The sequence below is a fragment of the Pteropus medius genome, unplaced genomic scaffold (genome assembly GCF_902729225.1).
Source record: "Pteropus medius unplaced genomic scaffold, Ma_sr-lr_union100, whole genome shotgun sequence".
Lineage (NCBI taxonomy): Eukaryota > Metazoa > Chordata > Mammalia > Chiroptera > Pteropodidae > Pteropus > Pteropus medius.
Genome location: NW_024349799.1, coordinates 12,788,079 through 12,925,010, shown reverse-complemented (window position 1 = coordinate 12,925,010; position 136,932 = coordinate 12,788,079). Strand labels below are relative to the sequence as shown.

Below are 136,932 nucleotides of genomic sequence, written 5' to 3'. Positions count from 1 at the left end.
GACAAAAGGAAAATTCTTTTCAACAAATCAAACATTTTATGAACTTGAGCCCACCTGTGTGAGTACTGGTTGGGAGAATTTTACTGGAGAAGGGGCCTCTTTAGAAATATTAGAATCATAACTCTATTTTTACCATTTACTTGGATAGTAAAACAAAATAAATAAAGCAAACCACCACCTTGAAAGAGGCTTGTATGACCTACAAAATAAAAGCAACATAAATACAAAGATTGCTGAAATTAAGGTTCAAGATCAAATCCTGGTCCCATCATCTATCAGATCTGTAAACTTAACCAAATGACTGAATGTGTGTGAATATCAATTTCTTTATCTGGAAAACGGCAATAGCACTATCTACCTTGCAGGGTAGTTGAGAATATTATATGACACAAGGGAAAGAACATAGTTTACTGTTTCTGTAAATGTTAACTAAGTTTGAATTCGAATCCTGGGCCTAATTTTCCTTAGTATTCTGTAATTCTGTACCAACCAATCTCAATGTTGTCTTCAATTTCTCTGTTTTCAGATTTATCCAAAGCCTGGAAATGCAATGGAGAATGCCGGAACCAGAACATGGAGCTTCCTGGGCCTTGGGTAGGACTTCAAATACAAATCATAACATCGAGTATCCATTCTAGAATCCTGAAGCTAGCTGCTGAGTAACTCAGTATGACTCGTCATTCTGTCCTATAATGGTTCACTGTGCATGACTATTTTCCCCACTTAGATTATAAGTTTATGGAAATTAGAGGCCATATCCAATTGAAGGGCTAATAAAAACCCTGAAAACTTAAGTGGCAATATGAGAAGCATTACAAGATACTTAGTGATTCTTTACCAGATAAGCTGTATCTTTCTAGGTGCTCTGCACAAAATATGAACTGCTCCTTACTTGTTAAATATTTACTTTTTCATATTGTTGTCATCTTCCCAGTGGAAGCTGGCAATGGGAAGGGGGGGAAGAGGAATACCTGAAATGGTCTGAGCTCTAGCAGGAGTCTTAAAAAGCTGTATGTAGTTCTGTGGTGCTAATTCTTCAGAAAATTACCCTTACTGATCAACTGATACTGTAACTAATTAATTTAAGATTAACTGAGCTCAAGGAAATAAAACTGAAGGCACTGAGTTCTGGTGGAAAAGGAGGGACAATGATATGCTCTTATGTTCAGTTTTAGGCTGAGGTTTCAGATGCCATTCTTTTCAAACCTTAATGAATGCCTACCATGTAAAAACACTCTGCTAGGAGCTAGGGATTTGAAGGGAAACAAGATTATTCTCAAGGAGTGGACGTCTAGTAGGAGAGAGATGTGAAAATAAGGGCCATAACATAACTTTATGTATTATGACATATATATAGAACAGGCCCAGGATTAAAATAAATCTACAATACTCACATAAAACCAAGTAAAACTAATATAGGCCTTTCCTGAGTACTTTAAGACAGGGTCCCCAACCCCTGGTCCATGGACTGGTACTGATCTGTGACCTGTTAGGAACCAGGCCACACAGTAGGAGGTGACTGGCAGATGAGTGAGTGAAGCTTTATCTGTATTTGCAGTCGCTCCCCAGCGCTAGCATCACAGCCTCAGCTCCACCTCAGGTCAGACATTAGATTCTCATAGGAGCACCAGTCTCTGGTGCCAAAAAGGGTGAGGACCACTGCTTTAAGCAACTAAAAAAGAGTGCCCTGAGAAATAATATTTATCGCACACCTACCAAGTTCCAGACTTAATATCTATTTAATCCCTATACCGTCCTATGAGTTACAGCACACACACTTCTCTCTCCATTCAACAGAGGACAGACTGAGATGAAGTCACTTGTTTAACGTGACACAACTGCAAGTGCTGAGATCTGAGTTAAGGTCTATCTGACTCTAAAGTCACAGTTGTTTCTACTAGATCAGTAGTTCTCAATGTGATCTAGGGACCACACCCTCCTCAGGAGTGTACAGTGGAGTCTTCTGGAGCTTAATTAACATGTAGTACCACAACAGACTTGCAGAAGCAGTTATGAGAATTCAGCTGTATTCTACTAAGGCAGACAAAAAGATTTACAAACAAGCAAAGAAGTAAAACAACGCTCTTCTGACTACATTTTTTGTTTTGATGATTATAGTTGTTTTTCATTTATAGTTGTTTATTCACAAAAAGTATTATTTATGTTAAAATATAGTGGGCTTATTTTCTTACCAGCTTTAATGAGATATAATTGATATATAACACTGCATAAATTTAAGGTGAATGTGTTGATTTGATGATATACTTGTATACTCCTAAACGATTATGTTTTTGTAGTGGGATTATTATTCAAAATGAATATGAATCAGTTTTAATTTCTAATCCAATAATCAATATATATACACATATAAATCTCATAAATATCAATAGATTTAGCTCACATAAACAAAATGTCTTTAGAGTCTTAAATTATTTTTAAGAGTATAAAGGAGTCTTAAGCTCAAAAAGTTTGAGAGTCACTATATTATACCAATTGTATAGGCCCCTCAGGGTGGCAATATAGAAAGCCTTGGGGTTAGATTGATGCCCCTTTTCCCCCATTATCTGTATCCTCAAGGTCATACAGCTTGAATACTGCCAAAAGTGAGTATCTAAAATTTTGCCATTTAAATCTAGTGCTCTAATTTTAATTTTGACATTGCTCCCCCTCAGCCCTGAACTGAGTCATTAAAAATAGATTTGGTTACAGCAGCCCTCACATAGCTTGCTTGCTTTAATTAGGCTATCAGACCCACAAATTCAGCCATGTAAGGCTTCAGCATTTTCACATTAAATGCCAGCTCCTGCAGACCAGATGCCCTACAGCCTACTTAACAGAGAGAAACAGACAGCTTACCTGATGAAAATAACAGCTTTCTTCTGTCCCGGGGGCAGCTGGTACTCTGTGCTGCATGTAGTTTTCCTCCCATTCCCTAGGTTAGCAATAAAGTACATGCTGTGCTATAGCTGGGGAATGCCTCCAATCTAGCTCACAGCCAAGACTTCCAGCTAAAAGAGGTGTGCCAGAAGCAATCTTGACTTGCTTCAACTTGCAGGAGCTAGATGTACAGGGGGTGCTGCAGCAGCACTGCAGGCTGAGGTAGGCGAGCAGCAACTATTCCAGAACAAAAACACTACTTATTACTATATATATATATCTGAGATGAGCCTGATGTAGTTTGGATTTTGTATTTCGTACTTATGCTCTTGAATTTTCCCCATATTCAGACTGTAAGTTAAATTTGCTGCTGAAATAGGTCAACAAGCCGAGTGGGGTGGTGAAGGAAGGTTTCTCCAGGCAGAAGCACAGCTGCAGTACAAGATGTGGCTCAAAGGGAGAGGCTGGCAGTTACCATGACATTCTCTGGAAGAGGAATGGAGCTGGGATCACACTGTCACAGGGGAGGCCCTCAGCAGTCCCTCCCGTGGAACAAGATAACGTAGGAGGCAATTAAAAGGAGACCAGAGCAAAAGGAGATGTCTGTTAATTCCCTCCACTGGCAGCTTCAATTAACATTTAGTGTTGCTTTTTTAAAGGGTCAAGCTCTGTGCTAGGATTCAGTATCTAAAAATTAGTTAATTTATGCTTTTTACCCTGAAGTTCACAATCTATGTCAAAAAACTTATAAACTTGTAAATAAAGTATAATAAATGTTATATGATAGTTATATACCAGGATTATGAGAGCAATATGAAAAGGGAGGTCAGAGAATATCTCAGAAAAGGTGATGCCTGAGTCAAGAGGAGTTAAGGTAGTTTGATAAAAGGAAACATGAGCAAAGGCTGAGTTTGAAAGGGCCTAGTGGTCTTGGTCTGGGGAATAGCCCCAGAAGACTGGCGTGAAGTTTAAACTACAAGACATTCTGTATTTAATGAGCAAGGGCCTAGGACATTTCCAAAGATGTTCATGAGTGACTACACAACTTGGAATCCCAAAATGTAAAAGTTTAATAAATAAAAGTATGCAGAGTCCACTTAGGACAAGTTCTTTTAATTCTGGGATTCAGAATTCTTTGTTATGAAAAATCCTAATCATAGCAGGTCAAGATGTTAAAATACAGAAGAGGTTAATTTTACCTATAATCATTTTAACATGCATACACACCATATTTGTGAGAAACAACAATTTTAGAATCTTTTCACTATCAGGGTATAAAAAGCATTATTGTTAATAACAGCTAACGTAAGTAACTTAAAAATATTAGTTACCCCTACTTCTTTCTTTGGGGAATAAGGAAAGGGCAAAAGAGCAGAAACAACTGAAATATGTAACCAGATTCAGAATCCCTGCAACAAAAGGAGGAACAGTTACTGAGCCTTATACCACACATGCTAGGGAACATATAGAGTCGTTCCTGCTCTAGCACAGCGGTTGGCAAACTACAGAGGGTCAGAACTGCCACTGTAGCACATAAGCAGACACTGATAACATGTAATGAACGGGAATCACCTAAGTTGGCCTAGGAGCCTTAGTTTCATGACCCCTGATCTAGAAGTACACTGGACTTTGAAGAATTGATGACAAAGGTACCATGAGAGCCTGTAATAGAGGACTCTATCCTGGCTTTGAGGAAGTGACTTTAAATAAAGACTTTAAGAGTGAGGAGGAATTAGCTAAGTGGAGGAGCTGGCTCTTTTGGAGGTGGTTAGAGGAGTGGTGGTGTTGGAGAAGAGTGCTCCCAGCACCAGGTCCAGGATGCCTTGTGACAGGAACGGTGAAGGCTAGTTTGACTGGGGAGAGAAAGAAGAGTTCATGAGTTGAAAGTGAAGTCACAAAGATCTTGGTATGATAAGTTAAGATTTTGGACTCTATTTGAAAGGTGTTGGAAAGCCCCTGCAGGATTTTAAACAGAGAACTGACTTAATTTACTTACTAATTCAACAAATACTTATTTATTAAGTGCCTACTACATGCCAGGCATGTACAAGATACCTGTATACCTCTAGGATACCTGTATTCCACAAACAAGTAATACAGACCTTGTTACAAGTGCTAGGAAGCAAACACCCTCACCTCTGAGAGGGTGAGTTTAGGTTGAGCTATCAAGAATGGGTAGGATGTGGTATGCAAAGCCAGGTGAAGAGGTTCCTTGTAGAAAAGGTGAGGAAGAACTTGGCATATAGTAGATGTCCTAAAGCCAGTGTGACTAGAGAATGGTGAATGTGAGAGGGAGGGGCTTGCTTAAGTGGGGCTATGAAGTCTGAGGAAAGCCACTGGAAAGTTTTAAACAGGGAAATGACATGACCTGACCTGACCTGATCCTGCTATGTAGAAAACAGACCAGATGGGCATTTGGGTGGGAGCAGGGAAAACTAAGGATACCACTGTGGTAGCCCAGGCAAAAGATGATGGTGGCTTGGAACAGGGTGGTAGCAATGAAGGTGGAAAAGAATAGAAGACAGATTTGAAATATATTTTGGAAGTAGAAGTGACAGTACTAAAAGACTTGGGGATGGGGACACTGAGGGAGAAGGATCCAAGACGATTCTCCGAGGTCTGGCTTTTGTAATCATGTGGATGAGTACTACTCAGTGAGATAAGGAAGACCAGGTTTGGAAAAACAGGAAAACCAAAAATTTTTTTGTTAGGTTTTGGATATCTAAGAGGCATCTAAATAAATGCAGCTATTACACAGGCATTCTGTGCACGATTCTTGAACACAGGAGAGGGCTAGGCTAGAGATTTAAATTTGGGAGTTGCCAGCTTTCAGATGGTAATTAAAGTCACCAGATTGAACCACCTAAAGGAAGTATGCAGAGAACCCAGGATTAAACTATAAAGAAAATCTAACACTTATAGACTAAGCAGAGAGCAAAAGCAGCTAGCAAAGAGACTGAGGAGCAGCCAGAGAAATGGAGAAAATCCATAGTGAAGTGTCAAACGAAGCCAAGAAAAGAAGGTTTCAAGAAAGAAGTAGACTGTGTTGAATATTCCAGACACTGAGGAAGATGAAAACAAAGGATCCATGGGATTTGGAAATACAGAAGTGACTGGTGACCTTGATAAGAGCACTTTCTATGGAGTAGTCAGAAGAGAAACCAGACTGGTGTAGGCTGAAGAATGAATAAAAGCCGAGAAAGTTGACACATGTAGAAATTGGCCTATGAAGGGAAGTTAAAAAGTAAGATGGCAGTTGGGAGGCGGATGAGAAGGATACCCGAATATAATTTGTATGTTGACAAGAAGAGATTTTTATACAGAGGTAGGATTTGGTGACTGATTTTATTGGGGAACAATCGAGAGGAAAAATCCAAGGATTATACACTGAATTCTGACTGTGGTGCCATTACTGAGACCAAGAAGCAAGGGCAAATTTATTTGCCTCCAAAGACCATACGTTTCCACCATACAGGGTAGGTAGGCTTCCTTACTTGTGAAAGTCTACTGAGGGAGAACTGTAAAATGTGGCTGAGCCTCTCTCTCTAGACAGCAGCACTTCCTGATGTGATTAATCTCTTGATGAGGTTTAAACCTCTTAGGGAATAACAATACTATGCTAATGTAATCTAGAAGCCAGATAAACCAACTGAATAAGAATGGACTTGTATTGGCTAAAAGGACACAGTTATGGAAAAAGATCTCTAAATCAGAGCTGATGGGGAAGCAACCATACTTTTGTAATTAATACAACGAAGATTTAAAAACCGAAGATTTAAAAACCGGTAACTTTCAGATAAACAGTGGAACTAATCCTTCCTCACCCGGAGGAAGTTAACTGATTTCAAAGTGTTTATGCCTTCCAAATTCATTGTTACCAGCGGTGTTAATATTCCCTTACTATTTAATATGACAGTGAATTTCCATGGCCACATTTTGGAGAGCTTAGGCCTCCTCTTAAAGAAAAATTAGGATCAGTTCTTGCAACAAACAAGAGAAATGAACTGGTTCAACGGAGTGCCTAGAGAGAAAGACAGAAACTGAAAGGAAATAAAGTTTTGACTTAATAGCCCATTCTGATGTTTGTGGTAGGCGTTTGTGGATGCGGCCATCTACAAAAAGTTCTAATTTTATTATACAACAATGGGAAAAAAATAATGGAATTTGGCATAGCCCTCTAGCCTCATGGCCGAGCTGCTGAAAGGTCCATAGGTAGCACATCTCCAGAACAAACAACTCAATCACCTGATCCTGACTCAGAAGCCCCAGGTCCCTTCCATTTCCAATCCATTCGCGTGGCCCAGTTTTCAGAAGCTGCGACAGAAGGACAGGACCACAGGATGCCTGTTGATACAACAGGCCGCCCAATTCACGGATTCCGGGTGGCACAGGGTTCGGAAAAGCCTTGAGACTCTGAGCAACTACCCTACTTTCCTCCTCCTTCTCCTTCATAGAGCGGGTAAGGCCAGGAGCTCCCCTTCTTCCCGCATACGACTCTCCACAGCCTCTTCCCTTACGGGAACAGGCCCTAGGAGCCTGATTCCCCACTTGACCCATTCGCGGAGCGCACTTTCCAGTCCGAACTTTACCTACCTGAAGCCCGCCGCTTCTCCGGTGCGCTAAGCCCCCACCGAGGAAAATGGAGTCGTCGAACCGAGACTGGGAAAGGATAGTACGGACCCACCGCACGGCCCCTCCGCCGCCACCGCCGCCGCTGCTGCTGCGTCAACGTGCTACGTCACTTCCGGCTCTCTGTCACTGGGAGTGGGAGGGCCATTTCTTGCTACCTTCTTCCACTCGGCTGTTGGGACTTCGCCCAGGGGCCGCGAAAACTGGCAGAAGTGGTTCAGGAAGGTAGCTGTCAGAACAGAGCCCGGAACAGAGCGAGCAGATCGGCAGCAACTAGGCCTACTGGGTTCCTAAGGTCGCTCTACCCAAAGAAACCATAAAGACCAGACTAGGGCTTTTTCATTTCCTCCTCTGTGTGGTTCCGCCTGCAGCTTCCGGTTCCGGGAAGGGGCAGAGTTTTCTTCGAAGATTAGGGGCTTCGCTGCACAGCCAGGATGGCTGTGGTATCGCTACTGTTATTCGGGGGTTTGTGGAGTGCTGTGGGAGCGTCCAATCTGGCTGTCGTTACATGTGGTTCTGTGGTGAAGCTACTCAATACGCGCCATAACGTGCGACTGCACTCTCACGACGTGCGCTATGGGTCAGGTACTGCTAACCGGGATCGGGTGGGCTGAGTAGACCGGATAGACTCCGGAGGGGGCGGGGCCTAGAGAAAATCAGAGGGGCGTGGTCTGGGAAGGTTAGGGAAGCCCCTGGGAGGTTCTTGAGATCTGGAGGTGGGGAGTCGGAGAATTGAGTTGTTCTAAGGCATCTTAATACCAGCTTCTAACTGGTCAGCTACGTGCCAGGTACATGCATTACATACATACTTTTTTAGATTTATAACATTCTTACTAGGTAGAGACTATTGCTATCCTCATTTTACAGATGAAGGAATAAGTCGCATGCCAAAGCCTTGCAGCTGGTGAATAATAGACGGGATTCCACCCAAATCTGTGCAAATTCAAAGCCTGCTTTCAGCTACTACCGGCTGGCACTGCTTAGAGTGTGTGAGAGACAGACATGTAGAAAATTAAAGTGCTGTTATCTCTGAAGGCTTGAACTCCAAAAGCTCACTCTTTTTAATACGACCCTCTGTTTTAGCTCTTTTGCTTCTTACACTTGCTCTTCAACTCTTTTCCTGTAGCTTCTTTTTACTCAAAACTTACCCTTCTTGTAAAGAATTTAAACTAAAACACTCTGGAATTGGAGAGGAAACTTTTGAGAATTATTTTATCGTATGAAATTAAAATGTTTAGTATGTGGGTTCATTTATAATTCAGCAATTATTTATGGGTCCATTCAGTATAGATTAATGAGCTCCTATGTGCCTGATATTGTTCTGGATACAGATGATGTGGTGGTCAGTCAGCAAGTTACAAGAAGACAAAAAGAGAGAAAATTAAGATGTAAGAGGCATCTAAGATGACCACTGGATTTCTATCTTGGATGACTGATAATGCTAATAGCTGAGAGGAAGGAGTTCTCTCTACTAGTCTGTGGTTCAGGATTCTCAAAACCTGTCTGACCAGTTAGACTGAGAAAGGAACTGAGTTATCATTGTTGGGATGTCTTAATAACCCTAGCAACCATTCAGCGAATACCTACTATGTGTCTAGCTTATTACTTTTTAATTCGATCTAGTTTCCTACTTTGGATCTACCAAATCAGAATGTGGGTGGAAAGAGTCCCGCCAGTAGGAATCTGTAGGTTTAAAAGGTTCTTCAGGTGCACTTGATGGGTAGCCAGATTTGAGAACCAGGTTCAGTCTGGAGCTCAGAAGAGAGATCTGTGCTGAGCCTGAGATAACAGAGGTAAGTACAGACGGTCCCTGACTTAAAGTTTTTAGACTTTATGATGCTGAAAAAACAATACGCATTCAGTAGAAACCAGCTAGGTTAAGCTATGGTTTTTGGTAGGTTAGGTGTATTAACTGTAAGTCGAGGAGCATCTGTTCAACATCATTGAACAGGTGGTAGTTGAAGATGTGGTAGAGTAAATGAGATTGCCCAGGATGAACTGTGGTTCTCAACCTTGTGTCAGTTTGAATCACTTGAAAAACTTGTTAAAGCATTTATAAATGCTTTTGTCTTGACTCCCAAGAAGTATTTAAAAATGGGTAAGGGCCAGGGATAGAACTCTGGGTAATCTCAAGGTTTAAGGGTGAGAGGGGAAATGGAGGGTTTAATAGAGAATGAAAAAGTAGGAGACAGAAAGTATTAGACCATGATTTAGTGAAGCATGGCAGTGAGGGCCAAGAGAACTGTAAGGCAGTAACCAAAAGTAAGGAGGAAGGTTTGGTTTGGGTTTTTTTTTTTTTGAGATGTAAAAAACTGTTATGAGCTGAGAGAAAGAAGCCATAGAACTGGTAGTTTATCTACATTCACTCACATAACTGTGGTACATGACATAATGTGTTAAGTGGTAAAAAGGAAGTATCATTAAAAGGCTGTGGTCAGGTGGGGCCAATGGACTGAAGGCAAAAGTAGGAGGAATAGGTAAGATGACCTGAGGATAGTGTCTGGGAGATATGGAGTGCCTTCAAAGAATTGTGTAGTGAATGAGGCCTATGGAAAATAATATCCCTGGCATTTATATGAGAGAGTGGTCTATTTGGGGGAACTTGACAGAAAAGAGAGCTTTGAGGGGGTCAGGTGGGGGGATCGTGTTTCTGTCCATGAGGAGGGGAAGGGGGTGGCACCCACACCATTTTCTAGTCATTTTCAAAACGCCTCTCACCGATTCTCAAGGTCAGGCTGTCGGCTCCTGCTTTGCCCCATATTGGTAGCTTATGTCGATCCTGATGAAAGAGCAATTAATGCTCTCAGAGAATTTAATGAAGAAGGAGCTCTGTCTATACTACAACAGTTCAAGGAAAGTGACTGTTCAGAACAAAGGGACCTGATGAAGCAAAGATCAAGGCCTTGCTCTAGAGGACTGGTTATACTCTGGATGTAACCACAAGATAGTGGAAGTGTGGTGGTTCTCCCCACCAGACAGTTTGTATTCTGGCATGCAACCTGGAATTAGAACAGAATCATCTTATGGGAGGGCAGCAGAAATTACATTCTTCCAAGAGAAATGACAAAAAAACAGAGGAGCTGGTTGACAACAGTCTTTGTGGGTAAAATACTAAGAGATATATATGAGGGTGAGTTGGTGCCCCTTTTTGAAAAGACTGGTCCCATTTGGGATCTACATTTTATGATGTATTCATTGCCTGGTCAGAACAGAGAGAATGCATCTATCACCTGTGGAAAGGAAGCTGCACAGGAAGCTGTTAAACTGTGTGACAGCTATGAAATTCACCCTGGTAAACATCTTGGAGTGTGCATTTCTGTGGCAAACAACAGGCTTTTTGTTGGATCATTTCCGAAGACTAAAGAAAACATTCTGGAAGAATTCAGTAAAGTCACAGAGGGTTTGGTGGATATTATTCTCTATAATCAGCCCAATGACAAAAAGAAGAAAAGGAAGTTCTGCTTCCTTGAATATGAGGATCACAAGTCAGCAGCACAAGCCAGGTACTGCCTGATGAGTAGAAAAGTAAAAATATGGGGAAATGTAGTTACAGTTGAATGGGCTGACCCTGTGGAAGAGCTGTATCTAAAAGTTATGGCTAAGGTGAAAGCTTTATTTGTGCTGTGAGAAACTTGCCTACAATGACAGAAGAAATACTGGAAAAGTCGCTTTCTGAATTTGGAAAACTTGAAAGAATAAAGAAGTTGGAAGATTATACATTTGTTCATTTTGAAGACAGAGGAGCAGCTGTTAAGGCCATGGATGAAAGGAATGGCAAAGAAATAGAAGAGGAAGAAATTGAAATAGTCTTAGCCAAGCCACCAGACAAAAGGAAAGAGCACCAACCTGCTAGACAGGACCTCCAGAAGCACTATGTATAAAGATTATTACTATCACCCTCCTCCTCGCATGCCACCTCCAATTTGAAGTCGGGGTCATGGTTGAGGGAGAGGTGCATATAGCTATGCTCCCGAATACTATGGCAATGAAGATTGCTATGACGATTACTATGATTATGATTATCACAACTATCATGAAGGGTATGACGATCTCTACTACGGCTATGATGATGGCTATGCAGTAAGAGGAAGGGGAGGACGAAAGGAAGATGAGGTGCTCTACCATCACCAAGGGGGTAGGGAGCACCACCTCCAAGAGGTAGAGGTGGCTATTCACAGAGAGGGGCACGTTTGGGACCACCAAGAGGCTCTAGGAGTAGCAGAGGGGTCCTGCACAATGAGAGGCTGTCGTTCCAGCGGAGCTCAGGGCAATCATGGGGGCAATGTAGGAGGCAAGAGAAAGGCAGATGGGTACAACCAGACCATCTGCCTTTCTCTTGATTCCAAGTGCTGTCAGACCAACAACCAACAGAACTGGAGTTCCCAACCCATTGCACAGCAGTCACTTCAGCAAGGTGGTGACTGTTCTGGTAACTATAGTTACAATAATGACAACCAGGAATTTTTTTCAGGATACTTACGGGCAACAGTGAAAATAGACAAGCGAGGGCTTGAAATGATATTGGCAAGATACAAATGGCTCTAGATCTACATTCTTCAAAAAAAAAATTGGCTTAACTGTTTCATCTTTAAGTAGCAATTTGCTGCCATTTGTATTGGGCTGAAGAAATCACTATTGTATATATCTTCAAGTCTTTTTGTTTTTTTTCTTCTTTTCATAAATGCTCTTGGACATTACTGGGCTTGCAGAGTTCCCTTATTCTGGGGGTTACAATACTTTCATTGTTTCAGGCTTCATTTTAACTTCAAAACAAGCTGAGCACACTGTTAAATCATGATTTTGCAGAACCTTTGGTTTTGGACAGTTTCATTTTTTGGATTTGAGATAGATTACATAAGAGTGTGGAGGATGCTGTAAATAAAAATACAAGCTAGTGCTTTGTCTTAGTAGTTTTAAGAAAGCAAACAAATTTAAGTTTTCTTATATTAAAAATAACCTACGATTATATGTCTTACATTTCTAGAACTAGGTTAACTGTGTTTTAAAATTGTTATAACTTCACACTTTTTGAAATCTGCCCTACAAAATTTATTTGGCTTAAATGTCAAAGCCATGACAATTTGTTCCAATTTCTTGTTCATGTAAGATTTCAGTAAAACTCAAAAATCTATTTAAAAAAAGAAAGCTTTGTGAGAGGCCGTGTGGTAGAGTGGTTAAAAATGTGAATAATAGAGTCAGGCCACCCCGATTCAAATCCCAGCACAGTCTTTTGGAATTGAGTGACCTTGAGCATACTATTCAGCCATTCTAACACTGCTTTCTAATATGCACCTCAGAGAAAAGATGCATGTATTAAATGAGATTATTCAGGCAAAAGGCTTGGGTTAGTGTCTGATGCCTCATAAGTGCTTAGTACACATTAGGTAGCTAGCAATTATTTTTTTTAAGTCTGTAGCTACAGACTTAACCCAGTACTTTTTACCTTGCAGAATTATACCACTTTAGGCAGTATTAACCAAATTTAAATGACTTAAGAATACTTCTATAATATATTGGTACATCACTAACAGAAATTCAGGAGCTGTAATGGCTGCTTGTATTAAAGATGACAGCAAAAACTGGTCTCATTTTAATTGCGAAATGTGATTTTTTAAATTATAATACATAGTAAACATTGAATAAATATTACTGAACATGTTAAAATTATGTGATTAGACATCTGACATATACTCGATGTTGTCCAGGCTAACAGATACAAGTACATGCTGCCTGTGCTTCAAAAAAACACGTGTGGTCATTTATTTAGTGCCCTTTCGATGCAAATTCATGGAATTTTCTGATATGATACACTCTTAAATATAACTTCATACAATAACTAATACTATGTAAATATATTTAGTATTTCTCATATATATTTTAATGTTGTAGAAGAAAAGAAAATACCAAGTATAGGGTTTCATCCTCACTCCTCCAAGCCTCTTTTATGTCATGGGGCACAATATTGGCCAGAGGAAAGAGGGAGGTCTGGTTGAACTCACACTTTTTTTTTTTCTATTGCAGGCAGTGGGCAGCAGTCAGTGACAGGTGTAACCTCTGTGGATGACAGCAATAGTTACTGGAGGATACGGGGGAAGACAGCCACAGTGTGTGAGAGGGGAACCCCTGTCAGATGTGGCCAGCCCATCCGGTTGACACATGTCAACACTGGCCGAAACCTCCATAGTCACCATTTCACCTCACCTCTTTCTGGAAACCAGGTGAGTTGGCATCCCGTGGATCACTACTGCTCTGTGCTTTTATTCAGTTGAGTTGTTTGAAATCATGGTTCTTAGCTCTTTCTTTTCCAGGTGTAGATGTTCTCTTTTGTGCAGACCTGGAGAATTGGCTCTGACTCATAAGTGAAAAAAATTGTTTCTGGTCAAAATGGAGGCTTTACATCTACATCAAATGAAGAAATAAGGAGGAAAGACAGAATAGGTGTAAGTTAGCATAGCATAAGTTACCCTGATATTGTAACTTATTATAGCATAAGTTACAATAAAGAAACCCAATGTTTTCCGAACTTGGAATAAAAATTATTCTGTTTTTCAATGATGCCAATTGACCCCATTAGGAAAATGAATTAGGTAATGAGCCACTTTTTGAACTTTTGGAGGGTGTGGGATCCCTTAATGACTTCTTCCCTCCCACTTTGCACATAGTTTTCCCTATTAACATCTTATATTAGTATGGTAAATTTGCTATAGTTCATAAAGCAATATTGATACATTATTACCAACTAAAGTCTTTAAATTATCCCAATTTCTTTAGTTTTTACCTACTGTCCTTTTTCTGTTCCGGGATTCTCTCCAGAATACCACATTATATTTAGTTGTCATGTCTCCTTAAGCTCCTTTTGGCTGTGACAGTTCTCAGATTCTTCTTGTTTTTGATGACCTTGACATTTTTGAGGATTGCTGGTCAGATATATTATAGGGTGCTCCTCTGTTGGAATTTGATTTTTTTTTTTCATGATTAGACCAGATTTATAAAGATTTTTGGGAGGAAGATCACAGAGATAAAGGGCCATTTTCATCAATTGTACCAAGGATACATACTATCTACATAATTTATGACTATTGATACTGATTAGTTGGCTGAAGTAGTGTTTGTCAGGTTTCTCAGGTAAAGTTATTCCCTACATTTTTGTCCTTTCCATACTGTGCTTTGGAAAGAAGTCACTTTGCACAGCCCATACTGAAAAAATGGAGAATTATGCTCCCCCTCCTTGAAGATGGAGTACTACATGATTTATTTGGAATTTTTCTGCATGGGAGATTTATCTCTTCTCTATTTATTTATTCAATCATTTATATCAGTATGGACTCATGGATGTTTATTTTATACTTTGAGTTATAATTTAGTACCACTGTCTTTATTTAGTTACTCAAATTGTTCCAACTTTTGCTCTTGGGAGCTCTTTCAGTTGTCTCCCCTTCTCCATTGGACATAGTGCTATCAGTGTATTTGTGTGTTGGTATGTTTTAACACTTCCTTACTTTCTGGCACTAAAAGATATTCCAGGTTCATCTTGTGTATTTCTTGCCCCAGTCCTAGAAGCAACTATTTCTCCAAGGAGCCCTGCTTTCTTTTATTGGAAAGTGGTATTGGAAACCAAGATCTGGGCCCTACATGAGCTTGTTGCTCCTGGGGTGTTGTTTCTTTTAGGCCCTCTCACCTGACAGAAGAAAGAAATATGTATGTAAACAAATATATACGTATCTATAAATGTTTATATGTGTAACTGTATGTATCTATATTAAGTTAAACATGAGTTTTAGTAATATCTCCAACTCTAGTCCATTACCACAGAGATTGTCTAGCCTCCTCCCTTTGCTTATTTGTAAATCCCACTCTAGCAGTGAGATACCTGGCTCCACTGTCATCTGTTTATTTCCTTGTTCAATTCTAGTATACAAATATAGTAGTAGAATTGTTAATTTTGTGCCATTTCTTTTGCCTTTAGTCTTGCATACTGTTTTCAAATGACTGTTTTTATCATTTAAAATTATATAGCTATTGTGTAATTACATTATGTATTTCTGAAATAATCAGTAACTTTTTATTATGATAGGAACTCTGAATATTTGGCCTTAAGGGGAATGGGAGAAGAAGAGGAGTGGAAGATATAATCTGCTAGAACTTGCTCAATTAATATGTTTTATTTTATTTAATTCTCATAGTTTTTCAGTAAGGTGATATGTCATCATTTTATAGAGGAAAAAATGAAGGCTCAAAGGAGTTACATAGGAAGGGATAGAGTTGAGAGTCAAGGTCTGCTTGTGTCCAGAGCCCATCCCCTTTCCAACTTGTGTTTCTCACCAGGTCACTTAAAATCTAGTTAAGGGAATGAGGCTGGAGTGTTTAAAGTCAAATAAGAGTTATAAAGTATTTTAAGACTATAATAGAAAATATTAGGCAAATAAAGGGTTACTTGCAAAACAAGTGTTTGGACCATAATCTGAAGGCAACTGATTTTATATCTTTTTATCTTTTTTCCAGTTTAAATTATTTAATTATTTTTAAACAATACTCGGCCTCTCATTTTTCTTTTGGGTGGTTTTATTTTGCTTCCCATCACCTCCCTCCCCTTTCCAAGCCTATGTGTCAGCCATGCTAATATTGCTACCATCTTTGTCTTCCAGGAAGTGAGTGCTTTTGGTGAAGAAGGTGAAGGCGACTATCTTGATGACTGGACAGTGCTCTGTAATGGGCCCTACTGGGTGAGGGATGGTGAGGTGCGTTTCAAGCATTCTTCCACCGAGGTTCTGCTGTCTGTTACAGGAGAACAATATGGTCGACCTATCAGTGGGCAAAAAGAGGTACATGGCATGGCCCAGCCAAGCCAGAACAACTATTGGAAAGCCATGGAAGGCATCTTCATGAAGCCCAGTGAGTTGTTGAAGGCAGAAGCTCACCATGCTGAGCTATGAGTCTAGAGGCTGTAAGCTACTGTCACCACACAGTGTTCATAGACATCTGCTGCTGCTTCGGCCTGGGATCCCTGCCACAGGTTCCCTGGGCATTGGCCGTGTCACCACTGAGATGAAGATGCATGACAGAAGACAGTGGCTGTGTTTGGAAGCTTCAGCCTGTCACACTTGAATTGGTTGTTTTCCCAGACTTGGGTCAGTTCTTTCTGATACAAGACTTGTTGGTGAAGGAGTAGAAGCTTTTTATTCATATTGATGAGACAGAAACTGAGGAAGACATCCCTCCTAGCTAGAAAATTTTTGCTCTTCAGAAGCTTGGCATTATGGATTATTAATATGTATGACGTTTTCCCTGCTTTCTTTCTCCAAAATGATAAAAAACAAAAAAAAATTTGTTAGTCACTATGTTGTCATTTATTTGATGTGCTAGTTCAAGGTCTGATTAATCCTTGAGTCCTGAGAGTCATTGCTATCATTCTTTTGAGATGCTGGGAACCTTTAGTGTGGGTCATTTCGACAGCCTTACTTGCATCCAATTTTTTTCTCTCTTTGCTTTCACTTCTCTCCCATCTTTACTAATTACAGCTAAAGACTCTCAAAAAATACAGCTTAATAAATAGCCAATGAAATGTTTTACTTAATCTGTTTCTGCAGTTGAGAGAAAGGGATAGGAATAGAAAGAGGAACCTACATTTATTCACTGTCTGCTAATTACTAGGCACCATAGTGCAGATCTTAAATCATTTAATCTTCACAGATATGGGATAGATAACTAGTTTTACCAATACTGCCCAAATTCTTAAAGCTAGTACGTAATTTGAGAATGGGAATCCAGCGGTGTCTGGCACATTTTTTTTTTTTACTACACTACAATTGTGTTTAGCTCTTGGAAGATAACTACTCTTTTTGGACAAATGTGATATCTTTCTCTGAAAAGGTGGGTAGAAAACTTTTGTCCTATGCTCACTTCATTCTTTCCTTTCCTTTGCTGGTCAATTCCAGAAAGTTTGTCCTTCGAGCATGACAGTGGTGAACAGCCATTTCTGCTATCTGCTTGTACTAGCAATCCTTTTTATTTAATTTATTTAATTGAAAAATATGGAGGTCACATTGGTTAATGAAATCAAATAAGTTTCAAGTGTACAATTCAACAGTATGTTGTATATATATTACATTGTGTGTTCACCACCCAAATTTAGATTTCCTTTCTTCACCAACTATTTGACCCCTTTACCCTATCTACCTCCCCCCATATCCTCTTCCCTCTGGCAACCACTAATCCACCATCTGTGTCCATGAGTCTCTGTTTGTCATGTTTGATTGTTGCTTTCCATTTTATATCCCAAATGGGTGAAATCATATGGTTTTCAACTTTTTCTGTCTTACTTTGCTTAGTATGATTATTTCAAGCTCCATCCATGTTGTCGCAAATGGCAGGATTTTCTTATGGCTGAGTATAATAATCCATTTTATATATGTACCACATCTTCTTTATCTAGTCATCGATTGTAGGACGCTTTGGTTGCTTTTATGTCCTGGCCTCCATAAATAATGCTGTTATTCACATTGGGGTGCATGTGTCTTTGTTGATAAATGTTTTCAGATTTTTTTGGGTAAATACCCAAGAGAGGGATTGCTGGATCATATGGTGATTCAATTCTTAATTTTTTGGTTATACCAATTTGCATTCCCACCAGCAGTGTATGAGGGTTCCTTTTTGCCCACAACCTCTCCAACACTTATTACTTGTCCTGTTGATGATAGCCATTCTAACAGGTGTGAAATGGTACCATCATAGTTTTGATTTGCATTTCCCTAATAGCTAGTGAAGTTGAGTATCTTTTCACATGTCTTTTGGCATTTCATAGGCCTTTTTATTTTAGAAGCTTATATTTTTTTCTTCTTTTTGCTTTAGGGAGTTAAGGTAGAACATTTGGGGATACAGGTATCCCCTGTTTTCTGAAAGTTTGTGTTATGCAGCACTTTACTTTTGTGAAAGACCTACATTAGTATGGCAATTTTTTTTGTAAGAGCAAAAATCCTCTTTTGATTTCTTTCTGTTAGCGAAAACAAGTACTAAGGTGAACTTTGGGACAGTTGGGCCTTCCCTGAAGGCTCACAGACAGAACATACCCTGATGAGAGGTTTCAGATTACAAGTATGGTGGAAATATAGTGTTTGAGAGTAAATATGAACTAGAAAGAAACAGTGGTGGAGCCTCAGAGATGTGAAATGACTCATGAAAGGACTAGAGAAAGATGGAAACCAGTGGCGGGATACAAACAACTTTGGGCAACCCAGGTGAAAGGTGAAATTGTGCATTATCTGAAGGCGTGGAAAACACAGTCTTTTGTAAAATCTTGAAGGCTGTTTATAAAGATTAGGATGTGAGAACAAAGGTATGTAAGCTACTTATTTTGAAATCCTCAGAATTTCTTCAGCTTGTACTGGATTAGCATCACTGTGCTAGAGTTAGAAGGGACCTTTGTCCAATACCCTTATTTCACAAAGAAGGAAACATGCAAAATAAAGTTGACCCAAATTCTCTATTTTGTGTAATAATTTTGCTTCCCAGGTAAGCTGTTGCTGACGGGCCAGAACAACGTCTACTTGTGGCATCCCAGATTGCACTACGCACAGTAGACACTGACAATTTCTCCAATTAAGAATTTAGAATGGTGCTGCCCGCATGAGTCCAATACAAATTGACTAGAACAGTATTCAAACAGTGAATGAATAAAACACTCATTCCTTACTGGACGGAAGGAGGTGGTATTTTTGAGGCCGTATAATTAACCTCTTGGTTTCCTCAGTGATTTTCAGACAAGGCCTCTAAGTAAGATAGGAAAACTACTTCGTAGGGCCTAGGGGTGCGTAATATCCTCGGTTCAAGCCCTAAGTGGCCAAGTAGACTAACCATCCCGGGAATGAATGTTCCGCGGCCAAAAAGAGCCAACGAGGTCCACCGGCAGCCAGGGATAGGAGTAGATTCCCACAGTTCCGGGAACGGAAGGGTGCGTCCAGGGGCGGGGCGTGTGTGGCAGTTCGCGCGAGGTCCGCTCCCCAGCATTCTTCGTCCGAAGCCACGCCCAGACTTCGCGCTTGCAGCGGGTCGGCCTTGTCGGATCGCCGGCGCCGGGCGGGGCGGGACAAGGAGACAGCTGTTGGCTGGAGGGCTGCGGGGGGCGGGGCGCACGCGCGCCAACGCTTCCTGGTCCCGTGCTGTCTCTGCGCGCGCGGCTGGTCGGCCGGCGGCGGCGCAGCACGTAGCCGTAGTGGCAGGCGGGGGGGTATGAAGGGGGGGGCTGGAGCTAGGCCGGGCTGGGCCGGGGCTGTAATGACCCTGTTCTTCGCCGCGCTGTTGGCCTTGCTGTTGGTTGCGCTGTGCGCCCTCTTCCTAAGCCGGTGAGGGGAGCCCGGCTATGGCAGGGTTGCGGCAGGGAGTGAAAGAGAGACTGAGGAGGGGGGTGCGCTATAAAGAGCGGCAGGGGAGAGCAGGAGGGAAAGGGCTGATGCGACGGCGCGGGGGTGGAGGGGGGAGGGGAGAGGGGGGGCGCAGAGCTGGAGCAGGAGCGGAGGATGGGAGTCGGGGAGACAGGAGCGAGAAGGCGAGGCCTGAGGAGATGCTGAGCCTGGGAGCTGAATAGGGGGATGGGGGGTGGGTGGGTGTTTGTAAGGAGCCTAACTCAGTGGTCTACCTTTCCTGCTCTACATGCCCCTGGGTGTCCCCTTCACCGAGCGCAGAGGGCATCTGCAGCCTTGCCCTAGGAAGCCGGAACAGGTCTGGCCGTCTAGGGGAGAGCGGCATTTGAGCTGGCCGGGTGTGACCCCCACAGTGCCTTCTTACGGACACCTGTCTGGAGGGCGAAGACAGAGATCCTTTGGGGAGCGTGTAATGGCACATCTGACACGGCTGCCTGTACTTCGACTCCTGTTGAGACCTACTTGTGGGGTTCCTAAAGATTTGAAGGGTTTCTTCCTTTGTCCCTAACTTAGCAGGTGGAGTTTAGTTTGTCTGATTTCATATGGGTGGAGAGGACACTCCGAGTTAGAGTTCTGAATGTATGTGACAGAGTGGTGTTTTGGGATACAGGAGAGTTGCCCAGAAGACCCATCTTCAGGACTTGACCCTTTGCAAGGGCTTCTAGGACCAGCAAGGGGTGAGGGAAGCCATAATTGGGAGAGGATCCTATGAACTCACAGGGATTTTTCTGCAGGTGGCTTGTGGTCCGGTTGGCCACCAACTGGTGTCAGCAGAAGCTGCAGGCGGAGCTAAAGATTGGCTCCTTTTTTTGGATACAGAATGTCAGTCTTAAGTTTCAGCAACACCAGCAAACAGTGGTGAGTCTTGGGGAACTCCTGGGTATGTGTGTGGGGTTGATCCAGCTGAATTTCAACTTTTAATTTCCTTTTAAAAAAATTTCTGGTTGGCTTTCCTAGTTAACCCAGTCTTGCCACCTCTTTGCCAAGATGATCTTATAGTTTGGGAACACTGGGATTGATGTAAGTTGTTCAGTTAAGAATGCTTATCAGTCACAGTGTCCAAGGCACATAAAAAAGATACAGAAGTAAAGCACAAAACAAAGATAACAGGAAATAGAAGAGCTTACTGCTCTAATTTAAGAGCAGAAACAGGGCAACCTATCCATAAAAGAGAATTACTAACATCATTGTGAGGAGCAGGATATAGTGCTGAAGAGAGAAGCTAGTTGAAATGGAATGGAGGGTATTTAGTCGAAGGGCTGTAGCACTTCTTTATTTTCCTAGAACCTTTCCTGGCTTGTCAAGCTGCCTGTGCATTACGTAGCAGCTAATGTACAAAGCTTTCTCCCGTACTGTTTTAGGAAATTGATAGCTTGTGGATTTCCTGCAAACTCCTTAGCCACGATCTGCCGTGAGTACCCTATATCCTCACCCTTCCTTTGGAGAATATTTTGGGTTTTGGTTTGTAGAATGAGACCTCACAATCCAAGAAGGAATGTGGGTTCTTGGCTTGGTGTCTCCTGGTTAGCCTGGAAGCTACTCTCTTTGTGAGACATATTGATAAGTACTATGAGACTATCCTCCACGATTTGAGCTACATTTTTAGGGAGAATAGAGAGAGTGGATGTGAGGGAGGGGAAGAGAGTGCTATGGAAAGGATGAGCCTGATGGCAGTGAGGTTCTCTTCTGGGCAGACGCTATGTGGCATTGTGCTTTGGAGAAGTGCGTATCAGAACGGACCTGCAGAGGGTTTCTGGCCTGTTTGCTCCATTCTCCCAGAGCAGTGGGGTGCACCAAAAGGAGCTGTCCTTTAGCCCATCCTTACTGAGGATCTTCTGCCAGGTGAGACTACTCCCACTTTCTGGGACTGCTAGGAATGGCTGGCTTTGGAGTCATGGGTGGGTTTTTGTTCTATTTGTGGGGCATAAGACTAAAAGCTGCCTCTTATTCTTTCTCTGCTGGAAAGGAAGAGCAGTGCCTTGACAGTGATTATTGTTCCTCTTTGGTTCTTCCAGCTATTCTCCATTCACGTAGATTCTATAAACATCATGGTTCTCAAGGTGGCTACTTCTGAGTCCTTGTGGCATATTCAGATCAGAGAAAGCAGCTTTCTTTTGGATAGTGATGGAAAAAGGTAAACACTGGGTAGAAGAGGGTCTAGTGGTCCCATTCTTGCTTTATAGCTATTTCAGAGTGGGTGGATGTCAGGGTCTTCTTATCAAGGTGTAAAGTTCTCATTTTGTGCAATTTGAGGAGGGGCTATAAGATTAGGCACTGCTGTTTGCCTTGTCTCTTTCAGCCAACAAAGCTTGATTGAAGGTAAATGGTGAGGACAGTGGCCATATGCTCTTAATATTTTTCCTTTCCCAGACTAAAATGTGAAGTGAGCCTAAGTCAGATCAACAGCAAAGTTCTAAAGAGTGGCCAGTTGGTGAGTATGCCGTGATCATTCAGATGCCTTGTTTCCCTCTGTGCATAAGATATGAAGGACCTTAGGGCTTATGTTCTAGATTCGGTGTCCTTATGGAGTTCCCTCAAAGTGTCGTTCCAGACCACTGCATTTTGAACCAAAACCCCCATACTCCATATACATACACATCTTAAAAGCTTATTCTTTCTGCAGGAGGACACCTGCCTAGCAGAGCTCTCACTGACCCTAAAGCTGTGTCTAGAGGTGGGCATCAGGAGTTGGCAACTGAAGGCCATCACTGTGGATGTGTGGACACTACATGCTGAACTGCATGAGGGCTTCTTCTATAGTCAGTTGTTGCACCAGGGCCCAGGCCTGGCACCCAAACCTGTTCCCTTTTCAGGTAAATCCCCAATCAGTGAGCTTCTTAGCTGTTATAATCTCAGGTTATTTTGGAAGTAGGGAAAAATAATAGTGGTCTCACTACTCATTTAGGTATGACTTGTTAGTCACTATGGCCTGGGACCCTGAGGATAGTTAGAGGAAATAGGGCATTTGCTTGTGGTAAATGGAAAAACCAACATTTAGTGGATAATTATCATGAGTTAGGCCTGTACTACTTGTTTTATATATGTTCTCTCACTAAATCCTCAGCGATTCACAACTGAGGACACTGAAGCATAGGAAGAGTAGACATATATCTTGACTGAAGTCACATAGCTAGTTGCTAGGAAAAATGGGGTTTAAATTATTTGGCCCTAAAGTCCATTTTCTATTATACCAGTCTCCTCTCCATACTAGTTTTTAGACTCTGGAGAAGGAAGTACAAGCAGCTACCTGAATCTCTGGGATATTTGCCTCGTGGCCTATGATTGGCATTTGCTTAGCTTATTTTATGTGGGAGATTTTGGCCAAAGAGAGCAGGGCATTTGGGGAGACTTGAGTGTTAAGGATTGATGGTCCTTGTATTATTCATTCATGTTTTCAGAGGTGACAGAGAACTTGGCTGAGCCAACTCTGCCTGGCATATACCTCCTTCACCAGCTGCCAGACCAGGTCAAGGTGAAGATGGAGAACACAAGTGTGGTGCTGTCCATGAATAGTCAAAAGAGGTGAGATCTTTTCTGACACAGAAGTGTAGAGGGTGATAGTTGGGAGCTATACACTAGGGTCTCAATAACCAGACTAGCAGCTGCACTGAGCTTGTCTGTGGGGTGAAAGGGCATTCCACATATTTCTGAGTTACAGTCTGTCTCTGGTCCAGGCATCTGAATTGGACACTGAAGTTGTTGCATTTTCTATACCACCGTGATGAGGATCAGTTGCCCCTTCGAAGCTTCACAGCAAACTCTGATATGGCACAGATGAGCACTGAACTCCTACTGAAAGGTTTATGGGTGGGGGTGCTGGTACTTAAGAGAGAATGGGAGGGACCACACAATCTCTTTCTCTGTGTGCTACATAGTCTTCTTAATTTATTACCAGTGGGGAGGGGAAGAAGGGAATATACTGAGAGAAAATGGCCTCCAACTCTTTTAAGTGTTAGTAACAGTCTGTTCATCTCTTTGCCTACTTTTGATCCTTTCCTAGTTTTACCTTTTGCCCTTCTAGTGTTCTTTGATCTACCCTCTGCCCTTACAGATGGGTTGTTGCTGTCCCAGAGCCGCCAGCGCATCGTCTGCCTCAACTCCCTCAAAGCTAGTGTGCAGGTGAGATGATTGTGGTACTAAGAATCATTCCTTTGTCTCTTCTCTTTCTACATCGTTGCATTATGAGGTAAAACCCAAGCCCTTAGTTCTGGTGGTCTCATTTCCAGGTGACCACCATTGACCTCTCAGCCTCCCTTGTTCTGAACACTTGTATTATTCATTACCGGCACCAGGAATTTTCTCTCTGGCTGCACATGCTAGCACTAGAGACTCAAGGGTCTAATTCATCTGTTCTTAAGCAAAGGAAAAAAAGGTCAGTGTAATCTTTTTCAGCCACTATTTCATCAGGTGGATTCTCCATAATTCTTTCGGTCTAAAGTGGCATTTTGTGTGAAGTATGTATTTGACTGTTTTTGATCTTTCTAAATCAGTTTCAATGTCCCAGTCTCAATAGCAATCCTATTTTATATATCTTCCCCATTAGATTAGACTCTGTGGTAGTAGGATGATGTTCTCTTTATTTTTATGTTCTCATTGCCTATCACAGTGCCTTATTATACAAAGTAAACGTTTGTTGAACTGAACTTAAATGATAAACAGTATCTTGTCTGCCTCAGATTATATAAGGTCACAGGTCATATCAGCAGTGCCATATTTCTCTTTGTGTAGTGCTTGCATTGTGTCCCATTCAGAACTTAAGGTTAATGACTTGGAAGTGATGCTCTTTGGTTGTATTAGTTTGAATTATACAATATTTGACCTATGAGATGGCAATTTCACATGGTTCAACCTGATATCTTTCTGGCATTCCTGCAGATTCACCATTGGGAGTAGCAATGAACTGATAAGTTCAGTCTTTTATTTTCTAGTTGCATTTATTTCTGAGAATAACAATAAAACTCACCCTGACTTTTGAGAGCTTCAGGAATCTGTTCCATGATAAGAAGCTATAGTTCTTTATCAAACAATGATGTCTTGTCCTATGCAGAACTTTCCCCCAAATCCTGGCTCCCATCATCTTTAGCACTTCCATCTCCAATGTCAACATTTCCATTCAGCTTGGAGATACACCGCCCTTTGCCTTGGGATTCAATTCCATCTGTCTGGGTAAGGCTTTGCGATGGAAGAGGAACAAGAATCTATCCATTAGTGGAGCTGGGCCCAATCGATGGCCATAGTGGCTCCATATAACACCTCTCTCTCACCTTCTTTGTTTAGATTACCAGCACCTGAGGCCACAAAGTATCCATCAGCGGGGCGTCCTAACTGTGGACCACCTCTGCTGGCGTGTGGGCAGTGACTCCCACATTCAGCGGGCACCCCATCCACCCAATATGCATGTTTGGGGCGAGGCGCTTGTCCTGGACTCCTTCACACTACAGGTAGGGAGGGACTTTGGTGAATAGGGGCCCATGTGGTTTCCTTATTCTGCCATGCTTTAGAGCATGGTGTGCCTTTCTGGCAGCAGGCAGTGTATCAGGGCATTGCAGAATTGTGTGTCTGCATGTTCTTAATGGGGTCCCTCTGCTACTTTTCTAGGGTAGCTATAACCAGCCTCTGGGCCTGTCCAGCACCCAGTCAGATACCCTCTTTCTTGATTGTACCATCCGAGGGCTACAGGTAGAAACATCAGACATCTGTGCCCAATGTCTCTCTCGGATCTTATCCTTGATGGGCCCACAATCTGGAAAGTCAGCAGTCTCTAGGGAATCTTCATTTGGGGAATCTGTGTCATTACTGTGGAAGGTGGACTTGAAGGTGGAGGACATGAACTTGTTCACCCTTTCTGCCCTGGTTGGTAAGTAGGACAGGCAGTCTATATGCTGGTTTGGTTCAGTCTGTTCCTTCTCATTTAATGAAGCTGATTATCTGGAATTTTTCTAAGTTAGAGGCTCAAGATGTTGGAATGTCTTGCATAACTGTTTGGCTTCTTGATATTTCTTAAGAGCTTACAAAAGGTAAGCATTAAGCAAGATTTGTAAGAAAAAGACAGCCTTGATGTCTGATCAAGAGAATGAGATGCATTTTTTCTTAAATGTTCTTGTGTATTTAGTTCCAAAGAGTAACTGGTGTATCTCTGGGCAATTTGTAAGAGTTAGGGAACTTCTTTGGCCCTGCCAAATCTAGTTAGGTTAAGATGGGAAAGGAAAAATTTCCCTAAAACATGAGGGATGAACATAGGCAGTTGCGGGGAATTAAGATAACTAGAGTGAAGAGAAGAAGGAGAGTGAGGACTGAAGTTGCTATGAGAGCTGAGAATCAAGGCTGACATGGTTTCTGGATGTTAGGTGCTTCAGAGGTCCGACTGGACACACTAACTGTCCTGGGAAGTGCCGAAACCTCCACTGTGGGTATTCAAGGTCTTGTGCTTGCACTGGTGAAGTCAGTCACAGAGAAGATGCAGCCCTGTTGCAAGGCTCCTGACATCCCTGCTCCAGTGCTCAGCCTCTCCATGCTCTCCATCACCTATCACAGCAGCATCCGCTCTCTAGAGGTAATGATTGTATGCGGTGATGGAGTCAGGTTGAATTTTCCCTAGGTTTAAAGCATTTCCCAGTCTTTCGAGTCATGTGAAACTTATTTATGAGAAATACAATATCTGATGTTCTTTTTTCTGTCTTGTTTTGAACATTTTTAACTCATTATTAGGCAACTTAAAGTATGTACAAAACTAGAGAGAATATATGAATTTTCACGTATTCATATTCAGCCTCAATAATTACCAGTTTATGATCAGCTTGTTTTATCTATACTTCTGCCAGTTGCTCCCACCTCTGGCTCTGGGATTATTTTGAAGCAGATACTAGACACGTAATAACTGTATATATTTCAGTGCATAGCTCTGAAAAATAAGGGGCTTTTTAAACATCAAGATCTTGTGTCATCAAGAGGCTGGAAGAGATCTGAAGATGGAGATGCTGGCAAGTTTTGAGAGGCTTTCCAATATCTTTCTCAAGGTATTAGATGGACATGGGGCTCTGTTAGGAGAGTGGGCTATCTTCCTGTTTGTTATACTTCAACTTCTTTTGGAAACTGAGGAGTTTCCTTTTCAGAGGCTGGACTGAAAGGAATTTTTCTGTACTGAAATTAAAATTTTCCGTCTGTGTAGCTGTTCAGAACTGACTTTGTTTTTCGAGCTGGCAAGGACTCTGCTCCCTTCTTTGAGGCATACTTTCACATAAGTCCATTGCTGTTTTGACTTGAGTGGTCAGTGGTTTTTATTTTTAAAAATTTAGTTAAGATGCAATGAAACATTTTCAGATCGATTGTTGCAGTGGTTATTATACAGAGTGTGGCTATTATAGAAAGATAACTCATGAGTAGAAACATAAAGCCAAAAGATTTATTGAGTACATGCTGTATATACCAGATGTACTTTGGTAGATAGCAAAGAATTAAAACACATAGCCTCTCTTCTCAGACAATTTAGAATCCAGTTAAGGAGAAAAAAAGTGTGAGTGCTCTTACATGTAAACTGAGTAAGAACTGTTTGCTCAGCTTATTAGTGCTAAGGGGGACAAGGCAACGGGGTAGGGTAATTTATATTTTTACTCAGGAACGACTTCTGCTTCACTTCTACTTCACTCTTGAAGGTTCAGCATTTCTCATGGGTTTTCCCGGATGATATTTTTGAAGTGGAGATGGTTCTTGAGTCACGTATGCATGTACAATAATCTCTGCCATCTCTCCTGTTCTGAGACATGGTAATTGACAGATTCTTTTCTCTTGCTCCCTAAAGGTTCAGTGTGGTGCAGGGCTGACCTTACTCTGGAGCCCACCAGATCACATGTACCTGTACCAGCACATCCTCGCTACCCTGCAGTGCCGAGACTTACTAAGAGCTACTCTGTTTCCTGAGACTGTTTTACTCCTTGAACTAGAGACTCCAGGGACCATTTCTGAGCCTGAAGGCCATCCCCCTGAGCCATCTCCACCAAAACGGCTGCTAAACCTGACACTAGAGGTGAGCACAGCCAAGCTGACAGCTTTTGTAGCTGAGGACAAATTCATTACCCTGGCTGCGGAGAGTGTATCGCTGACCCGGCATGGGGGTTCACTGCAGGCTTACTGTCCAGAGTTGGCTGCTGGATTTGATGGCAATAGCATTTTCAACTTCAAGGAGGTGGAAGTGCAGCTGCTGCCTGAGCTGGAGGAGATGATCCTCCACCGGAACCCCTTCCCTATGCTGCAGACCCTCCGGAACCGTGTTTGGCTGCTCTCCCTGGGCTCAGTCTCAGTGGAGTTTCCTTATCAGTATGATTTTTCTCAAACTTTGGATGAGGCTGTGGGAGTTCAGAAATGGCTGAAGGGGCTGCATCGAGGAGGAACTCGTGCTGTGGCCTCTTCAAGCTGTGCCCCACTCCCACCTGATCTACTCTTGAAGGTTCAGCACTTCTCATGGGTTTTCCTGGATGATGTTTTTGAAGTGAAACTTCGTGATAACTATGAACTAATGAAGGATGAAAGTAAGGAGAGCGCCAAAAGGCTGCAGCTATTGGATGCCAAAGTGGCTGCCCTTCGGAAGCAGCATGGGGAGTTATTGCCAGCCCGCAAAATTGAGGAGCTCTATGCCTCTTTAGAACACAAAAACATCGAAATCTACATCCAGCGCTCCCGTCGTCTCTATGGCAACACACCCATGCGCCGGGCACTACTCACTTGGAGTCTGGCAGGGCTAGAGCTAGTGGCTCTGGCAGATGCATCCTTCCATGGGCCTGAACGTGTGGTAGAGCAGGTTCGAGAGCTTGATCCAGGCAGCCCTTTTCCTGCTGAGGGAGTAGATCTTGTTATTCATTGGTGTCGTATGCTCAAGTGCAGTGTCAAGACGTTTCTGGGTAAGTTGTAAGGAACCTCCTTATTTGCAGAGCCTGGTGTTTGCCCTTGGAGCTCCAGGCAGCTCTTTGTTTTTACAGAGGAGCTTGGTTATACTGGAGACTGTGGCTATTTTTGGATGGGCGTGAGATGGGTGGGCTCCTCTTCCCTTTCTTTGTTCCTGAATTTCACCCTGAAACTGGTTGGCTAACATAAAAGAACAACTAACACAGTCATTTTCAGAGTTACTGCGTCTCCTCACCATCTGCTCAGGGTGTCTATGCCCTTTTTCAACTTTGCTACCAACTAACTACCAGCTTTGGTCTCCTAGATGACTTTGTAAAATGGATGGATAAAAATAGTAGCAGGGAAAAAAATGCTTGAGAATGCCGAGATGGTCCCCTAAATAGCCAGTGTGTACCTTTCCTACAATAACAGTTCGGATAAGAGACTATCCTCGGTACCTGTTTGAGATCCGTGACTGGCGGCTGATGGGTCGACTCGTGGGCACTGAGCAGAGTGGTCAGCCTTGCTCCCGTCGGCGCCAAATCCTACACTTGGGGCTTCCGTGGGGTAATGTGGCAGTAGAGAGGAACATGCCCCCATTCAAGTTCTACCATGACTTCCACTGTGAGTAGAGAAGGGCATTTGGTTTGGCTGAGGGATGTTGTGATGGCTGAGATGGAAGATGTTTCTTCCTTCTGTAGAGAAGGAAGAAAAGAGGGATATAGTTGTGTAACAAGCTGTACCTTTGCCTCTATATCCCAGCGGAAATCTTCCAGTACACAGTGGTATGGGGCCCATGCTGGGATCCAGCCTGGACACTGATTGGCCAATCTGTGGACCTCTTGACTAAGCCCTCAGCTGACCCCAGCCCACCCTTGCCTTGGTGGGACAAGAGCCGTCTTCTGTTCCATGGGGACTGGCACATGGACGTTGAACAGGCGAACCTGCACCAGCTGGCTACTGAGGTGAGGGTCCAGAGAAGTTGTTTTCTCATTTGGATGGTATGGTTGGGGCTTATACAGCACTTGGGGGAAGGGAGAAAGGTACTGATTTGGGAGATGAGGGTGATACTTTTATCCCTATCTCACCAAGTTCTTGTGGGGGATGGCTATAGGATCCTTACAACACAACAGAGAATATGCACTGGGAATGGAGCCACCTATCTTTTCACTGGAAACCTGGTCAGTTTGTGTTCAAAGGTGATTTGGATGTCAACGTGAGAACAGCCTCTAAGTGAGTGGAGTGATGGGTGGGACCTTAATAGGGTGAGGGACTCAGGGTGGATGGAGAGGGGAAGAGCCAAGGGGCTGCAAGTGACCAGGACACTGAGGACTGGGACTCTTCTTGTGAGGCAGGTATGATGACTGCTGTTTCCTTCACCTGCCTGACCTCTGCATGACACTGGACCTGCAGTGGCTATGCCATGGGAACCCCCATGATCACCATAGTGTCACTCTTCGGGCCCCAGAGTTCCTGCCTGAGGTGCCCGTGGGCCAGCTTCATGACTCCTACCGGGCCTTCCGCTCTGAGAACCTCAATCTCTCCATCAAGATGGATCTGACTCGGCACAGCGGGAGTGAGGCTTGGGTCTGGGACAGTGGGGAGGAAAGGCTGGGAGGATGGGCTTAGACACTGAGGAGTTCAGCTTAGTCCTCTGGGGAGGAGATAGGGAAAGGGCAAGGGAGGATTTGAGTTAGCACCTTTTTTTTGAAGAGGGTTGTTGGAAGCCAAGAACTTGGATCTTTGAAAGGAGAGGGTGTTGGGTATATTGAATATGGAGTCGAATGCTGTTTAGGTTTTTAAACCTCTAACCTTAGAGGTTTAAACCTCTAATTTTAAACCTAAAGTTAGGGAATGGTTTAGCTTCATCTCTATATTTTAACCATAGCTAGGAATTTATGCTTTCCTTTGCAGCAATATCCCAGCCCCGAATTCTGCTATATAGTAGTACCTTGCGCTGGATGCAAAACTTCTGGGCAACTTGGACTAGTGTCACAAGGCCTATCTGTAGGGGCAAGCTCTTCAATAACATGAAACCCAGCAAGAAGAAACTTGGTCAGCACTACAAGCAGCTTTCCTTTACTGCACTCTTCCCCCAGCTGCAGGTCAGGCTCTGACATCCCTGCTGACATCTTCAGTTTCCTTAATTTACTTATTTTCTCATATCCGGTCTCTTAATCATCTCTCTCATGCCATCTTCATTCAATGTTATGCTCTCTTGTTGCCAGGTGCATTATTGGGCCTCATTTGCCCAGCAGCGAGGCATCCAGATTGAATGCAGTCAGGGCCATGTTTTCACTCGGGGAACTCAGCGGCTTATACCTCAAGGTACGGTCAAAAATTCCCTTTATTTCTCCTAGCCTATTCCTTGTTCTCTTTCTTTTTCTCAGTTCCCTTCCCTTTCTCTCTGTCCCATACATTTCTTCTGTACTGGTCTGCATGGGTTCTGTATGCCTCCTTTTCTCAGCGGGCACAGTGATGCGGCGCCTCATCTCTGACTGGAGTGTGACCCAGATGGTCAGTGACCTAAGTCAGGTGACTGTTCATCTGATGGCCTCGCCCACTGAAGAGAATGCTGATCACTGCCTTGATCCTTTGGTAACAAAGACCCACCTACTGAGCCTGTCCTCCCTCACCTACCAACGGCACAGCAGTCGCATGGCTGAGGAGGTACCGCCTGACACAGTCTCTTTATTACCTTATTTGTATTGGTAGGTGTTTTAGTCTACTCAGTTTGCCATAACAAAATACTATGGACTGGATGGCTTAAACAACAGAAATTTATTTCTCACAGTTCTGGAGGCTGGAAAGTCCAAGATCAGGGTGCCAGCATGGTCAGGTTCTGGTGAGGGCTCTCTTCCTGGCTTGTAGATATCTGCCTTTTTGCTGTGTCCTCACATGGTTCCAAAAGAGGGCACAAACTCTCATGACCTAATCTAAACCTAATTACTTTTTGAAGGCCCCATCTCCAATATCACATTGGAGAATATGGCCTCAACATATGAATTTGGGGTGGACACAGTTCAGTCCATAGCACATGGTAATGTTCCTAACTATATCCCAATCATATGTGTCATTACTTAAAGATGCACTTGCTTGTATCAGCTGTATGAGCATCTTTTTTTTTTGAAAATTCTTTTTTTCTCCTTCTGAAGATAGTCTCTTGCTCTTCAGGATATAGAGTACAACTTTTTTTCTAGTACCATATTTGCTGTCTTTTTCCCCCAATTAAGGAAGAATTTTAAGTTGAAATTCTTTGAGTCATTTAAAATACAGTGGGTATAGTCAGAGTGTAATCTAATATACATGCTCAGACCACTTAGTTTTTCTTTTTCCAGGGCCGTCTTGTCTCCCCCAGAACAGGTTTTTTATTCAACAAGCTTGTTTTTTATCTTTGCATTTGTAGTCTGGAGGAATGGTGGGAATTTTCATGCTACCTTGAGATTCTTTTCCTGTTTCTTAGGAGCTCTCTACTCGAGTTGGGGATCCTGCCTTTCACACACACCAGCTGCACTTGGTAGATTTACGGGCTTCCTGGACAACTACCAATCGGGACATTGCCTTTGGTTTATATGATGGCTACAAAAAGGCAGCTGTACTCAAACGTAATCTCTCTACTGAGGCCCTGAAAGGGTTAAAGATTGATCCCCAGATGCCAGCCAAAAAGCCAAAGCAGAGTGTCCCCACCAGTGCCCCAGCCCCACCACCTCCTGTCAGTACTCCCAGCTTTAGTGGACAGCCTGATAAGGGGTCATCAGGAGGTAAGCTGGGAGAGGTGAGACTCCAATGGGTTAGGTTTAAAATATGTGCTTGGACAGGAGTTTGAGGAGCACTAAATCATGTCTAGTTCTGTCTAGGCATAGAGATGAAACTATTATTTTTCCATTTAAGCCATGTAAGTCTTAGATAGCAATGATAAAGGGCATTAAAGGGTCTGGTCCCGTGGCTAGGAGAAGGATCAGGAAAAAATGATGGATGAGTAGAGGAAAGAAGCAAAGGATTAGAGAATTGTTTTGTGTTTCAATGAATTATTTTGTTTAGTCAAATATTGAGTACTTAACAGGCACAAAGCGCTGTGCTGGGTTCAGTGAGGGATATAGAATGTAGACATTCTGCTGGCCTCAAGTTTATCATTTGGATGAGCTATGATTAGTTTATTCATTCAATCACTTATTCTTAGATTCATTTTAGCTTTATTGAGGGTTTATAATGTACCAGACTTGACCCTAGACATTAGAGATACAAAGATGGGAGGAATCTCAGAAACTAATAGACATGCAAATTATTTTATTATGAAAATGCTCAAGAAAAACATGTTCAAGAAGAAAGTATTTAAATCAACATAGAGAAATCTAGAAAGCCTTCACAGTGAAGATGATAGTTGAGAAGGGTCATAAAAGATGAGTAAGAGTTCAATAGGCAAGGAAAGAGGAGAGGGCATTTTAAAGGGAGGGAATAACAAGTACAGAGGAATGCAAGTTCATGATGAGTTTAAGAACAGGGTAAAAAGTGATAAATGCCACAAGAGAGAAATTAAAGACAATGGAAGTTGTTCTTGACTAGAGTGAGGGAAGGAGTGCAGTCAGGGAAGGTTTTATTGAGGAAATAGCATTTGATCTGGACCCTGAAGGCTTAGTATGGATTGAACATGTGGAAATGGGAAAGAAGGGCATCTAAGGCAGAATATCTTGAATAGGAGTGGAATTGGTAAAGCTCAATACATTCAAAGGAGATTGAACAATTTGGTTGGCATAGAGAGTAGCTAAAGGAGAGAAGTGAGAGAAGATGCTGGAAAGGAAAGTTGGAGGTAGATCATCAAAGGCCTTTCATACAAGAATGAGTGTTTGGTCATCATTCAGCAGACAATGAACTACTGAAGGTTTTTGAATGGGGTGTCATGTTTAATTTTACTTTTAAAAAGATAAATCTGGCAGCAGTGCAGAGTAGTACTAGAGAAGAAGGAACTGGAGGTGGGGGACAAATTAGGAAACTATTTTGTCTCAACAAGAGGCAACAAAGGCCTGAACTAGGTACAGAGTGGACTAGGGAGAAAGCGAAGATGAGGCTAAACAGGTTTGGGTTGTTGGTTTGGACATACTGAGTTTGTGATACAAGTAGTACATCAGGGTAATGTTTAACAAACAACTGGAAATGAGGGTCTAAAAGCTTAGAGCTAGAGATAGACCGGAGAGTTTCAGCATAGAGGTAAGAGTTAATGCAAAGGGGATGATAATAGGTGCTTACTGTGTGGCAGGTACCCTGCAAAATACTTTTATATATTATTCCATTAAATTCTCTCAACAATCTTATGAGATAGTTACTGTTATTTTATGGACAAGGAATCTGAGAACATGGAGAGGTTAAAGCAAGCTGCTGAAAATCACAACTGGCAGAGATAGGATTTCGAACTAAGGCAGACTAGCCTAATTCTGGAGACTGTGCTCTTAACCATAACACTGTTAGATGAACTCATGAGAATAATGAATAAGAGAAGGGAACATGCCAAGAATAGACCTTAGGAGATACTTATTTCTGAGGCCTGGGAGAAGGAAGAAGGTGTAGAGGCATAATCAGAGGAAGTAGTAGAGCTAGAACACAGTGGCACTGATTGGTTTCACATGGAAAGGAGCGGTCAACAAACAAATAGCATTTAAAATAATATGAAATGAAAAATATAAGGAACAGAAAAGGGGAGTGGGAATCCTAGAGTAATATAAGGAACAAGAAAGGGGGTGAGAATCCTAGAGTAATCCAGAGGTGGATATGCCTAAGAGAAAAAATGCTACCACTTACATAGCATTTCTGTTTTCCTTGGGAACCTGTTACTTTTATTAGTATTGAGGAGAAAATGAAATGACAACCTTTTTTTGCCCTCAGGGGTTGTAGGGTGGGGTAGATTGGAGTTGTAGGTTGGAAAGAATACATTCTAGCCTTTACCTAGCCAGAGAAATGAAAGGAAGGTCAATTTGGATGTGTTCCCTATTTCTTTGAGACTGACGTCCTGCTTCCTACTTCTCTGCCAGGTGCCTACATGTTGCAGAAGCTGATTGAAGAGACAGATAGATTTGTAGTGTTCACAGAAGAGGAGTCAGGTGTGAGTGATCAGTTGTGTGGCATTGCTGCCTGCCAGACGGATGATATATATAACCGAAACTGCCTTATCGAGCTGGTCAACTGTCAGGTACCATCTCTTTACCAGAGCACCCCAACATTGAGCTAGATCAGAATCTTATGTGTTCACCTTCCCCCACCTCTAAATACGAATGGGTGGATAGAGCAAAAAATTATTCCTTCCAGCAAGTATCATGGATAATATCTAAAAGCCATCAGTGTTCGTTCACTCAGTAAGCCAGAGTTAAAATCCAGCTGTAGTTGTTGGTACAATCCTCTCACGAACCTTCTCATTTTCCTTGGTAACTTGGTCCTGTGACTGCTTCTGTCTCTGGCATAGATGGTTCTTCGTGGAGCAGAAACAGAAGGCTGTGTTATTGTGTCAGCTGCCAAAGCCCAGCTGCTGCAGTGTCAACACCATCCAGCCTGGTATGGTGACACATTGAAGCAAAAGACATCTTGGACTTGCCTATTAGATGGCATGCAGTACTTTGCCACCACTGAAAGCAGCCCTACCGAGCAGGATGGCCGACAGCTCTGGTTAGAGGTTAGTCAGCAGGGCTGGGAAGGCCCATTATATCCCATTTCCCATAATTGGCCTCTTCCACCAGAATAGCTGCAAGTTTCTTGACAATACCTGTTGGCTACCAGTTTAACAGAATAGTGAGACTGACAACACCTCAAATGTAAGAACTGTAGGCAGTTTTTTTTTTTTTTAAATCTCATGCTATTATATTTCATTGCAAGGGAGATTTTCATTTCCCAGTGCTAGGATAAAATAGGTTGGAACTTGTTTTTGAAAAGAATGCTGACCCCTGTTAATAAGATCACACTAATCAGTAGACAGTCGGAAAACAGGCAGTAAGTCAGAATTTTAGATACGCTCTCTATCTGTTCTTTCTCTGATCTCTTCTTATGAAGATGATTGAGTGGTTGTTTCAGCAAGGCAGTAAGGATGAATAGAAAGATTGCTTGTCTAGGAGTCAGGTTATATGAAGTCTAATGCCAACTTTGCCACTATAGCAGCATTAGCCTTTGGGCAAATGATCTTTGTTTGTAAAATAGAGTTCTAATACTTCACCCTCACAAGATTGTTGAAAAGATCAAGTGAGAAAGTACTTTGAAAAATATAAAGCTTCATTCAGATGGAATGTAGTCTCATCGTTTTTTAAAAGTAGTATATCTGGGGAGGTTTGTGTGTCAAGATAATATTTTTAGATGGTGAGATTGTGAGCAGTGGTTATAAATTTTGAGCTTCTTGGTAAAACCAAATTTGCACTATAATGTCTAGAATATAATATCGGAATTATTAGGAGATCTAACGATTATGACACCTACCTAGCCAATATTTTGCATTGTTATTACTTACTTTTAACAGGTGTTATGTGTTCACATTGTGCTGGTCATGGTACACCCAAAAGAGTTACTAGATCTAGCTATGTTCAATAAAGACTGATGTGTGAATATCATTTGCCATTATACTTAATGGGGATAAAGCTAACCCCTCTTCCCTGGCTCATGCCTCTTACTCCAGTGATATTAGGGCTCAATCCAGGCAACCTCAAATGTAATTATTTAAGAGGTAATAAACACATAATCAGATGTCAAGCCAAGTAAGGGTCAAGTTACTGGTAATATGAGAGGTCATGCTGATATATTACAGCTGTGGTTCAGGCAAGCAGTGCTCTTTACCAGTAGTGCCAGGAGGTAGGCACAGAAGATATGAATTACTCACACAGAGGAAGGCAGAATGAGCTATGCAAGGTCTACCTATCAGGCATTTTCTGAGCCTCTGCTTTTAGGCATGCCTTCTTTTGCAAGTAACCCCTTTTTTCCCCCCTTAGGCTATGATAGTAATATTAGGGTGGAATGTCCTTGGTTTAGGTGGGAGGGACTTTGATCTTGCCTTTCCTACATAAATTTTTTTGAGCTTGGCAGATCTGTTTATTGTCTTCCATATCACTCATTCTGCAATTCACTTTTCAACTAGGCAGAGAGAGTCAAAAGAATTCAGTCTTCTTTCATGGCAACAGTGCAGAGTGGTTATCTGAAGACAGAAAACAGCAAGAGCACAAATACATGAATACCAAACTGGGTGGGAAATTTTGATTTTGATGAAAATTTTGCCCATGATACGATTTGATTTTTGATAAAATTTAACATAAAATTTACCCTCTCAACCCTTTTTAAGTGTATAGTTCAGTGGTATTAAATACATTCATAATGGTATGCAATCGTGACCACAATCCATCTTCATAACTCTGATCATCTTGTAAAACTGAAACTATACCTGTTAAACTGTAACTCCCCACTTCTCAGTCTTTGGCATCTACCTTTCTACTTTATGCGTGTATGGTTTTACTGCTCTTAAGTACCTCGTATCAGTGGAATTATGCATTATTTTTGTGTGTATGTTACTGCCTTATTTCACTTAGTGTAATATCCTCAACGTTCATCCATGCTGTAGCGTGTGTCAGAATTTCTTTTTTAAGGATGAATATTATTACATTGTAGGTATGTACCACATATTGCTTATTCATCCATTGATGGACATGTGTGTTGCTTCCATATTTTAGCTATTGTGAATAATGCAGCTATGGACATGGGTGTACAACTATCTCTTCGAGACCCTGCTTTCACTTCTTTTGGGTATATACCCTTAAGTGGAATTACTGGATCATATAGTAGTTCTATTTAATTTTTTGAGGGACTGCCATACTGTTTTCCTTAGCGGTTGCACCATTACATTTCCACCAATGTTGCACAAAGTTTCCAATTTCTGCATATCCTTGCCAACACTTGTTGTTTTCCATGTTTTTGATAATAGCCATCCTAATGGGTGTGAGATGAGACTTGATTTGATTTTAACCTAGCTTGTTTTTCTAGCCTGAGGCCTGCGGGCCTGGCAAAATGTGCATGTAACTCAGTTGGGTTTGGGGAATTTGGGTGGTTTGGGTGGTTTGAGCAGTTTGGACCAGGAGAAAGACAGTATGTCTTCCATCTCAGGAGATCTTTCAAACAGTTACAGGAAGGGGAAGTCTAAATAATATAACTACTTGCACCCAGTCGGCCAGGACAAGCTACTAATTCCCCAGGAGTTAAAGGTGCCTGTATCTCATTCTTTAGGTGAAGAATATCGAGGAGCACCGACAGCGTAGTCTGGACTCTGTGCAGGAGCTGATGGAGAGTGGGCAGGCAGTGGGAGGCATGGTTACCACCACCACAGGTCAGCTCTTCCTTCTTCCCCATCATGTGGTTAGGAGCAGATGTATATCCCAAAGGAGCCTTATTTTCTTAACTACTCTTAAGACCAGTATATGCTGGAGTAGGATCATTTTGTGTTAGGCTAGGTTGAAAGCAAGTGTCTAGAGTTCTCTAGACATCACACACAGCTAGCTGGGAGGCTCTCACAATACCTCTATTGAGAATATCTTTTTCTTTTCTCTGCCATCTCTTCCCAGATTGGAACCAGCCAGCTGAGGCACAACAAGCCCAGCAAGTCCAGCGGATCATTTCACGCTGCAACTGCCGAATGTACTATATTAGTTACAGCCATGACATTGATCCTGAGCTGGCAACTCAGATTAAGCCACCTGAGGTTCATGAGAATCAGGAAAAGGAAGATCTCCTAAAGAAGCAGGAAGGTAATTAGAGCTTGAAAGTCTTTTAGGAGCAGACTAGGAAGCTTGTGAAAGCTTCCTAGTCTGCTCCTGAAACACTTTCCTAAGTGGTTTTATTTCCTAAGTGGTTTTCAGACAGTAGTGTTATTAAAGGTTCCACTCTGCACTGGGCATTAACATTTCACTTTGCTCTGCATTTTGTAAGTTCTATGATAGAATAACCTGTACTTTTGGAGGAAACTGGAAAGAATGGGTATTGTTTGATTCTGAAATAAGCAAACATGTTTCTACCCGTGAGCATTTCTCACCAAGCCCGTTCTATGGGGTTAACTAACAGGAGTGGTTCCAAATATGGGTTAGGAAATGGGGTAGATATTTAAGTGGAAACTTGAGCCTCTTATTTAGCTGCTTATAATTACCTAGGGGCTGTGGATACCTTCACCCTCATCCATCATGAGCTGGAAATCTCCACCAACCCTGCTCAGTATGCCATGATCCTGGACATTGTCAACAACCTGCTACTCCATGTAGAACCCAAGCGGAAGGTGAGCATGGGCCCCTATAGAATGCCATTTAGCCTAACAGGAACCCCTTATCTAGGAAAGGTCCGAGTACCCCTGAGACTATAGAGCTTACTTGTTTTTCTTGGTCAGTTCTCTACTCAGTCATTTAAATACCTCTAGAAATAGTAAGTACTCCCCACTTCCATCATTCCTACCCTGTGGGACTGGCTTATTGTGAAATCCACATTGCCAAATCTGCATTGGCCTACCCCTTACTCTTGCTGCTAATAGTGACAGATAAAGGTGAGCTTTCCAAAAGAGATCCCCACTTATTGTTCCTTTCTCTATTGCACTTTACTGTAAGACTCGTCTATTAGAAAATCTTGTTTATTTCCTTTTCCATTCCTTTAGGAGCACAGTGAGAAAAAGCAGCGTGTCAGATTCCAGCTTGAGATTTCTAGCAATCCAGAGGAGCAGCGCAGCAGCATATTACATCTGCAGGAGGCTGTGCGGCAGCATGTGGCCCAGATACGGCAGTTAGAAAAGCAGATGTATTCCATCATGAAGGTAGTGACCCGGGCAGTCTTGAGGACCAGGAGGTTTCCTAGGACAAGGGAGATCTCCTCTCAGTTTCTCCTGTCCTTGCTCCCTAGTCTTTGCAGGATGACAGCAAGAATGAGAACCTGTTTGACCTGAACCAAAAGCTTCAGTTGCAACTAAACCAGGAGAAGGCCAGTCTACAACTGGAAAGTGAAGAGCTTAATATTCTCATCAGGTGCCACAGAGCATTCTTTCCCTGTCTTTTTCTAGTTGCCAGCTGCAGTCAATTTCTCTTCTTTGCCCATGTTCTGATAGTCTTTAGATTTAGTGTACATTATCAAAGGATGATGTAGTAGATTTCAGACACCTCTTCCTGAACAAGCCTTACTGGACTTAGCCAAGAGGTTGAGAACAGGAGAGCTCTTCCATTGGATCATAAATAGAGTACCTCCTGGGAAACGAGAAAAATAGATAGTTGGAAAAGATCACTTTTGTGGTCTTGATACTGTGCAGCTAATATCTTGAAAATAATTTGAAGTTGATGAGTAAGGAACACAACTACAGATATAATTGTAGTAGGAAGAGAGAAGCTGTAGAACTGAAAGATGGGATTGTGTTCCCGTGGCCCAGGGTATGAGGAGTAATGAATCCTGTGAAAAAAATTTAGAGAATAGCTGTTCCAGAATGGGTCTATCTCTGGATTTACCCCCTGCATCATTCTAGAGCATTCCACCTCACCCTCAACCTGAGTGCTATTGCCCTTATTGGCTTTGACCCTAATGTTCATTTATAGATGTTTTAAGGATTTCCAGTTGCAGCAGGCCAACAAGATGGAGTTGCGAAAGCAGCAGGAAGATGTGAGTGTGGTCCGTCGCACTGAGTTCTACTTTGCTCAGGCACGATGGCGCCTAACAGAGGAAGATGGACAGCTAGGAATTGCTGAGCTGGAGCTTCAGAGGTTCCTCTATAGCAAGGTATTGGGTATATACAGTCACACACGTGCAGCTGTATTGAGAAGCACTGACCTATCTCAAGAGTCTAACTCACAAAAAGATTTTAAAAAAGGGACTAATTATTATATGACTATTAATAATAGTATTAAAGATTATTGAAACGAGCAGAGTTTCTCTTAGATACATCTGTTTGTATTATTAAATAATACAGATATATAGATGAGGTTGATCAAATACTTCCCTCCTTGAATAAGAATATCCCTAGAAATGTGACCCATAGAGTCACTTGTATTCTTCAGAGTCCTACTTGGAATAGAACCATTAATTCTATACTGGCATTCAGCTTTACTGCAATTACCCATGGCATAGAGGAGAGGACATTGTTCATTACCTGGCACACCCCCACCCCTGATGTTTGGAAATGAATGAGACTACTTTTGAATGTCACAGTGACTGGGAAGCACTACTGGCATTTAGTGCCCTGGCCAGTAGCACCCATGAGAAACACTGGATTAGAGAATACATGAAGTTGAAAGAGATATCAAAGGTTGGGATTAGGCATATGGAGAACCTGAAAACAAATAGGATATGTAGCAATTCTCTAGCAAGCTCTTGAGAAAAGCTTATAGTGGATTGGGGTTGGGGTGGGGAATCTGTCTTTATAGGTGAATAAGTCTGATGACACAGCAGAACATCTTCTGGAATTGGGCTGGTTCACTATGAACAACCTCCTTCCCAATGCTGTCTACAAGGCAAGTTTTATTTTCCCATTCCTATCCCATTCATAACTTCCTAGCACAGAGCATTTGTAATGGCCCTTCCACATAAACGCACTACTAGAAACAGTGTGGTGGTATGAGATGGTGAAAGCTTGCCCATCTCGGCAAGACCATTGCTTCTCCCATCAAGTCTGCAGAGGAGTTTTAGGTTGATTTATCACTCTATCCCGCAGGTAGTCCTGCGGCCCCAGAGCTCCTGCCAGTCTGGGCGACAGCTAGCCCTCCGCCTCTTCAGCAAAGTCCGGCCCCCTGTTGGGGGTATCTCTGTTAAGGAGCACTTTGAGGTTAGTAAACAGTCCTTTGGGGACCCAGGAACAAAGGGCAGTCAGAAGCTATCTGTGCATTATATTATGCTATTAGGGGTAGGTAAACTGAGGGATGATGTCTGAGCTTAATTGCTTCTTCAGCCTTTTTCCTCTTTAGGTGAATGTGGTGCCTCTCACCATCCAGCTGACACACCAGTTCTTCCATAGAATAATGGGCTTTTTCTTTCCTGGACGAAGTGTGGAAGATGATGAGGTTGGTGATGAAGAAGATAAGTCCAAACTGGTGACTACTGGTGAGAACTTTCATGGTGGAACTCCAGAGGACTAGAGTAGCAGCCTCAGACAACTGAAGCTTGAGAGAGAGGACAACAGCTGGTGTGCTTGCTTTTTCATAGGAATACCAGTGGTGAAGCCTCGGCAGCTGATTGTAACAGATGATGCAGCAGCACTGGGCCCTGGGAAGGGTGTGGCGCAGGGCTTGAATCGGAGTTCTGGGGTCAGAAGATCATTTCGCAAAGCCCCTGAGGTACTGGGCATTCCCTTGATGTTAGAAAAAATCAAGAATCCTGGGGTACTTTGGCTTGGCTGGGGATTTCTTCTGTCGCCTTTGAGTCTACTCCAGGGGTGAAAGGAGATGAATATCTTTGGGGTCCTAAGTTTCTTCTGATGGTTTTAGGAGCTCACACTCCTTTCTGCCTTTTCTAGCACCCTGTGGATGATATTGACAAGATGAAAGAGCGAGCAGCCATGAACAACTCCTTCATCTACATAAAGATTCCACAGGTTCCACTGTGTGTTAGCTACAAGGTTTGCTCCTCCCCAGCACTTTCTAAAATGTGGGAAGGGAACCAAATAAGATCATCCGAGATTAAAGACAGGGAGATAGTCCAGCTTGTGAAGGTGGAATATGGGTGATAAATCTTTTTCCTCTGCTCCCCTCAGGAGTTAGTATCATTACTAGACTGAGGTAAGGAGAAATTATCTATAGGTTGCTGCTACAGAAAGGTACTAGACTTGGACTCAAGTACTGGTTTGGACTTAAAATGGCAGCTGATGTATTTTTTTCCATCTTCTTTTCTCTCCCCTCCCCAACCTTCCATTGCAGGGTGAGAAGAACAGTGTGGACTGGGGTGACCTTAACCTGGTGCTGCCCTGTCTGGAGTACCACAATAATACATGGACATGGCTAGACTTTGCCATGGCTGTCAAGAGGGATAGCCGCAAAGCCCTGGTTGCCCAGGTATTCCAGCAGAGTTCATGGCTGTTTGGTTAGCAGGGGAAGGCAGGCAGATCCTCTGCTCAGGATCATCTCATTGTAGGATGTATTAACAAGCAGCCAGCCTTGGGATGGGGCAGGTGAATGAAGTGAGCTACTTCTATCTCTGACCCTCTGTGTCCTTGCTTAGGTGATTAAATTGAGTGTTTACTGTTTCACATGTTAACTACTGTTGATTTTTAGGGAACTGAAGGTTTAACATAACTAGGTTTAGCATGGGTTCTAATTGGACTGTAAGCCTCTTGAAAGCAGAGATCATTTTAGGATTTGAATTGCCTCATTGTGCCTTTATGTAAGTTTAATAAATCTTTATTGACTTGGTTCATTGCGATTTGTTCCGCTTGTCCCACTAATATTTACCTTCCATTTTATTCCTGTCAGGTAATCAAAGAGAAGCTAAGGCTGAAACCTGCAACAGGATCTGAGGTCCGGGGAAAGCTAGAAACTAAATCAGACCTCAACATGCAACAGCAGGAAGAGGAGGAAAAAGCCCGGCTCCTCATCGGTTTAAGTGTGGGCAACAAGAACCCTGGCAAGAAGTCCATCTTTGGCAGGCGCAAGTGATCCAGCAATCCGAGAGTGGCTGCAATACAGGATCTGACTGGCTTAGGCCCCAGGGACTTGTGGGATGGGAGGCGCTTCATTTCATCCATCAGGATTTGTGGGGGTTAGGAGCCCACAGGGTACTGCAGATAGAGGCACTGCTCTTTAGCACTTGGCCTGAGCATGGTGGATAATAATGCTGAGTTCTACCTTGCACTCATCAGTGGCAGGCCCAGTGCCAGAGAGGCATCAAGAGAGCAAGACCCAGGGAACTGCCCCAGGACTAGGAATTGGTTCCCTTGGGGTTAACTGAAAGGGTGGGGGACAATTCTGATCAAGTGTGATAAATTTTTATAGACATATATATATAAATATATATATTTCCTAAATGTAACTGCTTTCCCTCTGTGCCAGAAACTTGGGGGTCAAGGGAGGGCTGGTCTTCTGTCTCTCATTCCACTGCCTTGTATGAAAGAGGTATTAGTGTTCTGGGGGGAATTAGCCTCTCCCCAATATGTGCCAAGCTTACTTGGGGAGATGGTAATAGGAGCCAGGGCTGGCCATGGGTCCTTTTGGGGTATGCCCTGGAGAATGGTAAGAAAATGATTTAAAGAGAAAAAATATATTTTAAATTTGATGCTGGTTTTTTTTTTTGTGTATGTGTGTATTGAATGTATGGGTTCAATTTGTGTGTATCTTTCCCTCTCCATCAACTTAAGACTCATCCTCTAGCTGCCACTGTAATGAGAGTGGCCTCTTCTCTTCTGTCTGAAACCGTATCACAGATATTTCCCAGTTCTGGTGTGACACTGGCCCCATGCTAATAGTTCTCTGCACATTTTAGTTTTGGCTGTAAACCTTAACCCGGGGTGATAGGATTTGGGGATAAAGGTGAGGTTTGGCTGTGTCACTTGCATCTCTAGTTATGAACAGCAAGGAAGAGGTGGGGCTCATGTAATGCAGCATCAGGGGGAGGAACTGCTTATGTAACTGGGACAGCAGATTTAGCCAAAGGAGAGAAGAGGCAAAGGCTGGGGATGGGAACGGCGAGCTGTCGGCAGGGGCAACACACCCAGGTGGCTGCTCCTAATAAGGTACGATGTTGGGCTCTGGCACCCTGTTTAGGGGAGGTGAAGGAGGCCTGGGGCTTGAAGCCTGGGAAATGACTGGTGAGGAGCATATTAGTGATACTCACTGTGGGGTGGGGCAGGGAGGCTATACTGTGAAAGTATCCCAGCCCCATACTGGGAGGCTCAGGCTGAATTTTTGATCCCTCATGGGTAAAATGTCCAATATTGTTTTCCTAGAGGATCTGAATTGTGTCCAGTTAATCTAGGCCTTGGCCAAAGCAAGTTTAGTGGCAATTTTGCCTGGCCTCAAAAATGTACCCCTAGGGTTGAGATTTGAGGGAGTGCCTGCTGAGATGGCTGAAGGAACCTGTAATGCTTCTAGGGCGGAAGTTTTAGAGTGGCTCCCTTGGCTCTCAGCAGGGTGGCAACATCCAGGGCCCCTGGGTGCGAGGCTGGAAGAGCCTTTGGTCAGGTGTGGGGACTACCAGGTCAGTTCTGGAAGAGCTGTGGAGACTGCGGGGCCCTCAGTGCCTGCAACAGGAGCCTCTGGAGCCAGCCCCACTTCTAGTGGAGAAACCTCTGTCTGAGTGGCCAGTGCCGCAATTCATCAATCTCTTTCTGCCGGAGTTTCCCATTAGGCCCCTTAGGAGGCATCAGCAACTGAAGGTAGGTCAATTGAATCTCTTGAAGGGGTCTCAATTTTGGGAAATCTAGACCAGTCTCAATTGCCCTGTTCTCCATTTTTCTGTACAGATTATAGGCTTTGTGGCTAAAGGCTCCTTTGGAACTGTCTTCAAGGTGCTAGATTGTGGCCAGAAAGCAGTATTTACAGTGAAGGTAGGGACCTAGGTACTGTTCCACATTCTTCTCTAGTTCCTGTCTCCAGTCTTGGTTCTAGAAAGTTAAGAGGAATAAGCGATTCAACACTATTCCCTTCTGGGAGTCATCACTCCTTTCCTTTTATAGGTGGTGCCCAAGGTCAAGGTCCTCCAGAGGGACATCCTGAAGCAGTGCAAAGATGAGGTTAGCATCCAGGTAGGCACAGAGTCCCTGGAAAGGATCCTAGGAAGAACTAAACTACAGGTGGAGAAAGCACTTTTCTTGTCCAGTTGTCCTGCTCTTCCTAGTTTTGCCCCACTCTCTGCCGTAACAAAAGTATATCCTGGGAAAAGTAGCTATCAGCAGAGTTCTTCTAGGTCCTGCCAGGGAAATCTCTCCAGCATGTCTCAGTGTGTTCCTTATTATTATGCTGGTTTCCAGATTACCAGGCAGGCAGTTTAGTTGACCTGAACTGAGAGGTAGGGCAGCAGCCCCTTTTATGCCCAAGTAGGTATATTCTGACTTCTTCTCTGCCTTGATCCTCTCACTGATACTGTTTTTTCCTAACTTTCTGTTTTCTTTGTCCCTAGCGACAGATCAACCATCCTTTTGTACATGGTTTGGGGGACAGTTGGCAGGGAAAACGGCACCTGTTCATTAGTGAGTGACTCGCCTCTCTCCTCATTCCCAAGGGTCCTTCTACCATACTCCCCACCTGAGATTACCCACCCTTTGGCTTGTTCTGCCTTTGCTCTGTTCCCCTTCTTATAGCATTTCTCTCTCCCAAAGGGAGAGGGAACAGCAGGTGGCATCAGTTTGGGCAGGAGGCCTACAGTGCCTCAAACCCAGGCACAGTAACCTCCAAATATTGCCTAGACTTCTGGTGCTTTGCAGTGTGCAGCTACTGTAGCACAGATCTGTACTCCCTGTGGTCCACTGTTCGCTGCTTTGCTGAGGCTTCCATCCGCCTCTTTGCTGCTGAGCTGGTCCTGGTGCTGTGTAAGTGAAACAAGAGTGGTAATGGAAATGAAGGAAAAATTAAGGGTGGCGGGGAAGAGAACTGATGTTAACTCGGGGGTGGGGGAGGGGGTTGTCAAAGAACTGAGATAGGGATGGGGTGGGGCTACCAGAGAAATTGGAAAGGACTAGAGCGCTTCAGCACACCCTACACTTGCTGTCATCCACAGGCTATCTCCATGACTTGGGCATCATCCATCGAGATGTGAAGGTAGAATTAAGTGCTTTTTTTCTTTGTCTGAGGAGGGGCCTCAGTAAGTTCCACAGGTACAAGGTAGGGGGAAGCTGAGAACAGTTGACCTTGGGACCCTCATGGGTGTAAGGATTTCAGCAAAGATCCTCCAAGTATAGACTTAAATGCTGAGTAGGGCATCCTTTTCAGCTGGGGGGTATATATGATGAAAGTGTCAAAAGGAAAGAGATGAATAATAATTTCTCACCTGTGATTTTTCAGATGGAAAATATCCTCATGGATGAACGAGGTAAATCCTTTTCCTAGCCCCAGATGAGAGGTACTCCAGTTTGGGAATGAATCATAGCAGATGGAGGGTTAGAAAAGAGTGGTGGTGTTATGTTACCTTTTATAGGTCATCTGAAACTGACAGACTTTGGTTTGTCCCGCCACCTGCCCCAGGGAGCTAGAGCCTATACTATTTGTGGCACTCTTCAATACATGGGTAAGAGAGAGGCTAAAATTGGTGGGTAATTATTGGGCATTATAGCCCACAGATGTCAGTGACAAGTATCTTTTAAATCTGTAGCCCCAGAGGTCCTGAGTGGAGGGCCTTACAACCATGCTGCTGATTGGTGGTCCCTGGGTGTCTTGCTTTTCTCTCTGGCAACTGGAAAGGTGAGAGAATGGTAGTGACACTGGGCAGAGAAGAGAGGAGCTTTGCTCTGTGGTGGGAAGAAGGAGGACCTTAAGAGACCTTGCCTTATTCCTACTAAGGAATGATATCACTCCCCTGCCCCCAACTCAGTTCCCAGTGGCTGCAGAGAGAGATCATGTGGCCATGTTGGCAAGTGTGACCCACTATGACTCTGAGATCCCAGCTTCTCTTAACCAGGGGCTCTCACTTCTGCTCCATGAGGTAAGGGTGAGCACTGCTTTCCTTCTTGACTACCAAACTATTTACTCTCTCCTTTCCCTATCATTGAAGTGTATGTCCCCATTCCTCTGATTACTTTTTTGGGGGGGGTGGGGAGCTCCACCTTGATCAAGTACTGTGTCACTACTTGCTCCTTAACCAGCACTTCAAATTTCGTTCCTGTTTTCTGGTCCTCTAAATCTCCCCATCCATAACAGGTCACTTCTGAGAGAGTGGGCCAGTGCCGCTTTCTTACCAATACTGCTGCTTTATTCCTACCTTTGCCCCCAAATTAGTCTGTCTCCCTCTTTTACAAATCCTCTTCTCTTTAGTGTTGTTCTTCCTGCCCTTCACAGCTCGATGAACTTTTTTCCTTTTTCACCTTCTCTGTTCAGCCCCTTTCCTATCCCAGCCCTCAGCCTTCATGCTCTATTTCCCTTCAGCTCTTATGCCAGAATCCCCTCCAGCGTCTACATCATTTGCATCACTTCCAGGTCCACCCTTTCTTTCGGGGTGTGGCCTTTGACTCAGAGCTACTACAGAAGGAGCCAGTGAACTTTGACATAGAGACACAAGCTACCCAGCCTAGTCCATCGGAGTCTATGTTCTTCAAGGACTTTGACTGTAACCTGGAGTCCTGCCTGGGTCACCCCAGCTTTGCTTGAACCCCTCTACTGTAGATTGGGGCCCATCTGGAACCTGAGGATCTCCTCCACTGCCAACTCAGTATGACTACCTTGATGACCCAGTTTGTTTTACCATTCTATTATTGTTATCATTCTCTTATTCTTCTAGGCATTTTGTACCAGCATTCAAATTTTGGGCATTTTACTACTAGCAGCCACAACTGACCTCAGCCCTTCCCCCATCACACAACCCACTTCTCAATTAAACATTTCAGATCAGAGTGTTGACCTCTTTCTCTGCTTCATATTTCCAGTGCTCATGCCCTGAAGCTTTGAGCCTGAGGCTTATTCTACTTTTCTCTCTCCTTGTTTCTTTACCATGTTTCCTTTCTTGAGCAATAACACTTCATGGGTTCCTAAGGTGCTATTTATATGTTTAACAGGCTTGTCAGAAGCAGTATGAATATTTTTCAGAGGTCTCAAAAGCTGGCATTTCAATCCCTAAATATGCAGCTAAAACATCTGATTCTGGGGCTGAAAGCCAGTCTGTAATAAATTTAATTTTAAAAAATTTAAAAAGTTAATCTAATAGCCTAATGTGAGGAACAGGAACTAAAACATGGGTGGGTTAAATGCCTTCTCTAGGGATAATTGGAATAGTTATCCAAATGTTTTCTAAAACAGAACTTTTTTGAAAGACATAAGGATTCTTAAACTGAACATTGCCCTAGACATCCCAGGATTCAGTTTCTGATGGGCAAAACAAGGGATTAAGAGGCATGACATCCACTTAAGATTTAAAGACCTTTTCCTTTAGTAAAGAAACTCATCTGGACCTTAAATTTGTATCCATGTCTGGCCTTTCTGACTTTTCATTATTCTTCAGTTATATCTTCTGTTTCCAGACTAAGAGAGTCTAGAAAGTATTCTGGGTATGTCTATTAATTCTGTCCCTGGTTAAGCCAGATTTCCCTTGTACATTGCTGGCATTATATTGGCCTCTGTAGAATTGCTTTTTCTGGGTTGCATTTTGGGAATCTGTATCAATCCCCTATGAAACTTAATTTCTGTTGGTACTGTAAAGGGTATTTATGATTACAGTTCTTAATATTCTATTTGAACATGCATAGGAGAAATTTTCTTTGAATCCAGTTGTGCTTTTCCTGAATTACTGTTTGGTTTTTATCTTAAGACACTAAATATTCAACTGACTGTATTTTTAGAGCAAATTTGTGGCCCACCTCTCCAAGTGTTTAGACTTCATGTTATGTATTTTGTATGCTAGCCACGTTCTTGGTTTCATCTTCCTTTTCTACCTTTATTTTCCTAATTATCATTTTCCTATGTTTTAATCTTTTTTAATCTTACTATATTATCTACATTTTTGTAAGCCTTTTTGGAATGAGGTTGGCATATAAATAAAGAATGTATCCTTTATCCTTTTAATTATTTCATTTGTTTCCCTTTAGACACTTTTTAGCTTTATTACATTTATTTTAAGTTGTAGTGACCAGAACTGCACATTGGATAAAAACCTTGAATACTAGAAATAGGAATTAATAGCTTCTAAAATTGTAGTTATGAGTATTAGATTGGAATTTAGGAGACCTGGTGCCTGGATCCACCAATAACTATCTCAGTGTCTTTACACAAGTCATTTTAACCTCTCTGGATCTTAGTTTCCTATGTATAAAATGAGGGGATTATAGCCACTGGTTCTTAATTGTGGGGAATGAGTTTCAGATTTCTATGATGCTTTTTCAAAGGCCAGATGCAGAGGATTTTATGATACTGTGTCTGGCTCAGTGTCAATGTTCAGGTAGCCCAACATTATATAGTCTCTCTAGTCACAGCAGCATTTTCGGTTAAGGTCTTTAGGACATGGTTAATATAATGTTACAAGGGTCCCTTTCCTGGGTCATGTTAGATTGCTTACAGATGATGATTATGTAAGTGTAGTTTGCATAATTTCTTACCAAATGAGGACATTATTCACATACTCTCTTCACTCAGTGGTGCACTACAGCAGTGATTTTCAGGGTAGAGTAGAGGGAGTGATAGAAAATCAAAGTTTCAGAAAGTATAATTTGAAAAAAAACATTGTCCTCATCCCCTAGTTGTGATATATTATTCCTGGAAGGCATTCTGTCCTGCTACCCTCCACTCCCATTCATAATTACTGACTTATAAATATACTTTTTAGTTATTTACATTAAATTCACTTAAAATTTATATATATAACCTAAAATAATCTTTTAAGTTCAGCCTTATGATTTGACTTTTCATTACCTAGAACTCAGATATACCTGTATATATGGATATTTTACTCTATTCCCTTCTCTCTTTTATAATAATTTATTAGTAATCTCAATTCCTTGGTTACTCTTTAAATAGTCCTCAATGTAAATATCTTGTCAAAGCTTTTTTAAAAAATTAAAATCATATTCATTACATTATTAACCTCTGTTACGTGCTGAATTGTGTCACTCCCTTCAATTCATATGTTGAAGTCCTCACCCCCAGTACTTCAGAATGTGACTGTATTTGGAGGTAGGGTCTTTAAAGATGTAATTAAGTTAAAATGAGGTCATATGGGTGGGCCCTAATCCAATATGACTGGTGTCTTCATAAAGAAGAAATTAGAACACACACACACAGAAGGAAGACTATGTGAAGGTTGACGGCCATCTACAAACTGATGAGCGAGGTCTCAGAAGAAACTAACCCTGCTGACCCCTTGATCCCAGACTTCTAGCCTCCAGAATTGTGAGAAAATAAATTTCTGTTGTTTAAGTCAGCCATTCTGTGGTACTTTGTTATGGCAGTCCTAGCAAACTAATACAACCCCTATGAAGAGTTCTAATAGATTAATCAAGAATGGTTATTTACAAAAACAGAATGCTACCTTCTTCCCAATAAGTTGGTTTTGCTTATATTCTGAGAACATATCATTATTTCAGATTTCTTTGGCCTCTGAGTTTCACTAGTTTACAGTGTCACACTGCCTCTTTGGTTCAGTAAAACGACAATTGTTTTTAAACAGTTGGACCCCAACTTTATATCAAACAAAACTTAATTCCAGAGACATCAGGCTTTAAATGTGATTATCAAAACATTAAGAATCTTAGAAGAACATTTGAGAGAGTAGACCTAAAATCAATCATTGGAGGAGATAACTTAAACCAAGACAGAAAATGAAAGCACTATAAAAGAAAAAGGAAAACATTTACATAAAATTTTGATGAGTGAATGACTCAAGATAAATCCAGATGCTCTGAAAGGAAAGATAAACATCTTGACCACATAAGTTTTATCTTTGTATGGCTATAAATAAAGTCAATGAACAAAAAAATAGAAAATTAAAAAAAAATTGCAGTGTGATGACAGTTGATGTCTATAGAACTCTTACAAATTTAGAAAAAGGTATTTTAAGGGCCAAGAATATGAAGTGATAATTAGATTTACATCAGTTGACTTAACAAGGCTCTACACAAGACACTGAGGAAAAAGATGTAGAAGAAAATATACCATTCTTGTAAAAGAGTGCCTTCTTTCCCTGTTGTGTGTGTATGAAAGTGGGAGGGGGGAGAGAGGGTGGGCGAGCGAGACAGAGATGGAAGAGAGAGAGGAGTAATGCAAGTGGAAAAAGAAGAAGAAAAGGCACTAGCCCTCTATTCCAGAGACCCCAGTCTGCACACCAATTATTTTTTTGAGAAAAAAATGTGCATGTGTCTATGTACATGTATTTTTATAAAAGTGTACACACTATTGGTTATTTCAGGCAGGGAAGCTCTGCCTTTAATGCATCTTTGTATTGTTTCACTTGCTATAATAAGCATCTATTATTTTTATAATTTCAAAGACACCAAATTATACAAAACAACACCAACAAACTTTTATTTACAACAGCATTTTCCCTCTCATCTACCCCCTCCATAACCCTCCTCCATATCCATCCTAATTTGCTGCTGGAAGCACATCCCTTTGGCTACTCATCTGGCATCTGACATACCAGCTACAAAGAGGACCAATCAAGCATTCCAATTCACACATTTCTATAGTACAAGTTTTTACTACTAGCACTTAAGAGTTTTCCATCTTGGTTTTTCTTGGTCATTTCCCACCCTTGTTTTATTCACTGAATCTTTTTGACCATAAGTACATATACCTTGGGATTCCTTCTGAGTCTTGGGCAATCCCAGGATCAAGTTTGTACTCTTAACATTGTCTTTCTCCCAGTTTTCCATTCAAGTAGCTGTTATTTCTAGAGCCTACAGGCTGGGACCATTACGATGCTGGAGCAGTGCTGTCCAATAAAAATGTAAGCCTCATACATAATTTTAAGTTTGCTAGTAGCTATACTAAAAAGGTAAGAAACAGGTGAAATTAATTTTAATGTATTTTATTTAACCCACTATATCTACAATATCAATTCAATGTAATCAATATTTTAAAAATAAGATATTTTACGTTTTTTTCATACAAAGTCTTCGAAATCCAGTTTGTATTTTATACCTATAAAAATCTCAATTTGGACTAGCCACATTGGAAGTGCTCAAGAGCTAGTGGCTATGATATTGGGCAACAAAGTTGTCCCCTGTGGGCCCTGAAGTTCATAACATTATAGTTTCTCTTTGAAGTATTGCCTTTTCCGAATTCATTAAAACTTCAGAGTGTAAAGCTACTGTAAGTGTCAATGGAACACACTTTATCATAAACTATTAACTCTGAATACTTACCTTCCAAAATTCAATTTCACCTTCCCTAGCTAGATTTGTCATACAGAGGGGATTCAAGCAACAGGAAAATGTAGTAGTAGTTGGTAGTGTGGGTTGTAATTTTGACTGCCATTTGCTGCCTGCAGGGCAATGGGCAAATGACATGATCTATGACTCAGTTCCTTCATCTGTAAAATGGGGATAATTACAGTGATCCTTATGAAGACTAAAGGAGTTAATACATATAAAGCATCTGTAAAGGTGCCAGGTACATAGTAAATGCTCGATATATGTTAGTTATCGTTCTAGTAAACTCGTTGCAGGCCCTGAGATAAGACCCAAAAAAACATGAGAAATTCTGAGGTGGTTAAATTACAGCGTGGGTTGAGAACCACGTCTCAGGCCATCACCGAAGCAGGACCTATGCGCAGACAGACAAAGCCTAAGTAAAAAAACGCTCCACTCACCTTTCCCTTCCAGACTCCCTGACCGGCTCTTTCTGGTCAAGACTGACGCAAGAGATAACTGACGGAAACCTAAGGAGAGACTTCCTAAGGCCAGGCTACGGAGTCAACTTTTCTGATAGGGTGTGAGGGTGGCCCACTGGAAGCAGAGGAGATGGACTCTCCGAGGTGAGGCTACATACGAGTCTAAGTCCTGGCACGCATCCAACCCTCCTGCACGCGTCAGTGATGACCGGAAGGCAGAGGGAACTCGCGCAAATCTGTCGGGCGGGGGCGGGGCCTGCGATGGCCCCCGCCCACCGTCCTCTGGTCTCGACCCTGGAGTGGATGCGCCAGCCTGACGCACTGAGGCTCCGCAGCCAATCGGGAAACGCGAAGCAGTTTTAAATGAAGACGGCGGGTGAACAAGTAGTCAGCTTTTGGGTCTGCCAGGTGGTCGTCGTACGTTCTATGTTGAAGATGTGGCGGGTGAAAAAAGTGAACCTTAGCCTGTCGCTTTCGCCCCAGCCGGTGAGTGGGAGAGCTTCAGGGAAAGAGACGGCTGGATCGAGCCTGGGGGCGGTGGGCGTGTGGGGTGTTTTGCTGGCCCTGACGCATCGGCGCTACTGGGGTAGGTGCCTCTTATTGCCCTTTGAGCTTCTTAAGGCGGGAGGAAAAGGGTGGGGGCTGGTAGAGCCCAGGCTTCCTCACACTGTTTTCTTTCATTCTCAGGGAAAACCAGCTATAAGAACTCCTCTCCGAGAACTTAACTTGCACCCCGGAGCCCTCACCAGCTCTGGAAAAGGGCCCCCGATGGGCCACTCGCTGACCCCATCACTGTGCAAACTGGAGCTGCAGGTGAGATTTGCCTGACCAGCTTCTCGACTGGGCTCTTTGCCAAAGCCGAGAGCTCAGAGGAACAGAGGGCCAGAGCTGGAACGTAATTAATAATGTTAATGAAGTCTTCTACCTCAGTGACATCCGTTTACAGCTATTCAGGCCATCAGAGAGGTGCCCTAGCGTGGTTAAAGGAAATCCACTGAGAACCTAGGTCTCTATTTTACTGTTAGATTTTTATCACCTCTTTCCCCATTCAATCTTTACCAAACTACAGAGAAATACTATCACTTTGGTTAGTAGTCTCTCTCTACCATGGGCTCACTTACGCAAAGGTCAGACAGCTGCTAGAATTGAGGCAATATCTATCCATTCTATTATTTTCTCTTTCTAATAATGAGAACCATGTAGTTTACCATATTTTCCCTCTTGCTCTGGTTTCTAGAAAGCTCAGGGTCAAATCTCATCATCAGGTATAGCTACTGTTACTCCTTGAAATAGGAAGATTTGCTTCTTTTTTCTTTTTTGATCATGATTTTGTATTTCATTAACCTGAACAATTGACCTATGGATCTGTCTACCTGTTCATTTTCATGCAGTCTGAATTATTTTTGGAAGGAGATAGGATATAAATAAAGTAGGTTAGAGGAGGAAAGGAGAATATGTAAAAACAGATGATAGTCTGAGTAACAATGTATGAAGGTAGCAGATTTTCTTTAAAAGAAATCTAACACCTACTGTCCAATAGAATTTTCTGGGATGATGGAAATGTCTGATTATCTCTGCAGTGCGATTTGGTAGCTATTAGTTAGGTGGCTGTTGAGCACTTGAAAGGTGGCTAACATGACTGAGGAACTAAGTTTTTAGTTGTATTTAATTTTAATTTAAATGATGACGTGTGGATAGTGGTTACCATATTAGACAGTACAGCTTAGGTAGGAAAGAAATAAGTACTAAGTGGGAACTGATTTTCATAGAGCTTATAGAATTTAACCATAGCCATTTAAAAATCATAGTGGGAATTTAAGACTCTCTACCCCCTTAACTAGAGGGCTTGCTACCTCCTGATATAGTTAGAAAAGAGTTTTTTTGCTTTTTACAATTTTGGTTATTTATATAAAAGATGTTTATTGTTTGAAATATTTGAAAAATATATAAATAATAAGAAAGAAAATATGATTGTTATCTTCAATAACTATCATATTTAAAAATTCTTCCTTGCATCTCTTTATGTGTGACTATCTATTTGTATGTGTTTATATATGCACACATCCATATTTTATCAAGGCAATTTTTCCCCTTTCCTTTCCCTCTCTCTCTTTCCTTAGCTTCACTTTTTTTAGCTTCACTCTCTAATTTGCCCTTCCTCTGGAATTAATCTCACTCACACAAGCCCTGCTCTTCCCAATTCATTTTAATATCCTGATGTGTACCTTTCCATTTTTTTCTCTGTGTTCTTAATAATATGCAAACATACAAAATTATTTCATTGCTCGATCCCAATATACAGTCAATTCTCATTATTTGTAGTAGTTATGTCCTATAAAGTCTCTGTGAATACTTAATTAGCAAATACTGGACTACTGCTCCTTGGGGAAATACAGGATTATGGTCCTGCAAGCTTCTGATCAAACATTTTTCATTAGCCAATCAATACATAACCTTATTTTATACATATTTCTGTTTTAAAACACTTTATTTAATATATATTGTTGATTCACTAACATGGAACTCATAGTCAACAGCACTTATGCCTTAATGAAGCTTATCTAATAACATAAGGCACATCCCAGCTTTCTTGCACTTTGGAACACTAGCCAGCACTTCAGCACTATGTTTGGGGGCCATTTAAAATAGGGAGATCACCAACAAAAAGCAAAAAAATGCAACAACAATGGCACTAAACAGATCACAAAAAGGATGATTGTTTACAGTATGACAACTAAAAAAGAAAGCAAAAAAATGTCACCTTGTTCAGCTTCAGCTGGCGGTGCGTGTTTCAGGTGATTCATATTTTTGCTACTCTGCATATCCACAGATGACCAAAAGTGCTGCAAGTATTGATTTTGGGGTTACAAATAAATTTTAGTGAGTAGGCAAATTCACAAATACTGAATCCACAAATAATGAGGATCGACTGTATACATTTCTCTGCATGTTGCTTTTCTCATTTAACAATGTGGTACAAATCCCTCCATGTCAACAAAAAGCACAAAAATGGGAAAATCATGACCCTTACTAGGTGGTGTAGAACTAATCCATAAGATGCTATGGTACACATGAATCATAATTTATTCATAAATGGTCATTTGTGTTTTTATTTTTTTGCTTCTACAAACAATGCTAACTTATAAATATCTTTGTATTAGGTACTGATACTTTTATTTCGACAAGATACAGTTTCAGGAGTAGGATTGTTGGGTTGAAGGGAAGATGTTTTTAATTGTAATAAATTTTGCCAGATTGCTATCTAAAATAGCTATTTCTCCAGCATTATATAAGGATATCCATTTCTGCACATCACCTCCTCCGGTAGTTGTTAGAGATCTTTAAAATTTCAGCCAGTATGATGTGGAATCTTATTGTTACTTTAATTTGCATTTTCCTGACTCCCAGTGAGTGTATCTTTTATATGTGTGTTGGTTATTTGGATTTGCTCTTTTGTGAAGTGTTTATTTATATTATTGGCTCATTTTTCTATTGAATTGTTACTCTTTTTATAAATGTCATTTTATAAGTGTTCTTTGTCTATTATAGTCATCCTTTGTCATGCTTTCTAGCTAGTTTATAATTTTTTTTTGATTTTTATCTTTAATTCAGGGATTATTTAAGAGTGGTTCTTAATTTCCAAGTGCTTAAAAACTTTTTTCTGTCACCTTTTAAATTTATTTTCTTGTATTATGATCAGACTGTAATTTATTTTCTTTATAGCCAAGTATAGGATCAATTTTTCTAAGTGTTCCATGAACATATGATAAAAGCGTATTTACTGTTCAAAGGATATCACATTCTCTTTATTTCCATCAACAGATAGTTAATTACTCTGTCCTTGCATGTTTTTTAGTCTGCCAGATCTGTTGAGTTTTGACAGAGGTGTTTTAAAGTGGTTTTTAAAAAAATTGTGGTAAGATAGACATAACATAAAATCTACTATCTTAACCATTTTTAAATGCACTGTTCAATAGCGTTAACTTTATTCACATTGTTGTGCAGCCATTCTCCAGAACTCTTTCTATCTTATAAATCTGAAACTATACTCATTAAACGACTTTCTATTTCTTCCCTCCCCAATCTCCTGGCAACTACCTTTCTACTTTTTGTCTCTATGAATTTGACTACTCTAGGAAACTCATATGAAAGGAATCATATGATATTTATTATTTTGTGACTGGCTTACTTCACTTAGCATAATGTCTTCAAAATTCATTCATGTTGTAGCATGTGTCAGAATTTCCTTCCTTTTTAAGGCTGAATAATATTCTATTGTATGTATATATACCACATTGTGTTTATCCATTCATCTGTCAATGGACACTTACTTAGGTTGCTTCCACCTTATGGCTATTGTGACTAATGCCACAATGCACATAGGCGTACGAATATCTATTCTGGAGCCTACTTTCAGTTCTTTTGGGTATATACTCAAAAGTGGAATTGCTTGATCATACAGTAATTCTATTTTTTATATTTCGAAGAACTGCCATACTGTTTTTCATAGCAGTTGCACCATATTACATGCCTAGCAGCAGTGTACAAGGGTTCCAATTTCTCCATATTCCCACCAACACTTGTTATTTCAACACGGTAGAAAAGTTTTATTAGAAGGGAAAGTACACTTCCAGATGTGGAAGCGGGCCTGAGCAAGAGAAGCATGGCTCAAAAAGGCGACTATTTTTTTTTAATAGTGGCCATCCTAATGGGTGTGAGAAGTTGTCTCATTATATTTTCTATTTGCATTTCCTTAAAGATTATGATGTTGAGCATCTTTTCATGTGCTTATTGGTCATTTGTATATTTTCTTTGGAGAAATATCTATTCAAGTAGTTTGCCTATTTTTAAGTTGGGTTATTTTGTTGTTGTTGAGTTGTAGGAGTTCTTTATATATTCATAAAACTTTATCAGTTTTATGATTTGCAAATATTTTGTCCTAAAGAGATTTTTTTAAAGGAATAAATAGGAGTTGATAAACACTGCAAAGACTTTAAGGTACACTTTTCATCTAAAAGTTTTTGGATTATATATTTAGCTTTTGAATTATTTAGTGTAGACTGATAATTGTTTTTTTATAGTATATATCTTCAATTATGTCTTTTATTATAATAATGCTATAAAGTTACATTCTACCTTGTCTGATATTAATATTGCTGCCTCTGCTCTCTGTTTTCTTTTGTCTGTTGTCTCTTTGCTATCCCCTTTATTTTCTACTTTTCCTTTAGCATTTTGAAAGAAAAACTTCTAAAAATTGATATAAAATACTTGAAAGTACATAACATGCAGCTTAATGAATTTGTATAAAGTACACATCATTGTAACCAATATTCAGGTCAGTAAATAGGACATTGCCAGAATATCAGAAGCTCTTTTTTAGTGCTTGATCGTGTGTTATAAAGTTCCATCCACTACTGTAAATGAGAAATATCATGTAAGTCTGATTCTTTTTTTTTAATAATTGGTCTTTCTACCTAAAGCTTTTAAAATAGTTTAGTCTTCCTTGTAGTTCAGAAATTTTATCTTTTCTTGTATTTTTTCTTGTTAATCCTGCTTGGGACTTGGTGAGCCATTTCAATATGCAAACTCAGGTCTTTCTTTACCTTAGAGAAATTTTCTTTTAATATTTGTTAATCAGTATCTCACCTGTATGTGTTCTCTTTTCTCCTGGAACTTGTTTTAGTTACATGTTAGGTTTATTGCATTTATCTTCCAATTCTTTTAGCTTTTTCTTCAGATTTGCATTTCTTTGTATTTTTATCTCTGCTTTATGATATTTCTTTCATTTGATTGTCCGAGCCAGTAATTCTAGTCTCATCTCTGACCATCTTCTTTCAATTCATTTTACTCTAATTTTTTGTTTAAAAATAATATTTATTATTTCCAGAAAGTCTCTGTGTGTGCGTATGTGTATGTGTGTGTGTTGTATTTGAATCCTTTTATGTAATCATATTTTTTGGTTCAAATTATCGTGTTTTTTCCATCATCTGTATTTTGTTAGGGTTTACCTTTTCTGACTATCTTAGGGTTTGTTCTTTCTCTGGCTACTAGATCCACTTAAGTACATTCATATTTTCCTTTTCTTGTTTATTGAGTTTCAGAACCATCAACCCTATATGCGGTAGAAAGTGCAGTGGTCTTTGTCTCTGTGAAACAGCAGTAGGGACGTTGTGAGTCTCTTATTAGGGCAACAGGAAGAAGTCTTGCCATTCTTCATTCTCTTCTGCTGCAAAGACTAGAGCTCTTTAAGTCTAAGGGGTTGAATGGATTCAACCCATGTATTTAGGATACCCTCAGCTCTTGGAGTCAGGGAGACCAGGGCACTGGCACAGGTTGATGTTGCCTTTTCTCTCTAGGGTCCATGGATCTCTGTAGGCCAAGTGCTCTCTAACTCTGGTTCCCAATAAATCTTGTACCAACTCTAGATTTTGACAGAGCTTGACCTTAGGGACCCCTCCTACCTAAAAGTGGGTTGGAGTTAGCATTGGAAAGAAGTGGGGTTACTTTCAAGCTACTATCCTCTGATTTAGATAAATTATCTCAACCTTGTTTATATTGTAGGCTGGTTCACTTGGAAGAACCCAAAATGGCTTCCCAGCATTTCTTTCCCTGCTGTTGGGTCTTTGTAGCGAGCAACAAGGCTTCGCCAAGTTCTTGCCTATGCAGAAGTAATGAGAACTCTTTCTTTTTCTGAGTTTGGACAGTATCCTACACCCATAATTGTATGTTAGGAACCAGAACTGACTACCTTAGTCAACTACTTTTGTTTCCTTTGGCAGGAATGTACCAACAACTCATCTCTACTGGGTTTTGAAAATCCTAAGATGACAGACTCTCCATCAGAACAGTGCAGCCATCCGTCAAAGCGGTTAGAAGCTTGTCAACATGAATCAGATGAGCAGCCCCTAAATCTGATTCCTCAAACCAACTCTACTCCCAAAACGTCTGAGGAAGCAGTAGACCCACTGGACAACAATGTGATTAAAACTATGATCCTTGTACCCTCCTCCCCAGGAGGACAGCAGCAAGACATTACACTTAAAGCCCATTTAGATACTATGGCAGAAATAAACAGTTTCTCTCTAGATAAGCCTTTGAGGCCAGGAGATCTGCTGAGAAAGGGGGAGACACCCTGCATGGAAGACAGCTTTTCAAGAGTTGTTCCCGCTATGCCTGAGAAACCTACATTTCAGAACCCTCCATCCCATCTCTTAGAGTATCCATCAAATTCCTGTTCTGAGCAACAACTACACTGTTCCAGGGAAAACTTGAGGGACAGTAGTTCTGAGGCTGTGCCTGAGGACTTAGTTGCTTCTGAAACTAATGCCATTTTGCCTTCCTCCATGCTCTGTCTTTGCCCTCCAACTGCCTTAGCAGCAGATTTCCTTGTCAGTCATGTGGACCCAGGGGAGGAAACTGTGGAGCACAGAGCTATAGAGGAAGGAGAAATGAACTTTCCCACACTCACTGAGGAGGCTGAATTGGGAGATCAAGCACGTGTCTTAAATATGGAAGATATTCCATCCTCATGCCTGATCCCAAATCCAGGAGAAATGGAATCCCAGGCAGCTCCATGCCCAGCAGTAGAAGATGCTGGTAGGATTCTGAACTCTGATACAGGGCCTTGGATGTCCCCACTGGCCTGGCTGGAAAAAGGTGTAAATACCTCAGTCATGCTAGAAAATCTCCGCCAGAGCTTATCCTTTCCCTCTGTGCTTCGGGATGCTGCAACTGGCACTACCCCTTTCTCTACTTGCTCAGTAGGGACTTGGTTTACCCCTCCAGTGCCACAGGAAAAGAGTACAAACACATCACAGACAGGCCTAGTAGGCACCAAGGACAATACTTCTGAGAGGGAGCATCTCCTACGGGGGTAAGTGTTCCTATATCCTTGTGTCTCCTGGGCTCCATTAAACTGGACCTGTCACTTCCATCCCTTTCCTTGTCTTTTATTTCCTCATGTTCTCTTCCTGATGTAGCCGTCCTCCAGATCTGACTGCCTTATCTCGACACGACCTGGAAGATAACCTGATGAACTCTCTTGTCATTCTGGAGGTTCTCTCCCACCAGCTGCAGAACTGGAAGAGCCAGCTGACTATTCCTCACCCAGAAGTTCAGGATAGTAGCACACAGACTGACACAACTGACACCTCTCCCAGTGGGGTAAGAAGATGACTCCCGAAGTATAGAGGATCCCAGTGGGCCCTCTTCCTCAGAATTTAAATTGATAAACTGCCAGAGGGCAAAGGAGACTCCTTAACCACAGATTCATCCTTAGAATATGTTGTAAAAGCTGTGGATCTGGAAAATCCCTTAACGCTGTGAGTACTCACTATACCCCTGGGGTACGTCCACACTTTCCAAGGGAATGCAATCAAGGAAACTTCAAAGGAATCAGTTTCTAGATCTTCATTTTCCAAATGTACTCTACTAATTTTTATTCTTTCCTACTTCCCCATTCTCAATCGCCCTTACTCACTTTACTAAAGAAGAACATATTTACTACATATCCTGAATCTTACATTGTCAAGGGATGGCAATCAAATAACAATAGAAAATATTTGTGTGCATGCTGAGAAAGTGAATGACTGCATTGATCATATAACACATAATTTTTGCATGCTTTCAACAAAATTGAAGGAAGACTTTAATTATGTTAGTGGATCATTAAACATTTTTGATGAAAGTTCACTACGAGACTTTTGGCATATATCTCAAAGGAGATCCTGGAATTGGGTGGTAACATGCCCTTCTCTTCTTCCATTCCCACTTATTCCCATTTATGTAAAGATTTCTCGGTGCTTAAATCTAGAAAGATGGAAAATAGGCATAGAATTTTTGCTGAACCATGTCTTTTTGTAAGAATTATAGTAATCCACAGATACATGAACTAATAAGGGAAGGGGAGCTCCTCCATCAATTTCATTAATAAATGATTATCAATGAAATTTTACTAGGTATTTTTGTGGTTTTATTAAAATTATAATATTATTACAATGATTAGTATACAACTGATGAAAATATTTCTCCATCCAAAAGAAAGTTCGTTTCACTTAAAAGCTTATGGTCAGAGAAATTTAAAAGAAATTTAAATTTAGATGAACTTTTGTTGTGGCAGATATATTGATTAATAACACACTTTAAAGTAGAAAAATATATTACATTATGATAAAATTCTGAGACGAGTAAAAATATAAGTTCAAGGGGAAAGAGAGATGATATAAAATTTCTGACCGTTAAAGAAGAGCTCGTTCATGTATTTTTTAAAGATATAAAATAGATATTAAATCATTATGGTGTATGTAGTATTTATACCATTGGATATAGTTGAGTGGTTTAACAGTTTTATTTTAAACTGTCAATATTTATAAAATGGTGGGAATTACAGTCATTGTAACAATTTAAACTTAAGGATACTCAGTCTTTCAAAATTATTGTAGCAGATATGAGAGGAAAACAGTTTAAAGACCAATGTCCTAGAGGACTCCAGCTGTGATAACAAAGGCTGAGAAAGGAAGGGAATGGTGTTTGGGGAAGGAATTGAGAGCCTCAGTATTGCGGCTGTTGAGGTTAATAGGTGGCTGCTGCTGAGAAAAGATGTTCTCTAAATGCCCAAAGACCTCCTTTGGGTTGACAATATCCTCAAATAATGATTTTACCTTTTGCCCAAATCCTGGAAACCATAGTCTCATCATTCCTCTAGCTTCTCAATTTCTCTCCTGTGTTTTCTTATTTTTGTATCCTTTCCTCTTGTCCTTGACCTCATTCTCCAGCCCTGAGTCGGTCTTGTACCTCTTTCCTTGAAGCTTGCCAAATCCCTTGGAGGCCACTGAAGCAGAACCAAAGAGGGGAAATGACAGCACCTTCAGCCATTCCCCATCACAGTGCCATGCCCTTGCCGCTTGGATGCCTCCTTCACACTAATCTCATCACCTGCCTGACTGCCCAGCTCTGAACAATGTGTGTGCCTTGTCCAGGGCTCATGGGGTGCTCCGTGCTTTACTGCACGATGCAGTAGGGAATGATGACTGTTTTGCTGGGGAAGGGAGTGATGAACTCCAAGAGATCTGCCTCCTCAAATCCAGGCTGCTGTATCATCGTGACTCAGCAGTGCTGCTCCCGCGGTTGTTTTTTTCCCAGATGAGGGCTGCCTTTCAGCAGTCAAGAAGGCTCCCCACTTTTCTCCCAGAACTTTAAAATCTTTCCATAGCTCTGCTGCCTTTGAGATCATATGTATCTATATAGCACACTAAGATTTTTGTCTGCCCCAAGATAATGAATGGTAGGAGAATAAGAAAATAAAAATGACTAATAAATATTTGAGAATGTTACTGGTAATCAGAGAAATGCCAATTGAAACAATGAGATGTTATGTTCTTCTGACAAAATAGCAAAGAATAAAATAGATCATGCTGGTAAGCATTTTCTTATTGTCAATAAGATATAAGTTAGTTCAACCTTTTTTAAGGCAGTTTAAGTAAGACCCTTAAAGCAGTTCAAACTTTTGACCCAGTAACTCCACTTCTAGGGATATATTCTAAGGGGGGCGGGGGAGTTATGCATAAACATGGTAACTTTAAAAAAAAAATGAAAAAATAAAATAATAGTATGTCCATAAGATGGGATATTCTGCAGTCATTTAAAAGTATGTTTATAAAGATTTTAATAACATGGGAAAATAAGTTTAACGTAAGTTCAAGGTTTTTAAAGAAAGGAAATCAGAATTCAGATAACCTCTGAGAGGCTTAGAGGTGAGGTAAAATATCAGCAGTTAAATATGTGTGTTATTTCACTTTAATAGGTCCCTCTATTAACAGATGTCCCAGTTTCAAGCTCTTCCAATGAGGAGAGTAAATATGAATTCAGGGCTAAATAACATTAGTATAATAAAATTAAGTAACAAAAACAGGACCTCACATTTATGTATATATTATAACCTAAATTGTGATTTTTCTTAGGCATTACTGTCTTTCATCAAATCTAAGATACTGTCAATATTAAGATGCGTCCCAATTCAGTGGTGTTAAAATGTAAAAAGATAATCATCTTAGAATTTACTGAATATGGCAAATCCCTCTAGTAAGGAAATCTGTGGTGTGGAAGTATATTGAAATGTCTTGGGGCAGGTGCTATACTGTTGGTTAAGAATCACTGTTCTAGGTAGTGAAATCAGTAATTTCTTTTTCTATTTCATTCATTTCTGTATTTCTAAAATTTTACAATAAGCACATATCCTTATAATTTAAAAAAAGTATTTTTAAAAGGAAATTTTTATCTACCTCTGGATTTTTTTTTCTGACTTGGCTTCATTGAGCTGTGAGCCTTGCTCCTGTTTTTTTTTTTTTTTTTTTTTGACTTTTTTTTAATCCCCTGCCCCCCTTCCTCTCCTGACCTACGGATGTTGGCCTTGCTCCTGTTTTTAATAGGAAAGGCTCCTGTATCTCAGTGGGTGGGAGGGGGAATGAGGTGCCGGTAGTGTGTGCCGCCTATGCAAAAGGAACAACTCTGTTTCTCTGGCTAGATAAGTAAGAAATCTCAGCATCTTCTGGAGAGCCAAGAGGTTGGACAGGCCCTGCTGCAGGCCAGAAATGTCCTGGTAAGTGTTGATTGACCTTATACCATGTCTGGGTCTCTTGTGAAGATCAAGAATAGAGAATCCAAGATGGTTAGCAGATGGTGGTACTCAGCTGTGATAGGGAAGGGAGGTCTCCAAACCTTTGTTAAGAACATCTCTTTTTTATTGGAGCTTGAAATTGGGGTCAGTGGCTTTTTTCCCTAGTATCCCTGCTTATTTCCTGCTTCGTGACTTTATTTACCTAGCCTAACCATCTTTCCTTCTATAGCAATCATGGGCGCTGGTCTCTAAAGAGCTGATATCCTTGCTTCACTTATCTCTGTTGCACCTAGAGGAAGATAAAACTACTGTGAGTCAGGAGGTAAGCAGCATGAAGATGACGGTGGAGGCCTCTGGTGGGACTGAAAGCTGAAAAAATAAAGAAACTGTATCTGATTCTTACTTTGTAGTCTCGGCGTGCAGAAACCTTGATCTCCTGCTGTTTTGATGTGTTGAAGAAATTGAAGGCAAGGCTCCAGAGCCTTAAAGCAGAAAGGGAAGAGGCAAAACACAGAGAGGAAATGGCCCTCAGAGGCAAGGATGCGGTAAGGTGTCAGGCTTTTATTCCTGGATTTGGGAGGTCTCTTCCTCAGGGTTCCTACAGGAAAACAAATTCACTTGAGACACAGATTGGTGGCCTTAGAACTGCCTGCCCTGGTGAATAACAAACTAAACTATGTGTGTGGTAGACAGTTTTGGCTTTTTGTGCTTTTTCCCTCCTCTGCCTACCGTGTCCTCACAATTCCTTCCCTAAACAGGCAGAGACAGTGCTAGAGGCTTTCTGTGCACATGCCAGCCAGCGCATCAGCCAGCTGAAACAGGACCTGGCATGCATGGGGGAATTCAGAGGCCTCTTGAAGGAGACCCAGATGCAACTGGTAATGTTAGGGCATTTCCTTTCCTGAGATCCATGCTGATACACTGGGAAGATGGTCATATACCCCCACTTTGCTTCATCCAGAGGGAAGGGGGGGCCCTCCACAGTTGCTCCTTCTCGTACAGGTAGGCCTTCATACTGAGAAAGAAGAATTGGCTCAGCAGACAGTGAGTCTTATTTCAGTCTTGCAACAGGATTGGATTTCCATGCAACTGGATGTGAGTATTTGGGGCCATCATGCTACTTCACTCACAGCCAGCCCTATTAGGAGCCTTGCCCCAAGAGTGCTCAACTGACCTGCTTGCTTCCCCTGGTAGTATATAACGTGGACGGCTTTGCTGAGCCGGTCTCGACAACTCACAGAGAAACTCACAGCCAAGAGACAGCAGACCCTGCAGGAACGTGATACTGCAATTGAGGAAAAACAGCAGGTACAAATTAGGAGTGGAGACTGCTGAGGCCTGGTTTCCTCCTTCCTCTCTGTAGAAGGTCTTTCTAATGAGTGGTATCACTAGCCTCTTACTCTGGGACCTGTCGTCTTTCTACCCTGTGGGTTTAGAGACCAGTCAGGTCTCTTAACTGTAAGGTGGCCTTAGGTCCAGTTGTCTCCTTTGCCCTTCAGCACCTTCACCTTTTCCTGTTTCTACTTTTTCCTGAGGATCAGCCTTATTGGCTGCAGTGTTGCTGCCCAGGAGCAAAGAGGTTCACTATCTGTCCAGATAGAGGAGCTGGACTAAGTCCTGGGATTCTTGATTCAGGAAAAACTGTGGGAGAAAAACTATTATTTCTTTCTAGGTTTCCAGGGAGCTGGAACGAGTCTCTACCCAGTTAGAGGACTGCAAAGGCCAAATAGGACAATTGGAGTTGGAAAACAGTCGCCTAGCAGCAGGTGTGTGTGCATGCATGCACTCAAGCAGTTGTGCCCTGCTAAGACTTGGGGTGTGGCAGTAGAGCAAGCAAGTGCTCTAGAGCACTTTTAGAGCAGAAGTGTGGGGAGGTTCTGGCTTGGTGATCACATGGTATCATTAGGATACTTTTGGTCTAGATCTCCAGGCTCAACTGCAGATTCTTGCCAGCATGCAGAGTCAGCTAGAAGAGCTACAGAGTCAGCATGCTCACTGTACCCAGGACCTGGCCACGAAGGATGAGTTGCTCTGCCAGCTTACCCAGAGCAATGAAGAGCAGGCTACTCAGTGAGTTCCTATCAAGTTATTGTGGCAGTAGGTGCCCAGGATATAGGACCAGTGGGATCTAATATAAGGTGTCTGGCAGATGGCAAAAGGAAGAGATGGCACTAAAACACATGCAGGCAAAGCTGCAGCAACAACATGCTGTCCTGGCCAAGGAGGTGCAGGACCTGAAGGAGACACTGGAGGTAAGAAATGTGGCTTGAATCTGGGAAGCTGGCAGGAGTGAGACTTCTACCTGATGGTATTCAGGAGAGGTTTCAGACTATGGACTAGTAAAAGCCTCTGTTCCCAGGGCTTTACTATTTCCCACTTAGGTTCATCTTTTCCCCCTCCCTTTCTTGCTCCTTCCCTTTCTTCCTTCTCCTGTCTCTCCAGTTTGCAGACCAAGAGAATCAGGTTGCTCACCTGGAGCTGGGCCAGGTTGAGTGTCAGTTGAAAACCACACTGGAAGTGCTCCGGGAGCGCAGCTTGCAGTGTGAGGACCTCAGGGACACCGTAGAGAATCTGAAGTAAGATCTCTACCTTTCCGTGCATCCCCTCTAAGTGCTAAGCTTTCCCAGGAACACTTCTAGAAGCTAAAGTCTCCAAGGAGGGTATTGTGACAGAGTCCAAGAGCCTTTTGTTTCCCTCTTTAAATGCAGTTCTGTGTAGAGATTCGGGAGAGGTGACTGGGGAGAGGTGTTCAGAGAAGGTCACCTGGTCTTTGCTGTCTTATCTGTTCCTTCCTTATTTCAGGGCTAAACTGGCTAGCACCATAGCAGAGAACCAGAAGAAAGACCTGGAGAAGACACGCCAGTATTCCCAAGAGCTCAGAGGGCTGACTAAGCAACTACAGAGCCTGACCCTCTTTCTACAGACAAAACTAAAGGAGAAGGTGGGATCTCGGGGTTCCTTCTCCTCCCTTTCAATCGTATCTTTGAACTAAGATGGTTTTATTTTTTTTCCTTCTCAATCTGTATACCTCTTATTTCCTTTTGTTGCCTTACTGCACTAGTTAGAACTTTCGCTACAATGTTGAAAAAGAGTGGTGAGAAGGGACAGCCTTGCCTTGTACCTGATCTTGGAGAGAGAGCTTTGAGTTTCTCTCCGTTAAGTATGATGTTAGCTGTAGGGTGGTTTTTGTAGATATTCTTTATCAAGTTGAAGAAGTTTTCCTCTATTTTCCAATTGTATCTTTATTGTATAGAATGGTTTTCCTAAGACACTACTTTTGTTCTATCTCTGTGACCTTCAGTGACTTTCAGTTGCCTACGGAATAACCTCTTTGGCCTATCACTGAAACTTTTCTTCATCTATTTCCTACCTCCCTATTATGAACACTTTACTCCAGCTAGACTGTCTATACACTACACTTGCGTCCCATCTACATTTAAACCCAGACTCGGGCTGTTACCATATCCACCTCTTCTGTCTTCAAACTCGAAATACCTTTTCTTTTCCTATTAAAATACTCCCTAGTTCACCTTCTCTCTGAAATGTTCCCAGATCACATGGACTCATTAATCTCCTACTGTATTCCTCATGAACTTACTCTCCTTTTGTGCTTGTATTGCTTTTCTTTGGATGTCTGGTCTCTTCAACTAGACTGTGTTTAAAGAAATTTAGTCTTACTTCTTCGACTTCTCTACAGTGCACACTAAATGGTCGATATTTTTCAGAATACAGAGTCAATTAGCTTATTCAATAGTTAAAGGTACAACCAAGATGCTGAAGTCTGGAAGTGCTTATGATCTGACCCTCTTCCCCAGTGTGTACTGAGCACAGGAAATGTGAAAGAATCCACAGTCTTACAGGGAAGATACACAGATGTAAACTTGTCATCCTGACATGTGATCATGATAGAGATCTGAATGTATGATCACTGTGGGAGCACAGAGAAAGGAGCATCAGTTCTATCTCTGAGCATTAGGCTCTCTTCTCAAAGCAGGTAATCCTTGGGCAGTCTTAGGCTTAGAAGTTTGTCGGGGGTGGGTATATAGGAAGGCCCACCAAGCAGAGGGAACAGTATATGAAAGCCATAAAGGCACTATGTGTACTTTCTTGTAACGTCAGCCTTGTAACAAGACCTGGGGTAGGTGATGGGACTACAGGTGAACAAGGCAAGGCCCTGCTTATATGGAATGTGGCAAGCTTGGGGACTGAGAAGTAGCACTTTATGATTGGAGTGGAGGGGCTATATGGGGCAAGGATGACAAGGAGACAAAGCTGGAGAAGTAGGCAGGAGGCCAGATTTTGAAGCCTTGAACTAATGACAATTGTAGATAGGGTAGAGAGGAGGGGATGAATTGGATAAATCCAATACATATTTAGGAAGTAGAAGAGAACCTGGTGACCAATTTGGTGTAGGAGTAAGGTGGGAGAGTGAATAATGATTTCTAGATTGCTTCAAAGATGGTGACACTTTCTAGAACTGGAGTTGGCAAACTTTTGCTATAATGTGAAATAAAATCAATATTTTCAGCTTTGTGAGCTATGTGGTCTCTGTTTCAACTATTCGCCTTTGCCTTTGTAGCTCAAGAGCAGCCATAGACAGTATGTAAATGAATGGGTGTGGCTGTATTCTAATAAAACTTTATTTACAAAAATAGGTGGCAGGCCAGATTTGAACCACAGGCTGTAACTTGCTGCCCCCTTCTCTGGGATGATAAATATAAGAGAAACAGATTTTTGGTGGGGTGGGACAGGGAAAATGGTGAGTTCAGCTTTATACCTCCTAAATTTCAGGTGAACTATGGTGCATTCTGGTAGATATTTCACAGGCAGTTGAGCCTCTGGGTCTGGAGATAGGGAAAAATCCAGATGAGAGAGACAGATTGAAGGGTCATCCATGTGGAAGTAGAATTTTTGTGGAGCTTCCCGGGCAAGGCCACCTGGGGAGTGTAAAAAGAGCCAAGGATTAACCAGAAGTAGCCCCACAGTTAAGGAAGGACCTCTGCTTAGAGAGTAGAAATAGCCAGAAAGGTATGAGGCCTGCTTATGAAGGAGAGAGAATCATGTCCCAGAAGCTAAGAAAAGGAAGTTTCTAAAGAACATGGACGTTGATTATCAAATAGGTTAGATAAAGTTAAGAGGTGAAAAGTGTTCATTGCATTTGAAAGTAAGGATGGTATTGGTGAACCAAATAACAAGAATTTTGGTGAACTGATGGGACAGAAGTCTGAGGATAGTGGGCTATGGAGTCAATGGATGGTGAGAATTTTAGGCAAGAAGTGTAGGTTTTCTTTCTTTCTTTCTTTTTTCTCCTTTTTTAATGGAAGGGAAAGAAAAGGTAACTAAAGGGAATTTAAGGTAAGAAGTTTTTTTTGTTTATTTTTTTGTTTTTAATTGTTGAGAGAGCATTAAGTTCAGGGAAGGGAGCTAATGGAGAAGTTGAAGATAGAGAAGAAAGGTAAGAGATAGAACAGCATTCCAGAGGACATGGCTGGTAAGTACCTGGGTGTTCAGGGAAATCACTAATTCTGAAAAGCAGCTGATGTTTTTTATTCATTTGCCCTTAGGCTGAACCAGAGACCCTCCTGAAAAGCACAGCCTGTGCTCCTGCCCAGGAACACCCTCTATCCACAGATAGCACCTTCTTGGGAAGCATCTCGACAGCAGTGGCAGACAAAGGTTAAAGGCCCTGGAATATAGGGGTGGGAAAATTGTGACCCTGTTGATATCTTCAGCTGTTAAAGATACTCACCCACACACCTCTCTCTCCGTGGTTTCCATTATGGCAGACCCGTGACTGGGTCACCGAAGGGGTCCTCTACCATAATTGGTTTTTGTTTCAGAGCCAGAATCACCTCCCATGTCCTTGCTTGGAAGTGACAAGAGTGCTTTCACCCGAGTAGCATCAATGGCTTCCCTTCAGCCTACAGGTTAGGATGGGCTCCAGGGATCCCGCCTCATTTCTAGATCAGGTAGTGAGGATAAAGACTAAAACAGTGAGAAGTGCTTTGCTCTAAAAACCTAAATTCTACTTGGGCTCATTATATTTCTGCCTTTCGGGACCTGTAATGTTCCAGACATTCAAATCCTGTGGGCGGGGAACATGGATAAGAGTTGTGGAAATGATGGCTACACAACTCCTTCCTTCCAGATCTGAAGGGCTCTATCTCTATCTAGGACTTTCTCTTTCAGAGATCCCAGATATGGAGAAGAGCCTGGCAGAAATGAGTACTATCACTCTGGAGCTTCAGAGCCTGTGTTCCTTGTTGCAAGGGTCTAAAGAAGAAGCCGTCAGGAGTATGCAACAAAAGATGTGAGTGGAGTACAGTTCTGGTGAGAGAGGTCAGCCCCTTATATCAAGGGCCCAGCCAGTCCCTGAGAGGACAGGAATAATGCTGAATTCTTCTTTCTCCTAGTTGTGATCTGCAGGCTAGGCTGCAGGCCCAGGAAGAACAGCATCAGGAAGCCCTGAAGGCAAAGGAAGCAGACATAGAGAAGCTGAACCAGGCCTTGTGCTTGCGCTACAAGGTGAAGGAGGGGCCTAGAAGTGGGACAGTGAAAAACTGGGGCAGCTATACTGGCCCACTGGGAGCCACTGTCTCTCCAGGAATCTGGGTGGTGGGGATTTTCCAACTACTGCCCTAGTTTCACCCTTCCTAGGGTCAGACATTTCACATGTTTAGGAATCAGCTATGGGCTGACCCATCTCCCAGGCCAATTGAGAAGTCGGGAACTCTAGCAGAACTCTTAACACTGAAATGTGCCTTGCCTGATGTAGCCCTAGAGGAAATGGAGTGTTATCAATAGGTAGCACCTGGGCTGAGCATGGGTCAGGCACTAAATCCCATTTCCTGGCAAGGGCTGCAAAGAAGCCAGCTCTCTGTGCCTTCTTACCTCCTTTTCCCTCACAGAATGAAAAGGAGCTCCAGGAAGTGATACAGCAACAGAATGAGAAGATTCTAGAACAGATAGACAAGAGTGGCGAGCTCATAGTATGTTCATCATGATGCCTGGCCTTCTACCTTTTGTGTCCTGGTAGCTAGAATCCCAAATATGAGAATTGGATTTCCCGGCCTTGTTTACCACATGAGATAGAAGGATGGAGAGGACCTTTGAGGGCTACTGAATACTTCTCCATTCTCATCCCCAGAGTCTTAGAGAGGAGGTGACCCAGCTTACCCGCTCACTTCGGCGTGCGGAGACAGAGACTAAGGTGCTCCAAGAGACCCTGGCAGGTCAGCTGGACCCCAACTCTCAGCCCATGGTTACTAACTGGATCCAGGAAAAAGTGTGGCTCTCCCAGGAGGTGACTCAGAATTAATAGAGGAGGTAAGCAGCTGGCGGGAATCCTAGACTGCGCTCCTACTGATCTAGATATATTTATAGGTGGACAAACTGAGGGTGATGTTCCTGGAAATGAAAAATGAGAAGGCAAAACTCACAGTCAAGTTCCAGAGCCATGTAAGAATGCCCATTCCATTCTGGGGCCATTTCTCCGTGCCACTAGCAAGTGCTCTGCCATATTTTCCTTGTTCCAGATGCTATGCCATTCTTTTAAGCATAAGACTTATGCAACCTATTTGCTTTCTAGAGAAATATCCTGGAGGAGAATCTTCGGCGTTCTGACAAGGAGTTAAAGAAACTAGACGACATCGTTCAGCACATTTATGAGGTAAAGGAGGGAGTGGATACAACTAAGGCACCTGATATAAGGCCTGGCCCCAGGAGGTACTGATGAGCATAGCTCTGGTTCTCGGCCTGTGCGTGTGTGGTCTGTTCTAACTCACTATTACAGGTTTCTCTGTGGCTTCCATTTTCTGCCCTATAACTCAGTGGTGCTTCCTGGGGTTGTGACCCTGAGCTGCCTTTTCTGCCTCTCTTCCAGACTCTGTTGTCCATCCCAGAGGTCGTGAGGGGTTGCAAGGAGCTTCAAGGATTGCTGGAATTTCTGAGCTAAGAAACTAAAAGCTGGAATCTGTTTCATCTCTTTTTATCTGCAATACTCCCTTACCCCAATACCAGGCCCAATTGGCATAGAGCCGGCTAGGTTTAATGCTATTTAAATAAAGTATATTTAATGTATTTCTTCAGACTCACTGAATCTTGTTTCTTGGGTGAGAGAGGGATGGATAAGATCAGGGGAGAGCTTGGTCCTTCTGCCTGGGCACCCTCTACTACCCCTTCCATTGCATCCAGGGCCAAAGTTGGCTGCCCCTCCTCCCTTTTCTTGCTTCCTCATATATGCTGGGCACTGGACTGCTTGTTCCCTGGCTCATGGCCTGGGGAACAGACAAGGCTTCATTCTCTTAACTTTCTCCATCCCCCTCCTGGGTAGGCACTGGTGAATAAGGGGGTGAGGACAGAGAAACTCAGTTCCTTCCTGACCCTGGACTCCTACACTTTGTTGATACCTCTGTCCTGCCTACCCCACCTGTTGTGACTGTTAAGGTGACTCTCCTTCACCAGACCAGGCTTAATCTCCAACATCAAGCACAGTAACCAGCACATGGTAAAAGCAATTGTACCAGAAATGAGGGCAAGGCCATTTCCTGCCTCTGGGGCCCTGGTGGCATTGCTCCACGAGGTGGGAGGGAGCAGTCCACAGCAGACTCCGAGGTCCTGACAGGGTAGTCACTCCACCATGTTGTCCCGCCTCTTTTGGCGTGGCCTTGTTAGAACACCAGTCCTGCAGAGGGGCGTGGCCAGTGGGCGGGGACTTCTGGCCCCGCCCACTGGGGGGAGTCACGTAGCTCTGCGGCATCCTCAGCCTCATTTACAGGAGCCAGGACTGAAGCCGCAGCTGTTACAGACCTGAACCCAAGCTGTTCCTGTGCTGCCGCTGCTAACTCACTGCGCACAGGTGAGGACCGTGGGCGAGGCGGGAGCTGCTCAGCATCTCCATTTTCTCTCCTTGACTCCCCCTGCCATTCTTGCCCTACTCCCAGGAGCCCTTGGATGTGCCATCTCAGCCGTCTCCTTACATCCTCTCTCTTTTCTGTCCACTCAAAACCCCATGGTTCATCCTCTCCCATAACACCCCTTTTTCTCAGCTCATACCTGGACCTCAGCTTCTCCAATCCCAAATCTTCCTCTGCTGACTGGGTTTTTTTCTTGGAGTCAATCTCTTCCACCAAGACCACCTTAATCTCTGCCTGCTCTCTCTCCTAGGCTAAGTTCCCTCTCCATTTCCCCTCTCTGTCCCCCTGGTTTAGGTCCTTCCCCCTGACTAGTTGCCTGTCTCACTATCACCTCCCTACAAGTCACCTCCTTTCTCCTCCTGCATCTCCTCAGCCTCTCTGTTCATTCCTTTCAAACCTGATCCTCTGCTCCCATATCCTGACTGCAGAGTTATAGACGCCTGTGACAGTTATTTGTGCCACTTCTACTCCCAAGCTGCCCCCTCCTCCCAATATTTTCCTGCAGAAGCTGAAGGAAGAAGGGTGATGCTTCATTTTGCTTCATTCTGAAGCCTTGGAAGTAAATACACTTTACCTAGGGGCCCTGCTGAGGATGAGAAAAGGGAAGTTGGAAAGGTCAGGGGTTATGTCTACCTGAATTCAGTGGAAGATGGATTGGCATCTTCGTTCGGGCAGTAGTTTTAGAAGACCTGTAGCTTCGGGGCTGTTCACCTCCCCACCCCCACCCTGCATCTTTCTATGGGACTGGGAAGGATGCCCAGCAGGGACAAAAGGAGATGTGGGAACTGGGGCCCTAAGCCTAATGGCCAGGACCCATGCCAAGGACTGCTGCCCTGTTCCCAGCCCCATGCTTGTTGGGGGTGGGGAGGTTATTTGGCCCATATGGCCAGGAGAGGAAGCAGAGGATGTAGTGAGTAGGGTCCAGCTTTTATATCTTGTCTCTTCCACAGAGCTGTCACTATGCCCCATTCATACTCAGCCCTTTCTGCTGAGCAGAAAAAGGAGTTGTCTGACATTGCCCTCCGGATTGTGGCCCCAGGCAAAGGCATTCTGGCTGCAGATGAGTCTGTAGGTATGTAGAGGCCTGTGGCTGGGTAGGGTAGAGGTGGCTAGGAAGCCCTGGGGATGACCTTGTCAACCCTCTTTGTTTCCTTTCAGGCAGCATGGCCAAACGGCTGAGCCAAATTGGGGTGGAGAACACAGAGGAGAACCGCCGTTTGTACCGTCAGGTCCTGTTCACTGCTGATGACCGTGTGAAGAAGTGTATTGGAGGTGTCATCTTCTTCCATGAGACACTCTATCAGAAAGATGATAATGGTGTTCCCTTTGTCCGTACCATCCAGGATAAAGGCATTGTCGTTGGCATCAAGGTGCAGCCACTGGCCCCGGGTTGCTGAGCATGGAAATAGCTGTGTGTGTGTGAGGGGTGGAAGGGAGAATCCTGCCTGGGTTCAGCCCTCTGCCTGTGTTTCCCCTACAGGTTGACAAGGGTGTAGTGCCTCTAGCCGGGACTGATGGAGAAACCACCACTCAAGGTACAGGATGGATAGGCTTTAGGATCACAGGGTTGGAGGGTGGTTGATGTTGGCAAAGAGGGGCAGAGTGATGCGACTGGCACTATGCCTGCAGGGCTGGATGGGCTCTCAGAACGCTGTGCCCAGTATAAGAAGGATGGCGCTGACTTCGCCAAGTGGCGCTGTGTGTTGAAAATCAGCGAGCGCACGCCCTCAGCACTTGCCATTCTGGAGAATGCCAATGTGCTGGCCCGCTATGCCAGCATCTGCCAGCAGGTATGTGGCTATGTGTGTGAGGGGGGCAGATGGGTGCCCTGTGCCTGGTGGGGAGAAGAATTTCTCTCATCCTGCCTACTGCCCCTCCCAAGCTACTTTGCTCTTACTTGCAGAATGGCATTGTACCTATTGTGGAACCTGAAATCCTGCCTGATGGAGACCATGACCTCAAACGTTGCCAGTATGTTACGGAGAAGGTGAGTCCACACTCGGGCAGACACATACCACAAGGATAGCCTGACGGGAACTTGTTCGCCATGGACAGATGCGGGCATTTTCCGCAAGCACTCTTTTACTTGATCCTAGAACAGACCTGTGAGTCTGAGCCTATACTGACCTTCACAGTCATGCCCACCCACCTTAGACAGGGAGCATAAGTGGCAAGGACCCCAAACCTTAGTAAACCTTCTCTGATCCCCAGGTCCTGGCTGCTGTGTACAAGGCCCTGAGTGACCATCATGTGTACCTGGAGGGGACTCTGCTCAAGCCCAACATGGTGACTCCTGGCCATGCCTGTCCCATTAAGTATAGTCCAGAAGAGGTTGCCATGGCAACTGTCACTGCCCTGCGTCGCACTGTGCCCCCAGCTGTCCCAGGTACCACCCTGCTTTCTAACCTCCTATCCTCAAGACTCATCCTCATGTTCTTGTGGTCTTCAGGGATCCCTTACCCTGGAAAAATAGAAAGTGACTAATCAGTTTGTCTTTTTTTGTCTTCCCTAGGAGTGACCTTCTTGTCTGGGGGTCAGAGTGAAGAAGAGGCATCACTCAACCTTAATGCTATCAACCGTTGCCCACTTCCCCGACCCTGGGCCCTCACCTTCTCCTATGGGCGTGCCCTGCAGGCCTCTGCACTCAATGCCTGGCGAGGGCAGCGGGACAATGCTGAGGCTGCCACTGAGGAGTTCATCAAGCGGGCTGAGGTTGGGAGCTAGGGATGGTGGTTGGAGGTGGTGGTGTGCAGCTAGGCAGGGGTCAGAGGCTACAGCCTTTGGCGCCTGTGGGCTGGCTCAGCCTGCTTACACCCTCCCCTCCTCTACTTTTGCAGGTGAATGGGCTTGCAGCCCAGGGCAAGTATGAAGGCAGTGGAGAAGATGGTGGGGCGGCAGCACAGTCCCTCTACGTTGCCAACCATGCCTACTGAGTACCCACTCCGTACCAGAGCCCTTGGCCCCGCCACCTGCACCCAATTTTGCTTGTAGTTATGGCCAGGGCCGAATAGCCATGCAGAGCAAAGAAGCGTCCATCCAGCACTGAGTCACCTTCCTTTTTTGTCCTCCTCTCCCCTCTCCCATTGTTGCACCTGGGACCTTTGGATAGGAGGATAGAAAGCCCCTCATGGCTGAGGGCTGGAGAACTTGCTAGAAGTCAGAGCAGGATGCCTAGGTCTCCACTGCCTCTGCCAGCTCCCACAATTTCTCCATGATGGGGTAGCTGCTTCTTGGGCTTTCCTTGTCTGCTCTCTCTCTTAGGATTAGAGGGTAGAACACAAGACACCTGACTTATGCCTTAGGTACATAGCAAATAGCAAATAAATGGTAGCAAAACACGCTACTGTGTCTGTCTATTTTATACATCAATTTTCCATCTCCTAATTTCTGATCTCTGATGACTCTGTCTCTGGGCCCCCTGACTTGGAGGTGAAGAGAGGATGGGTTTTGAGTTTCATTGGGCTTCAAGTCTATGGGGGAGGAGCATGCCCAGTAACCATTTCTAGATCAGGCCCTGCCTGTTATGTCCAAGGCTGGAGCATGGCAGTATGGAGGGCTGCAAGTCTCTTAGGAACTGCTACTTAAGAGGCACTAGGCTGCAGCTGTAGCAGGATGAAGTGATGCAAGACCTGAGCAATCCTGAAGGCAGCTTCTGTGCAAGGCCCAAAACTGGGGTAGAAGGGGATGGGAGTCTCTCACTTCTCAGCTGTGTTGAGCCTTGCCAGGGCTTGACACATTCTGCTAGGGGGAGCCACTGCAAGAGGAGCACCTGAGCTCCTGCCCAACCAGGAAGAACTCCAAGGCTTGGGACTGCCAGACTGAGCAGAGTATCTAAGAGGTTGCCAAGGGCTATTGCCCACTCCCATGTGGGGCAGATGGGGGCACAGAGGGGGCCGATATGAGAGTCTGGGGAAGGGCAGACCTGGTGAGGTCTCGTGATGAACTTTGACCACTTGGCTAGAGGGGCGTATGGGTAGGGTGAGCATCTGGTCTGTCTGATCAGATAAAAAGATGAGAGAACCTGCTGAATGTGTTGTGTGTGAACTGGGGAGGCCAAGCTCTGTGTAAAGGGCACAACCAATCCTCCAGCCAGCTAATGACTGCAATATGGGAATGTAGGCCCAGTGCGACCTGACCTGATAGTAACAACATTAGCTAACATTTATAAGCACTTTCTATGTGCTCTTGCCAGGCCCTAGTCTAATTATTTTATGTTTATTAATTCATTTACTACAACATACAACAACTTTATGTAAAGTAGATACTATTACTATCCCTATTTTAATATGAGGAAACAGGCCCAGAGGGGTTAATTAACTTCTCGAGATCACTCAGGAGAAGTGGTAAAGTCAGGATTTGAACTCAAGTGATCAGGATCCAGGGTCTGTGCTCGTGAATTTCCAAGAATTTTGAGTGAAGTATTCAGATTTTTACAAGTTGGAAATGAATTAAAAAATATCGAATGAGCCACATATTCTCAAAAGGTACTACTAGCTTGCCGCCTCCATGTTTGAGGCTTGAGGAGGGGGTGTCTGGAAGAGGAGCTCTATGATTGGGATAATAAACAATGATCGTGATAGGTGACATTTGAGCGCTTTCCGTGTGTCAGTTTCTTTACATGAATGATCTCATTTTAGTAAATATCTCCAGTGTTTAGATGAGAAAACGGGAGACTTAGAGCTGCCCGTGGCCGCCCAAATTTGTATTTAACGACTGTAGAATTTGCGCTCTTAACTTCTGGGGCTAGGAGTGTGTTCTACCAGGAAGAGGCGGACAACAAAATGCGAGCTGAAACCCGTACAGCACCTCCACCGCCCCTCTGGGAGGGGGTATACTCCTTTGGTACTGAGGGTTAGGCTCCTTGTGGATTCTGCCCATCACTCGCCGGCTTCCTCCTGCCTTGGCGACTGCAGTGTCGCTCGCAATTGGCCGTAATCGCTGCTGTGGTCCCGCCCCCCAACTTGCAAGTTTCTGATTGGGGGAGGCTTGTGCAGCTCCGCCCCAGGGCCAGGACAGTCGGAAGCAAGCATGGCGGCCGCCGGGGCCGCCTTTACAGACCTAGGTGCGGGGCATGCGGGGTGGGGCCTGCGACTCGCGGATTGCGAGGGAGGAATGAAGGGCTGGAGATTATGGTGTGCCAGAAGTCCCGCGGACTGGGGGTCGGGGGTCGCTTCAGACAGGATCCCTTCAGACTTGGACTCGGGTCGGTCTCACAGGGATCCCTACGAACGTGGGCTGAGAGTGTGCTTACGGGTTGCCGGGGCTCCGCGTCGGGGGTGGGGTCAGCACCGCGCCCACTTCTGGCGCCTCAGTCGGTATCTCCGTACCTGCAGAGGTGGTCCGAGGCAAGCGCGCTGCCCTCTTCTTCGCTGCGGTGGCCATCGTGCTAGGGCTGCCTCTCTGGTGGAAGACCACAGAGACCTACCGGGCCTCGTTGCCCTACTCCCAGATCAGTGGGCTGAATGCCCTGCAGGTGAGACCTCGATGTGGGAGGGCTAGGGGACAGCCCATCCGCAAGGTACAGACTCAGCTGATGGTCCTGATGCTCCTTCTCATAGCTCCGGCTCATGGTGCCCGTCACTGTTGTGTTTACCCGAGAGTCAGTGCCACTGGACGACCAGGAGAAGCTGCCTTTCACTGTGGTGCATGAGAGAGAGATCCCTCTGAAATGTGAGTTCCTGGCGGGTCAGGCTGCCTTTCGCGTCTGAACTCAGTCCAGAGATGCGTTGGGTAGGAGGAGCGTGGGTGTCCCATAAAGGTAGTTAAAAACCTTAAAGGTCTTTCTGTATGAACAGAAACAACGTGTTTGGTTAGAAGAAAAGCAACTTTAAATTCAGTGTTCACCATTAAGGTGGCAATTTTATTCATAAAACAGTTATGCTGCCTGATCCGAAGCAGTTGAATCTCATTAGAGGATAGCACAGGAAGTGGGATGTAGTGGAAAGAACACAGGATTTGGGATTATGTTGGCCTTGTATACAGGTTTTATTTAATTTAACATTAAACACTTAACTGAGGGTTAGGCACTTTTCTTAGGTACCAGGAATTTGAGGACGACTAAGAAATTGATAATGGTTTTAAGGAATTCACAGTCAGGGAAGAAAGACACTTAAAGAATTCATAGTAGGAGTATATAAGAAACAGAGATTGCACTTAAGAAAGCCTTTAACTGTCTGAGAGGAAAGAAGGGCAGAGAAGGTTTTGAGGGATGTAATTTTTCTAAGCTAGATTTTTAAAGGATCTATAGGAATTCAGGTTAAATGAGGAGAAGAGGGAGGGAGTAGCCTGCTAGCTATTATTGTCCACTATATGCTAGAAACTAGGTGAAGCACTTTATAACATTTTGATCCCCACTTTATAAATGAAAAAACAGACTTTAGAGATTTTAATTTATTCAAGATCACACAGCCAGCTAGTAAGAGGTGGGACAGGGATTTAAATCCAGGCCAGACTGATTCCAGTGTTCAGGCTTTTAGTCAACAAACTATGCTGCCTCCTGTGTAAAAGCCTGCTCCAGGTAAATCAGCATGTTGAGGGAGGGGGTGATCCATGAGCAGTTTTATCTTTCTGCAGTGTGAAGCGAAAGATTGGGAGTGTTGGGAGATGTAGGCTGAGTCCAGACCATGAAGTGCCTGTGTGCCATTTACTTTCTAGCTCTTTAACCTTGGTAACACACACAAAAAATACGTTCAACCTAATGTGCATGCTCATACTTTTTCTTTCTCAAAACAAAAATTGGATTGTACCTCACATGTTAGTTTGCACCTTGATTGTTGTCAAGTTGTCATGGATTTCTCCATATTTAGGGACACAGTATTCAATAACATGGACATACTGTGGAGGTGGTATAGTGGAGTGGCTAAGAGTATGAATTTGGTATAAGAGAGCTGGATTAAAGCCTTGATTCTGCCACTTATTTGTGTGAATTTGAGTGAGGTTGTTTACCTCTCTAAATCTTTGTTTTTCTTATCTGTTAAATAGGGATAGTAGTAGGGTTGTTCAGTTATTTAACAAATATTTGAGTACCTATGTCATATGCTGATGTAGTTGCTAGGCATACAGCAATGAACAAAACAGACAAAAAAGAGGAGAACAGACAATTAGAAAGATAAACAAGTAAAATGTATGTTGAATGATGACAGAAGAAAAATAGAGCAGGGCAAGAGGATAGAGAGGTTTCTTGGGGGGCTGGGGAGGTCATTGCCATTTTAGATAGGGTTGCCAGGGAAGGCATCATTTGAAAACAGGACATTTGAGTAGGGACCTAAAAGATAAAAGAGATGAAAGAGTAAATTGTATAGATATTTGGGACAAGAGCATTTTGGCAGAGGGCAAAAGAAAAGCAAATATAAGGTCCTGAGGTAGGAGCAGGGGTGGTGCCTTTGCAGAGCAGGAAGAACCATACTGTGACTAATGAGATGAATGAGGGAGAGTGTAAGAAGAAATGAAATGAAACCAGAGTGGTAAAAGGGGACCAAACTCACATACAGCTTTTATACTGGATGAGAAAGGAAGTCATTGAAGGTTTTTTTTTTGTTTGTTTGTTTGTTTTTAATTTTAAAACATTACTACCATAATTGTACCTGACTAAGTTAGCAATAATTCCTTACTACCACCTAAATTTTAGTCTACATTAAGATTTCTCCAATTATCTCAAAGGTATCTTTTTATAGCTGATGAGGATCAACACATTAAATTTTATTAAATCTCTTTTGTCTCTTTTATTATACATCAGCTCCCCCTACCCCATCCTGATACACTTCTTTTTTTTTGATTTGTTGGAGAAACCAGGTCATTTGTTTTATAGAACATCTCACATTCTGGATTTGGCAGATTGTTTCCTCCTAGTTTCATTTAACTTATTCCTCTATTACCCATGTTTCATATAAACTGGTAGTTAGATCTAGAGTATGATTAAAATCAGATTCAATTTTTTCGGCAAGAATACTTTATGGTGGGTGTGGTATACTCACTATCATGAAGCTTGTAATGGCTAGTTGTTTTACTTTGAGTGATACAAAGATGATTCAGTGAGTTTAGGTTTTGTCAGCTTGATTTCTGTATTTTAGTTCACTATCAACCTTTCACCTGATCGTTTTAGCATCTGTTGGTATTGGAATCCATTTCAGTAGCTGTTGAAAAATGATAATTTTTAAATTGTATCATTTCTTCTGCATATATGACCTGGAATTCTTCAATAAAGAACTTTCCCAATAAATTTTAGGTTCAATTTGTAAAGTTACAGGGGGTGAAAAAAATCCCTTTGAGATTGCCTTATATATATAGATTAACTTAAGGAGAATTGACATCTTTAGAATATTTAGTCTTTCCATTTAGGAGCCTTGTATGCTTTTTCCATTTTATTTAAATCTTTTATGTCCTTCAGTAAAGTCCTGTTTTTTTTTTTCCTTTTGGTTTTGTACATTCGTTCCTGGGTATTTTTATGTTCTTTATTGTTATTGCAATTGGGATTTTAAAAAACACTTGCTTTTCTTATTATCAGAAAGCTATTGATTTTTTGCATATTCTCCTGTCTAGTCATCTGATTGAATTGTTACTAGTTCTAATAGTTTTTCAGCTGATTTTCTTGGAAAATAGTTAGACTACTTCAAAAAGACCATTTTGCCTTTTTCTTTGAAATAGTCATTTTTTATTTCTCTTTCTTATTACATTAGTCAGGAACTTCAAAAGGAACAGTACTGAATAATAGGGGAACTAGCAAGCATCCTTGTTTTATTACTAATTTTAATGGAATTTATTTAGTGTTTTGTTTTGAAGTATGCATCTTGTTTTTACCAAGAACGTTCATTGAATTGGATTATTTTTGAGTACTTATGTGGTTTTTCTCCTTTCACCTACTCATGTAATGAATATTATAATAAATTTTCCTGTGGGAGAGTCCTTCAGGTTGAATGTAGTGTGTATATAGGCAGAGGCATGAGCTGGGCAGGTGGAAGAGGTAGAACATTGTTTGGTATCATCCATGCAGAAAGCATTAGAATTGGCTGTAGCTTTATGGTATTTCTCTGCAAATAATCATCTTGGTATCTTCAGACGTTGGACAGTGTTAGGGCTAGGAAAGTGGACAGAGGTCTGACACTTGTTTTTCCCATCCTGCTGCTTTCTTTTCTTCTCAGACAAAATGAAAATTAAATGCCGATTCCAGAAGGCCTATCGAAGGGCTTTGGACCATGAGGAAGAGGCCCTCTCATTGGATAGTATGCAAGGTACCAGAAAGGGTGATCACACCATCTAACATGAAGCCCTGTTTTCCCTTCAGATCCCTAAATGTGTAGTTTCCATACCTTGTTTTAACTCCAGAGTCTCTTTGGGAAAGCTGTCAATGAGATACCTTGTGTTTCAGCGTGGGCCACTGAGGGCCAAGCCTGACCAGAGTATCAGCAGGGCATCAGAGGGAGGTGGAGGGGTGGCTTATGCACTCTCTGGGGTCCAGAGGGAGAGGGAATGGTGTTTTTGCTCCTGGCGCACTACCTGCTCTTATCCTCAGAGGCAGAAACCATGTTAGCTGAGCCTCAGGAGCAAGCAGAGGGCTCCCTGACTGTGTACGTGATCTCTGAACACTCCTCACTTCTCCCCCAGGTAGGGTGAGCAGAAGCCGTGGCCTCACCTTATCCCTTCAGCTCTGTCACCTCCTTCTTGTAGTATTGTCACCCATTTCTTCCATTTGCTACAGAAAATGCTCCAAATAAGTTTTTTAAAGAATGCAAATAGGAATTTTTTTCATTGACTCTGAGTCTTTCTAAATCCAAGACTGGTATGTGGTTAAAGCTCCAGTGACCGTTTAAAGTGGAAAAAAAACCAGTAGGGCTGAAAGAAAGAAGCTGGTTTGAGTGGGTTGTGATGGTAATATGGGCAGTACATTGACCTTTTTCCTTTATTAGCACAAGGCTTAGTGGAAGTAATACCATGCACCATTTTCTTTATGGATTTATAATGAAATATTTTTATAAAAAGAGGAAAGAAAATTTTAATGAACGGCTATGTACACAGCCCCAAGTTATAATAGTATAGCAATCTAGCTGGAGCCTTGTACATCTCCATGGTTACACTCCACTCCCTTTCAGCCCAAGGCGACCATATTTTACTTGCATTATTTTCTTACTTTTCTTTCAGGTTTTATCACATACGTTGTATCTCGATAATCAATGTATTTAAATCTATGTATTTTTGAACTTTATATAAACGGTGTAATACATGTTCTGCAACTTTCATTTTGCTTGAAATTTATGTTCGAGAGAATCATCCATGATAATATGTGTAGTTGGATCTAATTCCTTCATTTTTAATCCTGTCTGATGTTTTATTGTATAAACATATTGCAGTTTATCTATTCTATTGCTGATGGGCATTTGGATTGCCCCCAGTTTTTTATTATTACAGATAATGCTGCTGTGAAAATTCTGTACTTGCCTCTTTGCCATGTGCCATTTACTTATATCAAACTGTCCAGTTGTTTATTCTGCCTTTCTTGCTCAGCATGCCATCTCTTAGTTTCCAGCCTGTGGAGATTTAGATATTGTTTGGACCTATGTCTACTAGGAAGGAGAAGGGAACTGATATGAATGAAAACACTCATATATACCCATAGCTCAGAAGTGCTGAGATAATAGTTCACTATGAATCTAAAGAGAAGTGCAGGCCTTTTGGTCAGTGGCAAAAAGGCTGGACTCTCAAAAACAGGAGCCAGAGTGCTCTTCTGCTTTTTCCCTCTAGCCATGGGCTTTCTATCCCTTGCTTGCTTCTCATTAGGACATGATGAGCTACATTGGGCCCAAGAGGACAGCAGTCGTGAGGGGAATAATGCACCGGGAGGCCTTTAACATCATTGGCCGCCGCATAATCCAAGTAGCCCAGGCCATGTCTTTGACTGAGGATGTACTTGCTGCAGCCCTGGCTGACCACCTTCCAGAGGACAAGTGGAGCTCTGATAAGAGGCGGCCTCTGAAGTCCAGCTTGGGTAGGGTGACTGGGCTTTGCTATGGGAAGGGAGAGTGAAATGAATTAGGTGGAGGCATTGGGGCAGAAGGGGAATCTGCATGCAAACTCTTTACTCCTTTCTTCTGTGGTTGCACTTTTCCTTAAAGCATACAGTGTTCCTTATCCCAGTTTTATCCTCCCATTGGTGCCATGTCATTCCAATCGAGAAACAAGTTCAGCCCAGTCAGGGATACAGGCTGCCCATGATCCAAAGAAGCCCCTGACTCCTGTTTCCATAGGCTATGAGATCACCTTCAGTTTACTCAACCCAGACCCCAAGTCCCATGACGTCCACTGGGACATCGAGGGGGCTGTCCGGCGCTATGTGCATCCCTTCCTGAATGCCCTCAGTGCTGCAGGCAACTTCTCTGTGGACTCTCAGGTGAGACTGGGAGCAAGTTGAATACTCCTTTTTCTGGCTGCACCATCTTTTTCAAAGTCCATCCAGATTTAGTGTTTACAGGTGTGGTCTGTTCTTTCAGCCCTTTGAGCTTGCTGATTTGCTAGGAATTTTCTGTGTATGTATATGATTCTGGTGTCTACTTTCCCTCCGTGGTGTCCAGCTCAGGGAATTTTGTCAATGCTTGTTAAAAAACTAACTTCCTTATGGCTCTTTCCAGAACTATCTTCACCAGTTGTGCCATCCTTAAGAAATTTATTTAAAAAAATAACAACAACAGACTTCCTGAAATATGTTAATGTAGTAACAATAAAGATGTAAAGAATGTAGCTTTCTGTATCATACAATGTTCTTTGAGGGAAAATGTGGGAGACATTTTTATCAGGTCTTAGTAGTGGGAGTAATTCTGAATAGCTGTCTTGATTTGATCTTGTGGACACTGAATTATGCTATTCTTTTTTTTTTTTTTAAATTATGCTACTCTTTTGTTTCCCTCTTTGTTTAGGCTACTAGAAAGCCTGGTAAAATATGTGGTTTTTAAAGAACATATTTAGTTTTTTAACTTTACTCTTGGCTGTGTTATTTTTTTCCTATACCTATTTTTCTCTCAGCCCTGATTTTGTGTCTTATATTTTGCCCTGTTGTAATAATTATATTTTTAAAGACATTTCAAATATTCTTTTGGGACAAAGTGGAATATAAATCAATAAACAAAATAACATCTTCCCTCTTTGTTCTCTAGATCCTTTACTACGCAGTGTTGGGAGTAAATCCCCGCTTTGACCCAGCTTCCTCCAGCTACTACTTGGCCACACACAGCCTCCCCCATGTCATCAATCCGGTGGAGTCCCGGCTGGGTGAGCTACTGAGGATAAGGTCTTGCTGCCAGGCTGGGGAGGGATCCTGAAGGCTCAGCCTGGGGTTGGAGATGGGTTATATATAGTGATGGTTCCCAGGTTGGGCATCGAGGAAGTGTTGGGCATCTAGGCTCCTTTTTCATGATACTCTGTTGATATCTACATCTCCACACCATTATATCCAAAAGCATTTATTAAATATGTTTCCCAGCACTTTTTATAAACTAATGGATAGGCTGTGTCTTCCTCTTTGCAAACCGTTCAGGAAAGATATGGTCACACAGGTAGGAAAGATAACAAACGTATATGAAGGCAGAATTTGAATTGGCAGTTTTGCTGTTTGAGGTTGAGGAACCTCGATGCTAGGATTCTAGTTTTTCATTTTTGGGGTGGTACTTAGGAAGAGTAGATGTGAACAAGAACTGCAATACAGGCAAATCAAAATGAGTGTATCATTAGTTGTAGAATTTAAGACATCAGGGCTAGGCCAGAGTGGGCCAAGGGGTATGGGAGGGGCAGCACGTGGGGCCTTGGCAAATTCCTCCTCCCTCCCTTCCTCCCTTTCTCCCTTTCTCCCTTCCTCCTCCTTCCCCCTGCTTTCCCTTCCCTCCCTTCCTCCCTTCCTTCCCTCCCTTCCTCCCTTCCTCCTCCTTCTCCCTCTCCCCTCCCTCCTCCCTCCCTCCCTCCATCTCTCCCTCTCTCCTTTCCTTCTTCATTCAGCAAACAAAGTCTGAGGGACTGCTTTATGATAGTGCTGAGTACAGGGGTAGAAGGGCATTTCATGTAAGGGAATTATGAGCTTAGATGTAAAAGAGTAAGAGCATGTCAACTTTTAGAAAGCTCAGAGGTTAGTGCGGCTGAATTGTGAGAGGGTGACCAAGCTGATGTTGACAAGGCGGGCAGGCACCAGACCATAAAGGACCATGTTAAGGAGTTTGAACTTTAACCTGGTAGGAATGGCTAGCCATTGAAGGATACTAAACAGGGAACTGACATGAGGTCACATCTGTATTTGTACATAAAACGAGTTATAGTAATATAGGTGCAATGTGGCAGCGGCCAAGAGAGCTGACTTAGACAGTTAAGGGAGGCCTGTTAGAGGAGGGGATATTCCAGGGGCATTTGAGGGCTAAGGACGGCACTTCATGTATGTGGTACATCTTGGGAGGATGTTCAGAAGTTCTTCGCCACAGAAACCCAGGACTGGAGGCTATCCTAGTGATTATCTTTGGAGAAAATGAGGCCCAGAGTGAGTGACCAGTAAGCTCGAGGCTGACCTGGAACTAAGATCTAGATCCAGTATGTTTTTGGTTTTCTGACTCCCCTTCTCTTTGTACCACAGGATCCAGCGCTGCCTCCCTTTACCCTGTGCTCAACTTCCTACTCTGTGTACCTGAGCTTGCCCACTCCCCTCTGTACATACAGGACAAGGATGGCGTTCCAGTGGCCACCAACGCCTTCCACAGTCCCCGCTGGGGTGGCATTATGGTAATGGCCATACTATGAGTTCAAGCTTCAGAGACAGACAGATATTCTCTGAAACTGTTCTTCTGTTGTTCCTCTGGTGTCCTCCATGGCTCAGCCGGTGGGAGGGGCAGACACTGGGGAGGTGAGGGTACTGTGTCCCACCCCCCCGCCAGCCCCACTGCTTCTTCTTCAGTATTGTCTATAATATGACCCTTTTGCGTTAAAGTGTTTGCACTTACTGAGGACTCTTCTGTGTACATCTTAGATCTTGGCCTTATTTGTGGGAATCTTGCAAGGTTGAAAACTTTGTCTCTCTCGTTAGACTGGGAGTTTCTCAAGGGTAGGAACTCTAAAATGGGATCAGAAGTCTCTTTGACAGGACTTTTGAGGGGGAAATGGAAATAATTTATGGAAAGCTCCTAATAGGTGTTCAAAAATATTAGCTATATGTTCGGGGTTATAATTTCTAAGGGGCACAGAATATGTCTTCCTTTTCTCTCATAGCCTCCAGAGTGTCTAGGGCAGAGCGGTGCATGGTCCTGGTGTGATGTTGAGGCAACCTCATTTCCTCTTGCAGGTATACAACGTGGACCCCAAAGCCTACAATAACTCGGAGCTGCCGGTGAGAGTTGAGGTGGACATGGTGCGGGTGATGGAAGTGTTCCTGGCTCAGTTGAGGTGAGCTCCTGGGTGATCCACTCGGGGTCATGGCCCATGACTCTGACCATAATCTCCTGAGCTGATTGGAATGAAATGTAACCAGGCAGGGATACCTAGCCCAGAGCTGTAGGAAACCGAGAAAGGTTTCTAAGAATCACTTCGTCCTTCTCTTAAGAAGAACTAGTTGCTGACAAAAACTGTTTTAAGAAAAATAGATTCATTCATGTCAGGTCTATGAGGTGTGATTAGGGGTGCTTAAGAAAATAGTTGTTAATTCTTGTGCCAACTAATATCAATGGCGGCTGCCTGATGCCTTATGTTACAGATCGAAAGGATGTATCTGAGCTCATCAGGAAAGAGGATTCTCATTGATTAGCAGTGTCTGCATGGGTGTAGGATTAGAGAGGCACAGCATGCATGTCTTGTCAGAGATGGTCCTGGATCATCCATTAACTAAGGCTCAGTGGCCTTACTTGTCCAAAGAGAGGGTAGACAGCGTGAGGGGATTAAACTAAGTTGGTGTTACCAAAAATATTTTGTCAAACAATATCTTTTGTCAAACAAGATTTCGGAAGTCCAATAACAGAAACAAGTAAAATCTAAAACACTGATTAAAGCAGGGCTTGGACACTGGATTGCTTAGTGTTGCCACTCACCCTCCAAGACCCTGAGGCACTTCTCTACAACCCCTGTGGGTCTAAGTAAGATTGAAAATCTTAGTAGTTATGCTAGGAATCTTAGCCATCTTCTTTCATCTCCTAGTCTCAGCCCCTTTGACCTTACTTTACTCTTCCTACAGACTGCTCTTTGGGATTCCTCAGCCCCAAGTGCCTCCAAAATGCCTGTTTTCAGGGCCTAAGAGTGAAGGGCTAATGACCTGGGAGCTAGACCGGCTGCTCTGGGCTCGGTCAGTGGAGAACCTGGCCACAGCCACCACCACTCTCACTTCCTTAGCCCAGCTTCTGGGCAAGATCAGTAACATTGTCATCAAGGACGATGTGGCATCTGAGGTAAGTGGACAGGGGATGGATTCTGTGGCCCAGGACTGGAACGGCCAGCAAGGGCCAGGGCGTGGTGAAACTAAAGCCCATTGAGGTCCAGGGAATATAGGGGCATGTCAGCTTTGAATGCCCCAGGCTTCCTCTAGAGGGCAGTGCCAGCCCCCTGGCAGGAGTCCAGAGGGGTTAGGGGGTTGAGGTTTTATGCAGGCACTAAGAAAATACACCATAGCCCTTTTATACTGGTTTCCATATATCCTGGGCGAACTTCAGGCAACCTGTCTTCTGGTAGACAGAAGACACAGTAAACCAATCACCCCACCCCCTTTACCAGTGCTTAGGACTAATCGGTAGTCCACCTGGCCCCCTCCTAGGTGTACAGGGCTGTAGCTGCAGTCCAGAAGGCGGCGGAGGAGTTGGCTTCTGGACACCTGGCCTCTGCCTTCGTTGCCAGCCAGGAAGCTGTGATGTCCTCGGAGCGTGCCTTTTTTGATCCCTCGCTCCTCCATCTCCTCTATTTCCCTGATGACCAGAAGTTTGCCATCTATATCCCACTCTTCCTGCCTATGGCTGTGCCTATTCTCCTGTCTTTGGTCAAGATCTTCCTAGAGACCCGCAAGTCCTGGAAAAAGCCTGAGAAGATAGACTGAGCAGGGCAGCATCTCAGTAGGAAGCCTTTTTTTTTGGCCTGGGTAGGAGGTGTTAGATTGAGGGGCACATAAATGGGGCCTGCCATGAATGACTCCAGCCTCCTCTGTTGCCTCTCTAGCAACCAAAGTGTAACACTCCAAGATGGGCTCATCTTTCCTTCCCTTCCCATTCCTCTGGCTCAGGTCACCCGGCCCCCATCCTTAAAAGATGTATCATCTGGGTCTCCTTATCTGGCTTGAACTTGGAGGCCCATTCCTTTCTCCCTCTGGGTCAGGGGCAGCTCGTGTTCTGCCCTGTTCCTCACAGTTCTCTTGCATTGAGAGGGAGCATTAGGGGAAAGCCCTAGGTTGGTTTCTAGCCTCCTTTCCTCCACATACTTCCCTCTAACCTCTCAGAGAGAAAACTGGCATGGCTCTCATGGAAGAGGCCAGGCACAGGTCCACCCTGGGGCCTTATCCCTTACTCCCTTCCCTCCTGGCTAGCTATACCTGTTGGGTACAGCCAGATGCCTTGCATATGGCAGAAGTTCCCTTCATCCTTTCATAGAGGCGGTGTGGTACAGTGGAGAAAGTTCCAGACTTGGAATCCAACATGCTTGAATTCAAACGCTTGCATCTGCACTTGTCATCTGGGAGCTTTGAATAGGCCATGTAATCTCTCTGAGCCTGAGTTTTTCAATTGTTAAATTAGCACTAATGATATCCTTCCTTATGAAGTGGTTGTGAGGATTAAATGTGATAAGCTTTTGAAAGCGTCTGGTACAGTCTAGGCTCTCAATAAACATTGAATGTGAATTGGTATGATCTGCAGTATGAGTATATATTTTGGTTTTTTTCCTTTATTCCTGTGTTAATAATGGTTTCCTAGTGTCTGTCCTACTGGGCTCATAGGTCCACCTTGCTTCCACCTGGACATATGTCCTTCCTGCCGCTCTATCCTGGAGGGCCCTGTGGTGGCTTAGTCACCTAGGCTGTTGTCTTCAGCATGTCCTTTTTTGCCCAACAAGGCTGTTAACATCTACTTCTGCTTTTTAGCAGGAGGTCTAGGAGAGAATAGCTTGTACCAGTGTAAGACCTCAGATATTAACTCATTCATAAATTCAGAAGAATAATATATTGAGTACGGGCTGCAACGGTCACTGTGCTAGGTGCTAGGGTATTATAGAGAACAAAGACAAGATCCCTGCTTTCCCAGAACTGATCTTTTAGGGGGAAGAGTCAGTGAACGAATAAAACTAACATTGGATGATGCGCTAGGAAGAAAAGCAGACTGATCAGATAGTACTGTAGACTGGGTGCAAGGGAGGGCGTTTAAGCAGATGACCTTTGAGCTGAGACCAGAAGTACAAGAAGAGGCCACCTGAGGGAAGAGCATCCCAGGCAAACACCCTGAGGTGGGAACTCACTTGAGAGACAGAGGGAGGGGCAGAATAGCCGGAGGATAGGAGAGGTAGCCAGGACTCCTTGAAAAAAATGAATGAAGCCCAGGGCGAGCTCCCGCCCTGCTTTTTTCTTGAGTATCCCAGGTCTGCCGGCTCACGGCCTTTCAGCAGGGGTGGGCTGGTGGGGGGCGGGGCCAGGGGCGGGGCGGGGCGGTACCTGAGGCCGCGGCCGGGGGTGGGGCTGCGGACGCTCCCCCTTCTCCGCTCCAGCCGGAGCTGGCAACCGCGGCGGCAGCAAGCGAGCCGCGGCCGGGTGAGGCCATGAAGGTGAAGAAGGGTGGCGGCGGGGCTGGAACAGGGGCGGAGCCCGCTCCAGGGGCCTCGGGCCAGAGCGTGGAGCCCAAGCTGGACCCGCAGGCGGAATCCGAGTCTGGGTCCGAGTCGGAACTGGAGGCAGGCCCGGGGCCCAGGCTGGGGCCATTGCAGAGGAAGCAGCCGATCGGGCCCGAGGACGTGCTGGGGCTGCAGCGGATCACCGGCGGTGAGCACCGGCGAGGAAGCGCCGCCCGCGGGAGGGACTGGGCCCTCGTGGTGCGCGAAGCCCCGGCCCCCGCCCCCTTTCCCGCCCTCCCCCGGCTCCCCTCCCCCACCGGGCACCCCCTCGTCTATTTCCCTTGCCCTTTTTCCTCCAAGCTTGAGGGCTCCATGTCCTCCTTCCCCTGATCTCCTGTGTCCTCTCCTCTCCCTTAAGAGATTTATTTCCACCCCACTCCTTTTTAAGGAATCTATTCCTCTTTCTCGTGGTGGAGGTGGGCAGCAGCTGCAACTGTGACCGTTTCCCTGTGGAGTTTTCAGAGCCCTTTGAGGTCTTTCTCTGCAATAATGAGGAGGGCTGAGTGCAATCTGTCTTCAGGCCCCACCTTGGAGGCTAAGGGGAGGCTGAGTTACTTAGGTGCAATGAAGACCTTAGGTCACCCTGACTTTTATGCCCTCACCTTGGATCCCCCAGGAAGTCTGGGGCTGTCCTCCCCAGGAAGGGACTTGAGCAGGGAGCAGGAAGCTTCATTGGGTTAGCGCTGGGCCATCTCAGGGGAGTGGATTAATGCCTCCCTTAGCCTGGGCTAGGGCCTGTCCTCTTCCTGGAAGCCTAGAGGTCTCCACTGTGGTTCAGTTTCTGAGCTGGACTGCCTAGGTTGAAGTCCTAGCTTTGCCATGTAATTGGCTGAGTGACCTTGGGCAAGTGACTTCACTTCTCTGAGCATGTTCATGTGTAAAATGGGGATAATGACACCTACCTTATAGGGCTATTGTGAAAATAAATTCTCTGATTTTGCACAGTGCCTGGTATGCTGTGCATGTTCTGTAAATAGGGCTCTTTTATGAGTACTCCCAAAGTTCTCACACACTGCTCATGGCTGCTGCCTGGGTATTCGGGGCAGGAGAGGGGGTCATCAAAGTCAGAGAACAAGGACTAAAAAGTCTCGGCAGAGGTGGTGGCTAAGCCTCAAAAAACAAGACGTTTAGAGAGTCAGTGGCCTTCCACCTTGGCCTCATTCAACAGTAACCCTGCCCTGGCTCCTTCTGTGAGAGCAACTCTTGAGGTCTCTCTGTTGGGAGTGGAGCTAAAGGTGCTGGAGTAGACCTGAGCTCTGGAGCTTCAAGAGCAGCAGAGCCCAGGGCTGCCAGACAGACCTGTGGAAGGGACCATGATGGCAGGTCTAGGCCTGTACATCTGTACATCTGGGTCCCTGGGGGACCAGCTTCTCCCTCTTCTTTGAGCCAGGAAGCAGCCATTCTTGGCTGGGCCCCCAGAGTGTTGAGCTGCCCTTGCCCAAGCGGATACTGGTAGATGGAGGGGGCTTGAACCATTTTGATGTTGGTACTAGTTGGCAATAGCATTTAGGATTCAGGTTAGCTCTGGGGCAGAACTTCCTTAAAGGATGTCTGGAGGTCAGGCTGACCTGTCCAGGTCCTAGGTAACTTTAGAGTTTATTTTGCAACTATGGGAGTGTGGCGGTGGGGGGGTGCGTTCCAGCCCACATACCACCATTTATCTCCTTATTTGGAGGAAATTCATAGCCTTTAGAGATGGGTCATCTGGGGGATGAACAGAGAAAGGGGCTTCATGGGAGCCCTTTCCTTTGTAGAAATTGAGAACAGGATGCCAGGGCTTTCCACACTGGTACCTCCTGGTCTCTTCTGACCCTAATCACATAGGTCTGAGGTTTGCTTCTCCCGGATTACTGGGCCCTGAATCCAGCTTAGGAAGCTATTTGTGGCTGAGGGGAAGGGAGCAGTTGTATTCTGAGCCCTAGGCCACTTTGCCCCTACTCTGGCCTTACCCTGGGTCCCAGGCCTCGTCTTTCCCTGACAGAAGGGAGGTAGTGGCTATGGTGTTCCGAGCCATTGACATCCCCCATTCCTCATTTCCTCTAAGGATAAAGAGGTTGATAGGTTGAGTTTGCAGTAGAAGAGGCTGAGTGAGGTTAGACTGCAAGAAGTTGTTCCCAAATGAGAAAACAAGCTCAAAAAGTTGGAGAATGGGGGACGAGGGAGCTTTCCAGGAAGCTGAGATCCTTCTCCCAGTTCTGCTCCTTCCTCTCCCTGTGCACTGCATCTTCTTTCTACCTCTTTGGTCTAGTGCTTACTTTCAGTGAAAGTAAGGTATGTTCAGGGTGAGGTAGGTACTGCCCACTTCCTTTCCTCCTGACTTCTCCCCACCATAGGCTGCGGTGGACAGCCCCTTCCCAAGCCCTGTGTAGTCCCTACTAGACCCTAGGGTGCCAGGTGGCTACCAGGAGAGCTTCATGGAGGGGGCTGCCCTAGGCTTGGGGAAGAGAGAATGACTTTACATTTACTTCCTCTTCCTGCCCCAGAGGAATAGGAGGTGGCCCAGGGGCCTGAAGGGTGATTTCCGGGCCTCTCTGGGGAGGAAGTCATGCTGTTCAGGCCAACAGCACCAGAGCCCCTCACTGCACCTCTTTGCTCCTCCTATTTATTGTCAGGGCCTCCCTGAGAACTTGCAGTTGCTGCTACAAAAGCAGTGAGGGTTGAATCAGGCCCTGGTATTCTTGACCTTCATCAGAAAGGGTCAGCCACTGTTCCTGGTTCTTCTTCTGGGCATTGAGGACTCCCCTTATCCTCATGCACACCCCCTGCTGCACCTGCCACACCCTCTTCCTGTCCTCCCCACTCTGGGAGTGGCTCAGAGCCATAGCTGGGTATGTGACCTTTGAAGGGGTTCCCTCTGTTTGCTAAGACTTCCTCCCATTTGGAGATCAACAGGGAATGGGAGCAAAGTGGCCCCCTTCCCCCAATAGTCCAGGCTCTGGGCTTGAGTCAGCAGAGCTTTGGCTAAGCTGCTTAAGGGAGCTGGGCTTGTATAAGCTGCTTATGAGGAGGTGACTGGTGAAGGAACAGAGAAGGCGTTGTTCATGTGCCCCAGCAATACCCAGGTCAGGGAAAGTCCTTGTCTAACATACCTTGATGTAGTGCCAGGGGCAGCTATATGGTGGGGGTGGGGGTATCCTTCAGAGAAGAGCTGTGTCTCTACTGAGGCTGAGTTGTGTCACCCCCTTTTTAGAGTGAAGTTCCCAAATATGGGACTCTATCTTCTCTCATACTGGGAGCTCCCAAGTAGATTGCAGACCTATTTGGCACAAAGTCAACAAGCCAGCCTTGGCAAAGCAGAAGTTATACTAAGGGCTCTCAACTCCAGGATAGGAGGGAAAATGTGGGGGAGGTGGCTTTGTTCTCTGCCCTTCTCAACTCTGCCCCTCCCTGATCCAAGAGGCCACTAAGTGGAACTTTTTGTTCCCCCATTAGATTCCAATGACAGAGCTATGTCTCCCCCACATTGTGGGGGTTCCCCCAGGGCAGAGGCTCAATCCTTTTTCTGGAAGGCAGTAACCTTAGGGATCAGAGAAAGTAGTAGCTAGTCCAGGGTCCCACAAAAGCTGAGCTGGCAGCAGCCACCTGTCTCCCCTAGACTACCTCTGCTCCCCTGAGGAGAATATCTACAAGATCGACTTCGTCAGGTTCAAGATTCGGGACATGGATTCAGGCACTGTTCTCTTTGAAATCAAAAAGCCTCCAGCCTCAGGTGAGTGGCTGCATGGGCCATTGAGGGAGGTGGGCGAGAGATGTGAAGTAGGCTGCCCAGGGACTCCTCAGGCCTCAGAAGAGTCAGAGCAGAGCTGGGGTTTGGACCCCAGTATGCCCAGGAGTCGCCAAACAGGGTGGGGGACCTCTGCCTGGGGCTGAATCTCTTTTTTTCCTTCCCATCTGTTTCTGGGCTTGGACATTTTAGCATAGTCCTGTCCTTTCAGTTACTGCCAGTCTGCCCTCTGCAGGCCTCCCTGGGAACTGCAGTCCCAGAGACCCCAGGCCTCTGTGTCTCCTGTGGCTCTGAGAACCTCATTTGAAACTTTTGACCTGCTGACCTAGAGTTCCACCTAGAGCCCCCAGGTGGAACTAATTGGCTAAAGATCTGAACCCTCAATGTGCATCAGAATCTCCTGGGGGTTTTAAAAAATTCTGAGAGATGGGGCCCCTGGGGTGAAATACTGGGTGGACATGGGCCCCAGTCTGAAGCCCACTGAGCCCCAGATGGGGTGCATTACAGAGCGGTTGCCCATCAACCGGCGGGACCTGGACCCCAATGCTGGGCGCTTTGTCCGCTACCAGTTCACGCCTGCCTTCCTCCGCCTGAGGCAGGTGGGAGCCACGTGAGTTACTGGGCCAGGGGGCGAGGGCTGGGGGTGAGGGTGAGGGTGGGAGTGAGCCCTTCCTGAGTTCTTACTGAGCCTCTCTTAGGAGCACTCTATCCTGAGCTTGGTTGACTAGTTGACTTCAAGGCCGAGCTCAGCCCTGGCCCCTTCTTTCATTCAGGGTGGAGTTCACAGTGGGAGACAAACCTGTCAACAACTTCCGGATGATCGAGAGGCACTACTTCCGCAACCAGCTGCTCAAAAGCTTTGACTTCCACTTTGGCTTCTGCATCCCGAGCAGCAAGAACACCTGCGAGCACATCTATGACTTTCCCCCTCTCTCTGAGGAGCTGAGTGAGTGGGCAGGGTCCTGTGGGCGAGGGGACTCAGAGACACCAAGCTGGGGGGAGTGTGGGTCTGACTCCCTTTCTTCTCACCCTGGGTCTCTTGTGTCTGGCCACCATTCTCATGTCACCTATAGGGAAACTTGGTCTCAAAGAGACTGGGGGAACTCTTTGAGGTTTTTCAGCTTGTCCCTGTCCCATAGTCCTGAAGGCCCTGCAGTGGCCTGGCTCAGGCTCCTGACCTTTGCCCCAACTGGCTGGGCCTCTTTTGCAGTCAACGAGATGATTCGTCACCCATATGAGACACAGTCTGACAGCTTCTACTTCGTGGATGACCGGCTGGTGATGCACAACAAAGCAGATTATTCCTACAGTGGGACACCCTGACTCCCCAAACTGCCCCCTACCTTAGGAGGGTCCTGGGCCCTAAACTGTGACTTCCCCAACACTTATCTCTCAACCCCAGGTCTTCTGCCTGGGGAGTGTTCCAGGAGCCCTGGACCCTGAGTCAGTGTTGGGAGGGAGGGTGCCTAATATCCCCAGTCTGTCATGAAGCTCATGGCAGACTGGCCTGGCACATGGGGTGGGGTAGGGTGGTAGTGGGGCTCTTTGCCTCCGTGTCCAGGAAGGCCTCCTGTGAGAAGAGTAGCCAGGACTTCCGGACAGCCTAGCTGGACCTCTTGAGCCCAAGTTACAGAATAGCGTTCCCCTACCCAGGCTTTGATTAGGTTGGGGCATGGACCCATTCCTTGTCCCCTGCCCACCACCGACAGGCCATTTAGATTTGTAAATTCACAGATGAAGATCAGTGGTGGGTTCTGGCTGCCAAGCTTCCCAAGGGAGTCTGGGGCCTCACCTCAGCCCTAGCTTCCACCATCAGGGACCAAGATACTGCCTGAGGTATGGGAGAGACCAGCCCAGATTGCCACCTGTGGTAGGGGATGGACCAACTGTACATAGTTTTCAATAAACTCTTTCTCCTTTTCTGTTCTCTGGTTGTGGGCCAGCATGTGTGTGTGTTGGGGAGGAGGAGGGAGCAGGCAATAATATGGTCCCCAAGTTCTCTTGTTTCCTGATCCTCTTGGCCACCTAGAGTCAGCATTTAGTACATGTTGCAGCTGGAAAGGGTTTTTCCCTTTGTGAAGGAGACCCAGACCCTGAAAAGGGGAAGCTTTGATCCAAAATTGTAGCCAACCCTGACAGAATAGGGCTGGGACGAGGACCCCAACTCCACAGTGAAAGGGAAGGTATGATAATGTGGTTTTGTTCTCTACCCTACCTTCTCTGATCCCCTGAGACCACTAGGACCACCAGGTTGTGCTTTTAGCCCTCATCAGAGAGAGAAGGTGGACTGGGCTATGGCTAAGGCTTGGAGCCCTCTTGTTCTCAGCTGCCTTGGGGATCCCCCTGGCCTGGCCGCCCTCCATATAACACTGCCCCCAGCCCTATCGCAGACCCAGAGGAGTTCTTCATTTCCTTAATCGAGGAAATTCAGGAACTGAAGTGGGTGGTGAGCTTACCTCACACTACTGTTCTAGGCACTAATTTGGATACACCTGGTACCAGGCCTCTCTGGGCTGAGGAGTTAAATCTAAGTGCAATTCAGCTGGCTTCTGTGGAGCCCTTGCTGGGAACCAGGACCTGGGCTGAACTCAGAATTCTAAAGTGAGCGAGACGGGAACAAATACTTGCCTCCAGGATAAGATGGACTGGACATATATAGGAGCAAGAGTCACCTGCTTGAAGGATTCTGGGGAGGATTCTCGAAGAAGGCAGCGATGGAACAGGTGCTTGAGAACGCAGGATGACTGACAGAGATGGGGGAGAGAGCATTTAGGGACAGGGAACAGCATAAAGCAAAGGATTGGAGGCAAGATGTCAGGTGTGTTCAAGAGAGTGAATATTTATGATATGAAAGGAAGACAGATCTGTGGAGTCTTGTTCAGGTGTTGGGGCTTTTCCTGAGGAGGATGGGGAGGCCACTGAGGAGGATGACCTGGTCACATCTGTGGCTGCTGAGTGAAGAGTGGATTAGAAAGAGAGACATTAATAATAAGAGCTAATATACATTGAGTGCTGGGCCCACGCTGGGTGCTTTATATGTGTTAACAGAATGCTCACAATCATTTCTAGGAAGGCACTACTGTTATGCTCACTGCAAAATGCAGGCCCAGAGAGGTTAGTTTGCCTTGCCCATGTTGCCGGTATTAAGTGGCAGTGTCAGGATTGGAATCCAGGCAGTCTGACTCCAGGGTCCATGCACTATCATACTCGAGGCAGAGGGACGCTGAGGAGGGTGTTGCAGGAATTTGGGTAAGAGATGAAGGCAACCTGAATTAGGTCAATATCCATGGAGACAGAAATAGATGAAGTTGAGATTTTTAAGAGGTGAAATCTCCAGGACTGGTGACTAATTGGATGAGGAGCCTGGAGGCAAGGAGGAATGACGGCTGAATCCCTGGTTTGTGACCCAAATGTTGAGTGGGGAGGGGTGTTATTACTGTGCTTGGGAACCCAGGTTGGATCAGGGAGATGATAAGTTCAAGCAGGGACCTGCTATGGTGTGGTACAGATATCCTGGAGGAGGTGAGCAGGAGGACACAGGAAATTTGGATACTGAGACCAGGAAGGGGTGGGGGCTGGAGATGGTGATGCCTGAAGGTCATTGGTCACAAAGTGGTTGCTAAAACTGTGATGGTGACTGAGATTATGGGATCCCCAACTGTCACTACTGGTGTTTAGTGAACAGGGTGCAGAAATGCCACATGTCTTCCAATTAATGGGACACTCAGTGCTAATGGTCCACACTCCTAACTGAAGGTCACTGAATGAAAGCGTCTAACCCTAGGGAAGGCCAGGGAGGTTTTGAGAGCAAGGTGGTGGGAGAGGAACCAGTGATAGAGACAGGAGGAGCAGTCAGAGAGGTGGGCACAGCAGCCTGCTTTAGAGCAGGCTATGTCAAAGCTAAGAGAAGAAAGAATTTCGCCAAGAAGCAAGTGGTCAGGAATTATCACACTGGTGAGGAAGGGGCATGAAGTGTGTGTGTTGGGGTTGGTTTACAGATGAGGCTGTATAGAAGTATTTAGAATTGGAGGAGGTGTTTATAGTGAACAAGAGGGACTTTTAGGACTACACAAGTGTCAGGAAGGGGACCCTCCCAACCACCTGATAACAGTCCTCACTGTGCTTCCTGGGTAGAGTTTCTCAATTGGGCCTGCTGCATTTCTACCCTCAGACAGTGGAGGCGGGTGTGGGGGGGGCAGGCAGGGGGGAAAAGGGGGAAAGTAGGTTCCCTGTTCTGAGGTCCTCATCCCCTGGAGCAGGTACCAGGTTGGTACTCACATAGAGGGGCCTGTGTCCCTTGGCCCCCTGCCTCCTTTTAAGTCTTCATGTCTCTGGCACTGGTCCTGCTGCTAATAGCACAACTTGCTGCATTTGGTTCCTGGCACTTTCCCTAGGAACCTAGGGGCTCCCTGGGCAGTAGAAGGAGGAAGAAGACAGGGTAGGGTGGGGCTAGTCCTGGCTCTGATCATAATGAGCTGTTGAACTTGAAAGTTGATCTGGATTTGCTGGATCTGGGCCTCAGATTCTGTCTCTCTGAAGTCAGATATTTTTGCCTTGATTTTTGCCTTGTGTCATGAAGACCCTATCTTTGGTTTGAGTAGGAAAGCCCAAATACTACAGGGAGACCCAACATTGATGCCCATCTGGGCTGGCCCGCAGGGTACACTTTGGGACTGCCAAACCCTTTGTAAAATACTGAGATGTTTCCCTTCCACCTGGTAAAGAGCTGTCTACAGCCCCAGTGCCTCACTAGCCTGTCCCCTGTCCTAAGAGCCAACCTCTACTTCCCCACCACCCAGCAACTAAAGCAAGAGTGCGTGACTTTCTTATGTGTTATGGACCCCTTTGTTATTGTCTGCCAAAGCCTACGGACAATAAGGTTTCTATGTACATAAAATATATTGCAATCCTATATAGTTTATGTATTAAAAACTATATATAGATACCTCTATATCTATTCTGAAATACCTGTAATGTAATATGAAGACATCTGTGATTTCTAATCTGTGATTTCTCTACTTAAGGCAAAGTCACGGATTTTGCAAAAGCTATTGTGATTTGTTGCTGACATTCATAATTGAGAGAAATGCTAAGTTTGAGGTAGAGATGAGTTGAAATGAAGGTATGATTTCTTTATCCAAGTACATGTACCCATGAATTCTAACCAGTTTTAGAACCCTCAGGTTTAGAGCCCCTAACAAAAGTAAAAATTTCCCCCAAATAGAGGACCTCCAGACCCTGCATCCATTCAGACTGTTGCTCACCCTGAAATGGGGGTTGAACACAGGTGGCCAGCAGGGGGCAGCATATGAGCAGGAGTGTTGAGCCCAGTTTTAAAAGTTTAAGGACCAGTCTGGTTACAAAGGAAGGTGAGACATAAAGTCCTGTCTGCTTGCCACCTGCCTTAGTTGCATGGGTGCCAGCTCACTTGCAGGTGTGCTGAATGGGGTCATAGGACAGGTCTAACTGAGGGCCCTTGGAAATGTCCTCTACTCATGGCCTAGGCTGGAGGTGTAGAGTAGGTTTGTCTGAACACTGAGGGTCTGAGTATCTGAGGCAAGGAAATGGGTCCCAGTAAAGTTCTTCCATGAAACACTTGCCCGGTTCTTGGGGGCTTGGCCATCAGGACCGACGCCTGAGGTTGGTCAGAAATGGGGTGCAACATCGCCTGGGCCTTGACATTGAGCCTTCACCCCCTTTCCTCCACAGCCAGGGCTGGGCTGGCGTGGGCGAGTCTCCTTCTTGGGTGCACAGGCTGGCCAAGCCTTCTCCTACTCCCCACCCTACCCTATCCCTCTAGTCCTGGACCCAGCTTTAGAGCCTCTGGGAGGGAGGGTGGAGCTGTATTATGAGATCTTGTACAGAGTTGTCCTCTGGGGCAGGCAAGTAATGTTGGCCAGCCCCCAGGCCTGGCCCCTGGAAGAACTTTCTAAGCAGTGGTTGTTCTGAGAATTAAGGCTCATGTATGGATATTTGACTCCTACAGTTTCCCCACCCCTGTTCAGGGAGAGTATGGGGCTGCCTCTCAGGCTGCCCTTTAGTGGCAGCAACCCACCTGGATGTGCCACCTGGGAGATGATTCTGAAGTGGGACTGAGTAGGCCCCTGACCCTCCAGAGACCACTTTCCGGGGCCAGCACTGAACACAGCACCAGGCTATGCACCATTCATGTCAACTGTGGAATCCAGAGCCCCAGCCGGGGAAAGATGGGGGGCAAGAAGGCATCACCAGGCCAGGGAAGTGACTCCTTCTTGTATGAGGAGATGGCGGGTGTGAGGAGGGAGGGGGCGGATCTCAGAAGGAAGGGGTGTGTGGGGAAGACATCCTCTCTCTTCCTCTGGGCAAGGCAACTACTTCCTGTATCCTTTAGAAGTTCTGGGAAGAAGCCCTGCCCACCTGCCCCTCATCGTCCCTGCACTGGTCAGGAAGTCCTCCTGTATGCCTCACTCTGGTTTTGGAAACGTCACAGTCCAGGGTGATGGTGGAAGGAATCACAGGGCCAGAGCGTCTACAGTCAGTGCAGTTGACCTTTCTGCCCAGGAGGGAAGGTCCAGAAAGGAAGGCTCGGCAGCCGAGTCCACAAGGCACTTCCTTTATTGTTCCAGGATAGGGGACAATGGCAGGCCATTGAGGGATCTGCTTGTGCCTCATCTGAGCCCAGAGCCAACTCCTGGGGGTTCTTGTCACCCCCCCAGACCCAGGGTAGGCTGAGGCTCCCACTTGGAGATGGTTAGGCTCTCCGGTAGGGCATGGCGGGCAACTGGGCTACAACCCCTAGTTCCAACGGTATCCCAGGTCTTTCAAGCAGTCAGAGAGAAGGGACATGGGTGCTCCCCTGCCAGTCTATTCCAGGCTTCCCTTCCCTGAATGCCCAGGCTGCCTGAGACCGTTGGAAGTAATTAGTAAGCTGGGGCCGAAACTACTTGAACTTCTTATGGCGAAGGAGTGAGACTGTAGTGACCTGGAGGGGCCCTTCCTGCACCCGAGGCTGGGAGGACACTTTCAAGTTTCTAAGGGCAGGGGCTTTTCCAAACACAATGTGTTGGAATTGGGCTCAGTTTGGTCCTGGGGTGGACACTGCCCCTCCAGTGTGTCACCCTGGGGGAGGCAGGACAGCGCACATGCTGAGGATGGGTAGAGCCTGGCAGAGCTAGTGCTGCTAAATAGCAGCTCCCTGGGGAGGCCCCAGACAACCTGGGGAAAGGCTCCATATGTCCTCCTCCATGGTGGGCTGCTGGGATGAAGGTGGGAGAATAAATACAGGGACTTCTGGGAAAGATCATGCCTGGAGGGGGCCAGGCCTGCAGAGAACGTGGACGTCGGAATATGGTTCAGGGTGGCCTTGGACCTGGCATGGGGGCCCTGAGCTTTTGGTAACCAAAGCTTTCAGCTCTCAGCTGCCCCGTAAATGAAGTCAGGGTCTGTGATATAGTTCTGATTCCTCCGGATATAAGGTATGTGGGTAGGTGTATGTCTGAATAACTGTGTGTATATGCACACATGTACTCATACATGAAGGCTTGAGTGTGGATGAGTGTGAGCTAGGGAGAGCATGTTTTCTTCTTGCCGGGACACTTGTTCTTCAGGGGCCCTGAGTGAGGAGCTAGCCCACCAGGTGGCAGAAATGTGTGAGGGGCAGCATCCTGGGTGGTGTCTTCTCTACCCCCAGCTGCTAGCTAACAAACAAGTCGGCTTAGTGGTATGGGAGCAGGGAGTGTTTCCTTCTTTGACCTTTAAGGTGAACCCGAAGTGGGCGACCAGCTAGGACTTCCAGGCCAGGCAAAGGCTGGAGCTGCTGCTGGGCATGGCTCATGCTAGGGCCATGGGCTTGGAGCTGGGGCTGAGGTACACAGAGGGGCCAGTAGGGGCCGTGGGGGGCGTGGGCTCCAGCTCCATAAAAGCTGAATAGAGGGTGGTGAGGTGCAGGTCACCCAGTGCCCCTGAGCCCCCACTTCCTGGTAGTGCCAAGTCGCTTACCCCACTGCCTGTCTCTGCCAGACAAGGCCCAGAGGGGAAGCAGTGGGGTGGTGGTGGTGGCGGCGGCATTGAAGATGATGTCGGGGATGAGGTCACCAGTACCAAGGGGTCAAGGGCCAAGCTGTCATCCTTCAGCTGTTCCCACAGGTTTCCTAGTTGGGAGAGAAAACGGGCATCATGGAAAGCACCAAAGGGGTCCTGTATGCCCCCAACCTATGGCTCTCACATGCTAAATAGAGAAAGATTGGGATAACACTGACGGGAATAGACCCTGGCACTAGCTGTGTGGCCCCAGGCAGTTGCTAAACTTTTTTGTTTCTTCCTCCTATGTATGGTCTGAAAGCCATAGCCCAGATGACCTCTTTGGCTCTTTTTTTGGAGGGGTTGGAGAGGGTCGAGGGTTTGAAAGCTGCCTGTTGGAAGGATTGATGCAGATGCTGTGCTCTTCGGAATTAGCCTGGGGAAGGTACCCCAGCAACTCTTCACCCTGGCTACTGCCCAGGATCCTAAGGAAGGTGGATCTGCAGCCCAGACCATGGATTTTCCAACAGTGCACTGCTGGACCCGATGAGGAGGATGGGCTTGGCTCCTTGGGCCTCTTCCCCTGCAGGGCCCAAGGGTCTGGATCAGAGCCAGGAAGTACACCTTACTCTGAGGAGCAAATAGTGTTGCCACCTGATCCTCCTCTTTGTGTCATGTGACCTGCATCATGGCAGGATCTGGAAGAAGGAGGTTGGACTAAACCCCGATTGAACTTGGTTGCCTGGGTTCCAATCCCAACTCTCCCTCTTTCTAGCTAAGTGACCTTGGGTAAGTTACTTGACCTCCATGCTTCTGTGAAATGGGTTTAACAATCTCTCCTATCCTATAGGTCCGCCCATATGAGGGAGCACATGTAAAGCACCTAGCATACTGCCTGATAGTTAATAGGAGTCAAGTAAATATTTATGGTAGTCCACATGTCTATTGTCTATAGCTTCCTCTGAGGCTGTAGAGCTCTGCTCCACACTTCTATACTGGGGTGAGGATCTAGCTGCACATTCCTTACAATAGTTTCCCAAGACCTGAACTGTTTCCCCATCAGATTGGCTGCCTCCTCCTGCTTGTGGATATTCTCTATCCCACTGTATGCAGGAGGTCGGAGACCTGGATCAGCACCCTCCTCCAAACTTCCTGTGGCTCGTACCAGGACCTGGGATGCACTGAAGTTGAGACAAGAACGAGTGAGCCTGGCCACATGCAAAGATGGAGGTGGCAAGATGTAGTGGAATGGATAGAACCTCTCCCCAGACTCCTACCCCCAAGTCTCTCCAGGACCTGCCTAGCTCTGAGGCCTTACATTCTTTCTGGGGAAAGATCTCTTTCCTTTTTCTGCATTAAAAGGTGAACTCAGAGGATGCAGCTGCTTCAGGGAATGTTAGAACTATCAGGACAACCAAGTATGGAATGAAACATCAAGTCCCTTCCAGCCTACCCAGAGCTGAGAGTGGTTTGATGATGGGGTCAGTGGGAACATATTTAGGGGCACCAAGAGAAGGGCAAGGGCATTCCTCTTTGCCCCTTGACACACCCTGCCAGCTCCGGCCCTCTCTGCTTCAGTTGACTGGAAACCTGACAGCTAGCAGGCTGCAGCCTGGAGACTTGGAGGGGACGAACCACACTGTCAGGTGTACCTCCCCAGTTTTGTCCCACCTCCCCTTTCCCACCTCCAGCTCACCTTGGAAGTCAAAATCGGTGAGAGAGGGGTTGATGGCATCCAGGTCAGTACCAAGGTCTCCATCTGGCAGCAGGGTGTCATGCATGGTCCTGGCTGGGGAAGGCTCAGCCAGCAGCTTGGTGCTGTGGCTGGGTGGGGTGTGGGCAGGTAGAGGCGAGTCCTGTGGGGTGCCTGGCTGGGCCCGCAGCTCAAGATGCCCATCCGGCTGTGGGAACAACGGCTGCGGAGGTCCAGGAGGGGCCAGGCCTGGCGAGAGGTGCGAGTACGTCTGCCCATAGCAGGAGTGCGAGTGCCCCCCAAATAGGTCCTGCAGGGGGTTCTTTCCAGGAATAGGGCCCGGAACTGGGTGGATTGAGTGCAGTGGCTGGGAGAGCCCAACTGGAGGTGCCAGAGGCCGGATAGGGCCTGAGCCTGCCAGCCCAGGGGGTGGGCACCCCAGAAGTGGGGCACCCAGCTTCTCCCTCTTGTCTCCAATGAGGCTGTCCAGCTCTTCTGAAAAGGCCCAAGAAAGAGGAACACCATGAGACCTCCCTTAGCCCACAAACCCTCCCCAGCCTTAGAAAGGCACTCAGGCCCTTTATTTACTCATCGATTCTCCTTGTTCAGAATTTTTCTTCTCTCTTTTCTGGCTCATGGGAGCCCTGGGCCCTCCCTCGTACGGCCAATCAGCCTCACCTGGCTTGGCCATGCTCTTGCGAACAGCAATGGGGTCTTTCCTCTTCCACTTCTGCAGCTCCTCCTGCATCTTATCGATCTTGGCTGGATTGAGGGCCCACAGGCAGCCCTTGCGAGAGGAACTTCCCGATTTGTTCTCCACCTTCTCGAAGCACTTGTTGAGGGATAGGTTATGGCGGACAGAATTCTTCCAGCCATCAGGCGCCGTCTGCCAAACCAGAGCAAGAGAAGAATTCAGGCTGGGATCAGGCAGCAAGAGCCGGCTCCGGGTCTGGGCTCCAGAAAAACTTCACTCTGTGTGCAGAACCGCAGCCCATTCTGGGGCTTGCCCTTCTCAGCACCCAGCCCATGCTCGGTACCCTTTAGTAGTGGGGTGGGGCAGGCAGTAAACTTGACTGTAGGTTATTTACACCTGAAATCTGCCTTCGTCCTACCCTATCCCTGGCTGACCCTTCAGAGGATGGCTGAGGCGGTTCATAAAGGGAGGGCTGGCGGGTGCTACAGAGTTCTTGGCTTCTCTCCCACCTGGAGTGGGACCACTCTCCACAGGTTTTCAGGCCTGTGCTTGGAGCCCTTTGTGGAAAAGGAAATCACTGTTCATAAGTCTCTGGTGCCAGCTTTGGAGAGGAAATGAAGGGGAAGCTATGGAATGGTCTCCTGGGCTGGCCTCATCCCCGCTGGGGCAAACACGGGAGAAAAGAAAGATGGGTGACGTTGCCGAGTGTTTGGGTGCACGCACATGTAACACATAAATTTGTGTGTTTATATGGGCTTTGGTGTATGTGTGTGTGTGTTTATGAGAGAGAGAGACTGTGTATGAGCATGCACATGTCCCTAAGTGTGTCTCCCTGGTCTGAGCTTGTCTCTTAGGCATGAGTCTGTGAATTCCTCTGAGTGTGAGGACATGTGTGTCCCTGAGGATGAGTGTATGTGAGAAAGTCTCTCTGGGTGTGTGTGGGTACCCATGATTGTATGCGTGTGTGGGTGTGAGTGTTCATATGAGTGTGCCTGAGGGTGCGTGCCCTGGTGGGGAGGCTAGCCCTCAGGCAGGGGGTGCTCGTGCCAACAGAATAAACACCCATTAGGAGGCCCGGTCATGCCACCAGTGCAGTAATTGTGCCCAGGAAGGGTTGTAAAAACCATTAGGCTGACTCAGATGGGTAAGAGGCGGTGGCAGGGGTGCCAGTAGGCACCCGTAGTCCTCCCACCTCCAGCTTTGTTCCAGGCTCTGGGACGGTCCTGGACCTCACAGGGGCTGACTGTGGGCAGAGTTCTTGCTCTGGCTGGTGGGCAACTTTGTCCTCACCCACTGACCCCTTTCCCTTTCAGCCTGAAGTTTCTGCTTGATGAGGAATGGCCGCTCCCTCCTCCCCAGCTCACTTGCCCCAGGGAGCAGCCAGCTGAATCACTCCCAGCCGAACTGGACCCTGGTGCCAGCGTCACTGGAAGTTGCTGGCAGGAGCTACTATAGTTTTTCTCAAGGGCAGCTGGCCTGGGGCAGGGGGCTGGTTGAGATGACCCTCAAGGCTCCAAGGGTCACAAGGAAGAATTCTTGAGCCACCAGACCAGCCAGTAGGGATTCATCTTCAACTACTGTGACAATCCCTACTAGGAGTCAAGGCTGTGTCGCCCAATGGGCAGAGTTAATGGGCACTGGGCCCTTTTATGGCCCCATAAACCTGTGACTTTGGGATGCCAAGGCAGCCTACACCCCAGCCACTTCCTGTTTGGAAGAAGGATGGTCAGCACTAACAATTATGTCCAGTGGCTGGACACTTCCCCAGTCCCACATCCCTGACTCATGGGGCTATAGGATACCCACCTCAGCTACCTTGGACATGAGTGTTGCCTGCCCCAGGGTCCACTCTGTCCAGAAAAATGACCTTCAAGTGGGGAGTGATATAGAGGGGGCAGGAGATCTTTGAACTAATTCCTTAGGTGGGTCGGAGGGGAAGTGTCAGAGTTGTGCAACCCGAATCTGGTCCAACCTGACCATTTTACAGATTGAGAAACTGAGGTCCAGAAAAGAAAGAGCCTAGCCATGGGTTATACCAGGAGGCAGTGACAGAACCCAGACTCCAACTCTGTCCCCTAGTTAAGGGCCCTGCCCAGGTCACCCCACAGGGCTGGCTTCACCATCTGGGGCCCGTCCCATCCTCACAGATGCTTTCTCTCTGAAGTCAAATGTAAACTTGGGAGTGAGGGAATGATGCAACTGCTAAGAACAACAACTAGAATAAAAAAAAAAAAGCTGTTAGACCTCTTCACTCTTCAGCCCCATAAAATAGGGATTACACGGCTCCCAGGAAAAATAATTAGGCCAGGAAGATGAAATGCAGGGAGGGGCTGGGGCCAAGTCAGAAGTTAGCAGAGAGGAAAGGCTGAGAGGAGTGAGGCAGGGCCCTCATTTCCCTCTCTTTGGCCTGGCCCTTTAAAGGCCTGGAGGACCCTCCTAAGGCTTTAGGGGTTAGGGGGAGTTTGGTTCCCTGACCTGCTGGGTATAGGGGTAGCCCCGGCTACCAGCTTTGATGCTTCTTGAATCCCAGAGACAAGTTTCCTCTTTCCTCCTTTCCCTTCTAGAACCTCTGGTAGATGACCAGACTTTTCCATTCCTGGCCAGACCACTCTGGCCATGTTGCCCAATCTTCATCTGATAGCAGCTCAGCAAGTACAATCTTGTTTGAATATCAGCCTCAGATTATCCCCAGGCAGGACAATCGGGAAGACCTGGGGCTGGGAATCACCCACTATCAGGCGGAGCTGAGTTGTGGATTACCTGGGCTTCAGCACCCATCCTCTGCTTGGGTAGCAGATGAGATTGTATCCACCAGGGTGCAGGCTTCGGAGAAGGCATTCCTCACACACAAGTTCTGGTCTCCCCTGTACCCACCCCAGGAGAAGCAGTCTGTGCTAGAGGGTTTGAGGAGCATGCAGAGAAGGGAAATGGAATTTGTGTGAAGCCAATCAGTTTGAGACAGCAACTCATCCCACCTACTGAGTGACCTTGAGCAGATGGATCACCTTCCGATGTGTTTGCCCATCTGGAGAGAAGGGCATCTGTCCTGCCTCTGGGAAGGGAGTCTGGTAGAGCTCCTGTCATCTGTGGATTGTGGGAACTAGATCCTGTACATGGGAAGGTCAGGTGAGCCAGCCAGTTCCCTGGGACACTCAAAGACCATGAAGCCCACACCTGCTTTCTGGCAGAACTGAAGCTGAGCCTGCCGCCCACAGAGGCAGATCCTAATCTCTCCCTGGAAGGCAATGGGTTCTGTGGTCCCAGCAGCCATGTCACCTTGGCTGGCCAGCTCCTACCCAAATTCCTCCAGCCCTACGGCATCATGGGGGCAGGGGTAGAAACAGTCTTTTGTTTCTTCCCAAGCTCTGTCTCCCAACTTGGGGTAGGTGGATGCTCCTCGAAGCCTAACAGGACTGACATGTCTACCTTCCGCCAGCATAAGGCCCCACTCCAGCCTGCTGTGTAACCTTGGGTGAATAGCTTGAGTTCTCTGTTCCTCACATGTTCTATCCTTCTGAAGTGAAGACAAGGAGAAATGTGTGAGCAGAAAACCCTCTCCTGGTTTTCACTCTAACTCCCCACCTCCCAACTGACTCCTCTGGTTCTAGAAAAGCCTGGCTTGCCTAGGACTTGTGGGTGGGGGAGTGGAAGTGAATCTTGGGGGCTCACCTTGAAGTAAGGGAAGTGCTCCGTCATGAAATTGTAGATCTCGCTGACAGGAAGGCTCCCAGTTTTACTGTTCTTAAGGGCCATGAAGATGAGGATGCTAAAGGCAGAGAAAGTTCTAAGAGTTCGAACCTCTGACCAGGCCTGGAGTTTCCCCCAACTTCCCTGTCCCCCGTTGGAGTAGTCGAGGAGAAATAACCTGCTGCAGAATTGAGCGAGAGGCTCTATGAGGAGGGATAAAAAAGTCTCTGCTGAAGTTAGGAATTACAGATATGTGAGGGTCTTGAGGCATCTGAGGGACCTGGATTGCAATCCTAGCTTAGCCACATACCAGCTGTGTGACCTTGGGTGAGTGCCTTAACTTCTCTGAGCCTCATTTTCCTCAGCTTTGAAGTGAAGAAAGTAATAGCTACCTCAGAGTTATGAGGATTAAGGATGATGCCTAGCACATAGAAGGCACTCATTAAATGGAAGCTGTCATTACCAGTCAGCTCTCAGCCAACTGCATAAATGTTGGATAGTAAGAGAATGAATTAAGGTTTCTTGAGCCTTTACAACGTGCCAAGCATATTCTCTCACTTAATCCTGCCAAAGAACTGAATATTGTTGGTTTTTTTTTATTTTTTAACATAAATAAACAGAGGCTTAGAGAGATTAAATAACTTGCCTGTGGTTCCACAGCTAGTAAATCCCAGAGCCTGGACTTGAACCTAGTTCTGCTGGACTCCAAGGATTGCATATGCTCCTTTCTGAGCATCATCTTGCCTCCCACAAACCCCTTCTCTGTGCTCCTGGCTGATGTTTAAATTCCTTTTCCTTCCCCTGAGCTCATACTGGCTGATGACTTGACCCCATGTGGAGCCTGGCATACAGGAGGTGGAGTGTCACTGTTAGTTAGATGAAGAAAACTTCAGATGGAAGTTCTCTCAGATGGGCTGGGTGCTGCCAGCCTGGCACTTACAACCCCAGCCCCAGAGAAGGTACACCAGATCTGGCAGATAACTGAGTTGCATCTGCAATCTTCATCCTTCATTTATTTCCAGTAGAGCTTTGGGGTAGGACTTCTTTCTCTATTTGGGGAGGGACGGCTGGGAAAGGGGGCGAGCCACAGACACGGCTCTCCAGGCTTAGATGAGAAGTCAGAGATGATCTAGTCTATCCCGCCGTCCTCATGCCGGAATCCCCTCTCCGACGTCCTCTGGAAGGCTATGACTCCCCCACACGCCACCATTACCTTTATACCACAGGATTCCATGCCTCAGTTTCCCCAGGGGTCCTCTTACCACTCTTCCTTCCACCCAGGGATGCTGGGGGACATACCTGTAGGAGTAGATGGGTTTGGGGAAGAGAGGCTGGTGCCCATCGGTGCTGGCCTGGGGTGCAATCCGCTGGTATGGATAGTGTGAAGAGCCCAGGTAGGGTACAGGGTAGCTGCCACCACCTGGTGAGTACTGTAGAGGTCAAAGGGGCAGAGTGGTTGCCATAGTAACCAGCTTTCCCAAGGAAGAGGTCCCCTTCCCCCATTTATATTCATCTAGAATGGGAGCTGAGGCTAGATTTTTCTCTCCCATGGTCGTGGGCTCCAATAGCAGAGCAATGCTGGGGGACTGGCCAAGGGTGTAGACATCTGAGGGTCTGTGAGGAGATCCACATTCCAGAATTCAGGATCTCAGAGACCTTGAAGCTCCCTTCCTCCAGCTCCTTCCTCTCAGGCCCTCTAGGTACGCTGGTTGTCATGGTGATGGAATAGCAGTCTGGCTGGGCTAGAAGTGTGAGGGGTAGCCCTGGCTTCTGCACACTTCTGGTCACGTGCTCCAGGCCTTCCTCATATCTCCTAAAGCAACTGGGCCGGAAGTGGGATGTCCACTGGGCGTTTGCTGGGCACTGCCACCTTTTACAAGTTTCAGTGGCTCTTTGAAAGGGCCAGTCATGGTGGTGGGCAGGTGGGGGTAGGAGGTGGTTTTACAGCAAAGGGAGTGGCTGCGGTGCCAGGGATGGTGTTTTATGGGGGCAAAGCGGGGAGGGAGACTCTGACTCCCCCATTTGCTCCAAGCTGAAGTGCTTTTTCCAGGTCACCCGAGAGGCACTTAGTGCCTGAGTCATCCTCTCTGCAGGCTCCATAAAGCCCTGGGTGCGGCCATCTTGTTGGGGGATGGGGTGTGGAATGCAGAGGGCATCAAAGCAGGGCTGGGCATGGTGAGGCCATTTAGGGTCTGGTAACCCCTTAGCCTTGCTGTGGCTCAGTCCCTGACGGGCCAGGCTACCTCAGGGACACCCCATATCCTGCCTGGGTCAGACTGTGAGCCTCAGGATGGCTTTGGCTGTTCCAGCTGGGCTCCTCATGGGATGACCCCTCATATGTCCCCTCTGCTTCCCTCCATCTCTTTTTTCTCCCCACGAAGCAAGCAGTCTGACTACCTCCCCCTGCCACGTGCCTGCCTCCCTGCCTGAGCCAAGATCAGGGCCAATGCCAAGGGCTGGGAGTAGAACTTGCTCCACAGGCAGGGCCTGTCTCAGTGCCAGGGCTGCAGGTGGATGGAGCTGGGCGCTGGGTAGCCACTTGCTCTGTCTTGCCTGGTGACTCTTGGGAGCTGCTTAGCTGCTCTGGGGCTCTTTTCTCTTTCTCTTTATAAAAACCTCCATCTCATGCCAGTGTGGGGCAATTACTTGGCATTCTGTACATCTGCGGGGAGCTGAGGCTAGGCAGTGAGGGTGGGCAAGGGGGGCAAGGTCAAAGACGATGGGAACTTGGAGCCTCCAGGTAAGAAGGCCCTTTAACACCATGCCTGGTCCTACCCCGTCTAGGCTAAAAGGAAGTATGAGGCCAAGGCTACCTAGCAAGATAGTGACTGACCCAGATGGCAGCCCACTGTTCCCTGTCCCGCTTAGCCTTGTGTTCACCCCATACACTCCTTTTCTCTCTGCCCTGTCTGTCTGGCTCTCTCTCCTTCTTCCTCCCTTTTTAGTTCACATCCGGGCTCTGCCCCAATCTCAGTCCCATTCTCTTTTCTGAGACCTTTCAGTTCCTGCCTGGGTCTCAGAAAAGCCCCACCCAATCCTAGAGAAGAGTAATTGCTTTCCTTTCCATAAACCTCTGTCCCCCACCACAGGTGGTACAGCCTGAGAGTCAGGGCCCTGCCACCCTTAATTGTCCACTCAAGTGTGCACACACTCACTCATAGACACACTCATATACCACACACCCACGTAATATCCTGAGATCCTGGGGAAGCATGCCCACTTGCTCCAGACCCACCTGGTGGAAGGGAGGCTGGGAGGGACAGTACATGTGCTGCAAGGGGGGCTGGAAACAGTACATCCCAGGACCACTCTCCAGAGCTGGGGGCTTGACCTTCACTTCTGACCCCTGCTGGAAGAAAAAGCAGATGACTCGGCTGGGCCTTATTTTGCTTCCTTCTCTTCTGCATCTTAAGACTTCCACAAAAACAACCCCTACTTTGCCTCCCTCAAAGCTTATTCCTGGAGAACAAACAGAGAACAGAGACGCACAGGGATTTTTCTGAGGCAACTCAGCAAGTTAGTGGTGGAGCTGGGGCTAGAACTGACAGCACTCCCTACCTCCCACCTCACTACAGGTGAGAGGCTGAGGCTGGGCTGTCCAGAGAAGTGAGGGAGACTTGTCGATTGTTTCACCGAAGTTGGGGTAGGGCCAGAGATCTCCCTGGAATGGAACAAGGGTGCAGTGCCTGACTCTACTCACCAAGTCAAGCCCTTGGGCCTGCTTGCTGCTTCTGAGCCCCCAGCCTTTCAGAACATATCTGTAAAAGACACCCTAGAAAAGGCCACATCTCCAGAATTCCCACTGCAGAGCCATGGTGAGGGGAGCACAGAAAGTGGCTAGCCAGGTTGGTCCAGCTGGGGCCCGTGGGCCCTGCCACTTCCTCTTCTGCAAAGCCCAGGGAAGCTCCAGCAGGCTCTTTGGAGGGGGCTAATGAGTCCTCTCTCTGCTCTTTCACCCCAGTCATCCCCCACTCAGAACTTTTGTTCCTTGTTCCAGGGAGTCTGTCCAGTTGCTGGTCTGCACGAGACTATGGCACTCTCTCACCGTGGCACAGGAAGCTTGTAGCTGCTGAAGATGGTGGTGGCTAGACTCTGGCTTCCCATGAATTGTAAGCCCTGCACAGAGTCCCCAAGGGCCTAGCACAGAGCTCTACCCTGAGTAAGGCCAGGAGTGGGGTGGCAGCTAGGTACTGGAAGGTAAATAAGGCCAGGAGGAGGTGGACTACTCTTCCTGGGGCTACAAGGGGCTTTGAGAACCAGCATCTGGGCCCAGAGGGTCAAACCAGCTGTGAGCTCTTTCTGGGTATGCCCTGGGGTTGTTGATGCATAGATAACTATAATCATAGAATCTCAGTCCTGGAAGGGCCAAGAGCACTGTGTCCAACCCCCTCATTTGGCAGATGATGGGGCTGAACCCATAAAGGGAAGTGATATGCCCAGGTCACCTAGAGAACTGACTAGCTAGCTGTGAGTCCCTGGCCTGAACTCTGTGCATAGGGTAAGGGCATAGGCTCAAATCTCAGCCTCACCTCTAAGTCACTTGTCCTCTATGGAGCCTCAGTTTACCCATCTGCAAAATGGAGATAGTGGGAACTCTTTAGATGGTTGTCATGAGAAATAAATGGGGCACTTAAGAGAAATCACCTGGTAGACTCATCCGGGGCTGGCATTGGGTAGACATTTGAGAGGGTGAGAGCAGCTGCTAATATGATGGTGCCCTCACTGTGGGCTGCTGTCATGTTCAATGGGCCTGAGGGGAAGCTATCAAAGGGCCCCAGAATGAGAACAAGGTCCTGTCTTAGCCACACCTGGTAGGCGCTCAACCCCTTTCTCTGTCTTCTAAGCCTGGGAAACAGGCATTTGTTGGGGTTGGTTAGGGGTTGTAACAGGAGCGTGTTTGAAAGCAAGAGGTGAGGAGGGCTGCTGGGCATCTAGAGTAGGCACAGCCTGGGCTGTCCCCGCTCAGTGCTCCCCACTTCAGGGACCTCCAAAGCTGGGGAGCAGGGAACAAATCTCCTTTTAGCTTTCCTTTCCCCAAGGCAACAAGACTATGGAGCAGATACTATTAAACAGACTTTTCAGATGAGTCTCTGAGAGGCTCAGGGACTTGCCAAGGTCACAAAGCTTGTGGATATGGCTGTAGAAGGACATGTCGACCTTCCATGGTGCTTTCAAGATATTTCTATGAATACACCGAGGCCCCACTCTGGACAAAGAATGGGGACAGAGAGGTCCTTTCAGAAGACTTAAATCCTTTCTCAACTCTGTGTGCTCACGCTGGAGAGGGAAATATTGTGCTCTGTGTCTTCTCCCTAAACCCTTTCTTTTGGCCTCTGGAATGTGTTTTTCTTCTCACATTTGCATATGGGCGTGTAGGTCTGGCTGGGGATTCTTGACACTTAAACAAACAGAGAGAAGTCACACATTGGAATTCTGTCTCAGGAGCCTCTGGGAAGCTGCCAACTACCTTGGCCTGACCTGCCTCCCCTACCTTGTCCCCTAGCCAGGCCCCATCCCCTCCCTAGCTGACCTGGAGGCCCAAAATGAAGCCAAGAGACCCCAACTCTCTGAGCTTGCTGCTTCCCTGGTACACGCTAACCCTGAATGGAAAGGTCTGGGAAGGGAAGGTGGGGAGTTTGATCGCAGAGGACTCATCTGGGCTGCTGGGAGGTGCACAGAGGGCTTGTGGGTTGCCCATTGACCACTGGTACTTACCAGGACTTGGGGGCTGTGCTCCTGGCTTGGGTAGGGAAGCCCGTTGCACCAGGTTTCTGCTGAGAAGCCAGGCAGGAAGGCCTCTGCCTCCCCTACATCAACGGGGATCTCGTCAAAGGCCTCCAGTGCCTCTGGGGTCTTAAAAGAGTGTCCATCGAGGGCCAGAGCAGTCTGGGCCTCAGGAAAGACGTCCTCCTGGAAATGCCGCTTGTATGGGTGGAAGGGCACGTGGCTGCCCTTGAGGAAGCGCCCAGGGCTGCTTGCTGGGCCCTCCTCAAAGCCGAAGCCTGGGTACTTGTCTGAGGGTGAGAGCCGGAAGGGGCCTGGGCCAGGGCCGGCTGGACAGTGGACTTGCTCGGGGCCTGGTGATGCGATGCTGGGGCTGTGCGGGGGCAGTGAGGGTGCCCTTTCTGGAGGGCCATCGGGTGCAAATGATGAGCAGCTGAAGCCGGCATGCTTCTGGGTGGACAGAGGGTAGAGACCTGTGAGAAGAGGCTGGACCAGGATCCTACTCTGTGCTAGGGATAAAGGGTCTGGGGCTGAGCTCTTGAGAGTCCTCAAATGATGGAGACCTAACCTGCCCTTGGAAGCCCCAATCTGATAAGGCCACACTGCTCCTAAACCTGGGGTGCCCCCAGTGGATGGATGTGCATTACTGTCCCTGGAAAGCCCCAGACGGAAGGGATAAGCAGAAGGTGTATCTGAATACTTCAGAATCTTGGAGTCACTGGGTACTTGTTTGCTGGTGGATGAGATAAGACAGACCCTGGGAGGTCCTTGAGGGGTGAGGGTGACTGGTCCACCTGCTGTACAGCCCTCAGGACTTGGCCTCAGCCCAGGCCTAGGTGCTGGGTACTTACGCTCTGTGGGGCAGGGGAGCCTGGGAGGCCTGGTGCCTGCATGAGGTCCCCTTGAGGCTCACTTCCCTCCAGTCTTGTGGGGCCTGGCAGCGTGACGTCAGACTGTGGAGGGAGTAGCGACACCATCATCCAGTCCTGGCCTCGAAGAAAGTCGGCTGTGATGAGAACGAGGGCCAGCGTCCAGGGATGACCAACCTAAGTCCACCTCCTCCACTCCTACCCCATCCCTGGTCTGGGACCCTGACTCCAGCCAGACATCTGATGACAGAGAGACAGGCAGACCGACAGAGAAACAGAGAAACTGAGAGAGACATCAGAAAGAGAAGGAAGCAGATAATGTGAGAGGCAGAGCAGGAAAACAAAGAGAGAGCGAAGACTGGTGGAGAGAGAGCGAAATGAGCTGCTTAGGAGCTGCCTCCCTGGCCCCCCCACTCCCTGTCGCTCTCCAGGGAGGGAAGGCTTGGCTGTTCTGGATTTTGCAGCTGCAGAGTAGTGAACTAGTAGTGGTTCCCAGTGAGACCCTGCCTCTGGCTCCTTGCGCTCTGTCTCCTGTCTTCACGATGAGGGACTGGGCTAGGTGACCATGGCAAGCAGTCTTTGTGCAGTAGCTGAGCAGGTGGGTGGTCCTGAGAAGAAGGGGTGTTGGAGAGTGGGCCGGGCTCAGGCCTGGGGTGGGAGTGACCCTCATACTGCAGGTGACTAGCCCTCAGCAGAGGTTGGGCCTGTGGTGCTACCCTTGGGGGCCTTGGCCTGGCTGACATGATTACAGTGTACAACTGGGGACTTGAGGGGATCTGATCGCCTGGTGGCCCTGTGAACCTGGCCCTGTGAACAGCACTGGGGATGCTGCCACTGGCCCACTCTGGAATGTCTGGCATGTGCTGTTTTCTCCTACATTCTCCAAACTCCATCTCTAAACTCCAGGTGTGACTTTGTGCACTCCATTGACCTTTCTGAGCTGTCATTTTACCATTTGAAAAACGAAGGGCTTGGACCACACGGCATCTGAGGGTTCTTTCTCCTCAGACCTTCTAGAATTATAGGAGGACTCTGTCCCCAGCACAGCTGCATGGTTGAGGACTCAGCTCAAAGCCAGCCTTAGCCTGTCCTTGCTAGCTGGACCAGTGAAGCTCTCTGAGCCTCAACCTCTGAGCCTTGTAAACTAAGGAGAGAGCTAGGCCTTCCCTCATGGACGTGCTGAATCAAATGAAATCACGCACAGAAAATAGCACAGTGCCTAATAGGTAGTAAGTGCTCAGTAAACGCCAGCTCTCGTTATTAATATCATTGTTAGTATGGCTGTTACTCTCATTGTCATCCGCTCTGTCTTCTTCCTCTGCCACCCGCAAAGGGCAGTTCTTGAATTTACTCCTCTTTACTCAGGTGGTCTTTGATAAAGGCTACCATTTGCTGAACACCTGCTCTTGGCAGGCCATTGTATAAATGATTTGGAGAATTTTCTCATTGGTTTGTCAGAACACCTGTGAGGAAGGTACAGTATTAATCCCACTTTTCAGATGAGGAAACTGAGGCTCAGAGGGGTTATGTGACTTGCCCAAGTCATATAGCTAATTCTTGATAGAGTCGGGATTCAAACCCAGATCTATCTGACTCTGGAGGATGCACTCTTCTTAATGTTTCTTTGTTCGGTGGGGGTCAGAGTAGGGGTGGGATAAGCTGGGGGGCCAGGCAACAAGAAAAGCATGAGGTTTACACTTATCTTTCCTACCCAAGATACACTCAAGCAGAACAAGGTAACTGCATTTCTCATGCCATGCCTCTCCCAGGAGCTCTGGGAGGGAGGGATGGCCGTGGTGGCCCAATGATGCTTAGCCTTGGGTTAACACATTTTTGCTAAATAAACTATGTCCTTCATTTGACAGGAGACAAGGAAGGGAAGGCATGTGCCCAAAGTCCCTCAGGGGATCATTGGCAAAGGGGGCTGGTAGCTGGGGTCCAGGTGGGGGCCTGGTAGGAGGCTCTCCCGCCCCTTCAAGAGTCTCCACCGCCCCTTCTCCATATCCTGGCGCCCGCTCACTCGGCAATGCTAAATGTGGCGTGACCAGGGAAGCGCCGAGCTGGCCGTAACTGGACACCGCAGCGGAGCAGGCAAGGGGCCCAAGGTGCAGGGCAGCCCATCTCTAGCTCCGCATGACCGCTCGGCCTGACCTGCCTGCCACACCGGGCCCTGGCCCCGAGCAGCTTTTCCAAGGTGTACTCCAGCACCTCCAGAGGCAAGGCCGGGGGCCTTTCCTCCGCCCAAATCTCAGGCGTTGTAACTGGTGGGGTGGTGGTCACTCCCCTCTCTGGAAGCAGAATAGCATGTACAGAGCAAGGGTTCTGGATTTGAGCCAGCCTGAGTTTGAGTCCAGCTGTGTCACTTCCTGGTTGAGTGATTTTTGAACAAACTGTGTAATTCTTTGTATCTCACTTTGTTCCTCTGATAAATGGAGCTTGAGGACTCATCTCACAGGGTCGTCATGAAGATTTAGCAAGATGATGTGTATATGGTGCCCGACACATAGAAAATGCTCAAGGACACATGCCACACATCTGACCTCGTTGGCCAAACGTGGCTGTAGCCTCTGACCCCAGACTCTAGTTTTCCTGATGGTCTTGCTGCTTCAGGCAGGCCTGGGGAAACTGGCTAATGGCCCCATGCCCAGGTGGCAGCTGCTGTTGCTGGCCCTGTCCTGTCTGCCCGGCCTTCACTCAGCCTGGCCTCAGGGGGCTCAGACCCCAGCTCTGCTCTTCTGAGACATGAACCTGCGGAGGCCTCTCTGAGCCCCAGCTTGGGCTACACCTCCGGCTGAAGGTCTGGTCTTCCCAGAAGGACCCCTGTAGCATCTGCTTCACCCCCAAACTTGCACCTATATTCCAGGACACTATCTCTAGTTCTGGCTGAGTTCTTGCATGTAAGAGGCCTTAACGGAAGGCTTCAGTTCACAGTCACAACTTTTATACCTTGGCTTGGCCAAACCACCACCTGGCCTCCTCCAAGCCCCCAGGGACAGGATTAGAACCAGGAGTTCAAAGGCCTATCCCTTGATTTGCACAGAGGATGCAGAAGACCCCAATGGTCCTCAGTGCAGGGTTTCCTCTGGGAAGGTTTTATAAATGATGACTCCTGATTTGGTGACCATGACATCCCTTTGGTTGCCTCAGCCAAAGTTCTATTTTGCAAATGAGGAAAGGAGGCCCAGAGAAAAAGCCGTGACTTGCCTAATACCATACAGCCCAGGAAAGAGAGGATCTTCCACTAGCTGCAGTCCAAAGGGCCCTTCTGCCTTAGAGGCAGGGAGGAGGGGCTCTGATTGGTGCATTTGGGGGGTGTCCTGTTTAGCACAGGGAAGGACTCACTGTGGAGGGAGGGATGAGGCTGCCTTGGAGTAGCCGGTGGAGTTCCCGAAGTTGGATGATCTAGTTCATAAGCTCTAGAATCAGGATTGGATTTGAATCCCAGTAACTGTGGGACGTTGGGTGGACAAGTTGCTTAACTTCCTTCCCTGGGCCTCAGTTTCCTTATTTGTAAAATAGGACTAATAATATGTACCTCTCTGGAGGATTAGATAACCTATTGCTTGTAAATGGCTTAGTGCATAGTACGTGCTCAATAAATGGTAGCTATTATTAATAATTAACAGTGGGACAGAGTTAATTTAAAGCATTAGCTCTGGGGGAGGGGGCAGGGAGACCAGAGGAAACTTCTCTTCCTGCCTTCCACCTCCGTCTCCCTGACATCCTCTTACCCCATTTGCAGAGGCTAAAACTTCCCTCCTTTTGACTTTCTGGCCTCAGAGATCATTTCAGCCATTCCTCTGTGGTAGAATGGCTATAGAAATTCACAGGAATTATAATAGGAAGGAGGGAGTGACTGTTGTTTTGGATCCCTCAGGAAGCCTCTCTGATGGCTTCAGCATCCTGGGGCTGGCACCTGCATTCAGAAGGAATCTTTTACGGACAGCTAACCTCTATCCTATCTGCTTCAGTTTCAGGTAGCACAGTGGGATGTGAGTGTACAAAAATCAGCAAACCAATGCAGGAGGTCCAGCTCTCCTTTCTCAGGAGCTACCCTGGATGTACTCATCATCCTGCCACTTAGGTGGGCTCCCACAACCCACAACCTACCGCTTCTTGGGCTAAAGCTAGGCCCGGGCTTTCAGTGTGCCCTGGGGTCCTTTTGACTATAAAGATGTTCATCATCACAACCCTATATCTATAAAGCACTGTTCAGTTTATAAAGCACTTTTGTATCTACCGTCTTATTTCATCCTCCTCTTGCTCCAGAGGGAAGCAGGCAGTGGTGTGCTAGAGCCAGCAGCTATGGGCTTTCGAGAGCCAATTGTGTCCATCTCTTTCCAACTCCATGTTCAGTGGAATCAGACCAAATAGGCCATGGTGGGAATATTTACCTATGGAAATTAGCAAATACTACAAATTACAAATTAGAACCTTTTTTTTTTTTGGAGAGCTGGTTGGTGAACATTTATCAGCACACCGCTGACAGAGAAGCAAGGTCACTAACCTCACTTTTCAGGGGAGAAAAATGAGGCCAAGAGAGAAGTGACATGCTTGGGACCACATAGCTAAAACTGAAAATCATAACTCCTGCTTCTCAGACCTCGAGAGCCCCAACTATACCCCCAAACGCACACTCCAGGAGTACAACCCTGGCAAAACGTTAGCTGAAAACTATTTCAATATCTGGGCATTCTCTCTACCCTCTGCTCTCTGAACTTCTCCTCCTTTCATGATCCATGGTGAGTGGGAGAGTAAGGGTGAAGATGGAGGAAAAGCAGACTTGATCTTCCCTGGAGTCAAAGGGAAGACAGAAATGACGGGTTACAAATTCCCCAGAAAGCATAACGACATGGTCAACAACGATCATCGAATCCCTGCCCTGTGACTTTTTCACAAACAGCCAGACCTGTGGACAGCACATCTCCCCACCTCTCAGAGACCGTTTCCCTAGAGCCTCAGGACTTGGAAACAAGGAGCCATTTGGGGGTAGAGGTTGGGGGATACCTGGTTTGCTGGTTGTGTGACCTTGGACAAGTCACTTCCCCTTTCTGTACTCAGTTCCCTTATAAGTAAAATGAGACACTGAAATTATTTGCATCTACAGATGCTGAAATTGGTTCCATGGATGTGTCTATGGTCAACAGAGCTGTCAGGCCCTCACCCCACTTTACTTTCAGGAGAGACCTCCCTGAGGAAATATATCCTTAAGGGGACCAAGAACAGCTGGGTGAGGTATTATACCCCAGAAGGGAGGTGCTGTATTATCATTCTCATTTTTAGGTGAGGAAACTGAGGCTCAGAGAGGTTACCCTGACTTGCTTCGGTTTACTCAGCTAGTAAATTATGCTCCCCTGGATTCAGACACAGGTTTCAAAAAGCCAGTATGCTTAACCGGTAAGCACATGGCCCCACCTCGGGAACACCTTGGTTTCCTTGCTCATACCTGGAAGCCAGGGTGGCAGGTGGGGGGCAAGGTTGGAGGTTTCCTTGGGAGGGTCTGTCCCTGCATTCCCTGTGGGCAGTTGAGTCACAGAGGACACCGAGGGCCCTCACTGAGTGCTCTCCACACTCCCTCCTACCTGGGCTGCCTCCTACCCACCCTTTATGAGCAAGGTGGAGACAGTGCAGTTCCGCCTTAATGGTTTCTGTTGCTGGCTGCGGCAGCATGTTTTACGAGGGGTGGGGCCCATGCCCAGTGCTGCCTGTGGCCCCACCCAGGGCTCCGCCTGCCTGGGTGCTGGGAGGGGTCCCCTACAGTAGATCAGTAATTACTCAGTAGGGGGTGGCAGGGAAAGGCCCCGGGGGGCCTGCTCTGGAGGCTAGGGCATCCTAGGATACTCAGGATCTAGGGGTGTCAAGAAGGATGGGGCTTCTAGCTCCTCTCACCAAGGTTGGGGCTTCTGAGGCCAAAAATTCTGGAGCTCTTGACCCTGCCTGGGTTTCAGGAAATGGGTCAGATGTCCCTGCCTTGAGATCCGATGAAAGTGCTTTGAGAAGCAGCTATAGACAGACAGAAAGGGCAGGGGGTGAAGTGGGGAAGAAGAACAAAGGATGAAAAGCAGCCTTGTCCTCCGTGTGATACTTTCCTCAAATCTGAGCCACTGACACCAGCAACTGAGCCATTCCCATTCCCCAAATCAGGGCTCTCCCAAAGCCACTTCAGTCATTCCCCTGCCTCTGGAAGTAGGCTGGTCCTGGAGCATCACTCAGTATGTCCATCCTGAAAGAACACTTGAGCCACCTGAAAGAACACTTGAGCTAAACTTCATCTCCCTTGTAATCTTAATCCTCTTGTCTTGTCCTTCCTGCCAATCACCAAGAGACCTTCCAGAGGCTCCTGCAGGGTGGGTCCCAGCCGTGCTGCAGACGCCTGGCTCCAACGGCTTCCTGTTCTCCCACTCTTCTTTGCCTAGCACTCCTGCCTGTCTGTTTTCCCTGACCACCTCTGGGCAGCTTTCCATCTCTCTAGCCCATCCTCAGCCCCTGCCACCCAACCTTGGCCCTGAAGGAGCTGAATCCAAGCACTCACAGTGGGTTCTGGGCCATGGCCACCATCACGGCTTCGGGGAGTCATCAGGCCAGGAACAACCCAGGAACCTCCATGGAGGTTTAAATACTCCCACATGCCTGGACCAGCCCCCTGCCTGAGGGCTGGGGTGGGGCTGCCTCCTCAGGCCAGGCAGGCAAGTCACATGATCCATAAATGCCATAGGACCACAGGCCCTTCCCAGCAACCTGGGGAGACCAATTGGAGCCTGATCTCTCTGGATGGATAGACTATGGATGTATGGATGGGTGGATTAATAATATGTGGATGGAGGGATGAATAGGTGAGTGGATGGAAGGATAGACGGATGAATGGAATTGACAGATCAGTGAATGGACTGATTGATGGATGGACAAATGACTGATGGAAAGGTGGACACATGGATAGATGGACAGTGGGACAGATTGATGAGAGTCCTTGACCTGCCTGTGGATGCTTATTTGGTAGATAGGAAATAAGGGATGCTTAGTTTCAAAGAAACAAAAAAGTGCTACCTCTCAAAGCTTCCATCTATCCCTTTCTGAGACACACCTACCAGGACCCCTTCTCTCCTCTACTATGGTCACTGACTCTGAGAGATTTGCTCTCCTGGGTTCTCTCTACTCCTTAGATGCCCCTTTGCAGAGACCTCCTAAGCACCCCTGGCCCCCAGGGATCTTTTGCTCTTGGGCGACATTCATGGTCTGCCTTTTCTTCCCTCCTGCCTCTCTAGAGTCCAGGCTCTGAGGCTGTGAGTTCACCTCCAGATCTTGCTCCGAGAAGCAAAGTCTACTTACCCTCCAAGGTTAGCAGGAAGAGGGGGAGACAAAAATATCAATTCCAAGAACATGAAATCCTTAGATAGGCAACTTAAGGAGAAGATGCCCCTCATTCCCCACCTTTTTCAGGGATTTTTAAAGGCACGACTGGGTCTGATGGTGAGAGCAGGTTTGGCAAGGGACTTGAAGGTGAAAAGGTGGCCTAGAAACATTGGGGGCCTGACTGGAGAACTGGGTTCCTGGACAGTGGGAACTTCTTGCCTGCTTAATCCTCTCAGAGGGCAGTGTGCATAACACAGTGGTCTGAGGCCTTAGACACTGATTTCCAGAGAAGAAAGTTCTTTTTAAGCCTTAGTCTGCCCAGCTGTGAAAGGGACCAGAGTGGATGTTGAGGTGTGGAGTGACTGAAGGAACAGGAGGATTTTTCACAGATTATGAAATATCTTCATCCTTCTTTACAACAAGCTTCCTTCAGGCACAGTGGCTGGCGAGGAGGGGGCAGCGGGGGGGGGGTGACAGAATGGGCTGGGGGATGCGGGCTTGCCTCTTGAGTACCCATTAGTTCTGCCATTCTGTGGTCTAGAAGTCTGGCCTCCACATGAAGTCACTCAGGGCTGAGCCTTGTGTCTCATCCCTGCCTCCAGTGGGCTGCATTGGTCATTGGCTTCAGAGTTGATTGGTTTGGTGGTGATTGGCAGCTGAGGATTTGAGCTGTGCAACCAACAGGAATAACTAGGCCTTGTTTCATCTCATTCCCTAGCCGGGCATTTATCATCTCAGAAACACCTGTTCTCCCCAGCAGCTGCCCTCACAGGGAGTCCATCTGACCAAGGACCCCAGAAACATCTTCTCCCAGCTCTGCCATCAGTGTAGGCCAGTCACAGGAATGAACCTCATTTCCTCCATTATAAAATGGGATCTTCATCTTTGCTCTAAATACCTCACCCGGCTGTTCTGGGGACTGAGTGAGAACCAGAATGTCAGAATGCTCTGAAGAAGGTCAACCGGCACCATTTTGTCTGGTGCCCCTGCCTCCTCTCTTGGGGTCCCAGGCCCATGGGATTTCAGAATAGGAATGGAGGCTGAGATCTTTACCCCCTTCACCCATTTGTCCCTCCTGGTGTACTCCCCATGGAGGTGATCAAGAGTGGTCACATCCAGCTTCTGGGCCCCTCTCTGTCTGCTCACCTTAGTGGGAGCGTGAGATGGCACAAGATCTTACCATTCCTTGGGGCCACGGGCCTCTCACACTCTATACATATCATTATCAGAATGACTGCTCATTATTACCGATCTATTATTAGGGATATTAATTCTGCCACCACTACTAATAATCAGATCTAGTACAAGACACATACTGGTGGATCCCCTCCCCGCACTCCACCCAGAGCACGCATTCGTGCACACACTAGGCAGGCAGTAAGTGAACTGCCTGGACTTGACAAATCATGGAGTGAGAAGAGCAAGGACCTCCTTATTTGACAGATGGAGAAACTGAGGCCCCACCAGCAGAAGGGACTGTTCCCTGCTATGTAGATGCCTGTGCACTGGCCCTTCCTCTAGGCACTCGAGCTAGGTGAAACCAGCTCTGAGTACCTAATCATTTTTTTGCCCATCTGAGAAGAAGGATGTGGAGAAGTGGTAGGTTCTAGGGGTATTTTCCCTGGCCATTCAGCTCCTGGGCTCCAGACTCTACCTTTCTCCCTTCTCTACTCCTAGACCCTCCTGGGCTTGGCATCGTCATCCCAAAGAACTTTTTCTCTAAAACCCTTCCCACCTCCTTCAGATTGGACACGCTCATGGGAAGGCTCAGAGAGGCTGAGCCCCCTCTCCAAAGGCACATGCTCTGTAAGGCCCAACGTAAGTTCCAGGAACACCCACCACCACCACCACCAAAAGGGGGCTGGAGACACCTCTGACTGTGAACACTTTTGTGGTCACTCTGGCTCTGTTGTGTGGGGACTTCTAAGTACAGAGTCTGATAATTGGGTTTTCTGGTGATGTGTGCATATGTGTGTGTATCCTCATGCATATCCTATGTCTTCCAAGACTGATGAGCTGGTGTAGTTTGGGACATGGCTGTGGAATTTACAAGTGTAGGTGGGATCTCCAACTGTCTCTGGGCAATCCGGTTCCAGGGACACACCCCATTCTGCGTGTGTGTGTGTGTGTGTGTGTGCGTGGTGTGTGTGTGTGTGTGTGTGTGGTGCCTCGGCTCACTGCAGTTTGTCAGAAGCAGTAGTTTCAGGCTAGGGGAGCAGGACTTGAAACTGACTGACTATGCATCTTCTCATGAGCACAGGGTGGAGGGTTAGGTCAGAGCTCCCAGTGGGCTCTCTGTTGCATTCTTGGGGGTCTTGAGAGGTGTCTACCCGCTGGAGATTCCAGAGTAGTCATGAGAGCATGGGTTCTCTTTACTCTGTGACTCATAACTGGTTCTCAAGTCAAGTTCTCTGAGAGATCACAATTCAGCTAATTTTCTCCCCGGCCCCATTAATCTGAGCTGACTAAGCAAGAACCACAGGTGGGGTAGAGACCCAAGGATGCTCATGATGGCAGTCATTCCTAAACAATCTGGCAGGACTCCTTGCTTCAGTTTCTGTCCATCTCCCTGCCTTGGGACTGGCCATGCTGAATTGAATCAGTTACACTCCCAGCCTCCCAAGAAAGGTTGCCACTGGCTCTTTTTGGGTCCCTCTGAGCATATCTCTCCATTTCCCCCCTCTATCTACCACCCATTTGCAGTTTAGAGAGATCCACCTGGACTTCAGACCTCGACTTGTCTTCTTGCACTTGAATTCATTTTTACTATTTGGCCAGCATCCAGCCTATAAGGGCCAGATGGGATCAGGAAGCTGAGGGCTTATCCAGGGATGATCCTATCCTAACTATTTTGTCCTGGTGGCATAACTCTGGGCTTTTCCTGCACACTGGGAGAGTGTGGAGAACAGACCAAGACCTGGCGATGGTTTTGATGAGGGATGTTGAACTCCAAGGAGGATATCTGGTGTATGGAAAGATCCAGCCTAGGGAGCTGGAGATGATGTCGGATGGGAATATGGAGTTAAGGATGAGGACGAAGGTAAGGCTAAAGAGGTGAGGTGGGGAAGGAAGAGAGGGACAGAGTTGCAGAGACGGAGGTGAAATTGGGTATGGGGAGTTGGATAGGAAGAGGGCTGGATTGGGGTTGGAGATGGGATTGGGGATACAGCTGGTTTGTGAAAAGATAAAGGGATGGAGTGGAGGGGTTGAGGGTGGAGTGAGGCTTGAGGTTGGGGATGGGCAGAGAGAAGGAGGAAGGGGCAAAGGTTAGGAATGGATCAATCGGAAAGACCAAAAATTGTTCGGGGACCTTTGATTGATGCTTCTGAGATGCACTCTCCCAGAGGTCATCTTGTCATTCCCTTGCTCCTGGGCAAGTCGCCAGCCCAACTACACCCATCCCAGATCAATGGTTGCCTCTCCACTCAGGAAACCACCTCTTATGGTTACATAGTCCAGCCAAACTCAATTTAAAATGCTGAAATGTCTCTCTGAAGACTAATGTTAATTTCTTCTGCTGCAGAAGCCATTCTTGGAACTATTCTCTGCAGGCTTCAGCAGGGATGGTGGGCTGTGACTGGGAAGGAAATAGGGGAGGACATATCTGAGGGACTTCTGTCCCCTGCATCCTTCTGTTATGGGGGAACAAAGGGAGGCAGGCGGAAGTGGCTCCCAACAGCCTCCTCCTCATTAGAATAGGAAGATGGAGAGACTAAAAGAGGGGCAGTGGGCATGGGGCCTTCTTTCTGTCCCTTCCTGTACACAAACTCCCAGGAAATTTCAGTGTGACACGGTCACACTGAAACACAGGCTTGAGCCCTGTGCCGGCTGTAGGGGTTCTGCTAGTCCATGAAGACTCTGGTTGGAAGGAGGGAGGTTAGATATCAGGAAGGACTTCCTGGCTGGGAAGGATGGAGAGTCCACGGGATGTGTTGCTTACTTAGAGGGCAGATGGGACTCTCCATGGGGGTTAAAGGAAGGTTTTCCCTGAGACCAAAGAGGGGAAACGTGACAGCTTCCCAGAAGGCACGTGTAACCAGTGGGCTTTCCCCTCGTCTTTAACTCTCGCAAGCCTTCTCTCTTCTCATAATGAATGACGAAAGCTATTGGTTGGGGGCCATGTAGGGTCAGTGTGTAGATAAGACAAAGATACCGAACAGGGGGTTCCCAAACCCTCTAATTTTCTCTTGCCTTTCTAGGAGCAGAATCGAGAGGATTCTGGGGCTACCTGAGCCCCTGGGAAATAAAGTCCTCTGAGAACTCCCTGGCATTCCTGGGAGAACAGGTTCCTGGCCCTGGGAGGTGAGTGAGGCGCCGGGCCTGGGGGTGCAGCGTGCCTCGGCAGGCCCTGGAGCCCGGAGCTGAGCTCTGCAGAGGCAGGATGGGCGGGGCTGGCGGGAGCTGGGAGGACATGTGCCTCTCCCCGTGGCACCTTCGCCTCTGAGGGATCCAGAGCCCGTTCTGGGCCTGTCCCACCACAGGAGAGGGCCACAACAGGAGGAGCTCCCCATGTCAGTTGGGGATGCCCTTCTGCTACCTGTGTCTTGGGGGCTGGGGAATAACCAAGGTGGTGAAAGTACCTGAGCCAGGCCTAATGGGGACAGGACTGGAGTACAATGCCACCCTCCCTACCTCACTCTCCAATCAGCCTGGAGGAACTGGGTTTTAGCAGTGGGAAACAGAGAAGGCTATGGGGGCCAGCAGAGCTGGACCCTGCAGCACTAGAGACTTCAGACTGCAAGAAGAACTTCATGTCTGTGAGGGAACTGAGAGTTTCCTCCTTCAAGATTAGGGAAGCAAGAAGAAGGAGGCCCTGTCTGGTGTAGGAAATGACCCGCCTAGAGGAAGGGGCACGGGTGAGATGCCTTCTCAAGAGAATAGGCCCTCTCCACCTGGGTCCTTTCCCTCTGATCAGTGGTGTCTGGACATACAAGCACATACAAGCATATCCCCACACACCTGTAGGTGCAGGGAGAAGAGGCAAATACGCCCACTTGTTAGAGTCTATTCTTAATCTAACTTGCTTCTTTGGACATTGAGGGAGGGCCGGGGGACTCCACGGGGAATGCCAGAACCTTACCTGATCAGGTAGGGGGTGGGGAGGAGCTGTGGGAACCAGAGGGGGCTTCCTGCTGCTCCAGCTATTTCCCTAAGGGCTTTTACTTCCCAGACTCCAATTCTAGGCTTCAAGGGTCCAAGAGCTTCCTGCATATCCCAGGTCTGCTCACCAGGCCTCTTGGCTTCAGAGGTCTTGAGGGAGAGAGCTGTCTCTAGACCTCTGGGGGATTCTGCCGTGAGCTCAGCATCAGTTACTGGCCACAGCACCTGTTTGCCACCTGTCTGCTTCTTCACCAGGTGTACCGCTTTCTTCCTGCAACCCAGGCCTTCCCCCAGGCCCTAGGCATCTAGACCCCAGCCCAGGTGCCCAGAGAGGTTGGTCAACACACACCCTTGGCACCACCCAGGCCCCAGAGCTGGGCTCTCTTCTCTCCATCTGGGGTGGAATCTGCTTCCCTGTCTTTCAGCTCAAGTTTTCCAGTTCTAGAACTTCCGAGTCCTCGTTTTCTCCCAGCTCAGGGTGGCTAAGCACACCCTCTCCAACAGAGACACACACAAAATCCAACAAACACCAGAATGAAAAGCCATGCTACTGCAAGAAAGATTGAAGTTAGAAAACCCGAAACAAGAGCAAGAGGGAGGAGCATGGAGGAGGGGGTCCTCTTTGGCCTCCAGGCACTCACCAGCTTCCTGTCTCCGTTTTGCTGCAGTGAGAAGTTGGGATGGACCCCAGTGCTCTCAGTCACTTCCCAGAGCCCGTTAAAAAAAGCAACCCCCACCCCATGCCCTGGCCCAGCCCCGCTGGCCTCCACGGCTGACTTGGGCCGGGTCTCCTCTTACCTGCTCAATGAAGCAGGTCGGCGTGGGGGCCCGAGCCTGAGGGGCCAAGAGCTCAGTCCGTCTGTCAGTCCGTCAGCTTGGCCGTCCTTGGTCTGTGCTGACATCAGGTGAGGGGAGGCAGCTGCTGGGTGAGCCAATAATTATGATATCAGCTTCCCCTTGCCCCGAGGGGCTGCTGCCAAAACGGGGAGAAGAGCAAGGTGACTAAGAAGCTAGTTTGCTCCTTGGCTCTTGTTTGACAGGTATAGAATCCTGTGCCCGCCCCGGCCGCGCCCCGGCCCCCCCCCCAGCCCCTCCCTCCTCCTGGGCCAACCCAGGCCCCCTGTCTCTGCCAGTGAGCACAGCCCGTGGCCTGTAGAAAGGAGTTTGTCCCATGGCCCCCACCTACATCCCAGAATGGAGATGTCGGCCCCCATGGGTGGGGCACAGGCCTGTCGGGACATGCACACGTGTGTCAGGAGAGCCAGGCCACCACATGTATGTTCACGGAGCTGGCGATGGTTCTGGGGAGCAGCTCTGGGTGGTGGCCCAGGGTTCTCTGAGGCCTGGCATGACAGGTGGCAGTTGTGACCCCTCAAGGGCCAAACACAAGCACAGATTTGCTGAGAAAGGTCTGTCCATTTGTCTGTCTCTCCATGATCCCTCTGACACCTTCAGGGTGTCTCCTGGTGTGTGTGGGTGTGTGCACCCACATGTACATGTGTCCATGACTCCCTGCGTGTGTCTGTGGGCACGCGAGTCTCTCCATGTGTCTGTATGTGCATCTCCTGGGTTGGTGTGCATTTGCCTCTGGGCCTTTCCCCATGTCTGTGTGTGATCTCTGTCCCTGTTTCCAGACTTGTGTCTGTGTCCTCTTGTGTGTCATCTGTATGTTTAAACTCTCATGTCTGTGCATACGTCCTTGCCCTGTGTTTGTATCTGTGTGTGAGCGGATAGAGATGGGGCCCCTGGGTTCTGTGTTGTGATCTCATGGCCCCTGGTTATGGTCTAGAGAATAGAAATAGAAATCCATGTGTTTGTGGCCCTGGTCCTGGCCCCTCAGAGTCTGCTTTGAGAGTAGAGTGCCTGGTGAGCCCTGGGAATTTGTCCCATTGTTCCTACCCGGACTCAGGCCTAGGGCCTGTCCCTGGCTCCCTGACAGCCCTCCCTGCTTCTGTTCAGACCCTGCCCCTACCACTTTCTCACTGCTTCCTTCTCATCTTCTTTGTCCCTCCCCTGTCTCCTGCCTCTGGCCATTCTTTCCAGCCTCCCTACTCCCTCTTGTCCTGGCCTCTATGTCTTCCTGGAGCTAAAGGCTCCAGGGACATGGTGGTAGATCTGCCGCCCAGCAAGACCTGGGATTTGCCTTCTGACCTGAGGGTGTAGATAGTTCAGCTCCTCCTCACTTACTCTATCTCATTCCAAGGAGGGAGGTAATGTCAGCCTTGGTTAGGGGATGGTGGTGGTCGTCTGGCACCAGTTTGGAATAGACTAGAACTTTTGGAGACATCTCTTTCTAGGCAGGGAATACCCATTCCAGAAAAGAAGGCACTGAGGCAGATGACAAAGAACCCAACTGTGAGTGATGGTTAGCTGTGTCATTTTCCATACTTAACCACTCTGAGACACAGTTTCCTCATCTGTTAACAAAGGAATAATATTATTCACCCATAGAGTTCTTGGGAGGATTAAATAAGATTGTGTTTAAAGTTCTTAGCACAGTCCCTGGTATATAGTAGATGCTCAATAAATGTGTGCCCCCTTTCTCTTCATCAAGCCCAGTGGTGTTGGATAGGGAATGAGGATGTGCTGGCTTGCCCACTTGAGTAGAGTAATTGTGTTCTGGGGCTAGAACAAGGGCCCTGATTCAGTCCACCTTTCTCTGGGGCTCACATTAGCAATCAAAGCTCTGCTCTCTTAACTATTGTTAAATCAATGGAATTTCACGGTGAAAGGGCAGCAGTCAGGACCTGCTAGTATGTTTGTTCCTTGCTCCTGTCTGATGTACACAGGGCTAATTGTTACTTCTATACTCACAGGTAATTCTGTGTGGATACTCTGGGTACAGAGAACCATAAAGGTTGTCAAGTGGAGGCTGCTACCATTGCTATCAATCAACATTATTCCGAAGGCTCTAACTAGTGCAATAAGATAAGAAAAAGAAATAAGAGGCGTAAATATGAGAAGGAAAGGGCCAGAGTCTTTAAGAATTACCAATGATATAATTGTTTACTTAGGAAATCCAAGAGAATCAACTGAAAAACTATTAGAACTAGTGAGAGAAATTAGTAAGGTAGCAGAACATATATTAAGTATAGAAAAATCAAAATATTTTTGTACAACTATAACAATCAATTGGAAAAATATGAGACAAAAGATCCAATTTGCAGTAGCAACAACACTACAAAATACCCAGGGATAACCTTAGTAAGAAATATATAAAATCTACATGAGGAAAACAGTAGAACATTACTGACAGACATAAAATAAGACCTGAATAAATATAAATGCATATAATGTTCCTGAATTGGAAAGCTCAATTTAACATTGTAGAGATGTCAATTCTACCCTAAATAATCTATAAACTGAATGTCATTAAAATCAAAGTTCTAATTCCCCTCTACTCCTGAACTTGACGAGTTGATTAATTCTAAAGAATCAATGAAGAGTAAATACATGAGAATAGCTTAGTACTTTTTGAAAAAGAAGACTAACAGAGGGAACTTGCCTTGCCAGATTTCAAGATGTTCAATAAGACTTCTACAGTTAAAACAGTGTGATTTTAGTGTAAATTGACAAATAAATTAGTGGAAGATAACAGAGTCCAGAATAAACTTGGATATTTGTGGGAACTGAATATATGATAATAAGGTGTTTTAAAACAGCAAGAAAGTAAAAGATTGAATAAATGGATTTGGAAAAATGGGCCTTCCATTTGAAAGAAATAAAGTTAAGTCCTACTTCACACTAAACATTGAAAAAATCCAGATAGATTAAAGATATAATATAAAATGAAAATCATACAAATAAATAGAAAAAACATAGAAAACATTTTTATAATTATGGAGTGGAAAAGGCATTTTGGAAGCATGACATCAAATCCAAAGCCATAAAGAAATATGTAGCTTGACTAAGTAAAAATTAAATATTTCATTAGACCAAAATATACCATAAAAAAGTTAAAAGACGAAAAACAGCCTAGAAGAGTGTTGCAACGTATATAACAAAGTGTTGCTATCCATAATATAATAAGAGCTCCTCTAAATAAGTAAGGAGAAAAGACAGTCTCACAGAATAATGGGCAAAGGACACGAATAAGCAATTCACAGACAAAATGCAAATGGCCAATAAACATATGAAAAAAATTTCAACATCATTAAAAATCAAGGAATTGCGAATTAATTTAGCAGTCAGGTGTCCCTGGGAAGGCTGTGATGGGATGGACGACAGGGAAGAATGTGGTTTTCACCTTCACCTAGTAAGACTCTGCTTCTGATGGATAGGATGAATGTCGTTCTCTTCTGAGACAGGATCCACCTCTGCCCCGGAAGTGAGTGTGGGCTCTCGCTCCACCTTTCTTTTGGGAAGCACTATTTCCTCACTGCATGCAGTCTGGGAGTTGAAGCAGGGAGCCTCAGAAATTCCAAAGAACCGGGGACTGAAAGGGGGATTGTGAGGTCCTTCTCATTCTCTGCCGCCGGAGAGAACGATCTTCTCTTCTCATTACACCAGCCCCTCAGAATTCTCTCCTAGACCCAGAAAGACTGTCCTGGCAACTAGCTTCAACTCTAGCTGCTGCAATGTTGGCTCTGCTCCCCTTGGAAAGGACTTCTATCTGGAGGTTTGGTCCCACACTCTCCAGCATCCTAATTTCAGGGCCTGCAGCTATAGCTGAACTGGACTATGGCCTGGATGGGCTGTCGCTGAGGCTAGTTAAATAGACTGGGGCCAGAGGAATCTCTGTTTTTCTGGAGACTGGAGGTCAGAACCGGTTCGATGTCTACTGCTGAGCTCTGCCCAGGGCTGGGCTGCTTTGAGCCAGTAGCAGCCCTGACTAGGGGTGGAAATCCCTGGGGCCAATGTCTATAATGCTCCAGTCCAAGGCAAGATTCTGGTCACTCTAGAGAGAAGGAAGAGCATGTTTTCACCCTTAGGAGCCCTAGTGTGCTAGTGGAGGGACCCCCTTCCTGTACCCCACATTAAGACTGTCCATTTTTGTCCACCTCTGCTCAACGTGGGCTAGATTTGTCATCCCAAAGTGAGTTCCCAAGACTTGGCCTGCCACTTCCCAGATCTCCCAAGTCTCACTCCATCAGTATGGAAGACATTTAAGAACATCTGCAGAGAAACTGGGCCTGAGCATAGCTTCCCTGAGGCCCTGGGGCCTGAGGACCCCATCTCAAAGGAGGGTTGGAGAGATCTGGGATGAATCAAGATGGGCTTCTGGGGAACAGAACAGGCAGCTCCTTGGCCGTGGATGATGGAGGAGCACTGGCTAGAGCTGTGGAGGGTGTGTGGCGGGGCTACTGGGTTGGGAGGTCTGAGCCTGTTCTGGTTGGCTGGCCCTCTTGGAAATTCAGGGAATTTCCAAGCCGAGAGCTTGGGGGGAGGGGGGGCGTCCAGTGGGGAGGACAGCTTGAGTCCTGCCTGCTGGGTGGGGAGAGCAGGCTTCTCCTGTCTTGTCCTAATCCCTCCTGCTACTGGGAGACACAGTTATGCAGGTGGAAAGGAGCAGTGCCAGGGTGTGTGGGTGTTCACTGTGCATGAGTGTGAGTGAGAATTTACATTTCTGTTCACATGTTCACACGTGTCACCATGGATGTGCATTTAAGTCTATAGTGCTATAACCTGACGTTGGGTGTGTCCATGCCAGAAACTGTATCTCAGTGGATGTGCGCATTGGTGTACATGTGAGGACACTCATGTCTGACACTGTGTGCATGGGCATCCATGTTTACATGAATGTCTGAGCAACTGTGTGTGTACAAGTCTGTGGCTCTGTGTTTGTGTCTGTAAATGACTCTGGGTGTCTGAAGGGCTGCGAGTGCCTGTGAGTAACTTAGCACACACGAGTGTCTGTGTGTGTGTAACTGTGTATGCAGGTATCCATGTCTGTGTTTGTGTCTGTGAGTTGTTCTATGTGTACCCAAGAATCTGTAGCTCTATATATATGTGTCTGTGGGTCTCCCACCCTTAAGAGCAAATCTGAATCTCTGTTGTAATCTTTCTGGTCAGGCTGCTCTATCCCTCTCCCCAACTTCATGCCCCTCCTGTGCCCCTTTCCTTCCCTGAGGTTGAGGGCTCACCATTTTAGAGGCCCTCAGACTCCCTGCCCCTAGTAAAACTTCATGGCTCTGCCTATCATGACTACTGGGGTCCAGATTGGGGTGGAGGCTGCAGGGGGCACCCTCTTCAGGCTGACTCTCACCAGAATCTCACCCATTCCAGTCCTACTCCACCTCTCACCCTGTACCCTCTGGCTGCACTGCCCTCCCTCTGTACAGCTCACCCCTCTTTCTTTAAGAAACGGCCTCCCCTCTGAGACTTTGGGGAGACAGGGAAGTCATGTCTTGAGCCCCCAAGGAGCCTACTTTGGAGTTGAGCATCCTAACCCCTAGAGTTGCCCTTGACCTAAGGCCTAAGTCAAGGTGAACCCAGGGAATAGGATCAATAGCTCTGCTGCCATCTTCTCCATCTCCCTAACAAGGGCCCTTTTTCCACCCTGAGAGGTTTCTCCTTGAAAAACTTGGCTCGATAGCTCTCCTGGGCCCTTTTGCTGCCATAGTTGTCTCTGGGGCTGGTGCTAGCCATCAGGAGAAGGTGAGGTAAAGAGGGACACTTCCAGGGTCCTAGGGACAAGAGCAGGGGAAAACAATAGAAGTTGGCTCAGAAATCTGGGCCTGTGCTGAATCTAAGGTGACATTGGCCCAGAGAGGCCAAGATATTGTCTCAGGGTCACACAGCACTCCACACACTGCAGTCTGGAAAGAGGCTTTGAGGGCAAGAGGCCCCATATGCTTCTGATACATTCATTCATACAATAGTCACTGTGCCAGGCCCTGTGCTAGAAACTGAGGACACAGCTGTATCAGGTAGACGGTCCTCAAGTTGTTTCTGGCCTCATTGATCTCCTGAGCAATGGGGAGCTCATTACCATAGCAGTTCTTGAGTGCATGAATTCAGCTAGTAGGAGACACCCAAAGCTTCTTGCTACCTTCCTGGAAGCCATCGGTGTAGCAGCGCGGGTGCTCAGGGTGGGAGGGTGCAGATCCCAGTCCCAGCAGTGCCCCATCCACCTGCCACAGCCCAGAATGTGTGTGCAGGAGGGGCTAAGTTGCGAGGCTGCCTGCACAAACCTGACATGGGCTGACAGGCCCTTCCTTCAAAGTCTGGCCTAGTCCGTGCTGCTTTATTGCCCGGCTAATGACGGTGATTAGGCTGACAGGTGCCGCCTGCCTCCTGTCCACCCTCCTGCCTCCTGAGGAGGATGGTTTCCAAACACCTGGGGGCAGACTGCCCCCCAAGCTCTGCCAGAGCAACCACCATGGATGACCCCCTCAACCCTCAGGCCAGCTTTTGTCTACCTCCTCCCCCAAGAAGACAGAGCCAGCCCAGTCTTCAACCCTGGGACTGCTCTGTGACCTTAGTCCACATCTGGCCCTCTCTGAGCAAGACTGATGGGGAAGTAGAGAGGTACGAAGGCGAGCTGAGAACAGTGGACGGGGCATGTGCCCCCTGAGAAGCACACTCACCTCTTCCTTAGCCAGGGCTGGACTGTGGGTACCCAACCAGGGTCCAGAAAAAAGTGATAGCAGAGGGTCCTCCTTGCAGATGGGTCTGGGGCTGCTCCTTAGGAACCCATTGCAATATGGGTATGGCACTGGAGGGATCCCATCATTCTAGGGTTGGCCCACTCCCAATAGGGGGGCTGTTGCCAGAGGTATTGTGGGGGTCCTAGTGTGGGCCTCGATGGGAGCTGTGATTTACGACTATGCTTCATAAATGAAGAATGCCAGCCTAGGGGGCTGGAGTGGGGGTGGTGGAGTCACTCGCCTGACACTCACTCTGCTAGATGTCTGGCATGTCCTGTCAAGATCCCCTGTCCCCTGAGGACAGCCATGTTCTCCCCCATGCAGCAGCCCCCTCCTGTCTGTGTCTCTCCCCACTCTCGAACCCCCAGCTCTAGGAATACTGGATGAAGGCCCAGCCCAGGGGGAATCCAGAATTAAACCTTTTCTGGTTTTCTTTCTTCACAATTCAGCTCTCTTTTTTATTGGGCATGAAAGTGATGATGAATCTCTTTTTTTTTCCTCCCACTACACAGGAGGTAACTGGATAAGACTCTTGGGAACTTCCACCTAGATGAACTCAAAGCTTACATGCCGCTGTCCACAATGAGAGAAACTTAGGAGTGATACTAAGATGAACTTCCGGCCAGAAAGCGATAATGAGCTCCCAGGATGGATGACGGGTGTGGTATTACCCTTCCACATCCCACCCCACCTTGCCGGATACATAAATACTCTGGAGTTCATGAAGGCAGGAGGCAAGGGAGGGGTGGAGGTGAGGTGGGGAAGCAGAATGATCCAGAGTGTTGTCTGGTCCTGGATTCTGAAGAACAGGCCAGTTTTGAACCTGTTTCTATGAGTTTCACCTGTATCCTTGCTGCAGGCTGCCATTTTGGGTGAGGGTCCATTTTTCTGGGCACTTAGCATGGGTCAGCCTGCCTTTCCTGGTCTGGTGGGACTGGTTTTTCCAGCTGGAGG

At 46.1% G+C, this 136,932-nt stretch overlaps 9 protein-coding genes, 1 long non-coding RNA gene and 1 pseudogene across 22 annotated transcripts in view; 8 read left to right on the top strand and 3 right to left on the bottom strand.

The window, feature by feature from the left end:
* The window catches only part of SUPT6H (SPT6 homolog, histone chaperone and transcription elongation factor), a 29,407-nt gene extending 21,599 nt beyond the window's left edge, over positions 1–7,808 (bottom strand). The window contains exons 1-2 of one of the 2 annotated variants that reach the window (XM_039886104.1): positions 7,471–7,808; positions 2,857–2,932 (exon numbers count right to left, since the gene is read on the bottom strand). The gene's annotated coding sequence lies outside the window, so the exon portion shown is untranslated. The remainder of the gene's footprint in view (positions 1–2,856; positions 2,933–7,470) is intronic. The other variant, XM_039886105.1, reaches the window with a different exon arrangement.
* On the top strand, positions 7,809–17,072 carry SDF2 (stromal cell derived factor 2). The gene is made up of 3 exons (XM_039886154.1): positions 7,809–8,091; positions 13,528–13,724; positions 16,152–17,072. The coding sequence occupies exons 1-3, from the start codon at positions 7,941–7,943 to the stop codon at positions 16,437–16,439; spliced, it is 636 nt and encodes a 211-aa protein (XP_039742088.1). The 5' UTR covers positions 7,809–7,940; the 3' UTR covers positions 16,440–17,072.
* LOC120620970 (heterogeneous nuclear ribonucleoprotein R-like) lies at positions 9,306–13,521 on the top strand (annotated as a pseudogene).
* Positions 17,073–19,672: 2,600 nt separating the features above from the next.
* BLTP2 (bridge-like lipid transfer protein family member 2) lies at positions 19,673–44,027 on the top strand. Of its 7 annotated transcripts, XM_039886100.1 has the most exons (40): positions 19,673–19,844; positions 20,657–20,780; positions 21,284–21,333; positions 21,617–21,764; positions 21,938–22,056; positions 22,293–22,353; positions 22,546–22,735; positions 23,321–23,444; positions 23,597–23,721; positions 23,974–24,041; positions 24,149–24,294; positions 24,970–25,088; positions 25,200–25,363; positions 25,521–25,779; positions 26,270–26,475; positions 27,721–27,945; positions 28,045–28,816; positions 29,232–29,423; positions 29,562–29,764; positions 29,914–30,032; positions 30,155–30,375; positions 30,714–30,904; positions 31,028–31,127; positions 31,267–31,469; positions 32,263–32,560; positions 34,823–34,980; positions 35,251–35,457; positions 38,037–38,136; positions 38,372–38,554; positions 38,954–39,075; positions 39,445–39,600; positions 39,687–39,808; positions 40,367–40,547; positions 41,192–41,278; positions 41,479–41,589; positions 41,729–41,864; positions 41,967–42,097; positions 42,277–42,378; positions 42,677–42,811; positions 43,229–44,027. In XM_039886100.1, exons 1-40 carry the CDS (start codon positions 19,732–19,734, stop codon positions 43,409–43,411), a joined length of 6,654 nt encoding a protein of 2,217 aa, XP_039742034.1. In that variant the 5' UTR covers positions 19,673–19,731; the 3' UTR covers positions 43,412–44,027. The 7 variants fall into 7 exon arrangements, 6 of the variants coding, with proteins under 6 accessions (XP_039742034.1, XP_039742032.1, XP_039742035.1 ...); XR_005658046.1 differs by having other exon boundaries at positions 27,721–28,816; positions 41,713–41,864; XM_039886098.1 differs by having other exon boundaries at positions 27,721–28,816.
* On the bottom strand, positions 28,252–53,461 carry LOC120620985 (uncharacterized). 2 transcript variants are annotated; one of them, XR_005658053.1, is made up of 2 exons: positions 53,196–53,461; positions 28,252–29,494 (listed from the first exon to the last, which is right to left on the bottom strand). It is a non-coding gene; the product is annotated as an uncharacterized LOC120620985 (long non-coding RNA). The 2 variants fall into 2 exon arrangements; XR_005658052.1 differs by lacking the exon at positions 28,252–29,494 and adding an exon at positions 32,976–40,024.
* On the top strand, positions 44,161–49,456 carry RSKR (ribosomal protein S6 kinase related). The gene is made up of 12 exons (XM_039886156.1): positions 44,161–44,484; positions 44,878–45,126; positions 45,214–45,297; positions 45,427–45,495; positions 45,870–45,939; positions 46,174–46,278; positions 46,467–46,507; positions 46,751–46,778; positions 46,884–46,973; positions 47,058–47,146; positions 47,277–47,387; positions 47,828–49,456. Exons 1-12 carry the CDS (start codon positions 44,428–44,430, stop codon positions 48,047–48,049), a joined length of 1,215 nt encoding a protein of 404 aa, XP_039742090.1. The 5' UTR covers positions 44,161–44,427; the 3' UTR covers positions 48,050–49,456.
* An 81-nt stretch (positions 53,462–53,542) lies between the features above and the next one.
* On the top strand, positions 53,543–72,909 carry SPAG5 (sperm associated antigen 5). 2 transcript variants are annotated; one of them, XM_039886108.1, is made up of 24 exons: positions 53,543–53,702; positions 53,904–54,029; positions 59,996–61,089; positions 61,196–61,379; positions 64,738–64,812; positions 65,060–65,152; positions 65,241–65,375; positions 65,589–65,708; positions 65,833–65,925; positions 66,025–66,138; positions 66,503–66,596; positions 66,753–66,900; positions 66,980–67,082; positions 67,273–67,406; positions 67,633–67,771; positions 70,395–70,506; positions 70,671–70,757; positions 71,020–71,140; positions 71,244–71,355; positions 71,739–71,819; positions 71,978–72,133; positions 72,214–72,288; positions 72,419–72,499; positions 72,713–72,909. In XM_039886108.1, the coding sequence occupies exons 1-24, from the start codon at positions 53,580–53,582 to the stop codon at positions 72,782–72,784; spliced, it is 3,672 nt and encodes a 1,223-aa protein (XP_039742042.1). In that variant the 5' UTR covers positions 53,543–53,579; the 3' UTR covers positions 72,785–72,909. The 2 variants fall into 2 exon arrangements, with proteins under 2 accessions (XP_039742042.1, XP_039742041.1); XM_039886107.1 differs by having other exon boundaries at positions 71,005–71,140.
* Positions 72,910–73,050: 141 nt separating this feature from the next.
* On the top strand, positions 73,051–77,084 carry ALDOC (aldolase, fructose-bisphosphate C). 2 transcript variants are annotated; one of them, XM_039886147.1, is made up of 10 exons: positions 73,051–73,336; positions 73,607–73,687; positions 74,696–74,817; positions 74,904–75,115; positions 75,226–75,280; positions 75,375–75,535; positions 75,649–75,732; positions 75,957–76,131; positions 76,258–76,457; positions 76,583–77,083. In XM_039886147.1, the coding sequence occupies exons 3-10, from the start codon at positions 74,706–74,708 to the stop codon at positions 76,676–76,678; spliced, it is 1,095 nt and encodes a 364-aa protein (XP_039742081.1). In that variant the 5' UTR covers positions 73,051–73,336; positions 73,607–73,687; positions 74,696–74,705; the 3' UTR covers positions 76,679–77,083. The 2 variants fall into 2 exon arrangements, with proteins under 2 accessions (XP_039742081.1, XP_039742080.1); XM_039886146.1 differs by lacking the exon at positions 73,051–73,336 and having other exon boundaries at positions 73,353–73,687; positions 76,583–77,084.
* A 1,625-nt stretch (positions 77,085–78,709) lies between these two features.
* Positions 78,710–90,585, top strand: PIGS (phosphatidylinositol glycan anchor biosynthesis class S). 3 transcript variants are annotated; one of them, XM_039886120.1, is made up of 12 exons: positions 78,710–78,807; positions 79,079–79,218; positions 79,304–79,415; positions 82,883–82,972; positions 83,254–83,345; positions 84,516–84,723; positions 84,983–85,125; positions 85,886–86,000; positions 87,343–87,488; positions 88,045–88,145; positions 88,927–89,137; positions 89,500–90,585. In XM_039886120.1, the coding sequence occupies exons 1-12, from the start codon at positions 78,774–78,776 to the stop codon at positions 89,773–89,775; spliced, it is 1,668 nt and encodes a 555-aa protein (XP_039742054.1). In that variant the 5' UTR covers positions 78,710–78,773; the 3' UTR covers positions 89,776–90,585. The 3 variants fall into 3 exon arrangements, with proteins under 3 accessions (XP_039742054.1, XP_039742055.1, XP_039742053.1); XM_039886119.1 differs by lacking the exon at positions 78,710–78,807 and adding an exon at positions 78,832–78,948; XM_039886121.1 differs by lacking the exon at positions 79,079–79,218 and having other exon boundaries at positions 78,762–78,807.
* An 825-nt stretch (positions 90,586–91,410) lies between these two features.
* UNC119 (unc-119 lipid binding chaperone) lies at positions 91,411–97,201 on the top strand. Its single transcript, XM_039886153.1, has 5 exons — positions 91,411–91,698; positions 95,146–95,259; positions 95,782–95,884; positions 96,048–96,220; positions 96,485–97,201. The coding sequence occupies exons 1-5, from the start codon at positions 91,479–91,481 to the stop codon at positions 96,595–96,597; spliced, it is 723 nt and encodes a 240-aa protein (XP_039742087.1). The 5' UTR covers positions 91,411–91,478; the 3' UTR covers positions 96,598–97,201.
* A 5,870-nt stretch (positions 97,202–103,071) lies between these two features.
* FOXN1 (forkhead box N1) lies at positions 103,072–122,531 on the bottom strand. Its single transcript, XM_039886096.1, has 9 exons — positions 122,472–122,531; positions 115,922–116,056; positions 115,062–115,520; positions 112,582–112,695; positions 110,646–110,776; positions 109,329–109,425; positions 105,644–105,851; positions 104,969–105,460; positions 103,072–103,403 (listed from the first exon to the last, which is right to left on the bottom strand). The coding sequence occupies exons 1-9, from the start codon at positions 122,514–122,516 to the stop codon at positions 103,084–103,086; spliced, it is 2,001 nt and encodes a 666-aa protein (XP_039742030.1). The 5' UTR covers positions 122,517–122,531; the 3' UTR covers positions 103,072–103,083.
* Positions 122,532–136,932: the final 14,401 nt, after the last annotated feature.

What these genes read in the sequence shown, in the direction of transcription:
- SDF2 (XM_039886154.1), top strand. Translation starts at nt 7,941, where the DNA reads ATGGCTGTGGTATCGCTACTGTTATTCGGGGGTTTGTGGAGTGCTGTG. An exon ending in CGACGTGCGCTATGGGTCAG is followed by an intron (nt 8,092 to 13,527) that starts GTACTGCTAACC and finishes TTTCTATTGCAG; the next exon opens with GCAGTGGGCAGCAGTCAGTG. An exon ending in CACCTCTTTCTGGAAACCAG is followed by an intron (nt 13,725 to 16,151) that starts GTGAGTTGGCAT and finishes TTTGTCTTCCAG; the next exon opens with GAAGTGAGTGCTTTTGGTGA.
- BLTP2 (XM_039886098.1), top strand. Translation starts at nt 19,732, where the DNA reads ATGAAGGGGGGGGCTGGAGCTAGGCCGGGCTGGGCCGGGGCTGTAATG. An exon ending in CTCCTTAGCCACGATCTGCC is followed by an intron (nt 21,334 to 21,616) that starts GTGAGTACCCTA and finishes TCTTCTGGGCAG; the next exon opens with ACGCTATGTGGCATTGTGCT. An exon ending in GCAGTCGCATGGCTGAGGAG is followed by an intron (nt 31,470 to 32,262) that starts GTACCGCCTGAC and finishes CCTGTTTCTTAG; the next exon opens with GAGCTCTCTACTCGAGTTGG.
- RSKR (XM_039886156.1), top strand. Translation starts at nt 44,428, where the DNA reads ATGGGAACGGCGAGCTGTCGGCAGGGGCAACACACCCAGGTGGCTGCT. An exon ending in TGGCACTCTTCAATACATGG is followed by an intron (nt 46,974 to 47,057) that starts GTAAGAGAGAGG and finishes TTAAATCTGTAG; the next exon opens with CCCCAGAGGTCCTGAGTGGA. An exon ending in TCTCTCTGGCAACTGGAAAG is followed by an intron (nt 47,147 to 47,276) that starts GTGAGAGAATGG and finishes CCCCCAACTCAG; the next exon opens with TTCCCAGTGGCTGCAGAGAG.
- SPAG5 (XM_039886107.1), top strand. Translation starts at nt 53,580, where the DNA reads ATGAAGACGGCGGGTGAACAAGTAGTCAGCTTTTGGGTCTGCCAGGTG. An exon ending in AGGAGACCCAGATGCAACTG is followed by an intron (nt 65,709 to 65,832) that starts GTAATGTTAGGG and finishes CTTCTCGTACAG; the next exon opens with GTAGGCCTTCATACTGAGAA. An exon ending in TCGTTCAGCACATTTATGAG is followed by an intron (nt 72,500 to 72,712) that starts GTAAAGGAGGGA and finishes CCTCTCTTCCAG; the next exon opens with ACTCTGTTGTCCATCCCAGA.
- ALDOC (XM_039886146.1), top strand. Translation starts at nt 74,706, where the DNA reads ATGCCCCATTCATACTCAGCCCTTTCTGCTGAGCAGAAAAAGGAGTTG. An exon ending in TGGAGAAACCACCACTCAAG is followed by an intron (nt 75,281 to 75,374) that starts GTACAGGATGGA and finishes CTATGCCTGCAG; the next exon opens with GGCTGGATGGGCTCTCAGAA. An exon ending in TGTGCCCCCAGCTGTCCCAG is followed by an intron (nt 76,132 to 76,257) that starts GTACCACCCTGC and finishes TGTCTTCCCTAG; the next exon opens with GAGTGACCTTCTTGTCTGGG.
- PIGS (XM_039886119.1), top strand. Translation starts at nt 78,858, where the DNA reads ATGAAGGGCTGGAGATTATGGTGTGCCAGAAGTCCCGCGGACTGGGGG. An exon ending in ACTTCTCTGTGGACTCTCAG is followed by an intron (nt 85,126 to 85,885) that starts GTGAGACTGGGA and finishes TTTGTTCTCTAG; the next exon opens with ATCCTTTACTACGCAGTGTT. An exon ending in TCCGGTGGAGTCCCGGCTGG is followed by an intron (nt 86,001 to 87,342) that starts GTGAGCTACTGA and finishes TTTGTACCACAG; the next exon opens with GATCCAGCGCTGCCTCCCTT.
- UNC119 (XM_039886153.1), top strand. Translation starts at nt 91,479, where the DNA reads ATGAAGGTGAAGAAGGGTGGCGGCGGGGCTGGAACAGGGGCGGAGCCC. An exon ending in GCTGCAGCGGATCACCGGCG is followed by an intron (nt 91,699 to 95,145) that starts GTGAGCACCGGC and finishes TGTCTCCCCTAG; the next exon opens with ACTACCTCTGCTCCCCTGAG. An exon ending in CCCTCTCTCTGAGGAGCTGA is followed by an intron (nt 96,221 to 96,484) that starts GTGAGTGGGCAG and finishes CCTCTTTTGCAG; the next exon opens with TCAACGAGATGATTCGTCAC.
- FOXN1 (XM_039886096.1), bottom strand. Translation starts at nt 122,516, where the DNA reads ATGACTCCCCGAAGCCGTGATGGTGGCCATGGCCCAGAACCCACT. An exon ending in GCCATGGCCCAGAACCCACT is followed by an intron (nt 116,057 to 122,471) that starts GTGAGTGCTTGG and finishes CTTCGAGGCCAG; the next exon opens with GACTGGATGATGGTGTCGCT. An exon ending in AGCACTTCCCTTACTTCAAG is followed by an intron (nt 105,852 to 109,328) that starts GTGAGCCCCCAA and finishes CTGGTTTGGCAG; the next exon opens with ACGGCGCCTGATGGCTGGAA.